Below are 107,808 nucleotides of genomic sequence, written 5' to 3'. Positions count from 1 at the left end.
TGCCGCCCCTGCCCACCTCAGCGTCCCCACTGCCGCCTTATCCCACCTCAGCGTCCCCGCTGCCGCCTTATCCCACCTCAGCGTCCCCACTGCCGCCTTATCCCACCTCAGCGTCCCCACTGCCGCCCAGCCCACCTCAGCGTCCCCGCTGCCGCCCCAGCGCCTCTCAGCCCCCCGCAGGTATGTCGGAACGTGGAGCAGCCCCCGGCTCCGGGCCGCTGAAGGAAGAAGGGTCGGGGGCAGCGCTGGGCCTGGCCGGTCCCAGGAGGTGTGGGGGCCCGGCTGGGGGTGCAGCCCCTCGCCGTGCATGAGGGGTCCGGCCAAGCCCCTCGCACGCCTTGGTGCTGGAAGGGGCACCGTGTGCAACATGACACGACCAGAACCGTCTGTGTGTCTGCAGACGCTAAATCCCACGAGGACCTGAAAGTCCAGAGGTTTAAAACAGCATCAAACACGTGTTCAGCGCCCCTGTTGCTTTCCGGGTAGGGTGGTCTCCTGCGGCCACGGCCCAGAGCCTTGGGGCTGGAGTCGGGGGTGAGCGGCTCTGGGGTTCGCTGGCACTGCTGCTGTCTGTGCTGCGACACGGGCACAAACCACGGGGCGGCTGTAAACAAGTCACTAAGGCCATAGAAAGTTTTCCTAAAATAGCCTTTCCCAAATGTTCTATAAATCAATCAGGTACATGCTTTATTTGACATAAGTGTTTGCTTAGTAAAGAATAACTGCAGGTCTAGTACATCTTTTTGTGGATATAAACACGTCAGTGCGCTGGTTGTGTGGGTTCATTCGTATAGAGTATAAGGGAACTTCATTATGGCCTTGTGGAATGAGTGTGGATTCAGTTTCCACAACGGAAACTCTAGAACTGGTACAGGCAACTGCTTTACAGGTGCGTTCAGTTGTACATCTGACCGTCTGATGGACTTGCACAGAACGGAGATGTCAGCACAGGGATCACGCATCTCCCTGTTATTAGAAGAATGAGGACTGCTCATCTGACATGAGGGATCCAGAAAGGCAATTTGCTTGCATCCTGCTGCCTCTTTAATTTGGACTAGATTGATGCCAGATTTTAAAAGCTAAAATGACATCTGAGCCACATGTGGCAATACAGAAGAGAGGTTTATGCAAAGAAAAAGGGGAGGGAAGCAACGTGAATATGGGACATGAGGCAGTGGAGCAGGGCAAGTCCGCTGCCACTGCGCTGGTTTTGTCACGGTTGGATGTGTACTGGTATCCGCATTACTCTGTGTGCATTTGCATCAAGTAGTGTGGCATATGCTGTGTAGTAATTTTCTTAAGAATGTGGGTCAGGTTAAGTATTTTATTTCACTGTTATTATTCACATGCTGTAGATGTCACATGCACTAAAGGCTTTGCTGGACTGGTGTTAATTAGTTTGCCATCTGATGGCTTTGGGAAAGTAACTTATTTTGCTCATTACCTCCATGTTTCTGACCTTGTGAAAAAGTCCTTACCTACCCCCTCTCCTCTTAGGAGCACTGGAAGTTTTAGTTTGCGGAACTCTGACAGACTGACACCTCAAACACAGGTGACCATGGAGCTGGGAAATATTATTATCAGGGATGTTATTCTTGTGGACATTCTGTGTGTTCCCACCTGAGAACATCCATTTGCTGATAGAGAAGGAAGCGAGTGTATTGCATAAGAGAGCAAACTAGGAAAATTGTGGGCTGTGCATCACAAGATACTTGGCATTCTCTGCAGTGTTTGTGTACCGCGATGGGAGTGCCGGCCTCATTAACCAGCTACCATAAGTGGGCAGCATTCCAGTCCCAGCGTACAAGACTGCCCCGCGGGCCTGCGGGGAGAAATGTGCTGACTAAACACTCCATACGTGCCATGCATTCATGTCCCCGTGCAGCACTGCGCGCCGGCTCGCGTGGTCGTGGGGCCGTCGCGTTCCCAGGAGAAATGGGGCATCTCCGAATGCTCCTGCGTGGCAGTGGGTGACCCGCCCGTGCGCTGCTCCAGCAGCAAGGCCGAAAGAAGAGGCCGAGCTGCACACACCGAACCACAGGGGAACCCGGAGCTGTGTTAGCACAGGACTGCAACCTCGGGTGTCCCACAGAGCTGCCGCCTGCGTCATCCGGGGCGACCACTGCGGAGATGTACCGAGATACCAAGAGCAGACATTTGTGAGCCTGTCATGGGGAGGCTGAGTCACCTTTGTGATTTCATGGAGCATCTCCCTTGTGAGGAAAGGCTGAGGGAGCTGGGTCTCTTTAGCTTGGAGAAGAGGAGACTGAGGGGTGACCTCATTAATGTTTACAGATATCTAAAGGGTGAGTGTCAGGAGGATGGAGCCAGGCTCTTCTCGGTGACAACCAGTGATAGGACAAGGGGTAATGGGTTCAAACTGGAACACAAAAGGTTCCACTTAAATTTGAGAAGAAACTTCTTCTCGGTGAGGGTGGCAGAGCCTGGCCCAGGCTGCCCAGGGGTCTGTGGAGTCTCCTTCTCTGCAGACATTCCAACCCGCCTGGACACCTTCCTGTGTAACCTCATCTGGGTGTTCCTGCTCCATGGGGGGATTGCACTGGATGAGCTTTCCAGGGCCCTTCCAATCCCTGACATTCTGTGTGTGATTCTGTGTGTGAAATGGAGGACACAAGAAACTAGCTGTGTAGCTATATTCAGTGTTTTCTGTCGACAGGTCAATGGGAAGGAACTTCGAAATGGGACTGAAGGAGGATCGCTGGAGTGACGTGTTCATCCTGCAGGACCTCACCTCCTGGAGTCCTGTGAGTAACCAAAACTGCAGCTGTTACAGCAACCAAACACTTTCTAGCATTAAGAAAGCTTGAATATACAAATTCTAATAGTCTACAACACAAATAAAAAACTTAGCATTTATTTTTAGAAAAATCTCATGGGTTTGGCAGGCTTGCTTTAGCATGAGCTGTGTTGCAATAATGCTGCCTTTGCTATTTATCACGGGTTTCTTCTGTTTAGACTATAAACTGTTTGGGGCAGGAAGCGTCTTTACTCTCCGCTTGTATGGCACGCCTGGATCTCAGCTAGAAACCTCTAAGCTCCGCTGTAATGTAAATACTAAATAATGACAGTCACAGAGGACTTGGCGTCCCCACTGGGAGGCTGCCAGTCTGCGGGGTTTGCTCTAGCAGCAGACGTGCCAGCGCTGAAAAGTGACAAATTTTGTTGGCAAAAGATTTTCATAGGTCCAACAAGGATAAGAAACACCCGCCTCTAGAAACTGAGGCTTCTCCCTCTCCGAGGATAAACCACCTAAGATTGACTCATGCTGGCATAATCCCCTTGTGCAATTTGTATATTCGCATTAGCTGTGTGTGGGGCAAAAAGACAAATATTTAGTTAACAAAATAACACAGGGATAATAAAAAGTGATTAGGCAGCTTTACCACTCAAAACACTGCAGCAGATGAGCTGCTGCTCTTCCCCTCAGAGAGGCGTACCCACCCCTGCACGCTGAGCTGCCTCGGCTTTGTTTTATCTGCAGCGAAATGACCAGTTTATTTGGTTAAATGTTCTAAGAGTAAAAATAATAAATAAGTAAATAAATAGACAGAGCCCAGTAAGCTGCAGTCTGGCGAGGAAGGGGGTATGTGCTGTGGTGGCAAAAGCAGGCTCATATTCCACAAGAGAGCTTTGTCAAGTGTATTGCATAAGGAGATTACAGCCCTGAGTCTGAAACAAGGCTGAAGGTTTTAGTTGTTTTGCCGCTACCTCTGTCCTTAGCGTGCTGCTGAACTGCAGCACAACAGCCCCTCTTTCATCTGCGGAAAAAGGCTCAAGCTCCAGCATGACATTTTTCAGAGCTGTACCCCACATGGCTATTAGCTTCATTCCCCAAAGCTCTTTCTTGTTGTTTTAAATAAAGAGAAAGGAGTTGGACAGGTTAATCATATGTTCACGTTATATGCTGTGCTCTGGGATTTGTTTGATGTGACAGGCCTGTGGGAAGGACGAGTCCAGGTTCTGCTGTGCATGCCCTTTGTAAGGCTTGTCCTGCACTCCGTGTTTTGACAATGTACTCACATTGATCAGCAAAATGAGGAATAACTCCCCACACCCTGTGTGCCGGGCTGCTGTCAGCAAAACTCCCAGTCAGTGCCAGTTTTGCTGGCAAAACGAAAAAAATCCACACTTTTCCTGATGCAGCCCCTTTTGTGTACAGAAAGATTTCATGTGCAGTTCTTGTACTGTTCTGTGGGAGGCCTCATTTCCAGTTCAGCAACCCTTCTTCCACATCTGCACGTGCAATACCTCACAAGTGGGATGGCCACATAGTTTCTCAAGCAGTTCATGATGTCCCTCGTCACATGCCTGGCAAGAAGGCTGTCCTGGATCAGCAGGGCCTGCTGGATAATCCACATCCTCCCCATAGGAGGAGCAGGACCACAAAGACCGCTGGATCCAGCTGCCGCGCTCTTCCCCAGCGTCGCCTGCACAGCTGGCGGAGCTGTGTCCTCGGTGGCACCTGGGAGGAGCTGCTGCTGTCTTCCCTTGGCAAGCTGGCTCTCACAGCTTGTGGGAAGTTGAGACACCGTCAAACAGCCTGGGCCAGATTATATTGGTAGAGGATCAGCCCAAACGCATCTGATCGGTGTGCCTGTTGAGTCCCTTCATGGAGGTGGAATTCTGCAAACAGCTGCCTGTGCGCCCTGGCGTTCGTCCTGGCCTCGCCGCCTGCTCTGGAGTGTGGACCTGGAGAACATGTCTGTGAAAAGCCTGCACATGGTCTAAAGAGAATTTGCAACATTATTATGAATATTTAAAAACTCAAACCTCTCCTCTGCAAAAAAATGGCTGAGCTGTAAGCCGTTACAGTGATGGTAATCAAAAGGACATTCTATTCACCTATCAATCATGCTAGCTCTTGAGTTGAGAATTAATCTGCAGAAGGAAAAACAAACACAGATCTTTTGTTCCTGCTGATTCAAAGTCCTTTGAAATCAGTGTCTTCCCCGTCAGTAAGTTTTGGATTGGATCCTCATTCTGCCTTCCTTTCCCCTGTCCCTACAGTACCATGAAAATTCAGGCTGTTTCTCCCTACTTCCTTCCTCTTCATAAAATGTCTAATAATCAGCCATCTGGTGTCCAAGATGCCTTGAGTATTAGGGCATTTCCTTTATCCAGGGGAGACTTGTGAGAAGAAAGATAAATGTGTTTGTGGCCCATCCCTGCTGCGTGCTGATTAGGGTCTTTGTTTACAATGATTGCTCCAGTGCTAGGTTGTTCAGTAGAGAAACATATTTACAGGGAGAATCTTAGTTTCTGGTCTAGCAGATTTCATGACATTACTTAACTATTCTTAATTAGAATTCTATATAGCAATATAATATTTTTAATGGATGTTAAAAACAGTGGGCTTCTGAAGAGGTAAAGGGTGATCTATAGAAAATACTGTGTATCCTAAGCAACTGTAGCCTTTCCTTTCGTTCTGTGTGACAGACTGGCAGCCAGAGCCCCAAAGCTGCGATGCAAACCGTGTGCAGGGCTCTGTTCCAGTCAGTGCCAGCCCCTCAACGAGGGCTCTGTGCACCGCGCTGCACAAAACTGGGTCAGGTCTCAAGGCAGCCAAAGCACTGAGGTTCAAGTTTAAGAGGAAAATATTGAAGGGCACAGAAAAACTGTGTCAGAACTTCCACTGGACCATTGCATTTTTATAACAAAGCCTGAAGGGAGAGGGCACGTTAGACTAAAATGAAACCAGAAGCAGCAGGAACAATCTGCCATCTTAGCTCTTAGGTAGAAGGCAAAGTAAAGAACCACCTCTTTTATTCTGATTACTTGTAGGCCAAATTCTTGACATAAAGGAGGTTTGTGTCCTGATTTGTGAGCCCTTGGGAGCTGCAAATGTTTTGTTGCCTTGACTGTGGTAGCATGAAGAGAGGCCAATTAGGTACTGTTCCGATTCCCGGCACGATGCTCCCTTCCCATTGGGGTGCGGACAGTCTTTAGACGTTTGCACAGGAGTCTTCACTTGGTGGTATGTTTATAAATAGTGAAGTATTTTGCTCGAACAGGAGTTGGTCAGGTGAAAGAGAAGTAAGAAGAGACATCCTTAAAGTACCTTTAGGCTGTTTCTGTACACCTTTCTTCTCAGCAAACAAATATTTATGGTTTTTTATTCTTTTGAATGTCACCTTTAAGGGCACTTATGATCCAAATCCCTGCTTGAACCCTGCACACAGTTCAGACTGTGGATTATGGTAGTCCATAAACTATTTAGTGCATCCACGAATTAACCAGCTAATGGCATATCGCGATACCTGAGGTGCACGGCATTGCTCTGATTTTAGAAAAATCTCCTTAGACAGAAAGTGCTGGAAAGCAGGGGCTGTTTCACTGGCACGCGGCGTTCAGCTGGCCCAGCTCTGCACAGATGCGCACGCTAATCCTGCTGATCATGTCTGGAGAGAGAATGGTCATGGCCAGTTCTTGTCAGCATTTCAGCTCAGTCTCTTGGCTTTCTGCTAACTCTTCTTCCTCAGTTTCCACCACGATTATCGACTTTCTCAATAACACCATTTCTGGAAATGGTTTGCACCGGAAGCAAGATAAGCGAACATGAATGCTAGAAGAGCTGAGCCAAGGTTCTGAAAATTCTGGCGCTCACCCCACAGCACTGAGTAGGAAGCCCTTTGCATCCATGGCAAACAAATGTACAGGAAAGGACAAAGTAAATCCTTACACTTTCCCTTGTATTTGAGCTGATCCAGCAGCTCACGTGTTTCTTTACCTCTGCTCTCACTCTATTTTCTGAGCATGCTAACAGGGGAGAGATAAATCTCTCTGAAAGCAAAAACTTGTAAAAAAACATAGGAAATAATTATCTTAAGGAAATAAAGCTTTTCTGTGTCTCCCATGTGGTATGTGCTATGGGAGCTTGGACACCCATCTGGAGGGAGAGAGAGAACTTTCAGTCTTAGCTTGATCATCATGAAGAGGCAGTTGGAAAGCTGGATCTGTCTGTGCTTGGGGATGCCAGCCCGCCTGCGCAGACCTTTGCCTCTCTGGAATGCTGTTTCTCGTCATCCGCACCGATAACAAACCCCCAGTGTCAGAAAGTAATATTAGCACATCCTCTTTGCAAAGCTATCTGAAAAAACAGGGAGGAATTTGTTTCTGACTGCGGCGGAGTGACAGCAGACCTGCATCAGCTATGTGCACGCCTCTCCAGCTTCCTTCCTTGCTTTTATTCTCAACTCTTTTTATAGCCAATATATTTCCAAACGCTCCACATGAGATTCTGAGTTGCCACGTTTTGCAGGTTTCTGGTCACTGGCATTACACTAAAGCAGCGCATTTGCGGCAGCCCTTCTCACATGCGGTTTAGCAGAGCAACTGGAGCGAGCCAGAGCCTGAGCCGCAAGAGGCAAGTGGCAGCGTACAAGGAGCCAGGTAGCTCGGCTGGCTGGGCTGAGGGGCTGTGGGCCGGCGTGGCGTCTCTCACATCTCAGGTGCTCACGTTTCCACCATTTGCTGCAGTTACTGTTTGTTGTTTGCTCAAATCGATCCTCTTCCCTGTCAGTAAAATCATAGACATAGGGAAAGAGATGTTGGCACAAAGCAGCATGTTGTGTTTCTTTCCCATGGGAAAGTTCTGTTCAATAAAAGTTGAACATGGCTTTCAAAACCAACACATTCATCTTGGTAAATGTGTCTCCTCTTCAAGCCAGAATACGTTTTTATGTCCTGAAGAACTAAGGGAAATATTCTGAAACTCTATTTAGGCAGTGCAAAGAGCGAGCCCGTAACTGCCGCTTGCAGCTTGTTTGGAGTATGTGTTTCCACTACTTTGGCTTCCAGTCAGTATAATCATGATTTCAGAAACCATTTCAAGGAAGGGCATGATGACCCTGTGGTTGAGACACTGAGACTGGACCAGTCTGGTTCAGTTCCTGGCTCTTTCAGAAAGTATAGCCATGGGCAAATCATCTCGTCTGTCTGCCTCCCGCATGAGGCAGATGATGTTTCCTCTGTCTGACCCGTCTACTTAAACCATATAGAGCAAATAGGATTTCACATTACAAGGATGAAAAGGGCAGAAGTGATCTACATCTGTGCTTGCTAGAATCCTTTTCAAAAGGTCAGATTTTGCCCATTGCAATGGGCATAATAAAAAATAATTCTGTTGGTTTAGTGGAGATACTCCACTTATTCATTGAGCTAAAATAAGTCAGAACGTATAATACTAGATCTAAATGTTTCATGTTGTTTCTTTCTCTTTGATGGCGCTGTGTCCATAGCCCAGTAGCAGTGCCTGTCTTTTACTGAAACATGAAACAAAATTGCTCCCCTCAAACCAATAGCACTATATTTTACCCTAAACGATTCACATTTTTAATAGGAAATCTGAAATATAAAACCGACAAGCATTCAAGTGTTTCCATGAATGGTAATCAGGATGTTGGACTTGCTAATAATTTTATGTAGGTGTTCAAGCTATGAAAGAACCCATATGGTCCTTTTCCTTCTGTTAGGAAGTGATATGTCTGTAGAATTTCAGCAGTTGCGGGCTGCCCTAAATGTCTGAGAACAGCGTGTGCTGTTCAGCTGGGCCGTGGGGCTCGGAATTACAGCCCAGCCATTGCTGCCTGTGCTTGCTCTGCATCCTGACCCTCCATATCCTGCAAACTGCCAAAGTTCCACACTCACAAAGGTTGCTACAGAAATTTGCCCAGCTCCGCTTATCAGCCTTGGCCCATCTGGAAAGCAGGAGAACTGGAGCTGCCTGTGTCATCCTGCTCACAGCTCTCCCCCTGCCCGGAGCTGCGCAGCGGCAGCGCTGTGCGGATATCAGAGCGGAGCGTCGCCTGCAGCTCTGTGCCGAGCAGATACAGCCATCTGCAAAGAATTCACATTTCAAGGCATGCCGGTTCCAATGTATCTGAAAATCACCACTAGTCAGCAGGAATGGATGCAGTCTGCGTTGCTGAACGCTTGAGTGCACTCGTATAATTGCATAATTCAATGTTGTGAACTCCCTCTTCTCAGACAATGTGTTTTAGATATTGACTGCACAGAAGGTCAGCTTGTGCTAGAAAAACAAACAGGCTGCTTTGCTTAGTACAGCAGTATAGGGAGGGCTGGGAATAGGCTATGACAGGAGACGTTTAGCCTTGTTAATTGTTGTTACTGTGATGTGGTCAAAGCATTTCAACCCAGCTTTTAGCAGTCCAGACTTAATGCACGCTCTTTTTCATACGATGATGTGTAGAGGGACTAATCAGGGTTGGCTTCTGATTTCATTAGTCATTACCCAGACAGTAGCAGTGTCACCCGCGGGGGCTGCGTGCGGGAGGCGCAGGGTGCGGGAGGCGCAGGGTGCGGGAGGCGCAGGGTGCGGGAGGCGCAGGGTGCGGGAGGCGCTGGGTGCGGGAGGCGCAGGGTGTGGGAGGCGCAGGGTGCGGGAGGCGCTGGGTGCGGGAGGCGCTGGGTGGGGAGGTGCTGGGTGCGGAGGCGCAGGGTCGGGTGGCTGTGCCCAGCGCACGGGCGCTTTGGGGACACGGCCCCCTCGGAGGCGGCAGCGCGGCATTGGCGGAGTGCAGCCCCGCTTGCCTTCTGCACAGATGCGACATGTAGCTTTGGGCAGATCTACAGGTAATCTCGTGATCTCCTTATAAACTGGGGCTGATAGAACTTACCTAACCATCTCTTTCACAACTTTTTTGAAAAGGTTGATTATTTAATTAGGAGTAATTTATCATGATGACTCCCATTGAGAGGAGCTTTTCAGAGGTCCTAAACTGGCTGCAGAGCCAAGTGCTGCCCAGGGCTGGCAGCCCCAGGAAGGAGCCGAGGCAAAGCTGCTGTCGCGGAGGCTGTGGCAAAGGAACCGCCGCTGCTCCAGCTGGGAGCCTGGGAAACGCTCTGTGTGAGCTGTGAAATGATGTCAGGAATTGCTGACCCTGGAAATCAGGATAGAGACTGGGCCGGCTCATCCCCCACGTGTCCGTGGGCACTCCCTCCGGATGACGAGCTGGGCCCGTGAGAGCAAAGGCCAGGAATGCAGTGGGAATGGCGGGAGCAGGTCCGAGCTGGGCTGCCCAGATGTGTGGGTGCTCAGAGCAGCTCCCTCCTGTCCCCAGGAGCTGGTTCCCGCAGTCTGTGTCACAGACACCTTTAACAGAGAGCATTCCCGTTCCGGAGCGCCCGGTGGCCGAGCGGCTCCGCACGGTGCTGGACGGGCCGAGGGGCTGCAGGGCAGCCAGCTCACTAGTTCCACAACCACTGGTGATTTCTGTACTTCCCTCCACACACAGAACAATCTCACAGCGAACTTTCATATAAAGAGGGGGAGAAACAAAAAGCCACTGTCAAAAAGAGGCAACAAAAGCCTCCAGGAGACTGTCACCTTATCTGCAGTTTGCAAATAACCCCAAATGGCTGCTTATCTGAAGCAACAATGGAGCTCATACTGATTTAAAAGTGAAAAAAAAAACACCCCTGAAAAGCTTATCAGGTTACTTAGATAAATTTTCTGCAGTGATGTCACAAAGGGAGTAAATGATGAGGGGCCGTAGATCCCCTTCTCACATCCCTCGCACGGCGCCATAGGCTCTCTGGTACCACAGGCTCTCTCTGGTACCACAGGCTCTCCAGCACAGTCGCAGAAATGCCAGATGGTCCTAAGCAGAAAAAGTGTTTCGTAACAGGATTCAGGATGTCCCCGTAACGCTGCATCCATCCAACTGGAAACTCTGCAGCAGGGGCCGGGCTTTGTCCCTTGACCCCCTCACCGTCTCCCTCGCCCCCCACCTGCAGCACAGAGCGGCCTTTGCCGTGGCTGCAGTGGGGTTTCTGCTGGGTGCCCTCGTGTCCCCCGCGGCTGGTGTCCCCTCTGGACGGTGTGCCCTGCAGCTGGGGGGCAGAGCTGTGGGCAGAGCTGCGGGCAGAGCTGTGGGCAGAGCTGTGGGCAGAACTGTGGGCAGAGCTGTGGGCAGAGCTGCGGGCAGAGCTGTGGACAGAGCTGTGGGCAGAGCTATGGGCAGAGCTGCGGGCAGAGCTGCGGGCAGAGCTGTGGGCAGAGCTGTGGGCAGAACTGTGGGCAGAGCTGCGGGCAGAGCTGCGGGCAGAGCTGCGGGCAGAGCTGCAGCCCGCGGGGTCGGTGCTGCCTGGCGGGGACTGCAGACAATCACAGGAAATGAAAAAATGTAATCCTGCTGGGAGACAGCTGTTTTCATTAGATTAATTTAACACGCTGGTCTTCCGGCTGTCTGAGGCGGCGACCTTCGAGAAATGAATCGTGCAGCCGGTACACGCCAGGCTAGAGGGTGAGGGTGGGTGAAATTAGTGCATTCCAGGCGATTTGGATCAATCTGAAGGGAATGGTACCTAAATGGTACCTACCCCTCCACCTACTGGGTGCACTCTACCAATAGCTGAGATGTAGAGATAACTGTCCGGGACGGCCTCTAATCATCTCCACTACACACTAACACCCTCTAAGAGTTACTCGCTCTTGTGTCCTGGTGGAATATTTTTTCAGGTGGCTGCTTTACTGGTTTGAGTCTTATCACTGGAGTCCCATGCTGTGACGTATTCTCTGTTGGATAACTTTGGTTTCAGATCTTTCCCTTCTTTGTTTCCTGTTGTTGAAGTTGTTATTTTTTAAACATAGCTATGCTGAAATCGTTGCTGATGTCCTGCATAAGCAATATCCTACTTTCCTCAAAGGTACAGTCGCCAGTAGGAGTTGACTTTGATGTTCTTGGCACAGCTTTGCCTTCAGCCCCTGATGTGTAAGTCTCAGCATCTCTGGTCAGGAAAAGGAGCTCCTGGTGGTGGCTGTTGCTTGAGCACAGGTGTTGTGCGAGATCAGAGGAAGAGGATGTTGGACCCCTTGGGCCCAGCTCCGAGCTTTGAAGTCATTTCAGGCTGGCGGCCAGCTCTGAGCTCGCTCGCGACTCGGTGGGTTCATCAGAATTCTATTTCTAGCAGACAGATGTGTCGTTCAGCAACCACAACAGACATCTGTCTCGTGGACAGAGCCCTCCATCGCTTTCGGCATCCCTCCTTTCTTGGGGGAGTGAGCAGTGTGGGTACCCCGCAGTGTAACCCCCTTTCTGTGTGCGCAGGGGGGATCCTGATGTACAGACCCCTCCTGAAGGGAGCTCTGAACACTTTCCTTGACTGGCTTCCTCTGCTGAGCAAAATGTTCCTGCTGCTGTCAGAAGTGCAGAGCCAATTCGAATGGTTCCTGCTGCTAGTGATGATCTCATGGGAGGTAAAAATAAATACGGAAACAAAGAGACCTGAAAATGAGAGGCGTTTGTGTGTGTGTGCTGAGGCAATTTCAGAAAGAGACTGGTCTCCCCATGGAAGTCACGGGCTCAGCATAACTCTGGATTTAGCCTTGTGTACACATTGAGAATTCCCTTCCTGTTTCTTTGAACACAGATAAGATCTAATCTTTTGCCACAACACCGAAAGTTGGCCGCTGTGACCAGAAACACCGCTGAGTCCCAGCAGCAGTGAGGGAAGTAATGGTGCCAGGTTCATAGGGCTGGATTTTCCTGTGTGCTCAGCTGACCTTTTGGCACCTTTTCGCATCCCTCCCATGGGAGCATCCCTGCCGTGACCAGCATCCCTGCCGTGACCAGCGTCCCTGCCGTGACCAGCATCCCTGCCGTGACCAGCATCCCTGCCGTGACCAGCGTCCCTGCCGTGACCAGCATCCCTGCCGTGACCAGCATCCCTGCCGTGACCAGCATCCCTCCCGTGGGGGCATCCCTGCCGTGACCAGCATCCCTGCCGTGACCAGCATCCCTGCCGTGACCAGCATCCCTCCCATGGGAGCATCCCTGCTGTGACCAGCATCCCTGCCGTGACCAGCGTCCCTGCCGTGACCAGCATCCCTCCCGTGGGGGCATCCCTGCCGTGACCAGCGTCCCTGCCATCACCAGCGTCCCTGCCGTGACCAGCGTCCCTGCCGTGACCAGCACCGCTCGGCGGACAGCAAGCTGGGGCTGGGAGAGGAGCCCAGCAGCCAACAGGAATTCCATTGCAAACTGAAACTTGAGGGCAGTTTTGCCGTCCAAGAACACTGACTCTGCTTAGCCACGAGGAGATTTTGTGCCCTGTAATCCCACATTGATCTGGATTACTTTTTTATTTAAAGAAACTGACCTCCAGCAGCAATGCCAGGTCTCTCTGGCCCAGCGAGTGAGTCCTGAGCGTAAGAAACAAAAGTTCTATCTAAAAAAAAATACAGCGGTGACCAATATTTGGCCTCAATTAAAAGGTCAAGGAAAACAGGAGAGCGTTACCTTATGTAGGTGTTAACATTTATTAGTAGATTAGGTATTTTAACAAGCCTTATTAATTCTGTATCTAAATTAATTAATTAAGGGTTACCAAATAAACGGCACATTTGCTAAGAAATAAGGCATTGTTAAAATTCTGGCTTCTCATTTCTAGCATCCAGCCCCATCTCTTTTGCTTTAAAGAAAGAATTAACCCAAGACAAAGGAAATCTGTGTTCGCATCTCTGCTGTGACACAGACCTCGTGTGTCTTTGGGTCCGTTCGGCCGCTGTCCAACGCGCCGCAGAGCGCCTGTGCCTCCCGCGGCGCCGCGACGCAGAGCGAGGTGATGCCCCGGTGCCGCGCCTGAGGACACGATGGTCGTACGACGTGCAGGAGTGAAGAAAGGGGAAGAATATCGAAGGCACAGTAGGAGCTCAGGGCCCGTGTGCCCTGACTCACAGTGCGTGTCGTGCAAGACTCCCAAGGTCCCCTCCCTCTGTAAATGCCACTCTCGTGCATTTTCCTAAACATTCTCGCATGCCCTTGCTAATTTTAGCCTCTATACTGCACTGAAAAGGTCTCTTGGGCACCCTCAGGTATTTCATGTGACTCTGTAAAGTCAGGCAGTGCTCACTTAAGTAAATTCATCTTTATAACAGAAACAAGTCCTAAAAGACCCACTGTTAAACTTCCAGTTTAGGCTTCTTCCTAGAAATAGTCCTTGGATCGCATGTGGGCTAGAGACATGATTTCATACCTGCTATTCCTGAGCGCTACCTGGTTATAACCCTTCCCAAATGCGCTTCCCGAAGGAGCCTTCTGACAGACCGGTGATGGGTGTGATGTTGCAAGCCTGAGGTTGCTTTGTCAACAAGGAAGAGGCTCTTTGTCCCCATGTGTGAGCGTGATATCCGTCAAGCAAAACACAGCGTTATTGATACGGGTATTCCAGGAGACGCTGCATTGCCAGCATGCCTGTTTCACATTTACCTCCTCACACTGGTGTGCAGCAGCCAGATGTTCAGGCCGCACAACAGGAAGATGGTTGCAGGGGTGTAAGTGGGATCAGTTACCTGTGTCTGAAATCCAGCTTTCCCGCAGCTGCCGTGCTGGAGAAGGAACTGTTAACTTCATAGCAGTGAAAGACGTTGTTTGCAAGAGAAGGGCTGGGGATGGTGAGCTAAACAGAACAATAAGATTTTATAGTTGCAACAAAACCTCAATTCTTTAACAAAATGTCATCTATGTGTGACAGAGGACAAAGTCGTTATGAAGCTGGAAGACTATGAAGTGGTGACTGATGGCTTCATTGTGTTTGGGACAATTTCAGAAGGCAGTTCCTCAATCCTTGCTGGAAGAGCCGTTTTTCCACTCTTCCTCAGGCCGGGAGCCAGGCTGGTCTTTCCCAGAAGTGATGAAAATAAGCAGCTTTAGCTGGAACTCTCCCGACACTTTCCAGCAAAAGGACTCTTCCAATCCAGCCCCGCCAAACAAAAGCATGATTGTTTGCAGGCCCATAAAAATACTGTGTGCGGATGTCAAGTGAGCAACTTTCACAGAGGAAGCCAGGTTTTGGTAGCCGCCGGTCTCTAGTCGCCATCGGCTGCCGTCACGCTCTGGTGATTCGTGCACAAAGGAGATGGAGAAAGGCCTAGAGAGCTGTGCGGAACGTGCGATTTCCTTCCTCTCCCAGGGCAGCAGTTCACGTGTGGCCCAATGACCTTTAGTCTTAGAAGGGGTGAGAGACTGAAGAGCTGACAGAGGTGTGTGTTCAGGGAAAAAGGCATTGAAGTCTTACATGGGTTTGCTTTTCACGCATAGCTTATTTCCAAACGAGGCAGGGGAAACGAAAGAAGTCAGAGCCGTGACAGAACTCTTTCACACTGGGTGCTGTTGCTTACAACGTACACGAGCAGCTGGCAACTTGACAAGAAACCAGGACACTAATGGGACAGAAAATCCCACACAGCTCATTTTCTTTCTCTGAAGCTGACAAATCCTGCCTGCAACAGGGTGCCAATGGCTGTTGTGCTGCAGAGCGGAGCTGCTGCAGGAGTCTCTCTCCAAATGCCCCTGCAAACACACCCTGGCTTTACGACCTGCTGAAGAGCTGCTTTCTCCACTCTAAGCCGAGTCTCTACCTTTGTGCATAAACATGGGGAGGTCACTGGTGAACCCCAGGGCCTCTTGCAGGAGCCCTCGTGGTGAGCAGGACCTGTGCTGGGGCAGCCAGCGGTGCAGCCGCTGCCCGGTGCCGTCACCCCTGCCCGGTGCCGTCACAACCGCCCGGTGCCGTCACCCCTGCCCGGTGCCGTCACCCCTGCCCGGTGCCGTCACAACCGCCCGGTGCCGTCACCCCTGCCCGGTGCCATCACCCCTGCCCGGTGCCGTCACCCCTGCCCATGCTCAGACCACGGCCAAAGCTGCAGCAAAGGAGCTGCAGGGCCCTGTAGCAACATCCCTACACAATGCTGGATTTGGGGCTGCGTGTCTCTTGTTTGCAAATGATTTCTGCAGTTATAGAGCAGGTGGCATCTTGAGGCTCGACAACACAGAGTTCCCCATTTCTTGCAGAACTCCAAGCCCGGGGCAGGTACCCGAAGGCAGCAGCTCCCTCGGTTTGGGTGGGGAAGCGGTTTCCGTGTCCCAGCAGGTGAGCAATAGCGCGTGTGACCCAGCAGAGAGCACTGCACACCCGGACAGGGCTCGGCTCTGCGCACCCGCGCCTTCTCACACATCCATCCAACCTTTTTCACTGTTTTTTTTTTTAAGGGCTCTCTTCCCCTTCCTTCCCCGTGCCTTCTCTCCTGACGAATACAGCAACAAGTCAAACCAATCCCAGCCTCTCAGGAGAAGCTGAACAGATCCCGGCTCGCTGGGATGCACACGGGGTCAGGGCACGGGGCTGCAGCCGCACGCAGCTCAGGTGTGAGTGTCGGTACAAAACGCTGAGCCTGTCTTTAAAAAGCGTGTGGCCTGAAAAATAACATGAACCAGGTACCTTGTTACCTCTTGATTTTGGTACGGAAATAATTAGAGATCATATTCTCAAAGTTTCTGTAGAAATATAACAAAATTCTGCTCCTCTTCCTTTGAGATGAGAATCAGCTCAGATAATTTTGCTCCAGAATTGAGCTTTTAAGAAAAAAAAATATACTAAAAAAATCCTCAACATCACATTTCTTATGAATTGCTAGACAGAACTGATACTGAAAAGAGGAAACACGTCCCATTGCAGGAAACATCCTCGCAGCTGAGCGTGAGGATCTCTTGGGGGAACGCGGGTCTGGCGCTGGGTGAAGAACTCCACAGGGAAAGGGTCGTTGGAGAAGTTCTGTATCCACACAGATGGACATCTTGAACTCATTTCTTTTGGAGTCTGTTGCCAAAAGAGCTCATGATCTGTCCTGCGTACCGTCCTGGGGACAGTGGCGGTGTTGTTTCCATCAGCCCTCCAGGTCTGATTGTGCCGATTAGCTGCAAAGAGACCCTTCCTGGCCAGGGACAGCGTGTGTTCCGCTGAGCCGGGAGCGCTGAGCGGGGCGCGTTGTTTTCCGATATTTAGTGCCTCGAGCCTTTGTCCCCAGAGGGTCACATCGGAAGATGCACACGTGTGCTGGCTGAGCGCCGTCCTGGCAGCGCCTCACAAACACCAGCCCCGTGGGGTCAGTCCCCTTCCAGCCTCTCTAATGCCTCACGAGCCAGTGGACACAGCAAATAAACCTTGTGGAGCCACGTGGTGTTTGTCCCTTCCCCGGGGACACCGCGGTGGCTCCACGCACAGCGTTGGTGCCCATGGCAGCCCGGGGGAGCCGTGGGCGCTCAGCGGGGCAGCACCGTGTGGGCCGCACGGGGACGGGCGCGCAGCCCCAGCAACCCGCGCGCGGCACGAACACCAGCCGCCCTTTCTTCACGGCAAGTCTGTCTTTGCTGTGGGTGTGACATTGGGATCTGGTCACGCGTTGATCAGGTTACTGTCGTGACGGACTCGCTGTAGCTGGATTGTCACACGGGGTGTGTAAGGGCAGTAAGGAGAACGTCCTCTGGGCAGGACCTCAAACTCACCGACCATAGCGATAGCGCTGAGATCGGAGAGATGGCGTCAGCGATTTACAGGCCGGATTTAGCGCCGATTTATAGCAACAACAGAAAAAATGTGCCGCCCACCTAATTCTTGTTTGTTCTCGTGAGTGTGCTAATTGTAGCTGCCTCACTTGATTAGTGGCATTGCATGAGCTGTGGGATGCGAATGAAGACAATCCCGTGGTGCCTCCCTTTGTGCGGGGGCGTCCGGCTGGTTCCCAGCTGGTGCTGAGCGCTGGCGGGGGCTGGTTTCCCAGCTGCCCCCGTTCCTGGAGGGTCCTGATTTTGGAAATGCCAGCGGCCCGACACGAAGCGGAGCAGCTCGCGGGGAGCTCGGTCTCGTGACGCCACATCAGGAGCAAAGTTCTTCCTAAACTGAGTCTTCCCACTACTGTTATCTGCAATGGACCTTGGTGGGGGTTGATTTTGTCTTTCCCCTGATGCAATTAAGATGAAGCAATATTTCTTTTTTAAATCTTTCCTCTGGACGTGTTTCTTCTGCTGTGACCACAAGGAGCTGGTCAATAATTAATAACGCCATCAAAACAGGTGCCCAGGGAGATGTGGATTTACTCTGCCAACAGGGTATATATTTTTTCCAGATCATTTCAATGTAATTTTTCCATACTTGTATTTATTCTGGTACAAGGTGGTGTTTTGCATTTGGTGTTACACCGTGTGAAAGCAGATTGGGACAGTCTGCCGCAGGGGCGCTTCTCTTCTGGGGAAACAGAGAGGGAAGCAGCCCCAGGAAAATCGTAGAGCTTTAGTTATACTGGTATAGTTTAAAAGGAAACGTTTCCAGGGGTCATTGACCTGATGAGGTTTCTGGTTTGCCATGTGTACGTAGCACAATGAGATTCCTGTGGCCGAACATTGAAACGGTAACAAAGAAGCCAGAAAAAGAAGCAGAAAAAAATGTGCTTGTTCTAGTAGAGCAGTAAATGACACCCTATACATACAATTTCCTTTTATAATTCACCTTTAAAGGGTATGTGTCTAGTGTAGCTGCTGAATTAGTATTTAGCCATCTCTCTTCAACTCTGGCATTTATTGACAAAATAAAAAGGAACTCAAAGCTGCTGTTGACTTGCGTGGCTGGTTCACCAGTTAACCTCCTCTGATCTGAGGAATAAAACTGCAGTCTTAGTGATGCTTTGGAATCGAGTCATATCCGTCCAAGCAGCTAATTCTGTGCTTTCCGGAGGTAAGGGGTGAATTCAAGGGCCAGACCAGCTGGCGCGTCACGACCCCCCTGCTGCAGGGTGTGCGAGGTCTGGGAAGACTCAGACGGGAGAAAGCGCAGCTCAATGGCAGCTCAGATCGGAACGGGGTGGGAAGGAAGGAAAGGCTTCCTGTGGCTGTCTCTCCAGCTTTCGATGCTCCTCGGCTCCTGTCTTTGGTTACGGTTCTAAGGCAGCTCCTGGAAAGGGCTGGTGTGCAGCTGGCAGAGGGAGCACAGCTGTGCACAGCTGGTCAGGGCCGTGTAACACGCGTGTTACGGAGGGCAGCGGATCCGGTTCCATGGGAGGCTGTCCTGCGGTGCGCGGGGCGGCGGCGCTGGCTGCGGGCTGCGGGGCCGTGGCGCTGGCTGCGGGCGCTGGGGCCCGTGGCGCTGGCTGCGGGCGGTGGGGCCGGTGGCTGCGGGCGCTGGGGCCGGTGGCTGCGGGCGCTGGGGCCGGTGGAGGCGCAGGCGAGGGCGGGAACCACACTCTGTTTCTGCCACACAGCCCCACTCTGCCAGCGCTGAGAGCCCAGATACAAATATTCTTCTCCTTGATGCAACAAAGAGCTCGGCCATCTGGAGTAAGAGTGAGTGTCAGGATCTTCTGATCTGTTAGAAATAAATCGTATCTGCCCCAGAACTTCTGTCTGGAATTCAAGTAGTTCTGCAAAGCATAACCTTGCTGATAACTAATATTGTTAGAGTGACTTCACCAAAGTTACTGATTACTTATCTAAGTTGACACTGGCCGTCTTTCCCTCCAGTTCCTCCATAACGAGAGCGGTCTGAAGCAGCGGATTGCAGCGGCTGTGTGTGCTGCGCGGAGGGTTTGCAAAACAAAACCGCCCCCGTGCAGCAGCCGGCGCCACACGGAGCCGTCTGCCCCACTCGGGGGGTTCTAACCTGAAATAGTCCATGGCACAAACAGCTTCTGCCTGACACCTTTACCACATTGCCCATCTTACATAACCTCTGTCCTCCATGAGAATATCGTAATATGTAAGCAGAAGAGGTCATGGGACTTGTCCACCTATTTCTGAACTGTTCCAATGGAAGAGCTCATTCAGTATTAAAAAGATAAATCACATTAAATTCTTTACCCCTCACCGCAGGACGCTGGTGGATGGAGATGGCGGGAAGCTACGTAGGGCTCTATTTTCAAATTAAAACTGCTTAGCTCTCTGGTGTTTACACCACGAGGATCCAAGCTGATCGTTTTAGGGCCCGTGTGACAGAGACTTTGGCAGCTGAAGCGCAGGCTTTGCCAGGGCAGCACCTGGAGGCTGGGGCAGCGCCGGGCCGGCTTGTTAGCCCAGGTTGCCTTTATTTTCCTTCATCTTCTCCTTGACAGCTGTTACTTAGAACACCTGGGAGGGAATTTATATAAAGCCCAAGGTCTGTTTTCCTGAGGAAGCTCCTCTGCACCTTTAATCCTTTGGTTCCTCCCTCCCAGGCTTCTTTGGGGAATCCCCTTTTTGTGCCAGGAGGTGCTGCTGCTGGGATGCTCCGGATGCTCCTGCTGCTCCTGCTGCCCGCGCTGGTCCCGGCGCCCCGGCCGCTGCTCCTCTCCTGTAAGTCAGTGCTGCCTTGCTTGTGCTTCTGGAAATGTTCTTGTCTAAGTTGAAATAGCAGCTTCAGCCCTCACAGTTTGTGCTGCTCAGGCATGCGGGTCTGTCAGAAAGTGCTGTTACGAGCAAATGGAAGGGAGGACAAATATGCACTGAGTAAAAATAAGTCTTGTGCTATTAGATTCCTGGAAGGGCATCAGACATCACTCTGCAAAAATGGTTATCACCCAAAAGCCCCAGAGTCTCGTGGTGCTACAAGGAACGCCAGCGGTGGTAATTGTCTGTCACGGTGCTTCCCAACCAGGTTTAATGTCCTCCCGGTGATTCTCAGTTATTTACTTGTGTCTGTCTTCCTTTGCTTGGCTCTTCTGCTTCTGTCAGGAAGTTCTGCCAGCTGCCGCGTCATCCCTGTTTCCTGTTGGTTGTCTCTGCCGGGTCCCCGTGTCTGCAGTAGCGGGAGGAGGCGCGCGGCGCGGCCCGTGCTGAGACCCAGCTCTGCCCGCTGTCGAGCGCGGACGCGGAGCGCGCTGCGGAACAGGGCGGGAAGGGCTTGTAGATGTTAATTGCACTCAGCACAGAAATACTCGTCATGCAGAATATGTTTCTCGATGGCTGTGAACAGATCTAAGCCCAGCTGTGCTCCGCCCAGCAGAACAGCACAGCACCACCAAGGTGCTGCTCGGTTCGGTTTTTTCTTTGTGAGCTGTTTTAACTAGGCCAGATGTGCACCGTGTCCTGGCAAGCCGGGCTTTACCTCCCGAGCAGGTTCTGTCCCTTGTTCTGTAGTGCTCCTTGGAGACAGGAGAGCTGGTTCATGGTGTTTGGAAACGGTGCTCAGGGAGATCTCCCTGGAAAGGCGTCCTGGGTGCCGGGGCCGCGCTCCCTGGAGGAGATCGCTTGTTTGTTTATGTGTAAATAAAATAAGTTAAACTGAAAATAGACTGAAATACCACATTACTTCTCTGTCAGTGAAGCTGACGTGCAGGTTTTGCCCCTTGACAACGCTGTAGCGATAGACAGGGAGCAGCAGGGCTATTTATAGTTGTTTCAGCCGTACTCTGAATGCTTTCTGCCTTCTCAGACTTTTTGTAGTTCACCCAAGGACCGAAGGACAGGATCAGAAAACACACCCGCAGTGAGACCACATTGCTGGAGAAAAAGTGCCTTTGCAGTTCCAAGGCATTCTGAGCTCTTAAAATGCTAAAGGCGTGCCTGAGAATGAAATAATTTCTTTCCTTATATTTATTTTATATAGTGGTGTAGCTGGTGGAAGGTAGGAAGGGATTAAGATGCATTACTTGATCAAACGGGGCTGAGTGGAATGTCCCATTTTTGACAGTTGTGCATCTTCCTCCCCCACTGATTTCAGTCTGGGATTTGCCACGTGGCAAGTTTGTGTCAATGCAGAGGGAGCTTAAAAAGGTTGTAATGCCGTGTGTCATAATCACCAGACACGTTTAACTGCCTGGACGTGTCTGGACCGGGCCGGGATGGTTCAGCACCTGGCCTTGGCCCCGCCGCGGTTCTGCTCAGCCGAGCAGCGGCTCCGCGCTGCGCCCGTCCCGTGCCCGTCGCCCACCGGGACCGCGGTTAATCTGTAACCAGCTGCTGGCCCTGGCGGGACAAGAATGTGGGCCTGCTGTTTGCAAGTTGCAAAATCCCTACCTGCTCCATCCCCCAAATTATGTAACACTTGGTATGACAAGGGGGCTTATAAAACAGTGCTCTGCAGATGGAGCGAAGCGCTGCGGTCAGGGCACGCGCTGGTACCGGCTGTGGCCACCACAACTCCCACCGTTCACGTCCTACGCTCTGCTCGCGCAGGGAACACTCGCATCGGAGAGACTTTTGCCCTCTCTCTGCCTAAGGGGTCTGAAGATGTTGCCGTAGCTCCCCACAGTCAGTGTCCCCAAGACTCGCGTGCTGTGGCCCGAGCAGGACAGCGGCACCGAGTCCTGCAGCAGCACAGCCGCGCTGGGGCTGCTGCACACACCAAGTGTCGCTGAATCACCAGATGCGGTATCAGGAAGTTTTTATACAAGTTTTTAATAAAAAAAAATTTCAACAAAAAAATATATATAATCAGGCATTTTATGCAATGCATACATTCTTTATATCTGCAGGTACAGATAAATAACAGAAGGCAAAACCAAGTATTTTGCTTATCTTTGGCCATTAACCAATAATCAACCCCAAAGAGATATTATAGGGTTAAAGAATAATAAACTGAGTCTGTAAATTTCTCTCATTACAGACAAAGTATCAGGCAATAATACAGTAGTTAGATTTTTAGAAATGTAAGGAAATAGTTCTTTAACGCTGCCCAATACTGAAATTCACCTGGTTTGCTGCTATGAACTCGAGTCTTCCCTTAGCTGACCGTTCTGGTTTGCATCAGATCCGCTGCAGCCCTCACCTTAACCCGCTTCCCTACAGCACACGCTGCTCTGACACACCAAACCGAACCTCTCTGTGGAATAAACTCGCAGGAATTCTCATCTGCGCGTCAGTTTCCAGAACCCCAACCGACGTACGTCTATACAGAGCAGTTCAGCTTCCTTAAGCCAACAGTTTCTAGCTTAGTGTCCCACAGTAACAGCCATCCTTCCACCTCACAGCACAGACGCATCTGACGGCTCTACCAAAGCAATATATACATGATACACATTACAAATCATAAAAGCAGTTTTTAAAGGTACATTGATAACATGTAGCAGCTTACGTCTATATATGTACATGTTTTCACAGTTATACTTTAGAAAATTGAGAACACCAGGAATACTTCTACCGTGTTTTCTATAAATATTACAAATTTACCTGTCAGGCATTTTGACAAAATAGTATTTAGGTTATCACTTTAAATAGCTCTTGAAAACCTGTAGAGTTTTAAGCTTAAAGGCTGTACAGTTTGAGGACTCGTGCAAGTGTTGAGCCGGTGTCAGCAGCCGGGCCACTGCCCGTTCTGTTGGGTTGGCTGGTTTTCAATTCAGATCTGGTAACAAAGGAACTCCACCACTTTGGATGGGATGGGCAAGTTCTTGACTTGCCTGGTGGGCATCACTCTTCGAATTGCCATGCGACACAGGTGCTGGAGGCTGGAGACTTGTCTTGGAGTTGCCCAGAAGAACACGCTGCCATCCTGTGTCCTGCACACAGAAAACACAGATCCCCACGAGAATGACCCCACCGGGCTGACGTCAGCTTAGCCCAGGCTCCCCCAGCCGCTGCCGGCGATGGGAGCGTGCTCTGAGCCGCCTGCTGCTCGGCTCTGCCGGCTCCGGGCTCTGCCGGCTCCGGGCTCTGCCGGCTCCGGGCTCTGCCGGCTCCGGGCTCTGCCGGCTCCGGGCTCTGCCCTCAGGCCGCAGCAGCACAGGGAGAGCTGCTGATTGTGTGTGAACAGGCTGGAGCAGACCTGCCAGCTACGGAGTGAACACCCTGCACACAACTGCCCTCGCTTATCTAATGGTCTCTTTCCAACCCACATGTTAGTGGGTCTGTCTTTTATTTATTCTCAAAGATAAGAAATCAGTTTATCAGCTTCTTGATTTTCCTGCTATTCCAGGCATATTTAAACAAATAGTACCCAAAGTAAAACCATCTAATTGCAAATCACAGCTGAAGACTTTTAGAACACTTAGTCACCGTTTTCAACCTTTTGGGTTGCCTTAATGTTTTAGGAAAACAAACAAGAAGCCGTATACTTGCCCTGCAGCTAGAACACTGCCATCAGTAGAAAAGGTACAGCAGAGCCCGTTGTTCAGAGGTGCAACTTGGACAGGATACTCTTCATCAATTCTCCAGAATCTTACCATTCTGAAAAGGGAAGACCAGCAGAAGTAATTTGTCAGCTAAAACAGAAAAGCTGAGTTGGTGTTCAGCTCCCGTCCTGTGGAAGGGAGGAGCCCGGCAAGCCTGTGCTCGTACTCACTTGTCGTCAGCCAGGCTGGCGATGTGCAGCCCGTCGTGGCTGAAGGACACGGACCGGACCCAGCGGTCGTTGGCACCTCCAGCGAAGATGGGAGTGGGGGGCGGGAACAGGTGCCTGCAGACAGAGACGCGGGTGGCTGCACGCGCTGGCGGCTGCGCAGCCGTTCCTGCAGCCGCCACCAGCGCAGCTGACGAGAACCGTTCACCGAGCATGCAACGGTGCCGTGGGGCGGCAACTGAACTACAGCAACTCTCTTGTAGTCCTGAGCACTCCAGCTTTGTTGGAGATGCTTGCATTAGTGCACATTAAAATAGCGGCACTTTCAATGCTTTCTCAGATAGAAAAGAATCTCCACCGCTCTCCCGCTCTCCCGCTTTGCCTGCTTTACTTACCCAAATTCCATAAGAATAACTCCAATATGTGGATCCCAGACATAGACTCGAGTATCATAAGATGCAGTAGCCAGTAAAGCTCCATCAGGAGAAAACTCACAAGCTACAACATCATTGTGATGTCCTTCGAGTTTCCGAATCATGGAGTATTTATCCATATCCCAAAGAAAAACCTGCAATTAAAGAAGCTAATGTTATAGCTCTGCTCAGGGCGCAATGAAGCACTTACTTTTTCTTTTTAAAGTATAGCTGCTAGTCTTATTTAGGATTATATTAAAATCAGGCATTATGAATTACTACAATTAAGAAATATGCTCAGTGTCGTACTCAGATTAAAATCAATTTTTAAAAAAATAATTGAAGCAGACATGCAAGTTCTAACTCAAGTTTGTTAAATGTTATTAACAAAATAAGCCAAAATATAAGATAAAGGCAACGCAATTTAACCATGTAGCTTACTGAAGTTCACATATTACAGAACTATTTTAATAAAATATGCAGAAATAAATAGGGTTAAAGTCTACAGTCGCCTCTTTTCAGTAACTACCAAAATTTGAAGAAATATACAGACAGAGAACGTAAGGTTAACATATTGTTACTCCAGTGGCATCCCTTTGAGTTTAAGATCACTTGTTTACAATTGGCTTGGATCACCAACGTCAGCCTAGGAAGAGAAACAGATACTGCAAGCAAAAGGAATTTTCACAGCCAAAAGTTATGTCTCTGGCAAAACAACAGGGAACTCTAACCACATTATCACACACAATTTATGCATTTTAAATCAAGTAAACAGTGAAAAAGACATTAACATTACAATTTACCCAGCTAATTGCATATAGTATTATAAAAATTGCTAAAAGATTATAGTATTCTGGGATTTTACATGCATGTACATTATATATAATCAAAACAAAGACTGTGCAGAATTACTTAATAGGTGCGATCCTTGCACTACAGCATAGTTTTATAGCAAATCTAAGGCTTCAGCATAAGGTATGTCCCTAACAGAGCTCAGTAGGGTCCTTGATTTTTTCCCCCGACCCCGTTTTACTGCACAGATTAAATAGTGACGTCTTGGATACATTTATGTGTTTGACCAAGGCAAACACAGCCTCGGTGCCTCACGTATGTCCTAGAGCCGAACCACTTTACAACTGGTTATAAACTGCTGACCAGTTTCTCTAAGGGGACCCCAACAGTCCATAAAACCAAACAGTTAAGTTTTAGGAGTCAGTGCATTTCACTGCTGCGAAAATTATTAAAAAAAAAAAGAAAAAGAAAAAAAAAAAGACAGAAAGAAAGCCGAAAGTGGACATCAACCAGCACCTGCGTACGTACAGGACACCCTGCAGCCCAATGCAAGGGTACTCGGTCCTACGGCAAAGGTCGGCCCCAGCGCGGTAGCCGGAGATGCCACTCTCTGCCCCGCTAACACCACGGGGGTGCCAGCTTAACCTCAATCACACCAATATTGCTGCCACCACCTGGGACAGGGAAAGCAAGAAGCTTATGGAAAACACACAGCCTCAAGACATCAATGTACACATCTACATCTGCTCTAGTTACAGAAAAGACACAACCCAGACCTCAGCTGTTCTCTATCAGCCTGCACTGCACATTTCAGGTACAAAATGCATTGGAACAGCCCCGGATCTAAAGCAGTGGCCAGTGATGGATTGTGCTTTTACTCAGCATCACTGGGCCTCATTCAGCTGCCTCCAGAGCCCAGGGACTGGACTGAATCCCCCTAGTGCTGCAGTGTCAGGAAGAGCAGCTCATGGCATCCGTGCTTTACCTGCACTGCTTTCAGTGCTCTAGCAGGGCATGAGAATACGGATAAAACAAAACCCGCGTGCTGTTCTTCGTCTAGATCTCTTAGACACGAGTGCCATTTGTATTAGAAAACACGCAGAAAGGTTTTCGCTCAGTGGGGGATACCATGACTGGCTCAGACTTTGAAAAGTCCCTTTCAGTGAGCAGGAAATAGAAAGGATAAAATCAATAACAAAATAGTTCTATGCATTAATCCAAGTAACTTCTAACACTGGAAGCTTTAGACTTGTTTGGATTTACACTATGAACACGTGCAGATGTGTGGAACTCTTTCTCAAAGAACGCTCACAGTTTCCTCAACTAAAAGCAGTGCAAGTTCCATTCATAAATCAGTGTCTCAATGCACCATCTGCTAGTTTCATTTCATGCACTTTTACGTCATCATCAAACATTAGAAGTTCATGACACCGAGCACAAGCTTAATGTTACTCAGATTTAAAATGATTATGCACACAATCCAGCAGCTGTAACGAACAGGAACTCTGACACATACTGCTTTACTGGCTCCAACGGAACAGAGGACAGAAGAGTCTGGAGAGAATGCGCAACCGTACACCCAGTTCTGATGTCCTCTCAACACCTTCATCATGTTTCCTAAAAACAAAGACGTTCCTTTAAGAATTGATGACATATTACAAGTTCAAATTGAAAAGCTTTTCCAAATAAGTTCTTCCTTTACAAAATGTGATATGATTTTTCCAGACAACATTGTGCATAGTCATTCTCCACAGAATTAAAAATTCTGTCACACAGCCATTAAACCGTATGTCCCTGTTCAAAAATGTCACTTCATGCGCTCTTTTTAACTTAACCTGATACCAGCTTATACCTTTAGGGTACAAGTAGGTAGTGGATTTCAAGAGAGCATGTAGGGTGACTAACAGAAAGGAATCATTTTTTTAAGAGATCCTGACCTAAACTCCTTTATAGCAATAAAAAGGGAGAGTGAGTGTCTGTTGGCGGTGTGCAGCAGCGCAGGCGCGGTGCGTACCGTCATCCTTCAGGTCCCACACGCGCAGCGTTTTGTCTCTGGACGCAGACACTAAAATCAAGCTGCCATCCGGGGCAAAGGTTAAATCTCTAACAACTTCGGTATGGTCCATCAGGTTAAGGAGGAGTTTTCCTGTGACACGAAAACACCACAATTTAAAATGAAGGACGGTACTTTTATTCAGATCAAATGCTTTCTGTATCGAGAGGCAGGTTCCTGAAAATCTAGTAAATCTGTACACTAAAACCACATGCCTTAGAAATAAGGCAGGACTTGTCTCTTGATAGACATCTGTGCTGAGCTTAAATTGATATGGTAACGACAAATGATTCACTAGTCATTAGCTGCACTTTTTGAAAGCTGAGCTCTCTCCCGGCCCAGCTGTGCTGCCAGCTACATGACATCCCCTCATTCCACATCAGTCTCTTATCAGCTGAACAATCATTTACTTAACAAACAAAACACAAAGGCCCTCATGAGCATAATCCTTCCCCATACTCAAGAACAGCGAGCAACTTCATGTTTTTGAAGTTTCCTTTGTTTGAAAGTCTATTAAAGCTACGGTCCAGTAGAAGACTGGAGAGTAAACAACCAATATATGCAAAGCCAATCGCACACTTAACCAGTTTGCAGCAACAAGGCTTCACCCTCCCCCATTTAAATCTCAAAGCACGACCTGCGTCTGTTCCTTCCTCCAGCAGTATTTGAACATTTCTAGTTGCAGTTCATGCTCTTTCTTTAGATTATTTCATTTGTATTTGAGGCTCGATTCCCCATCAAAATTCTGTAAGCAATTTGTTCAGTGTATGAATGATGTTCCAAGTGCATGAAGTGCCAGCGCGGTGCTGGTTCCGCTCCCAGCCCCACCTGTGTACGCATCCCATATCTTGATGCGCCCGTTGTTCAGGCCTGTTGCGAGCAGCAGCTGGTCTTGCCCAAATTTGAAGCGGTGCCATTCTATATTGACACAGCGGCTCTGCTTCTCGGGCACCGAGGACCCGAACGCCAGGCTCCACACGATGTCACCGCAGTCTATGATGTGCTCACAAGGCTTGTTCTTCTGCCCCCCGTCACTGTTCTGCCTCGGAAGTCTTGTACTGACAGAATTCGCAACATTCTTTGTGCCGTGCAGCAAGCTGGAAAACAAACAATCCAAAAGAACAGCATAAAGTCTCCTGGAAAACAGACGGAACAAAAAGGTCTTGAGATGTAACGACATCTGAGAGTTGCCCTCATGTACACTTTGGAGGCCTGTAATTAAGCATTTTTACTTTCCAATTATAAACCCAGCTTTTTCGTATCACTTTCAAAAATTATTAGCACCTGGGAACCTTCTTACACAACAACACTAATACTTTTGTAGATGTTTTTACCACTGTAGAGAGCAGTATATTAACCCACTGAGAAAAACTACATTTTTAGAGACTGTGCTAAATGATTTGGAAGTTCCCTGCAACTCACTTAGAGGTGCCAAGCAGCGGGAAGAGGGGCCGAGCCCGGCTGACAACCAGGTACCCACCCCGGGGGAGGAGGACGAGGAGGAGGAGGAGGCGGGTTTGTTGGGAGGGGAAGTGTGACCAGCGACAAGCGTGCAACCGCTGGTGAGCAACTCCATCAAAACGCAGCCTGCGTGGGAAACCAAACGTGTCTCTGGAACTCCACCTGCGTTCTAATGGCAATGATGAGGAGAGAGGTTCGCCTAAATTCAATCCTAAAAGGTACAATGAAACCGCTTCCTGACAGGAAATTGACAAGTCCAGATCTGCCCCAGTCTCTAAATTTCCTTTTCATTCTAACTTCCCCGTATTTCAGAGCATCTGAACCAATTATTAAATCACTCCTCCATACCCTATGGGAGGCTGCAACATAGTTGTTTCTCTCACTGGCCACAGAAGAAGGAATAAAACAACAGCTGCTACTTTGTAAAATTAGATTTTTCCCAAAGACATCAAAGCCTAAAAAGCCAATACATGCATTTTAATCTATTAAAAGTTATCTCCTCTTTTGAAACCCGTAAGTTTTTCAGGTGAATTCAAATGCACGTGGTTTCTCTTACAAGTTGCTGAGGCACTGGGCCCAGGGGACCAGCTTCACGACGCGATGCCCTTGCGACCACGCGAAGTACGACCCATCGGGGGCGAACGCCACCGTCCAGTTCTCGCGCCCGCACTTCTTGTCGAACGGAGCAGAGGGGGCCAGGAGCTCTCCTACGGAGCGGGGCCGCGCTGCGGAGAGAGCAGAGCCCGCCCGCGTCAGAACACCGCACGCTTTGAACGGGACAGGGAACCAGGCACGATGTCCAGTGTTTCGTGACATTTAACGTAACTGGGGAAGGGGTCTTATTGTCATCATGTAACTGACAAAAGACAGCTCAGCTACAAAAGATTTGAGTAAAGAGAAACAGCTTAGGGTTAAAATGTCCGGTGCCATGTAATAGAATATCTTGATATCAGAGGCAGAACTCAAATAAATTAAAAATGTACTGAAACCAGATATTAAATTATTCTAACTATAGCTCTAGAGACAGCAGTGGAACTATGCTCCAGCTTGACCTAATAACTTGCTGTTTAGCAAATAAGATGTTGTAGGGTCTTTTTTTTTACTTTCAAAGAAAAATGTGAGAGCACTTGACACCCAAATGCAGTTTCACAGGGTTCTGCCCATTAATGGCAGCGGCAGCCCCAGCCGCGGGGCCTCTCCGGCCGGGGCACCGGGGCCGGACCGGCGGGTCCCGGCGGCTCCGCGCGCGCAGCCCGGCCCGGGCGGGCACGGGGGCACCCGCGTCCGGCCCCGCCGCTCCCGCCCCGCCGAACCGGCCCCGGGCCGGCGGAACCGAGCCCCCCCGCCCCCGTCCCGCTCCCCGCCGCGCCCGCCGCTCACCGATGAGCTTCTCGTTGACAGTCGGGGGAAAGCTGGCCATCGACGGGCCGCCAACGGACCGGCTGGGGCTGACGGGAGCGGAGCGACCGCCGCGGGCCGGGGACGCAGGACTGCCACAAAATGGCGGCGCGGGGCGTAGCGCGGGCGGGGGGCGGGCGGGACGCGCCGCCTTCCCTCGCTCCTCCCGCGGCTGGCGGGGCGCGCTCCGCGGAGCCCGGCTGCTCCCGGCCCGGCCCGGCCTCCGGCCGTTCCCTTCTCCGGCCGTTCCCTTCTCCCAGCCCTTCCTCCGGCCCGCCCCGCCGCGCTCTCGGCCTCCGTGCGATGCTCGTCCCGTGGCCCCGGCCCCGGCCCCGCTCCACGCCCGGCGCTGCCGCGTCCTCTGGCCGGCACCCCCCGCTTCCCGCCCGCGGGTCCGCCCTGCCCCGGGGAGCAGAGCGCGGTGTTCTAGAGATGCTCGGAGCACACGGGCTGTGAAATGAGCTCTGGTCGCTGTGCTGCGTCCGGGGAGGGTGGCACAGCGGGTGGCAGGGCTGGGGAGCAGGGGCACAGCGGGGTGCGGGGCTGGGGAGCAGGGGCACAGCGGGGTGCGGGGCTGGGGAGCAGGGGCACAGCGGGTGGCAGCGCTGGGGAGCAGGGGCACAGCGGGGTGCGGGGCTGGGGAGCAGGGCACAGCGGGTGGCGGGGCTGGGGAGCAGGGCACAGCGGGTGCAGGGCTGGGGAGCAGGGCACAGCGGGTGCAGGGCTGGGGAGCAGGGGCACAGCGGGTGCAGGGCTGGGGAGCAGGGGCACAGCGGGTGGCGGGGCTGGGGAGCAGGGCACAGCGGGTGGCAGGGCTGGGGAGCAGGGGCACAGCGGGTGGCAGGGCTGGGGAGCAGGGGCACAGCGGGTGGCAGGGCTGGGGAGCAGGGGCACAGCGGGGTGCGGGGCTGGGGAGCAGGGGCACAGCGGGTGGCAGCGCTGGGGAGCAGGGGCACAGCGGGTGCGGGGCTGGGGAGCAGGGGCACAGCGGGTGCGGGGCTGGGGAGCAGGGGCACAGCGGGGTGCGGGGCTGGGGAGCAGGGGCACAGCGGGGTGCGGGGCTGGGGAGCAGGGGCACAGCGGGTGGCAGGGCTGGGGAGCAGGGGCACAGCGGGGTGCGGGGCTGGGGAGCAGGGGCACAGCGGGTGGCGGGGCTGGGGAGCAGGGGCACAGCGGGTGGCAGGGCTGGGGAGCAGGGGCACAGCGGGTGGCAGGGCTGGGGAGCAGGGCACAGCGGGTGGCAGCGCTGGGGAGCAGGGGCACAGCGGGGTGCGGGGCTGGGGAGCAGGGGCACAGCGGGGTGCGGGGCTGGGGAGCAGGGCACAGCGGGTGGCAGGGCTGGGGAGCAGGGGCACAGCAGGTGGCAGGGCTGGGCTGGGCTGGGCAGGGCTGGGCTGCGCTGCAGCCTGGTTCAGCAGCAGCTTCCGATCCCATCTGTACCAAAAGACGAGTCCTGTTTTAACTGCGCTAAGGGGCTAAATCTGTAGCGACCTGGCTCCCTAAACATGGGGTTAGAAGTACAGAGAAGAACCATAGTGACTCCCCCAATATCGCAATTAAAAGGCTTTCATAGCTGCTGGTGTGAGGATGTGCTGATCGGGTTGTGTCGATAAACTGCAGAGACCTCAGATGGGATAAGAAACGTTCTTGTGTTGCCCGAGTGCCCAGCCGGCAGCCGTTCACCCTCCTGCCGCGGTGAGTTACAGGTCGTCTCCATTATCTTTTGATCCAGGTTGTGACATCCTTGGTGTCTGTTGGCCTTGGGCCTACAAGGCAACACGTAACCCAGAAGGTACGTGAAGACTTACATGACTGTTGTGGAACGTGCGTAGGACGCGGACGTGTGCGCTTGGTTTCATCTGCTCTAACCAGGGGCTGGAAAACTCTTGGGAGTTTCCTACTCTCTGATGTTTCTTCCTAAACATGTATAGTTCAGCATCTAAATCCAGCAGGCCAGGTTTATGATAAAGTTTTGGATTTATTGTTGAAGTTAATGGACTTGTCCATAAACAACTTGGGGAAAGAGACCCTTTGGCCACCTCATTCTCTGTGTGATTTTGTATTAACATCTGTGTGTTCCCCCATCTCCTTCCCTTCCTCTTTCTTTCTCCTTTTGCATATCTAAGTTCTTCCCCTCTTCCTGACCAGATGACTCTTCCTTGCTCTCTCTTTGGACTTCAGAAAAGCACAGAGCAGGGTAATTAACTGCAGATAATAACTACGATTTCATCCCAAAGCAGTGGCGTGGCTGGCAGAGGCACTGGAACAGCTGTATGCATTGGCTGTTCGGCTGCAGCAGCGTCCAGAAATTCCCCTTATGTAAGCAAGGCCAGTGAAGCATTCTTTAAACCATGTAGTGAGACAATGTCAAAGAGCAGAAAGAAGTTCTGAATACCCTTGGTGGTCCAAACACTAGCGTGGATTAATGCCGGTTTGTATGAACTCTCCTAGCACGTTGTAGCGCTGATTTGTCACAGTCCCTCCCGGCAGCACAGTCCTGTTCTGCTCCGTCCACCTCTGCCGCCTGCAGATGGAAACGCCCTCAGCAATCTTCATCCCTCAACAGCTTCTTAGAACCAGGCGCATTGTAGCAGCGAATGTTGCGAAATGCTGCTCTGGAGTTACTCACAAGCTGGGAATGTTGGAGCATCTCCTCGCCGCGGTGACTCACGTTGCAGGATCCTGCGCAGTCTGAGCCTCCGGCACTGGCGCTGTGTGCGGGGACCCACGCTGAGTTACGTGGATTTGTAGACGTGTTACCATGTTGCTGGATTCCTTGCTATTTATTTTTTTTTTTAAAGAAGCGAAGTATTTGGCAATTTATTATTCTTTAAGTCTGTATGGTGTTTCTTCCTTAGTTTCCTTTCTTCTCATAAATGTAATAGATTTGCGGGCCAGAGGAGATTATGAGCTCATTTAGTCTGGTCTTTGTATAACAAAGGAATATCGTTTAATGCACCTTCAAACAGTGATGATTTCCAGCAGCTACACTGTTGTTCAGCCTTCACAACACTGGGGTCTTGAACCTGGAAGCTGATCTGTGCAATAGCCCATGCAGCTGGGTGCTTCGGCTGTCATTAAAAATTACGCTATTTATAGTCTACACTGTTAATAATTCACAAGCTCCTGTTTGTTTTGAGTCGCCTCCTTGGGCCAGAGAAAGTTCAGCAGGAGCCTGTGGTGGCAAAAGAGGTGAGAGGTCCAAGTGCAGCTCCGTTAGGGGATCAAGGTGGGGAAGCTCGTGTGCTTCGCAGGGGGGACCTCGTCTCTCCTCCCGTGGCGGAGCCGCCGCTGCAGAGACCCCGTCCATCCCGCTCCCGCGGGACACCTGAGCCTCAGTGACACTTGATAACGCACCGTTTCTTTGTATCAGATCAAGTATCAGGGATTAAACTCCTGGTGTTTTGCATCCAAATGAGATTTCTACTGGAATAGAAATATTTGCATTTAGAAGTTGATTGTGTGAAACAATGCGCTACTGTTGTAATTATCCTTTGCTGATTAGACTTTCCAGGATAAAGTTCCAGTGTGAATATTTTGTATAAAATCTCTAATTTCTCCAAAGTATAATCCGTCATTCAGTGATGACTGTTGATCTAGTCGGATCATTTGCTTTGCTCTGCTCATGTTTGACAGATCGATTGCAGTCTGGGAGGAGCTGGGAGGCAGAGAACACAAAAGAGAACCCGTGGCTTCATCTGTTAGAAAAAGCTTCTTCACATTTTGAAATGTATCCAGCCTGTTACAGGTGAGTCAGCGAGATGGAGAGAATGCAAAGAATACAAACCCACCGCTCAGTTATCGGAGAGAAGCACGGGCTGTTTTCCCCTCTAGTTATTAACACGAAGAGTGCAAATGTGAGGGATTTTGGTGGCCTCTCCTGCCCTCTAATGGGCGAAGCTGCCGGAGCAGCGTCCCCTGCGCGCCGGGGGTGCGGGGTCACTGCGCGGGGGGCTCTGCCCCAGCCCGGGGGTGCGGGGTCACTGCGCGGGGGGCTCTGACCCAGCCCGGGGGTGCGGGGTCACTGCACTGGGGGCTCTGACCCAGCCCGGGGGGTGCGGGGTCACTGCACTGGGGGCTCTGACCCGGACCAGGGGTGCGGGGTCACTGCACCGGGGGCTCTGACCCAGCCCGGGGGTGCGGGGTCACTGCACCGGGGGCTCTGACCCAGCCCGGGGGTGCGGGGTCACTGCGCGGGGGGCTCCGACCCAGCCCGGGGGTGCGGGGTCACTGCGCGGGGGGCTCTGACCCAGCCCGGGGGTGCGGGGTCACTGCGCGGGGGGCTCTGACCCGGACCGGGGGTGCGGGGTCACTGCGCGGGGGGCTCTGACCCAGCCCGGGGGTGCGGGGTCACTGCGCGGGGGGCTCTGACCCAGCCCGGGGGTGCGGGGTCACTGCACCGGGGGCTCCGACCCAGCCCGGGGGTGCGGGGTCACTGCGCGGGGGGCTCTGCCCCAGCCCGGGGGTGCGGGGTCACTGCGCGGGGGGCTCTGACCCGGACCGGGGGTGCGGGGTCACTGCGCGGGGGGCTCAATAGCCTCTGCACCACAGCAGATGGATAATACAAAATTCAGTGCACTTAACAGCCCAACATCAGACTTTGCAGTTTGTATAGATCAGAATGCTTTTTGCATTTCCTGAAAGGTACCACAAGTGGTACGGACAGAAACCTCCTATTTATTCTTCAACCGCTTAGTTGTTTTTTCTTAAATAAAATATTTGCCATTTATTTTCATGGTTTTATAAGACATGTGCCTCTTAAAATATTTGCTGAGAACCGAGTTCCTGAGTTTGTCGCTAGGGTGAAATGGAGGGTTCATAGTGTGAATCCGAATGGCAGGACCTGCAGCGTTTGTTATCTACAGGGCCGGAACGTGCCCTGCAGAATGGATTCCGTGTTGCTGTAACAACAACGCGTTCTGAGAACACGGGGGTGCCCGGGCGGGCCCTGCGGGTGCGGTGACAAAGTCCCTTTTCCTCCGCGCTCCTTCCCTGCGCGTCTGTCAGCTGCACACCCCGCGCTCAGCTCTTTCCTCGGCTGCGTCTTTGTTTAAATTGCGGAGTTTTCCCGTGACTCCGCGCGAAGGACGCGGGTTTGTGCTCCTGACCCCCGCAGAGCAAACAAACGAACGTTCCCCGAGGAAACGGGTGTTTGTGGCCGCGGATCCGCTGCTGAGTCACAGCAAAGCGCTGCCGGGCGCTGCGGACGCTGCGTGCGGTACGTTGTGTGTTTCGGTTACTGCGGGATCTCCGCAGAGAAGCCTCCAGATGTAGCAGAAGCCATTCAATAAACTCATTTATTAAACTAATTCACTAAAGAACTTTTTTTAATTCAAAAGGTAAAATACAGCTGTACCTTGCAGTCGGTGTGCGGTACCGGCGCTGCAGATGACACAACCTCACGAGTCACCGCAACTACCGCACAGGTGCAGCCCGGACTATGGCGGCGCTTCGGGAACCCGCGGGCACCGCCAAGCCCCGCCCCTCAGGCCCCACCCCTCAAGCTCCGCCCCTCACGCCCCGCCCCGCGGACGGCGCACGCGCAAAGGCCCCGCCTCCCGCCATGCCTCTGGCGGCGCAGACGCAGACGCGGCGCGGGCGCGGCAGGGAGCGCAGGCGCGGTGTGGCCCCGCCCCCCGGCCGCGCAGGCGCGGTGCGTCCCCGGCGCCGCCGCTGCTGTGTCGGCGCTCCCCCTGGCGCGGCGGGCGCGGCGCTGCGCTCGGGCGGGCGGGGGCGGCCGCGCTCCCTTCCGGTGGTGTCATGGCGGGCCCTGCGCTGATGGCTGCGGGCGGCTGAGGGCCCGGGCGCGCCAGGGATACGGAGCCGCTCCCTCTGCCGGCGCCTCTCCTGCCGCCCGCCCCGCGGGGATCCGCCCCCCTCCCTGGCCGGGCCGGCGGGGGCCATGGCGGCCCACAAGCCGGTGGAGTGGGTGCAGGCCGTGGTGAACCGCTTCGATGAGCAGGTAGCGGGGGCAGCCGGAGGTGGGGCCGGGGCCGGCGGCGCGGGGCGGGCGGGGCGGGGAGGCTGCCCGGGCGGGGGGAGCGCGGCCGCCGCCTCTGGCCGTGCCGGGGCCGCGGAGGCTGGGCCGCATCGCCCGGCCCGGCGGGGCCGCTCAGCCCCGGCCGGCGGCGGCTCCGGGGCCGCGGTGCCGGGCAGGCCGGGGCGGGGCCGCCGCTGCCCGCCGGGCCGGTGGCCGCTCCCCCGCGCTGCCGCTGCCCCGCGGTCTGTGGGTGCCGGGGCCGCTCTGTGCCGCCCGCCCGGGCGCCGGGTCTGTGCTGCGCAGGGAGCGGGGCGGTGGTTCCTCCTCACTCCTGCTCCCCCGCCGCTTCCAAAAGTGTGTTTGCTTTTCCTAGACATTCCTGTGAAATTTACTTACTCGCTTTACATCATCGTGTTCATCAGAAAGGAGGTGAAGCCTCGGGAGTGAGTGTGAGGAGGGCTGCGTGGAGCTGCTCGGTCCGTCCTGCCTGCTCCCCGTCACGTAACGGGGCTGTCAGTGTGGAGCCTCAGCCACGGCACTGGGCATGGCGCTGCGGGGGGAAGGGGCATTTTTAGCCAGTCATGTTATAGTGATTGATATTTGCTTCCCCTTGTAAAAGGAGTTTGGAGATGAGTTTTCTGAATGGAAGGAGGAGGGATTCGTTGGCCTTTGACTTTGTGTTTCACTGGTCCACGTGCAGAAACCGCTTGCTGGGGTTGGGTGTGTGAGTGTCTCAGCGGGACTGGGCTCGGTGCGTGGGGTCCGTTCCGCTCCCAGGGCCGAGCTGGGTGCGTGGGGTCCGTTCCTCTCCCAGGGCCGAGCTGGGTGCGTGGGGTCCGTTCCGCTCCCAGGGCCGAGCTGGGTGCGTGGGGTCCGTTCCGCTCCCAGGGCCGAGCTGGGTGCGTGGGGTCCGTTCCGCTCCAGGGCCGAGCGGGGTGCGTGGGGTCCGTTCTGCTCCAGGGCCGAGCGGGGTGCGTGGGGTCCGTTCCGCTCCCAGGGCCGAGCGGGGTGCGTGGGGTCCGTTCCGCTCCAGGGCCGAGCGGGGTGCGTGGGGTCCGTTCCTCTCCCAGGGCCGAGCTGGGTGCGTGGGGTCCGTTCCGCTCCCAGGGCCGAGCGGGGTGCGTGGGGTCCGTTCCGCTCCCAGGGCCGAGCGGGGTGCGTGGGGTCCGTTCCGCTCCCAGGGCCGAGCGGGGTGCGTGGGGTCCGTTCCGCTCCCAGGTGCGTTCCTGGGGCTGCGCTGGTCTGGGCTGAGGGCTCAGTCTGGGTGTGATCTGTCTCCGTTTTGATGGACACGACGCTGAGCGGGTCTCAGAGCTGTGTCCTGTGTGCATCAAAACATTAACCTGGTTCTGTAGACTGAGTTTTGTTCACCTGCCTCATAGTCATATGTCCCTCTCAGTGATGTTTGGGAAAGATCATGGCCTGGTTGAATAGAAACAAACTATTCCTTTTTACATTAAAGCTGCTTGAAATGAAGTTTGTTTAAAAAAGGAAAATATAAGACTTTGTCTTTCAACATTAAAATGATGCAGATTTTTCCAATACAATTTAGGCGTATTTGCATAGTTAACTTATTCCCCCCCCCTTATCTTGAGTCATAGATCATTTTTTCCATAAGCTGAAGAAGCATGGTACTGATTATGCTCCCAATAGTGCGAGAAAATGCTGCTCTGTGTAGTGGTGTTAAAAGGCCCTCGGCTTTGTCCTTTGCTCTGTTATGTGTGTGTGGAACTGGGCTTGCCAACAGCTGTTAGGAGTTAAGAACTTCAGCTTTTTAAATAGAATTATTTTCCCCTGCGTTTTCCGGGATGATAACAGAAGGTGTATGGGAGGAATCCCCTGCCGGTAGGAAGAAACCTGTTCTGACTGTGGGGCTGCAAAAATACTGAAGTTGCAGGGATGATATACGTCAGTTGTGGTATTGACTGTCCTGGTCATAGTGTAGCTTGTGTGATAGGTGCTATTTACAACATTTGGAAGAGTTTATTGAGTATTTTTGTTTAACCAGTGCATTTTTTAATTTAATACTGTATCATCAAGTGAATGAAGCAGTAAAGCAAGGAGGAGGCATCAATTTCTACTTTTCTGTGAGGAGTTTTATCTCTCAGTTATCAATTCCAGCTCGGGGGTCTCAGTTTTGTTTCTTTGCTTCTCATACATCGTTTCGTGGGCCTCTCGGGCTCTGCCGGCGCTGGGCCCGGCGGAGCGGGGGCTGTTGTTGGACACCTGGCTCCGGGCCCCCGCGGCACCGTCCCCGCTCGCTGCCTGGTCCGTCAGCAGGCTGTTTATGTGCTTCTTGCACCTCTTTGCGTTTGTGTCATTAGCTGGGTGGTTATTAACTCATCTCCTCGTTACATTCCAGGCCGCTCATTTGAGCATCAAGTTCCCCCTTCCTAAAGCAGCACTGAGCTGACGCAGGTTGCTGCGGTGGTGCTGGTGCGTTTTGGAGAGAATGCTGATATGTACTGAAAACAAGCAAGATCACTGCGAACCAGTCCGCTCTTGTTCATTGTTAGAAGTGCCGCTTTAACCGAAATGTGCCTTTGCGGGCGGTCGCGTGGCCGGTGCCGGGGCAGGGCTGCGTGGCCGGTGCCGGGGCAGGGCTGCGTGGCCGGTGCCGGGGCAGGGCTGCGTGGCCGGTGCCGGGGCAGGGCTGCGTGGCCGGTGCCGGGGCAGGGCTGCGTGGCCGGTCCCGCGGGGCCGGTGCCGGGGCAGGGCTGCGTGGCCGGTGCCGGGGCAGGGCTGCGTGGCCGGTCCCGCGGGGCCGGTGCCGGGGCAGGGCTGCGTGGCCGGTGCCGGGGCAGGGCTGCGTGGCCGGTCCCGCGGGGCCGGCCCGCCTGGGTCTCCTGGCTGGTTCTGCGTGTTCTCCGACGGCAGCGACGGGAGCGGAACCAGCTGCGCTGCGTTTGCTGAAACGCTCTGTGGTTTGAGGTGTAGGCAGCTCTTTGTGAAACAAAATCTCCTCTTTTTTCCTGTGGAAATATTCACTTGCAAGTTTAGGTCCTGTGTTTTCCTGGTGTGTTTAAATGCCTTCCAACCTGAAATCTTGGGAGGGCTGGTACAGCAGTGAGATAGTTGTAAGTATAGTCAGAAAAGCCTTACTGCCTAAACCGTTTAAATCTAGTCCGGTTTAAAACTATCAGATATAATGAAAGGCATTAATCCTGTATAAACTTCTGGTGACTTAAGTGATTATGAAATGTTTTAAAGAAAGAAGCCCTTTATTATGTGGATGATGGTTTAGGCTCCCCATTTGCAGTTTGAGATGTGATTGTTCTCACTAAGAAGCTGAAAGCCAGTAGGAATGTTCCATTCCAACTTTCATTAAAAGGCATTAAATGAAAGCAAATATTCCCTCCTCCAGTTTATTCTTCCTCCAGCATTTGAAATCCGCACAGAATCCGAGACCTGAGGAAGCGCTGGCTGCCAGTACCAGCTTGGTGTTTTCATTGCTGGTTGTCATCGTGGCGTATTGAGAAATCAGTGGCAGTAGCGAGAGATGTTACGGTATTTCCCAGTACGGCCCAAGGAAGCGGTACCTGTGCTGTCAGGTGAGGCTGCGCTGGGCAGAACACGGGGCGTTCTTCCACAGCTGCTCGGGACAGAGCTTGTCACGGCTGCCCAGCACTGCGCTGCCTCGGCTGTCATGACAAACCTGCAACAGCCTTGCTGGCTTTTCTAAAACAGCGTGTGTATGTATTTCAAAACGAAGTGCTGCACTGCACACAGATGTCCTGAAGAACAGATAAAGGAATGGCCCAATACAGCAGATGTTACCTGAGCCCATTAATGAGCTGCTGAAAAGCATCCAGATGATTTGATGATCCTTATTTAACACAGCAGTTTGTGTTCACAGTACGGGGAATACACGTTTGTTCACATTGCCAACTTTAGGTAACTTTTTTTTCTAGAGCACCCAGTATAAAATACGTTCAGAGTTCCGTGTTCTCCTGAAGGCTCAGTTGTGAGACACTTTGATTCAATAAGGCCCCTTTAGAAGGTGATGCAGCGCGTTTATAGTTGGGAGGAAGATCCTGGTGGATTTGTAAAGAAACGTGTGTGTGGTTCTGCCAGGGAGCTCGTCCTGGGTGCTGTGTTCATGTTCTTCTGCATCTGAGGCACAAGTCTTGGGTCACCGAAAGCACTTCCGCTTGCTCTGTAACCTCTGAAAATAAGAACATTAAATACAATAAGAATATTAAATACAAGCTTTTACTAAATTGAGGTGATTAAGCTTTGTGTTCATGAATTACAGGTGATAAAGAAAAATCCATGGCTTAATGTTAGCCTTTCTCAACCGACTGAGTGGATATCTTACAGCCCTTCAAGCCCGTTAGTGTTGTTGGCTTCCAGTCGAGGTCTGTGATCATTAGCAAAAGGTTGTACCTTGTTGCATCAACCAGAGCATCCCTGAAACAGGTGCTAATACTTATGCAGACGTTGCGAGCACCCATTTTCTTAATAATCTTTTTCTTTTCCTCTTTTCTTGTAGAGTTCGTGTTGATGGGTATTTGTGTAGAAGTTCATTGGTCTTTTTGGTCACTCAGCGCTGGCACTGCGTTCCCCTCGGGGACACGTAGTGCTGCAGCATGTCAGAGTGCACAAGGGAAAGAGCAGAGAAGTTAAAAACCAAGGCAAAACAGCAGTGCTAATGTTTCCCTTCTATACAGTTTCTTATTTTAAATGGTAAGATAAAAAGCAATTTTGCTTCTGGGTGACCTTGTTGCAGTGGCTGTTGTGGCAGGAAGCTCCAAAGTGTGTGAGATGATGTTTCTATAGCGTGCAGAACTGGATCAGTGTCTTTGAGAGGTGCTGCTCAAGTGTGCTGGCACTCCGTCGTACTGAGGATTTCTGCTGTTGTCAGCATGGAGACTTGAAAATCCAAATAAAAAGCACTAGTAATGGTGAAAAGTTGTAAAAATAACATCTAACAATGAAAACAAAGCTTGAATCACAAATGTTTTTTGTTCAGCTTTGTCCAGTTTAAAAATGAGAGCATTGAAATGCATCACACAGTTTTAAAGCATTACAATCTGAACACTTGCAAGAGAATTACAAAATGAAGTGGAAATTACCTTGGTTGCCCTGTGGCATTTGCTGCTGTGGGAGGCTGTGCAGGCACAAGGCCTCGGCCCTTCCCGCGAGGGACGGTCCCTGCGCCGCTCCCGGCCCAGCACGGGGTGCCCGGGGTCCCCAGGGCCCAGCGTGGGGTGTTCGGGGTCCCCAGGGCCCAGCGCGGGGTCCCCATGGCCCAGCACGGGGTGCCCAGGGCCCAGCGCAGGGCGCTCCCCGGACCCGCTGTCATCTCTCCTGGCCCCTCGGGCATTCTCGGAATGAAGAGGCGACCGTTCTCTTAGGAAAAAGCAGCCGATTTCCACTGTGGTCCTGCCTGTGCTACCGAAAGAACTGACACGTCCAGCGTTGTGTGGGCGAGGCTCTCAGGGTCATGGTTTAGTGCTAGATTTAGGTTATCGATGGATTCTATGATCTTAAGGGTCTCTTCCAACCAAAATGATTCTACGATTAAAACCCAAACCAAACCACAGTTTATATGGAGAGGAAATCACATTTGGGCATAAAAACTGGAGCGTGTGTGGAAGAGGTCCCTTCCCCTCGAAATGCACGATGTCAGTGTTCAGCAGACTGCATTTAATGGTGCAGTCAAAACTGTTGGGAGAAAATGTTCCAAGCTGGGGGTTCTTTAACACAATTCATGTAGGATTTTAAATATGGGCCTTTAGAGGTCTGTCCCCATGGGCAGCACCGGCCGGTGGCAGGGGTGATGTGTGCCAGCAGCACTGGCCGGTGGCAGGGGTGGTGTGTGCCGGCAGCACCGGCCGGTGGTGGGGGCGTGTGCCGGCAGCAGCGGGCGATGCCCCCGCAGGGCCGGGCCGTAGGGCGGCTCCGCAGCTGGAAAGCCCATTGGAATTCCTTGGAATCCTTTAACCGGTCTCCAATTTTTTAAGATACCCTCTCTAATGCAAAAATAATACATCATGGCATTTACTTTGAGCTTTTGGTGTCTTTCAGAATACACATTTATCGAGAATTCTAGTCAAAAATCGGTTAAAACTTGTAGTAGCAATTAAATTTGCTATAGCAGGTGAATTCCTAGGTCGTGCTTTAAAACACTGATGACACACGAATTGTAAAAAGAGGTAATAATAATACTGATTCCTTTTGGTTTCTACGTTTGTTTGCTTTTTAAAAATACAAATCCTCATTCCAATGGGTGTTTCTGAAGAATCGCTTCTCGCCGTGTCGCGTGGTGGCTCCTGAGGGGCCGACTCCAGCCAGGGGTGCGGGGTGCTGGGACTCAGCCGGTGTGACGCCGCACGGTCTGGGACAGCGGGACACGGGCCTGAGGTGACTGTGAGTGGGGACCCTGTGTGGCGGGGACCCCCGAGTGACCGGGGCCTGGCTGGGGGGGATCCCTGAGCCCCGTTGCCTGGCTGGGGGGACTGTGTGTTGTGGGGACCCCTGAGTGACCGGGGCCTGGCTGGGGGGGATCGCTGAGCCCCAGGGCCTGGCTGGGGGGGATCCCTCAGCCCCAGGGCCTGGCTGGGGGGACCATGTGTGTGGGGACCCCCGAGTGACCGGGGGTCTCCGTGGCAGCTCCTCCGTGCCTCGGTTCTGCCTCTTGGCCAGGCCTGTCCCACGCAGGCCAGAGGACACACGGAACCTCTGTAACCACCTTCCAGCTCACCTGCTTTGTCACCTGCCGTGATTTTACCTCCTCTCCGCTTTCAAGATGCATTTTTTTTTCTGGCGGGTATTAGCCTTGTGAAGATTTTTGGTATTTAATAAGGCAATTTTTGAATTAAAGAAACTTTTCTTCTCAAAACTTTATCTTGCTCACATTTTTCTGCTCCTTTTGACTGCTTTGACATTTGGTTTGCAGAAAATGTATCGCAAAGCAGAGGTTTAGTTTCCATTCAGAAAAAGGAACAGGTGAACGTCAGTATTTTGTTATATAGATAACTAATAGAAAGATGAATGTAGAGAAAATGAAATGACATGTTTGTAGTTGTCTCTTGTAGAGTGTTTGTCAAGGTCGTTCGTGGTGTCTCAACAAACTTTAATGCGTGTTCAGAGATGTAACTTTGAATGCACAAGGCTCAGCGTGCCTGTCTGTGTCTGCAGCTTCCCATCAAGGCTGGCCAGCAGAACACCCACTCCAAGGTCAGCACGGAGCACAACAAGGAATGTCTCATCAACATTTCCAAGTACAAGTTTTCCCTGGTCATCAGTGGTCTCACTAACATCTTAAAAAATGTTAATAACATGGTAAGTTTTCCAATTTTGGATTGTTCGGTTATTTTTCCAAATGGCTGTTATTTATTTATATTAATCAGTCTGCAGACAGTCACTTGAAATTTAGTCAAATTGTTGCTCACCTTTTACACCTGGTATTTTTCTTTTCATCCCCAACTTGCTCCGCGTGGCTCGCCGTGCGTTCCGTGCGTGGGCAGGAGTACCAGCATATTTTTGGCTAAATGTTTTCTGCTTTATGTTGCCGTCTCAGTGGTGCTGGCAGCAGTCCCTGCTGGTGGCCGTCAGACGGCTGCCAGCTCAAGCGCCCGCTGCGCTTGTGCCCCCGGCCCCGGCTGCAGCGCCGCAGCTTTGGGGAGGGTCTCATGTGTTTCTTCTGCGGTCTGTGCTAAATTTTGCAACACTCTAACAAGCCCATCGATATGGATTTGTTGTGACATCAGTTCTGTTAAGATGCTGGCAATGAAATGCGTAATTGGAAAAGAGTCAGCAGTAATTGACACCAAAATATTTTCTCAAATAGTACAAACCCCATTTTGGAATGGGTTGCAGGTCTGATGCAGGTGAGGGGTTGCAGGGTACCCCGGTCTGTCTTTGCGCTGACTGTTCCTTATTACATTGGCATTGCAGACTGGACAAAGATATTTCTTCAGCTATAAGGTTTTAATTCTTATTTTAGTCTATTTTTTGCTGGCTTTATTTCTAAACTCGAAACCAGAGCAGTAAAGGAGCCATAGCCTATAGTGCCACTTTGCTACATTACTGCAACGCATTACAAGTCAAATTTCTGTGTCTCAGCTGAATCTGTATCCTTTCTGCTTCTAGAGAATATTTGGAGAAGCTGCTGAAAAGAATTTGTATCTATCTCAGCTGATTATCTTGGATACACTGGAAAAATGTCTGGCAGGGGTGAGTAGGCTTGTCAGCAATTGCTGGGTTGAAATGCAAGGAGCTAACAAAGTGCAGGTCAAATGCTTGTGTGTCTATTGTTACTGGTGCTAAAGTTAAAACTCAGCTGATTTAGAGCAAAATAGGATTAATGCCATTGAAAAAATACTGAAACTTCCTACAACTGTAAGTACTTGATGTAATCGATAAGTTAAGGATTTGTGGGGTGTTTTTTTCTTCCTTAAAATTAATTATCTTTTTTCAGCTAAACAGATCTAAGCAAACTTTGAATTAGCCTTCCCACCACTTAACTAACTTGTGGAGTTATAAATAATGATTTTATTTTCATAATTCATTAAAAAGCATTGTGGACAACTGTACCCAGATCATCCACACTCTTCGCTGTTTCCCTGCAATAGGTTTTCAAGGTTCTTTCTATGTAAGGTAATGGCCTCATTATGGTTTGATTTGTCAAGCAGCGTATCTTATATGACAGTGCTAAACAGTCGGAATAAAGGTGGATTCTTCTAAATTCGCAAAAGACCCAGGTCAATATGTTTCCAGAATAATTTGCAGCTTTACAGCCGAGTTCAACGCCGCTTTTTGGCGCTTGTTCCATCTTCGGTGCAACGAGTCAAAAAAACATTTTTACCTTCAGAAATTAATTATTTTAAAATACTTATTTTATGTATCTTGTTTGAAACGCTAGTGGTTTTTTCCTGATAGATGATGGTATTTGACCGGCCTAAAATTGTGCTGAATTCTTCCTGCTTTGTCAATTCAAAGGAGAGCAAGTTGAGCCAGTGTATGTTGAATCAGAGCGAGCCAGAGTCCTATACAAAGAGCGTTGTGTTCCGTCCTATCTTCAGACGTATTTCTTGCTCGCTGATTTTGCTCAACGTTTCATCAAGTTCTCATGGCAACAGGACTCAGGTCAACTAAGTGGGAGTATCTTCAACTTCCCAATTCCCTGTGGTAAATTCACTGGTAGGATTTTAGAAAGCTTTAATTCTGACCCTTCTGTTAAAAGTTGCTCTTAGTAGAGCTGAGTTTCACTTTGAATTCTTTTGTAAATAGTTTCCTTATGTCTCATACAGTGCAAACTGGCAAAAATGAGGTTTTTCTTTTGCAGGGAAGTGAAGCCATTTTTGACGGATGTAGAGCAATCCCAGGCAAGCAAGGGAGAAGCACCTCTTGTTTTGTTCATTTTTACATTGAAAATATTAGCTATGAAAATATAGTGGATAGAATACTACCCGAAAGAGAAGTGTGGGTGGGTGTTGGCCCTGTGAGCTTCCATTCAAAGCTGAGATAGTTAATGCCCTACTACTAATGCTTTACAAGATCAACAGGGTGCATTTGTCAAAACAGAAGTGCGTTTTACTTCAAAATCTGGTTTGATATCTTGCTTAATACTTGATGACACTGATCAACTTGGTGTCCCACATATTTTGGAGACCCGACTGGCAATGTCGGATGGTTTGAGTGATGCGGGTTGTTGTTTGGTGTCGACTGCTTAGCCATGGTCGGCTGAGCCTGCAGGGATTGTTCACGGTTCAGGTTCAGGTCCTGCGCCTACCAGCGGCAGAGGCTCCGCTGTTCCACCACCAAACCTACAGCATGGGATTTCCTGAAATGCCCCGTGTTTCCTTCCAGCAACCGAAGGACACCATGCGCCTGGACGAGACCATGCTGGTGAAGCAGCTGCTGCCGGAGATCTGCCACTTCATCCACACGTACCGCGAGGGCAACCAGCACGCGGCGGAGCTGCGCAGCTCTGCCTCCGGGGTTCTGTTTTCCCTGAGCTGCAATAACTTCAACGCCGTGTTCAGCCGCATTTCCACCAGGTGGGTGTTTTTCAGTACCCTGACTTAGTGTATTAGAAGCCTACAATTATTTAATAATTTAAACTTTTAAGTATTTTAGGAACTTTTACAGAACCCTTAATAACTTCTGTTTCAAGCACACAGACTTGGCAGCTAGTGTGGAGGATGTGGTTTTACTCAGTAGGTTGATTATGTTTTCTTGCTCATGGAAATGGAAACAATTTCTTTTGCTCCTTTTTTAGGAAGCATTTTTCAGTCGATATTTTTGACAGTCTTTGAATGTAGTGCACGGATCTAGATCCGTTCGCACATCTGTAGCATGGTTTAGTTTGCAGACTCCAGAGCTCTTCGTTCCGTGCACTGGAGCACGGAGCTCGTTCCCTGGCCCGTTTTGCCCTCAGGATGGCCCGTCCATAAACAGTTAAGGGCAGCGGGGCCGCGGCTGCTCCCGCAGGGGTCAGCTGCCGACAGCCCGCGGGGCCGAGCTCCTGACCTGCCCTTCCTGTTTAGCCGTATTTCTGGGCCTTGCGCAGAGGCTGGGGGAGTTTTGGCACGAAAAGCGCAGCCGTGGGGACCTTCCCGTTCCCAGCGAGGCCGCTGCGTTTCCCTGGCGTTGAAGAAATGAAGAACTGCTTTTGTGTGTAGTACTAGAAATCGCATTCCATGTCGAAAGCACATCTGTGCTTTGGAACAAGACATGGCAACATTTAGCTTGTGCGAACACATGATTTAGTTATTAGTGGCTTAGCATCTGATGAGATGTTTAGTAGATCACCTAATACAAACGTGTGAAAAGAAGCCATTGTGTTTAAACTGTTGATTAAACCATGGACCTTCTTCAGCTCACAGAGTGGCTGTTGCTCAGCCCAGCGATATTGAGCAGTCGCTGCTTCACCCGGCAGAGGTGACCTGGGGCAGGACTGGCTGTTAAGGAGCAGCAGTCTCAGGGTGCCACGATCCCATTAATTTAACATGTAGTTGAAAAGGTGACAAGGTTATTGCTACAGTATGGTAGATAAGAGAAGGATTTAGGCAAATCTTGGGCATGAACAGGGTGACACCAGGTGCTGTTCATGTCTTGTAAGACTCATCACGGGTATTTCTAGATCCATTTTCAGTATGGGGATGGAATAAGACTATAATATTAACTCTTAGTCATGCAAGATCTGTATTTTCATTTCTAAACGCGGAGAAGCTTATCTGAGGAGATGGTTTATATGAGGAGATCATAGAATATTGCCCTGTTCTTCAAATGCGTGTCATCATGGGAAGGTGTTCATGCCTGTCTGACACCGTCCCACTGAGCCGTTCGGTCACTGTGTGTGTTTTTAGGTTACAGGAACTGACTGTTTGTTCAGAAGATAACGCTGATGTTCATGATATTGAACTTTTACAGTACATCAGTGTGGATTGTTCAAAACTGAAACGACTCTTGCAAGGTATGATTTGAGCCTGTGTTTTGAAATATTTTTACCTGAATATGGTTAGAGATGGCACAATGGGCTTGATACCTGTATCTTTTTGTTGCAGCGTTTTACTCCATTTTTACCAAAATATTGAAAATACTTTAGTATAAAGACATGGCCTTAAAAATTGCTTTGCATTTCAAATGCCTTTTATAATCTGTGTTGCTTTTTAGAACCAAGCTTCTGTTCTAAATGCAGAAATTCTTTACCTTTACAGAGACTGTATTCAAGTTTAAAGCCCTTAAGAAAGTAGCTCAGTTAGCTGTTATCAACAGTCTTGAAAAGGTAAGTATTTTAATAGCTATCTTCTGTGTCATCGCTTATTTGCAGTCTTTCTCTCATTTAGGAATAGTTGTAATTGAGTACTTTACTGTGAAGTATAAGTTGGTGCATCCCTTTGCATATGCTTTGCAAGAAATGTCGAATGATTAAGAGGAAAATCTCTGTTCATTTAAATACATAATTCAGAAAAAAGCATTTTTTAAGCTCTGGCACGTAAAGATGTTTTGCATTATCTGCAGGCGTTTTGGAACTGGGTGGAAAACTATCCCGATGAATTCACAAAGCTGTACCAGACACCGCAGACCGACATGGCTGGTAAGGCATAGCAAGGGACGGCGTTCACACGTTGGCGTCTCACGCAGCCCCGCGCTGGCCTGCGGTTCGTGTCCTTGCTGCTCGTGCAGCCTGCGAATAGCAGAGAAATTGCTCTCAGCCGTGGTCGGGACAGGCGAGGATACGGCGCTCTCTCACCTGTTAGAGATTCATTTTGGGGTTCCCAACACAAAGAAATCAAACCCAGAAGTTGGAGACTCTATAAATACATGTTTTTCATCTTGATACAGGAAAAAAACTTAGAGAACATCACCTGTACTTGTCTGTAGTGAAAAAGAGGAAAACGTATCTTTTCAGTTAAAGCGTGTCTCACTGGCTCGGGAGCGTTCTGTCCCCACTAGTGTGCCAGTAACGTGGAAACCAGAACTTGCCTTCTGTGTATGTGGAGCTCTGTCCCTCTGCTATTTTATACCTGTTCTTTACTTTCTAATAATTTAAATGGTATTGAACTTGGGGTTATATTTTACGCAGATTGTGCAGAGAAGTTGTTTGACTTAGTGGATGGCTTCGCCGAAAGCACAAAGCGTAAAGCAGCAGTTTGGCCGCTGCAGATCATACTCCTGGTCCTGTGCCCAGAGATCATCCAGGATATAGCGAAGGATGTGGTAGAGGAAACTAAAATGAACAAGGTAAGAGAAGAAAAGTATCTGAATTTTGGCTCTGATTTCTAGAGGATGCTTATTTTTTCTTATTCTGTACTTCAGATGTATTTTATTTTGTCTGGGCCTAAAAAGCATATCACAATTCCCTATGTAAATGGATGCACCCCTTTCAGTTCTCACCTGATGTGTATTCTTTCACTGTCAGTAATGGCCCCCACAATGTTATCGCAGATTTTCCATCTCCTGGGAGGTTTATTCCCGGCTTTGTGCTGTTCTCATTGCCCAAGATTGTTCACAGTTATTGTCCTTAAAGATAACGTTTCTCCAGAATGCTGTATCAAGCTGGTGTTGGCAATCCAAATATCCATGATTTCTGATCATAAAATGCAGTGTTGTTTTTAATACTTAAGAGTCCGACGCCCCTGTTCCCAGGTTCCCAGAGCTGTGGTTGTAACTGTTGCTGGTTTGCATCCTGCAGAAGCTGTTCCTGGACAACCTGCGCAAGGCGCTGGCGGGGCACAGCGGGAGCCGGCAGCTGACCGAGAGCGCCGCCATCGCCTGCGTCAAGCTCTGCAAGGCATCCACCTACATCAACTGGGAGGATAACTCTGTCATCTTCCTCCTGGTGCAGTCCATGGTCGTCGATCTCAAGGTAAAAATGTCTGTTTCCTGATTGCAGTGAAGAAATTTGGATTTTAAAATGCTGAAACAAACTTTTAATTTCTCCTTAGCTGAATACCATAGCGTTTTCAATGGAAAGTTCTGTACTGACAGTAGACAAGAATGATCTTGGTATCTGATTGGTATATTTATTTTTTTAAATATACAGAATTTGCTGTTTAATCCAAGCAAACCTTTTTCAAGAGGCAATCAAAACGCAGACGTGGACCTTATGATTGACTGCTTAGTCTCCTGCTTCCGCATAAACCCTCACAATAACCAGCACTTCAAGGTGAGCACACTACTTACTGCTAAGTCATGTTCCACATACTGTTGATGGCCTGTCAGTTATAGAAGATACGCTGACAGCAGCTGGAAGCTCATACGTTCAACTATAAATATCCCTTAGTAATAAATCCCTGCATGTTTTTATAAATCTTTTCGTAGCTGATTAAACTTTCTCTTGTTTAGATTTGGCAGCTTTGTCTTTTTAATAGAAAGGCTCCTGTATGTTATTCAGTGTGACAGAAAAGATGGCAAAGATGTTCCACAGTGGCTTTCATGTGTTTTTTTAATTGTAGATTTGCTTGGCACAGAATTCCCCATCAACGTTTCATTACGTCCTGGTAAATTCTCTGCACCGAATAATCACAAATGTAAGTTCTGCAAGCGCTCGATCAGCCCAGCAGCGCGCGGCTGCTGTTCGGTCGGTATCTGCTCACTGTGTGTGTCCCCGCAGTCGGCGCTGGACTGGTGGCCGCGGATCGACGCCGTGTACTGCCACGCCATGGAGCTGCGCAGCATGTTCAGCGAGACGCTGCACAAAGCCATCCAGGGCTGCGGGGCGCACCCCGCCATCCGCATGACCCCGGTGAGCCCGCGCGCCCTGGCACACGCCGCCTGCGCGCCCCGCTGCCCCTCTTTCCTTCATTCTTAAGGAGACTTCAAACATATAATAAAATGGTAGCGTATGCATACGTAAAAGGGAGTTTTAAGTAGAAGGCTATGCGACTACACTTGAGTGAGTTTTATATACTTTAAAACTTTTTCATGAATCATAGATTATAAAAGCAATACACTTTGTAAGATGTTTAATTATAGCTACTATGTAGACTACCCTATTGACAATGACTGTGGGGTTTTTTCCTTCCATCAGAGTCTTACATTTAAGGAGAAAATGACAAGCCTTAAATTTAAAGAAAAACCTACTGATTTGGAAACCAGAAGTTACAAGTTCTTGCTGTTATCCTTGGTAAAACTGATCCACGCTGATCCGAAGCTTTTGCTGTGTGTAAGTACATCGTACTATTCATTCAGAGTAAAATTTACTTTCGAAGCTACTAAATGAATAAAAATGAAAAACATAAACCTGGCATATGGAATACTTCGCTCCCCATTCTTCTCTCTGCTTATAATGCTTCTGTGCTTTCAAAGGAAAAACGCAAAACCAAAAGAAACTGCAAGAAGTTTTGCAGAAGCAGAGCAGCATAATGACGAAGAGTGTAAAGCTCTGACTCCGAAAGAGGGGGAAGGGGGACAGGGGAATAGAACAAGAAGAAAATTGGAATAAGGGCAGGAGGGTGAAATTAGTCATCGTTTCAATGAGTAGAAAGACAGATGTGTCTTAGATCTTCCATTTTCTCAGATCTGTTTATTTTAAAAATACATCAATCCTGTCAAAGATATATTCAAGGGGTGTCATAGCCTAAAAATATGAGGTACTCTCTTAAAGATCCAGAAATCCACCTCGTTTGATTACAGAGATGCCACTGTAGCCGTCAGTAACATGGTCAGTCATTAACAATTGTACAACTTGCTTTCCTTTTGCTGTTCAGAACCCGAGGAAGCAAGGGCCGGAGACACAGGGGAGCACGGCGGAGCTGATCACGGGCCTGGTGCAGCTGGTGCCGCAGTCCAGCATGCCGGACATCGCGCAGGAGGCCATGGAGGTGAGGGGCGCTCCTGCGGGCGCCGCGGCCACTCTGGGACGGAGCAGCGGGGGCGGCGCTGTGGGTCAGCGCTTGTCCCTCGGAGCTTTTCCTGAGTGTTTCACAGGAGAGGCCTATAAGTACAGTTTTAAAAGCCTGACTGAGGAAACTAACGAATCACCACAGTTACTTCTGATTTCTAGTCTTTCCATGCAAAGTTGCTGATTCTGTGACTTTGCCAGTTCCATTGTAACATTCCTGTGGTTTTACTATGGTGGGTCTCCAGAGCACTTCATACCCATGAGGTACTCTATGCATTTCTGCCTTTGAGTGAAACTCGACTTTGTTCTGAATTTAGGCCTTGCTAGTTCTTCACCAGTTAGACAGCATTGACTTGTGGAATCCTGATGCACCTATAGAAACATTCTGGGAAATTAGGTATGTAAGTTAACTTTTGTAAATTAGAGAAATAGCTGGTTTGATTTGTCTTCTCTTTCGAAATAGCTGTGAGTGTTTTGGGACAGCTATGCGACATCGGCTGCAATCTGCAGTCACAGTTTCTAGTAGTAGAATGAGTTTGTGGTCTGTTCAGGCTGGAGAAAACCCATTAAAATTGACCCTGATTTGGACCCCTTGGCAGTTTTAACAGAGCGTGCGAGGCGGGAATGGATGTGAAGAAGGAACATCCCTAGACGTGTTCCTTCCAGAGCAGAGCTGAGGCCTTGTCAGTGTGTAGGTGACTCGTCCCGCCCCGTCTGGGCGGGGGACACACAAGGGCTCCGAATCGCCAGCCCGGGCTGCCGGCCGGTCCCCGAACTGCCGGCCGGTCCCCGAACTGCTCCAGTTCCTCCATGGACCCGCAGCGGCCGGCTGGGCGGTGGGACGGGGCCCAGGGAGCTTGTCCCTTGAAGTGCACACCTATGTTACAACTGTTACACGTTTGAAAACATGATGCTAGCGTATGTGTAGGATATTCATCCTAATTGCCTATTTCTATGTAAAATGTAGTAATGTCTTTCAAATTTTTGTTCCTAAAAGCTAATGCTGAATTTCATTTTGCTGCAGTTCACAAATGCTTTTTTATATCTGCAAGAAGCTGACGAGTCATCAGATGCTCAGCAGTACTGAAATCCTCAAGTGGCTGCGAGAGATTCTCATCTGTAGGAATAAGTTTCTGCTAAAAAACAAGGTAAGTAAATGTTAACGTCTGTCTGGTAGGATCATTCATCTGAATTGCTCTCTGTTTTGTCACTCCCTTATTTACCAGGTTATTTTCATGACTGGAAGAGATTTAATAGCTACACCTATACTTTGTTTTGTGATTTCCTCTCTGCCGAGGGTGGTGTTTCGTGAGGCACCTTCATTACAATTGTTAACCAAAGTCAGCTCGAGGATTTTTATTTGAGCTACAGGGACGTGCTGGGAGCACCCTTGGGACCAGTACTGTGGGGCCAGCACTGTGTGACGTGCTGGGAGCAGCAGTGGGGCCAGTACTGCGTGGATGGCAAAGAGCTTTTCGCTTTCCTGAAATCTTACCCTGTTCAAAAAACAAGTTGATTTATTATTTTCTTCCCTGTCTCTCCAGCAATCAGACCGGAGTTCCTGCCACTTCCTCTTCCTTTATGATGTCTCTGGAGGTGGAACTAGTCAAATTTCCCTTGACCACGAAGAGATGATGCGCTGTGCTCCGGGGGCCACCCTCAGGAAAGGGAAAGGGAATTCCTCCATGGTAAGTCATAGATGATCATAATCCGTTTTACCACTTAGGGGGGAAAACCTGTGTGCAAGTAGAAATCAAATTACTTTGACAGTCATTTTTAAAATTAAAATTAATTATTTCTGAGGAGGAGAAGACATCTGTGTCTTACATAATGGATCTAATATTCTAATATGCTGGGTAATACTGATGTATCAGACTTTAGAAGGTCACATTTTTTTCCAGTTAAAATGTTGGTGAATATTTTTCCTGAGGGTTGCACGCAGCATCCCTGCACGCTAGTCTGTTGTTAATAGGTCTGAAATCTCACTTTTGAAAGCATTGCATGCAGTTGGAATGTACCAGGGAGGACCGTAAGATCAAACATTTCAGTAAGGTATACCCTTGGACAGACAAGTTACTTAGGCCTAATTTTACTACTAGTTCTAGCTGCAGGAAGAAAATGAAGAGGATATTTAGAACATCTTTTATGAGCCAAAACTTTCTTTTGTTTTTTAATGTACACTTTTGCAGTATTGTCCTCAGTACTCAGTCATCCTTACGCAAGGAGCAGGTTCTCCGCCGCTGTTCGTGCAGCAGCAGATGAAAGCTCTGATCGTGTTTAGCATTGCTTATTCCTACTAGAATCAAAGCAGTTTTAAAGAACAGTTTGGCTAATGCTGAACGTTAATAAAGCTGTCATATTCATTATCAATATTACCAAACCGGGAATGCTGTGTTTCCCAAGGAAAGTACAGCAGCGTGCAGCGGGACCCCGATTTGTCGCCAAGCCCAGACGAAGCTGGAGGTCGCCTTGTACATGTTTCTGTGGAGCCCGGATATCGAGGCCGTCCTGGTTGCCATGTCCTGTTTCCGTCACCTCTGTGAGGAAGCCGATATCAGGTGTGGAGTAGATGAAGTCTCAGTGCATAACTTTTTGCCAAACTACAACACTTTCATGGAGTTTGCATCTGTTAGCAATATGATGTCTACAGGTAAGAACCATCAATCTGAAAAACACCTTTCTATGTGTATAATAAGACTATTATTTGTGTTTGAGTTCTTTAAACAGGTTGAAATTCTTGATTTGATTGCTACTCCTGCTTTCACTAAAATATCTTAATCGTTGGAATTGTTAGGAAGAGTTGGGAATTGGGTGACTGAGTTCATGAGGATTTTAAAGTGTAACAAGAATAGAAGGGATATGTTCCTCTGTTAGTTTAATAATTGCATTCAAAGATCTCATATTTGATGTTGGTGGGTTTTCCAAAGACTCGGTTAACTGTTGTGCGCTCCTGTGCAGGCAGAGCGGCTCTGCAGAAGAGAGTGATGGCGCTGCTGAGGCGCATTGAGCATCCGACTGCAGGCAACACAGAGGTGAACTTTCCGCTCATTTTATACTCTTTGCTTGCCTATTTTTTTGAAAACAGAAAATGCTGTTGCTACAAGTAGTTTTGAAGTTAAATCTTGATATATCTTCTTTTAGGCCTGGGAGGACACACATGCAAAATGGGAGCAAGCTACAAAACTAATCCTTAACTATCCAAAGACCAAAATGGAAGATGGGCAGGTGACTATGAATTTTTCCATGGGTTCAACCCTTAGAAATGTAAAATATTTAAGATTATTTATTTTAAGGAATTGAATTTTAATGTAGGAATTGAGTTTTGTAGGCAGACTTAAGTTTCATGAAAGTATTCCAGAAAAATTGTGGTAATCAGTTGTCCACTGTGCTTACTAAGAGACCAGAAGTAATTGGTCTTAAATTGCTGTGAGGGAGGTGGAGGCTGAACTTAAAAATTAAAAACAAATTGAAAGAAAGAATAGTGAAGGCTCTGGGATACTACTGGGGAAATGGCGAAACCCCTGTCACTGGGAGCTGTTAAAGCAGCTGCTGGATGTCGTGGTTTAAATGTGCTGCGTGCCGGTGCAGAGCAGGGGCTTGTCTTGGCAACCCCCTTTATTTGAACTATAGAAGGAAAGTTCTTGAGTCTGGCGTTGTAAAGGGCAGGATGCGTTATGGAATGATTGAAAGTTCTCGTCTCGGTTCTGTTCAGTTGCTGAGATTTCATGTTCAACCATTCTCTGTCAGGTCACCGAGAGTCTTCACAAGACGATCGTGAAGAGGCGGATGTCGCACGTGAGCGGCGGTGGCTCCATCGACCTGTCGGACACGGACTCTCTGCAGGAGTGGATCAACATGACGGGGTTCCTGTGCGCGCTGGGCGGCGTGTGCCTGCAGCATCGCAGCACCGCGGGGCTGGCCACCTACAGCCCCCCCATGGGCCCCGTCAGCGAGCGCAAGGGCTCCATGATCTCCATGGTGTCCACCGAGGGCAACGCCGAGACCCCGGTCAGCAAGTTCATCGACCGGCTCTTGACTCTCATGGTCTGCAACCACGAGAAGGTGGGACTGCAGATACGGACCAATATCAAAGATCTGGTGGGGCTGGAGCTGAGCCCAGCGCTTTACCCGATGCTGTTCAACAAACTGAAGAACACCATCAGCAAGTTCTTTGATTCTCAAGGACAGGTAATGTGTTGATATATTCCTTTGCGTCTTAAAAAAAAGTCAGTCTTGTCTTTCATAGAGGTAATTGAAATTGATACCTGTTTGTGTTACGTGCAAAAAACCTGCAAGTGTTGTGATTGCATTCCACAGCATGCGTTAATAATTATTGCATTTGTGATTCCAGGCCGTATTTAACATCAAGTAACTGAAAATATTCTTGAATTGTTAGTGAACTCTGAGTACAGACTCTGGGAGAATGTTCTCAGAATCATTGCTGGTTGTACTGACATATTTAATCTTGACATATGTTGGAATTCTTTTGGCTCAGTGATAACTGCAAAAATGCTTTTCCATTAGATTTTTGAAATGCTGCGGTGTATTTGCTGAATGTCCGTTTTTGGTTCTGTGTGTGAAGAATTAAGACACACAATTTTCTTCTTGTAGGTGTTGTTAACTGAGACCAACACACAATTTGTAGAGCAAACCATTGCCATAATGAAGAATTTGCTTGACAATCATACAGAAGGGAGCTCCGAACATCTGGGACAAGCTAGTATTGAGACAATGATGCTGAACCTGGTTAGGTACGAAATCCTGTTGACCTTCCTGCACAAAGTCATACGGTTGGGAAGCGAGGTAGAGCATTCCGGTTGACGGCTTTTCTACTTGTGTCCATGGAGAAGCAGCAGCTGATTTTCTGACCTTCCTCCTTATGTTCTCCCAACTTCAGTAATTGTGGAGATCATTTATAGTGTAGCGGAATGTATGCTGGTGGAGGGTGACGCTTTTATTTTTAAAGAACTAACCATTCCATAGCTTGGCCCTGTTCTTGTAAGCTTTCTTGGTTTCTTTTCTGTGCAATGGAAACCAGCTGAAGGGCAGATTTCTGTTCAGTTTTATACTAACAGAAACTTTTCTGGGCAGAAGAAATGTGGTACTGAAAAAGCAGGTGGCGCAGGTGGGGTGAACCCGTGGGCACGGTGCCGGGTCAGCCGGGCGCGGGTCCGCGGGCTGACGAGCTTCGTCAGATGTGCGGCCGTGTCGTGTGTAGCACGTAATTAATCTCTCTGCCTTTTTCTTCAGGTATGTGCGTGTGCTTGGGAATTTGGTACATGCAATTCAAATAAAAACCAAGCTCTGTCAGTTAGTGGAAGTAATGATGGAAAGGAGAGACGACCTCTCATTTTGCCAAGAAATGAAATTTAGGTGAGTGTTGCGTTGTGTAATTTCTCAGGTGGGTTAATGTGAACAAGTGTCATTTTGTTTGGTTATGTGTTCAAAAAAACAACCCCCAAACTGTCTCATGCCAGTATTCCTGGTATAGGGTCCATACCCCCATCTTTATCTTCAGACTCATTTAGAGCCTGGTGCTGCATTAAAATTGTATTTTGCTTGTGGGGATACTATACACACGTAAAAATGCTGTGTGTGATACAGACCGGGGGCGTTTCTTGGTATCACAAAATTAGTTCACTTCTTACACTGAAATTGTAATAATTACAAATGATGCCAACAGCAACGAGTGTGTTTGTGGGGAGGGCTATTGAAAAACCAAAACCAACCCCCAAACAACAGCCAACTGAGCAAAAACATCAACGAAACCCAACCAACCAAAACCCCCGTAGGCTAACACAAGGTATCCATATGTAACAGGAACAAAATGGTGGAGTATTTGACAGACTGGGTTATGGGAACATCTAATCAAGCAACAGATGAGGATGTGAAATGTTTGACAAGGTAAGAAAGAATATTCTGGAGCTGTTTCTGCAGGTTTGGTGAGCAACAGCAGAGTTTTGTTTAATGCATCATAGTGTTGAATTGATACTTAACTGTGTCGGTGGGTTTTCTATGACAGATTTGGTTTGCACTTGTCCTCAGGAAACCGTTGGCTGAACCGTCCCAGCCCTGTAAAAGCTGTTTCCTGGTGGACGGAACTTCACTACAGTTACTTTAAGAAAAAACGTGTTTTTGACGTGCAGTTAGACGTCTGAGGAGAAGGGATTTGGTGCTGGATGGGAAAGGTGCTGGGGGAGGAGACGCTGGTTCTGCTGAGCCGAGACAGAGCTGCTCGCAATTTTCTTTTTCAGAGACTTGGACCAGGCGAGCATGGAAGCCGTGGTCTCGCTGCTGGCGGGGCTGCCGCTGCAGCCTGAAGAAGGAGATGGTGTGGAGCTGATGGAAGCGAAATCTCAGTTATTTCTTAAGTAAATAGTGACTTTTAACTATTTTTCTATACAATTACTCTAAGTAGATGCATCATATGACTTTTATAAACTATGGTTGGTTTGAGAAAACTTGCACACAAATTTCAGGACTGCCTTCTGGTGGTTACAGCACAATTGAAAATTTGGACTATGATACAAGAAATATCACTTGGGGCAGTCATGAGATTTTTTGGGAGGTTTATTTTGTAATTGCTGCTGTATGCAAATCTTTTCAGGTGGTTTTACTTATCCAAGTCACAGAATCACAGAATGGACTGGGTTGGAAAAGACCTCAGGGATCATCCAATCCAACCCTTGGTCCAGCTCCAGTCCATGGACTAGATCATGGCACTAAGTGCCATGTCCAGTCTCAGTTTAAAAACCTCCAGGGCCGGTGAGTCCAGCACCGCCCTGGGCAGCCATTCCAATCCTGACCACTCTCTGCACAGAATTGCTTTCTCATCTCCAGCCTCAGTTTTCCCTGGCAGAGTTGAAGCCCGTGCCCCCTTGTCCTATTGCTGATGCCTGGGAGAAGAGCCCAATCCCCGCCTGGCTAGAACTGCCCTTCAGGTAGTTCTAGAGAGTGCTGAGCTCAGCTCTGAGCCTCCTCTTCTCCAGACTAAACAAGCCCAGCTCCCTCAGCCTCTCCCCATCGGTCTTGTGTTCCAGTCCCTTCCCCAGTCTTGTTGCTCTTCTCTGGACCCGCTCCAGCACTTCAATCTCTTTCCTGAGCTGAGGGGCCCAGAACTGGACACAATACTCCAGCTGTGGCCTCCCCAGTGCAGAGCACAGGGGAAGGGTCACTGCCCTTGTCCTGCTGACAAGGGCAAGGGTCTGGGCGACATATAGGACCCTCTGTTCCCCTCAGGAGGAGTTGCCGACTACAACCACCCTTCTTTGTTTTTTCCTTTAGCTGCAGTTGTAATCCATTTTGCAGATGAGGTCCATCCGGGAGGCTCTCCAGGCAGAGCTTCTTGGCTGTTCTCTGCCTGATTTTCTGGGTCCAGGGCCTCATATCTATTTGTCTTTCTTTTTCGTTAGATATTTCACACTGTTTATGAACCTTCTCAATGACTGTAGTGAAGTTGAAGACGAAAGCTCGCAAACGGGCGGCAGGAAGCGCGGGATGTCTCGCCGACTCGCTTCGCTGCGGCACTGCACCGTCCTCGCCATGTCCAACTTACTCAATGCGAACGTGGACAGCGGGCTTATGCACTCAATAGGTAACGCACTTAGAGATAAAGGTGCAGAAATGAGTACATAACAAAGACATTGGTGTTTAACTTATTTTTACAGCTTCCTTAGTAGCTCTGGGTTTTTTTAATCAGGCTTGGGCTATCATAAAGACCTGCAAACAAGAGCTACGTTTATGGAAGTGCTCACTAAGATCCTGCAGCAGGGCACAGAGTTCGATACGTTGGCAGAAACGGTGCTGGCGGATCGGTTCGAGCGGCTGGTGGAGCTGGTGACCATGATGGGTGACCAGGGGGAGCTCCCCATTGCCATGGCTTTAGCCAACGTGGTGCCTTGTTCTCAGTGGGTGAGTTGATTCATGCCTTTGATTTCCTACGTTATTTCAAAATGTTAAGACTTGCAGTAAAAACCAGTGCAAACATGAAGGGTGTAGAGCAGTCTGCTGAAGAGAGAGCAGACTGCGTCCATGATAGCTGGCCCTTCTCCGTATATTCTTGAAAACTCTACTGAGTCTAATTGTCAGAGAGCTTGATTATAAACTGCACTTTTACAGTCATCTTTTAGTTAATATCTAGGAATAATTTTGGATGTAGTTATTGCCATAAATGCGTGTTTTTGGCCTGGTTATTTATCATGGATTGTGTGGAGTTGTAATGCAGACAAGCAGAGCTGTGTCTGCTCCTCTGGATTTTAGTGAGATGAGCTGGGCTTTATCATACAGCAGAATAACTGCTCATCTGTCTAGACTAATTGTTATGGATTTGTGTGACTGGGTGTTGTGGGGCAGATTTGTAGACAAGGAACAGCACAGGAAAGATATAAAGAGAGATTGTACATGCTTAATTCGGTATTTACATGCAAGATTCCGTAGCAAATGTAAAGTATTAGTACAAACCGCTTGGTACTTTTGTCATAATTCTTGCCTTGCTTTGGGTCGCTGCCGGTCAGGTTAACGTCTCATTGCTTCTTTCAAGGACGAGCTTGCTCGCGTCCTGGTCACTCTCTTTGATTCCCGGCACCTGCTCTACCAGCTGCTCTGGAACATGTTCTCGAAGGAGGTGGAGCTGGCAGACTCCATGCAGACGCTCTTCCGAGGAAACAGCTTAGCCAGCAAAATAATGACTTTCTGTTTTAAGGTGTGTTATCTACTCTTCCTCTCTGCTACAAATCACTTCAATAACAGAAGAAGTTTAATATAAAACTACAAAACTACCAGTCTGTGGTGTTAAGCACTTGAGTGTTTGAATTATTTGAAAATAATCCAGAGCTGCCTTTGGGTCTGGGTGTAAGTTAGTCTCAGCTCTCGTGTTTGAAGTGAGTCTTGTAGATCTCTTATGCTCACGCCCAACTGAAAACTACAAATCCCTCTGGAGCGAAGCTTTCGCCAGCTCTTCATGGCTCAGCCAGTTTGGCTTCAGCTTGCAGTGGGGGCTCTGGAATGTCTCCAAGGCAATAACCGGGTCGTGTTGCCTGCTCTGTGTGTTCTGTGTTGTTAAAGAAGAAAACCTGTCGCAGTAACAAAAATGTTTGCAAGTTTTGTAGATTTCAACAAAGATTACTAGTCATTTAGTAAGCATAAATGAGCTGGTACAAAGAGCTGAACATCTGTAAAAGCTTTAGCTCTCTTCGAGTCCTTTCCTTTCCCTTCAGTCATAGTCTTCACCCTTCTGGCTAGCTGAGTGATAGGAGTGATCCTGGGCCCGACACCAGCTTGAAGGCTCTTTCTGAAGGTCCTTTTGTAACCAGCGATTAGAGGACGGGAGGCAAAGTCCGAGGTTTCGTTTGTGCGTCCATTTCAGTTTAAAAAGTTGTGTACGGAGATGGAGCGTTGAGCGAGCGTGCCGTAAGAAAGAATCTCCTTTGGTTATCGCGATTATTGAAGTGACCTGTCATTTTCTCTAAATTGGAAATGAATTTAAATACACAGAAGTTGATCACAGTTATGTTTCAGAAATGAGACTATAATATAGAAAGACCAGTGTTACAGAAATCTGGCTTATGTCAAAAGAAGTCAAGTGTTTTCAGGCTCTCTTAACACTTAGAGAATTTCGGAGCGTTCCCGTGAGCTGCTGTGCTAATCTTGCCACCCGTTCTGATTTTCTGTGTACACAGGTATATGGTGCTACGTATTTGCAGAAGCTTTTGGAACCTTTGTTAAGGACTGTGATCACATCCTCTGAATGGCAGCATGTTAGCTTTGAGGTGGATCCAACAAGGTTTGAGATTCAAGGGGGGGAAGCAAACGTATTTATTTGTGAACACGATTCCCTGTGTTTGTAAATGTCATAGGATTCCTTTTCCCTTGTTGCAAATATTTTTCTCATACTTTCATACTTTTCCACTCCTCCCTTTGCCAGACCCATTAATTGTATCTGCAATCCTTATATGCAGGGAGGATTGTCCAGCACAGCGAGATGAGTTTTGCTGCATGTCCTCTAAGCCCTGAGAGAGTAAGGAAGGTAGAGAGCTCTTGCAGGACCTCTTTCCTACTTGCTACTTCTTCCTTCTGTGTAGGCTGCTAATGTGGGGATGGCCAGCAGAGCCAGAACGCATCTGCTTTAGGTCATTGATTAATCACAGAAGCGAGATGGAATGCGTGCATGTTGTGTGTGATTTTTTTTGCTTCGGTTCCTCTTACATCCCTTCAAGACTTGGATTTGGTAGCTGTTGTTCTGTTGCTTTCAATTATCTCTAACTCTTAGAAAAACTTGAAGTATTTGTCTTTCAAGTAGCTTACCAAAAGACAGGCCTTCTTCTTAATAGTTTAACTCTGAAATACCAGTGTCTGCCTCAAAAATTCCTTTCAGAGCGACTATTAAACTGATAATGCAGTTATCAGTTGGAATTACGTATGTGTGTGTTTGTATGGAATGGCGTGAGAGAGCCCCACTTACAGCTGTCTGTTACTGATTTCAGTGGCCTCATATTTGTAACTTATAGGGTTTAAAATATTGATGGAAACTTTTATCTAAAAGATCCTAAGTATTTCCATAAGATTTCTATTGACCCTGGCAAATAAGGTTACTGCCGAACATGTAAGTACAGTTGGTATCGTTCGTTTGATTGCCGGTCATACATGTGTGGGTCTGTTTCAGGCTGGAGCCTGCAGAAAGCCTTGAGGAGAACCAGCGGAGTCTCTTGCAAATGACAGAAAAGTTTTTTCATGCAATCATTAATTCTTCCTCGGAGTTCCCGCCGCAGCTGCGCAGCGTGTGCCACTGCCTGTACCAGGTACGCCTGCGCGGGCGTCTGCACCCGACTTTGGCCTTGGCTCTTATCATGCTCCAAGCCCAGAGCTTGGTCCGGTAATGGATGCATAGTGGGCATTTGTTAAAGACTTTGTTCAGACCTTTGTTGAATGACAGGAATCTAAACATAGGGACTGAATGGTGATTCAAGACTTGGGTTTGCGATCAGGAGGTCACTAAACGTTTTTTTTTTAAGGAGTTGAATCACAGCTAGAAACTCAGACCTAATAAAGCAGCGGTAATCTCTGCTTTACATCTCTATGGGAGACTGAAGACTAAGCAGAGAGGTGATGGTTGTACTCGCTTCTGTCAGTTCATCCCTCCACAGGGAAGGCAGGAGGGGCGGGAGGCAGGGGAGTCACTGCTGGCTTGGGAGAAAACAAAACTGCGCGGAGTGTAGAGACAGCGCTTGTTTGCTTTCTATACAGGACCAACTCAATCAGAAATAAAGTTAGTTAATTCTCTAGAAGTCTTCCAGATTGTGCCTTTGATAAGCATTAACTTTGTGAATGGAATAGCTGCTTGTGCAGGTACTGGCTCGGGATAGTTGTTCTCTGCATAAAAATAGAGGCGATTTCTTCAAGAGCATTTCTCTCTGAAGTAAATTTTTCAAAAAAATGCCTATGAAATGTATTATTCAGGTTAGTGCTCCAGGAATACTATTTAGTTGTTCAGTACAGGCGGGTACAATCTTACACTTTCTGCCTTTGACAGAAAAGCAGGTTACAAGATGCTCCTGAGAAAACACCTCTATGGTCCTCAGTGACCACAGGAGTTACAAGCCCTAAATGTTAGAAACTGTGTGTTGAAGCTGAGTATAATGGAAGGAAAGAGATGTGGAGATGCTGTTGGCTGTATTTGGTGTGAGACGCGTGCATGGCCGAGCGCTTGAGCTGGCATCTCCATTCAGTGCTCTGGAAGAGCTATTGGCTTTTCAGCCGCGGAGTAGAAATCTCAGGTCTCAAGTGAAGCAAGAAAAGCAGATATTCTGAGCTGTGTGCACTGATGATGAGTAGTAAAGAATTCCATGTAGCGTGCTCTAGTCCTGTTATTGCAGCGAGTGCTGTATTAGCGACTGCAGCACTGGCTGCGGCTCCCCAGCCGCAGCGAGCGCGGTGCGGGCGCCGGTGCGGGCGCCGGTGCGGGCGCTGGTGCAGCGGGGCCCGCAGGCCGCCTGCTCCGGTGGGCACCTGCCCGCGGTTGTGTTTGGTTTTTAATGTGAAATGAGGAGGTCAAGCTGGTTTTCCTCAAGTTCAAGAGGCCGTGGCCTTGCAAAGGTTGACTGGGAGAGTATTGAAGTGTCATTGAAAGTGTTTCTCTGCAAACCACTTTTAATTCCTACAAGAGGTGGGATTGCTAAAGGTGCTCCCCAGTGGGCATTGCTGGGGAAGGATGAAGTCGATTGGCTTTGCTCTTGGCTTTTCATTCTTTAGTAACACGGACAGTTTGTTCCTGAAAGAGATGATTTACTGGCATATATGCAAGTGGGATTAAGTGATGCTCAGCTTCAACATTTACTACTTTACTGTTTCTAGTAACACATACATTTGTGTGCAAATGTTTGTTCATCACAAATAGTGTAATAACTCATTCTGTACTTTCAAATTCCAGAGAGTTTTGAAGAGTCTGGACTTTATCTGAAAGAAAGTACAATTGAAATCTGGATTTGGGGGGGTGTTAATCCTTTTTTATCACAAGAACCAAATAGGTGATTTTTATAAGGTAACTTCATGTGTTATAAGGTGAATGTGTTCCATCCCAAACAGTGGTGCAGCTGAGACTGAATTCTGCAGTGGCTTTTTATGCTTTAAGTTCTAAAGTAAATGTGTGTGCAAAAAATACTCATCAGGTGTGCTGCTCTGGAAATGACGTGTAGCCAACGTTATGGAAATGGTGTATTTAGGTGGATATTGGGGTCTAGGCTGGGTGGCCTTTCTGTTGCCAGAACAGGGCCCAAGTGAAGGGTTTTCATCCCGAACCGTCCTCCGGTGGCGGGTTCACCCTTGCTCGTGTCAGGTAATGTATTTCCAGGAGTGTTGGGGGCCACAGACGAGCCTGGTCAAAGTAACTCCTATGAAGACATTGTGCTACCTCATGAAAACCATACAAACATCCATGGTTTTTCTTAATGAAGAGGTGGAAATCTGACTTGCTTTAAACGCAATATTCTGATGAGCAGAGTGTGTGTGACGGCTTCCAGAGAGATGACGTGAAGTCAGGAACTGGGCAGAGGCACCTTTGGTTAAATATTGATAGGTCCTGCACAACCTTGAACTATTCACATGTAGCCTGGTTAGCAGAGCAGCTTTTGCTGGCTGAGGGGGTGTTGGTGTGGCTGTGGTTTGGTTTTGTTTCTCCTTGGCCTGTGTCCCGAGCGGCTCCGGCGCCGGCTCTCCCCGGCGTGCCCGGTGCCTTCGGGTTCTCGGCGCTGCCCGTTGGCTGTCACAGCCCATCCGAAGGGGGTGGGTTGAGCTCCAAGGCCGAAATGCCCCTCGCCCAGGGCGCGCGGCTGACGTGCCGGAGCTGAGAGCTGTGAGAGCATGGGATGCTTCACGGTGGGTCCCTTTGCGTTTACATGAAATGCAGGAAGAAGCACAATCAGGTCAGTATGTTGATTGGAAATCCAGAATAAATTCCTGGGGACCCGCTGGGCTTTTTCTTCCTTTTCCCGCAGCGCTCAGCTCCCCGAGGGGTAACGGGTGGTTCCAGCTCTGACTGAATCGGACACACAGAGAAACATTGGGAAGATTTAAAACTCTAAATTTGTTTTAAAAGTCCTGTGTATTTCAGAGGTGTAACACTTGGCTATTCTTACTAACAAAATTATTTAGGGATGGTGAAATACATTTGAAAGCTGAATATGACACTGAAAGCCCAATATTGTATGTCATGAGCACATTAATGTGGTTTGACTTTTCATCTAGCCAGAAATAGTAGAAATGATTGAAATGCAACATTTGCTTGTTTTGTATTTAGTGCTTTGTAAATAAGATGTAATACAACTGTGGAATAAAAACTCCATCATCAGTCTTTAGTTTATATATTTCATTTTCTGTTGGTTATGTTTGTTACATTTTACTGTGTAATTTATGTACAAGTCAACATTGGTTTTTTGTTGCTGTATGTAGTTGGTGCTGTGACTTGTTTGTGCTCATCTCTGTTCTGTAGGCAACTTGCCACTCTCTACTGAATAAAGCTACCGTAAAAGAAAAAAAGGAAAACAAAAAATCAGTAAGTTTGGAGACTTTTTATTAGCCATTTCTTTCAAAGCACAACAGAAATCTCTTGCTGTTTGTTCAAAACATCTTCACTTCAGTCTATTTGACCTCACTGTAAAATCATTCTACTAATTCTGGCACAAAATAGCTTTCATTTCAATTAACACTGGAATTAAGTTATATTTAAAATATTCTCTGTGTGCCTATTTGAGTGAACCGAAGACGTTTTAACCTTACTGCTCAGTGTTTAATGCTCTGATTCCTCTGCCCTTGCCACCATCTTCCAGTTTAAAAACTGCGGAACAGAAATGTTTTCTTTGCTTTTGGGGCAAATCCGAGTCTGTTTAGTGTTTGTACTCTGGCGGATAACTGGCTTGGCTTGCAGCCGGGAGGAGGGCGACTGACACACGGGGGTGCTGAGTGAACAACGGCTCCTGTGGCTTGTTCTGATACGTTTTCTTTTGTTTGCCTTTGACTAAGCACTAAAGTTTGGTACTTGTTCTATATCTCCTGAGAAGAGCGGGTTTGTTGCTTTCCGCAGGCGGCTGTTGAAGCGCTGGGGTGTAGGCCGTGGGGGGGTGTAGGCCGTGGGGGGGTGTAGGCCGTGTGGGGTGTAGGCTGTGTGGGGTGTAGGCCGTGGGACTGATCCTGTGGCAGTGACCTCAAAACAGAAAGTGTGAACAAAGCAGAGGCAGAATGGAGATTTACACTGTTATTAAGCACTCCCTTATTTTTTGCTGTGATCATGTTTAACTGCAAAATCTGTGTGCAAACTAGTGTTCCACAAGACAATAGGATCAGTAATTGCACCACAAGGTAACTGAATGAAGTTGCTACTGACCCCGTGATTCTTGATCCGTTATCTGTGTACTAACGGCTTTGTCTGTTTCAAGCAGCATGATGGGAGATTGAACTAATTATGTTGTTAATTACTTTAGTAAAATGGGGTTTGTTTGGTTTCGATTTAGTTTAAACAATATAACTTTAAATACTAAGCTTGCTAATTTTATTCTGTGAGAAGGTAGAATTTGACTTGCTTTAACTGTTCTTACTCATAATGAAATATACATACAGATAGTGAATCTTTATGGAACCACATGGAGCATATTTAAGAACTTTATTTTTGTCAGGGAGTTTTATCTTTAACTTTTCATGGTCAAATGAAAGATATCTAGAGAACAGAATACAGAGTGGTTTTCCTAGAAGAAAGGAGACTTATTTTTTCCCACAACATCTTAGAGTATTTTTTAGATAGCAAAGGGCAGTATTTTCCCTCGGTAGTGGGCAGATGCGCTGGTGTTGGGCGCTGTGTGTGGCAGAGGGCGCTGCCCGCTCCGGCGCAGTCGGTTGTTCCCCCTTTGGCAAATCTGTTGAGCTGCGATGGTTCTGAGGAGTATTTCTACAAATATCTCCTTCCCACAAATTTAAAATGACTTGTCAAACCACAACGTAAGTCTTATTGCTGGAGAGGCTCTCGTGTTCAGTAGTGAACGTATGAGTACGCAAACGGAAGACCTGCTTGTTTCAGAAGAAAAGGCTGCGCTCAGTTAGTGCTCACTGACTCCCAAACGTGCTCTCGTGTCTGTGTGCATGAGTGACGCTGGCGGTGTCACCCTGGCGGTGTCACCCTGGCGGTGTCACCCTGGCAGGACAGGGGGTGTTTGGCAGAGCAGGAGCACAGGGGGTGTTTGGCAGAGCAGGAGCGCGGGGGGTGTTTGGCAGAGCAGGAGCGCGGGGGGTGCCCAGCAGAGCAGGAGCACGGGGGGTGTTTGGCAGAGCAGGAGCGCGGGGGGTGTTTGGCAGAGCAGGAGCACGGGGGGTGTTTGGCGGAGCAGGAGCACGGGGGGTGCCCAGCAGAGGATCACGGGGGGTGTTTGGCGGAGCAGGAGCGCGGGGGGTGCCCAGCAGAGGATCACGGGGGGTGTTTGGCGGAGCAGGAGCACGGGGGGTGTTTGGCGGAGCAGGAGCACGGGGGGTGTTTGGCGGAGCAGGAGCGCGGGGGGTGCCCAGCAGAGGATCACAGGGGGTGTTTGGCGGAGCAGGAGCGTGGGGGGTGCCCAGCAGAGGATCACAGGGGGTGTTTGGCGGAGCAGGAGCGCGGGGGGTGCCCAGCAGAGGATCACAGGGGGTGTTTGGCAGAGCAGGAGCGCGGGGGGTGCCCAGCAGAGGATCACGGGGGGTGTCCGGCAGCCCTGGCCCTGGCCGGCAGTTCCTGGCTGCCTCTCAAGTGTCCTGAGCTTGGCGTGGAAAAGATGCTTAGCGCTGGCTTGCCATGCGAGGCTTTGCTCGGCTCGCTTTCCCTTGTCTTTAATGCAAACATGTTGTTTATAACTCTCCACCTCGCAGGTTGTCAGCCAGCGGTTCCCTCAGAACAGCATCGGGGCGGTCGGCAGCGCCATGTTCCTGCGGTTCATCAACCCCGCCATCGTCTCCCCGTACGAGGCCGGGATTTTGGACAAAAAGCCTCCGCCGCGAATTGAGAGGGGACTGAAACTGATGTCGAAGGTGAATCGCTAAATACTTTTATTTGCCCACATTGTGTGTTCTACCTGATTTAGTTCCGTTCTTTGACTTGTATGAGAAAATTTAGTTGAACTTTTGTATGTTTTTGTAGCAACCATCACATAACACTTAATAAACAGTGGGTTGGAAAGACAATTTATTTTCCTGGCCTAAACCCAAATAAAGTTTGTAAATACATGAAGTCATTTTCTAGTGTTTAGAAGCATGTGAAGGGAAATATTTTGAAGTGAACATGTTTTGAATTAGTTGGCTTGTTGGCCTTTTTTTGGTCTTGAGATTTCACAACAAGTTAATGTGGATGTTTCTGGCAGTGAAGTTACACTGGCTACCAGAACACTTAGTACCTTAAATCTTTATGTGTCTTCACCATCTTTTTATCTTTTAGATACTTCAGAGTATTGCCAACCACGTCCTCTTCACAAAAGAAGAACATATGCGGCCTTTCAATGATTTTGTGAAGAGCAATTTTGACGCAGCGCGGAGGTAGGTCCTGCGGAACCCCCGGCGGGTGTCGCGCGTGCGGGGGAGCGCGGAACCTTCCCAGCCGCCCCCTCCGCGCCGCGGCCGCTCGGCGTTTCCCTGGCACGCTGATGGGTGTTCTGGTCTCGAACTCCAGGTTTTTCCTGGATATTGCGTCCGACTGCCCCGCCAGCGACACGGTCAATCACAGCCTGTCTTTCATCAGCGACGGCAACGTCCTGGCCTTGCACCGCCTGCTGTGGAACAACCAGGAGAAGATCGGCCAGTACCTCTCCAGCAACAGGTACGGCTGTGCGGGTGTCATCAAGAAGGGAGTTGGTTGCTGATGGGAAATGAATATTTGGCAATACTTTCAGATGCTTTTGTTGTTATCGCTGAGAAGAATATCTCGGCTTAAAAGCCTTATGTTTGGAAACTTTTGTCTTATTGACAAGCCGTTTTTGGGAACGTGCCCAACGTGTTTGCTGCCAGCCTGTTGTGCAAGCGGACAGTTGATGTATCTCTTGTAAAAAAAGTTCTATGTGTAACAAACATCTTCCTTATGTCATTGTTGAACTTTTTTTTAAATTTTAAAAGAGAAGCCCAGCCTGTTCAAGGTCAGGAAGCGTAGTGGGAAAAATAATAGGAATTGCTGAGTAAAGAAGGACTTGAGAGTGATGTGCCATTCTAGGGACCACAAGGCTGTTGGAAGACGACCTTTCGACAAGATGGCCACTCTGCTCGCCTACCTGGGCCCTCCGGAGCACAAACCCGTGGCAGACACCCACTGGTCCAGCTTAAATCTCACTAGCTCCAAATTCGAGGAGTTCATGACAAGGTAACGAGGTTGTCGTGGTTTCTAAGCTGTGGCATGTAAGGCAGTATTAGTAGTTATTAAGACTCCATCTTTCCTTTTGAAGGGGAGTTTAAAAGGCTGGGTCTGCATATACTTTCTAGGTTTTCAAGTAGATTTTAGTTCCAAAAACTAAATTGAGAGCCAGAGATGGCAGTAATGTTTGATTTAACAAAGGTTCGGGATTGGGCGAACTTAATACTTACATTGAAAGATGCAAATAAAGAGGGTTTGGGGTATGTTTTTATTTTGCGATGTTGATGTCCATGTACTGCTTTTTCAGGCATCAGGTGCACGAGAAAGAGGAGTTCAAAGCACTGAAAACATTAAATATTTTCTACCAAGCCGGGACATCAAAAGCTGGCAATCCTGTTTTCTACTACATCGCTCGGCGGTAAGGAATCTCTCACCTTCCTCTCTGAAATAAACACATAGGATACATAAGAAAGGGACACCAACGTTGTAGCAGACAAGACTCAGCAAATAGTTCATTTGTCAAGTTTTGGTGACGGTATTTTTTAATTGAGTTGTTTCCTGAGTCAGAACTGTCATAGTTTTTCCACCCAGGAGTGTGTGAGTATCTGTGGAAATATAGCTAAACTTATACAATTATACAATGTTTTTCAAAATGGTTGGGATCTGTTGAAATATCACTAAAGCAACATGAAGAGCAGATGTTGACGTGGGAACTTTGCAGGGGACTTTGTTTCTCCAGTAAGGCAAAACTTGGGAAGATTTAAGTCTTCCGTACTGTGGAAAGTAGTAACTCAGAGCAATGAGTAGTGGGCTGTAGTGTTGAAGAATTCGACGGGAGTACCCCAAGATCAATATTCGTTTATAGGGAAATAAGCCACAATTCTCTCTCTTAAAAATAAATAACTAAACAAAATAGGAATTTTCTTTATATTCATGTTGGTAGTTGTAAAGCTGAAAACTGGGTATTTGGATGTGGTTCTTGAGTGAGCACACTGTAAGATCCATGGAGTTGAGTGTGCTCAGACCAGTTTCCATAGCAATCGTGTTCCTTGCTGAGAACCGTTCCTGCCCTGTTTGAGCAAAGGAGATTCAGGGTCATTGTGCTCGCGAGCAGGTGCAGCCGCAGCCCGGCCGGGAGGAGCAGCCGAGGCTGCGGCGCTTGGCGCCGGTGTCACCGCGCGGTGCAGCCGAGGCTGCGGCGCTTGGCGCCGGTGTCACCGCGCGGTGCGGCCGAGGCTGCGGCGCTTGGCGCCGGTGTCACCGCACGGTGCAGCCGAGGCTGTGGCGCTTGGCGCCGGTGTCACCGCGCGGTGCGGCCGAGGCTGTGGCGCTTGGCGCCGGTGTCACCGCGCGGTGCGGCCGAGGCTGTGGCGCTTGACGCCGGTGTCACCGCGCGGTGCGGCCGCGGCTGCGGCGCTTGACGCCGGTGTCACCGCGCGGTGCGGCCGCGGCTGCGGCGCTTGGCGCCGGTGTCACCGCGCGGTGCGGCCGAGGCTGTGGCGCTTGGCGCCGGTGTCACCGCGCGGTGCGGCCGCCGCTTTGACCGCTGCCAGCATGGTGTGAGTGTCCTGATTTGGTTTCTTTTCCTTTTTTTTTGGTGGTTTGGGATCTTGTTGCTAGGGCATTGTTGAGTCATTCCACTGTGTATCTGGATCAGTTGATATTCTTCTTGTGCTGTGAAATCGAATCCCTTCTGTCATTTTTCTCTATGTTTTGTTTCCTGGGCAACAACCCGACTTGTGAAGCCACCGCTCTTCTGGTTTTCATCCCTACACTGTTACTAAAATAAAAATATTGATCTTGAAGTACTGCCATGGAGTTTTAAAGCTGATATCCCAAATAATTAATAGGAATCCAGACCTCTGAGTTATTGCTGCAGGCCGCAGCTGTGCCTGCAGCAGTTCTGACCTCCCAAAGCAAGCAGATCTCTACTGCAAGGTGTGCCAGACCTTTTGGGGATATTTACAATAGTGGCCTGAAATGCTAAATAGTTGTTTCGGAACAAACAATTTCTCCAAGGGTGGATAATTTTATGTTTATCATGGCCTGAATGACCAGCATGTTTAGAACAACCTGGATGATGCATCCGTGCCTATCGTTTCATTTCGATTTCAGTGCACTGTTGCCAAGCAACAAGTGCACAGCTCCCACATTTCCCACCTCCTCCTCACTCCCTTACCAACTCCTTTCTTTCCAGAGAAGCACAGGGCGAGCTGGATTCGGGGCTGGATTCGGCGCGGTGTGGGCGCGCAGCCCCGTCCCTGTCCCTGTCCCTGCCCGGCGCTGGGCACGGCGCCGCGCTTGGGGCCCTTCTGCCTTGGGGGTCTAATTCTGGTTTTGGTAGTTTCCTGCTTTCCCAGTCCTGTATGTGAATTTCGAACACTCCACAACCCCCTTTCCACTTCCCGGCTTTCATGAGAATGAATAAGTCTCGGAAGTCTGGGTAGCAAGTCATTCAGTGTGGGGACTTGGAGTGCCAGCAAACTCTGGGAAACAGTGTTTTTCGTGGGGTTGCTGTTCACCGAATACTCTCATTACAGGTGAAATGTTCTCTGAGCATTTACAGTTGATTGCACGTAGGTTTTTTGCATCCGGTATTGAATTCTTCAGCAAAGACGCCTGTAGCGGTTGGTGCAGTTTCCGCGGCCCGGGCGGCTCCGTCCCGGCACCGCGCGTTGTGGTCCCGTCCACCCGGGGAGCGGAGCTGCTTTAGGCTGCGTGGGCTGAAACCGCCTGAGCGAGAGGGTCCGTGGAAACCCCCCACTCTGCACACGGGAGGTTGATGCTGTCGGTGCCAGAGCGGGGCAGGCAGGGCCGTTCTAATACAGGGAGGAAGAGCTGCCTTTGCCCAGCGGAGAGAGAAGTGCCAGAGGGCCTTGCAGGTTCTGAAGGGCAGGAAGGGGAAGGGAAGGCTCTATGTTACTGTTATCAGCTTATTAATAAACAATAATAAGGATACATCAGTATCAAAGTAATATCATTTGAGTTAATAATAAATTTCCCCTGTAAGACATGAAGATTGAACCAAAGGCCTCTTTGAAATAGGTTTGTATAATAAAACATCTGATGAGTGATATTACTATGCTTATTTGAAAAGAAGCGCTGCCACCAATTCAGTTCAATACAAACATAACTTTATTTTTACTGAAATGCCAATGAAATAACTGTACAAATTCGTTGTGCAACATTTACTGTTAGAAACGAAAACAAACGTCCGGTTGTAGAAATCCTGCTGGCGGTTGGGAAGTGGTGGTGTCTGTGGTACCAGAGGTGCGGACGCTGCAGCCCTCGCTGAGCCCGGCTCAGGCTCAGCAGGGGCTTCGCGGGCTTTGCAGCACCTTCGTGCTACGGTAACGAGAAATTAAATGGCCTGAAATGAGTGGAAAATATTCTATAAAGATTTGTAATATTAAGTGAATAATACTTTTCAGTTAACTTGTTCTTCAGTTTTCATTTCATGCTGTTTGCAAAACTTCATCTGTAGTATATCAAGTACCTTTGCCACATAACTTGGCTATTTTCCTAGAGAGGACAGAACCATGCGTGCAACTATCGCTACTCGCTGATGGCGCAGGTGCCGAGGAGAATTAATTGCGTTCATGCTTGTCCCTATAAAGCACAGACTTGGGCATGTTCAATGCCATGGACTGAATGCGTTCTTTTTAAGTCACAAGATTCAAGGATTGTTCCAATGACAGCTTCATTGATCTTTTACATAACTTGCCTTAGAAATTGGCTGATATTTCATTTTACTGGTCAAACAGTAATATTTTGATACGTTCTGACTGACGTGCGATATTCTTTTAAGCATAATATATTAACACTTCAGATTTTTGGATGCCGCTTGAAATAAAGGAATTGCGTTACACCGAATGGTGCTGGAGCACGTCATGGCATCGAACATCTTGTGTTTGCCTCTGCTTTTATCTTTTTTAATACGGAGGGTGAGCAGTAACTTGCCCGTGGTCTCTAAGCGGAGACGGAGCACAAAGAGCTGTCGCCGCCTCTTCCCGTGCTGAATTTGCACCCTGTTGCAGTTTACACCCCCTTAGCAGACATCATGGCATTGTCGTATTGAATTCCTAAATTCAAAACTCTTGTTCTTTGTATTTAAAATATCCTAATACATATGAAGCAAACATAGATACACATGCTAGCGATTTTTCTCAGGAATAACTTCTGCGTAGTGGACCAGCCAGCTTTAGTTCCTTTATTTTTCCCCTCCCTTTTGCGTGTCGTCACAACTTACAAAGAATCTGCTGCTATGTTACAAGAATTGCTCCCTGGCAAGTCAAGCAAGACAATGCAGATATGATACAGGCCTTCTATTTTTTCCAGTTGTTTAATGACAAAATCATACATAAAATCAGTACTTAAAATGCTGATGCTTTATTCTGTGCGAGTAAAATTAAAAATTTAAATACAAAATAAGCACATTTTAAAAACCAAAATTATAGGTTAGTTTTACTCAATTAAGACATTAAAATAAGTAGCAGCTTAGTATCAAGACATTAGTGTGCACTTCTTTAAGAACTGTTGTTGTCTTTCGATCAGTGTCTGAACTTTGCATTTCTTGTATTTTGATTCGTTACCTGACCTGGATGTCTCAGCTCCACCCGTGTGTCACAGGAGTAAGCTCAGTGCCTCTCCAAGCCCTTAGCCGATGCGCAGCGCCGCCGCGCTGAGCATCACGGCGTACACCAGACAGACCTGGCGGGCGCTTGCTCCGGAGGGCACGCGGGTGTTGGCCACACTGGGCGTGGATTCCTCTTTCCGTAAGGTAGCAGTTGTGCTCCGAGGCGGCCGGGAGTGGTTCGTGGGCACTCCGCTGGTGATGCTCAGGGTCATGGGGGTGGTGGCCGGGGCCGTGGGGCGCGCCAGGCTGGCGTTGGCGCCGCCGGGGGCTCCCAAGTGGATGGTGTGCGTGGCTGCTGCCTCCTGAGAGCCCACCGCCCCGCTCGGGGCCTCCGGGTACAGCAGCAGCGCTCGGTCGGTGCTGGCGAGCAGCACGGTTTGGCTGAAGGTCGCCAAGGTAGAAACCTCCTTAGCTTTGAATTGTTTATGCATTTTTGTCAGTTTGCTCCGTTCGGTCGCCGCTGGAGAAGCAGCTTTGTCTGCCGCCTTCATCCCTTTGATGACGGGGCCGGGGTGTGTGGCCGCGGGCGCTGGCGTGGCCTCTGCCCACAGCACGTCGTGGGCAGCACAGGGAGCCCCCACCACGTCGGCAGCCGTGCCCCGCACCCACTTCAGCAAGTACGGGATGTTTTGTACGTCGCTGCAGGCCCAGGGGTTGTTGTACAGCGTTATGAGCTGCAGCTGGAAGAGCTGGTCAAAAGCTTTGTCGGGAATGTACGTGAACTTGTTGTTGTGCAGGTAGAGGCTTGTGAGGCGGTGCAGCCTCAGCAGCGTTCCTGGAAGAATCTGGGACAAGAAGTTACTGGATAGATCCACCGTCTCGATGTTGTAGGGCATGTTGGTTGGAACTGTCCAAAGTTTGTTGCTGCTGAGGTTGAGAAACTTGAGGCTGCTCAGCGTGTTGTTGATCAGAACGGCTCTTTCCACCATGTTCCTGGAAACGTCCAGCACTCTGAGGTTCCACTGGTAAGCTGTATCGAGCTTCTGAAGAACTTTAATGTTGTTGTTTATGGCATATAATTCCCATAAGGACTTGGGCAGATGAGCGGGAACATTCTTGAGCCAATTATTTGAAATATCAAGGGTCCTCAAATTGGTGAATCTCGTTAGCTGATGATCGAGATCTACGAACTGGTTAAAGGACAGATTTAAATAGGTAATGTTGTCTTGAAGTCCGTGTGGCAGTGTAGTTAAGTTCCTGCCTGAACAGTCCACGTTCCTGTCGTTTCCTGAGCATGTACAGGCAGAAGGACAGACAGCCAGGGCAGGGGGTGTGACACACAGAAGGACCAGCAGACAGGTAGACGTATTCAGTATCTGGTATTCCATTGCTGCCTGGAAATAAAGAGATCACAACAACACCCTTTAAATCCATGCAATATATTTTATGTCTCTGTAAGGGCTGTCTTTGCAATGACCACTTGCAGGAGAAATTAAGTAAAAATATCAATAAACCCCTTTGTGGCACGGTCCTTTTTAGAATTGTTCAAGAGAGACTTTACAAAGATCCCTTCAGAGCCTGTCATGTTGTCTGGCAGAATGAGACTTGTTTTTTCATCTCCCTTTCCCCCTCCAGCTCAAATGAGGGCTTTCTTCCGAAAACGCAAGTCTCTTCCAAACGTTATACAATGTCTGCTTTTTGTTTTTAGTGTTTTCAAGCCTATATTATGTTTGGAATAATGTGGTCTTTTATACCGGATGAAAAAATGGCTGTCAACTGGATCTGCTTTACAAATCTCTGCAGCAGTGTAGCAGTCCCCCCCCCATTCATGCATGCTATTTGCTTAAGTAGAATCAGTTCAAATACATCTTAAATTGTTAAGAATTTAGTCTGAAACGCAAATTCCATGTTCATGCTAACATGCACAGCGTTATTTTTCCTTGTTATAGTGTTAATTACATTCTCAAAGCTGGTAAACACATGTTTGAAAGCTGAATTAATGTTAGTAAGAAATCTCTGACACTGCAGCAAATTTCTGGTGCAAGCATCTGTCATCAACTAATAATTTCCTTCTTATTTCTGCCTCTAATTTTATAGTGGGTTTTTGTGGTGAAAACCAAACCCCACAAACTTACCGTAGTCTCTCCTGCGGTATCAGCACCTCATTTCTGTGCGAGATGGGAGCGTAGAGGTCGTCTGGTCCTGGAGAGCAGCTCCGGTTGCTGGCGGAGCCTGCGCCGGCTCCCGAGCTGCATCGTCTGCCGCTCGCCGGCTCTGCAACCACCTGATCTGCCGGGCTGTGCTCCGGGCACTGCAGCGCCGCGGCCGCCTCCGCGAGCCGGGCTCGTGGAACGCGGCCGCTCAGCCTCTCCCTGTCTGCGTTTTGTGCTCTGCGAATGCATCACAACACGAGGTGCCGGCTCGCCTGCAGGAGCAGCGCCCGGTGCCGCTGCTGCTGGAGCTCAAGCTTTGAATCCATTTGAATGTTCCTATTTAAAAAGTCAGGTTGTGTTCTTTTTTACCTTCGATTTACCTCTCCTCCCATAATAAAGGTTCATGTTAATTTAGGATTCCTACCTTAAACTTCTTAAAGCTACACTGCCAGAATATATTTTCATTATTTTAAGAGACTCACTTTTCTGCCCCTCGGGTAAGGCTGTCACTCTATTGTCAGATATAGTATAGCTCAGCTTTTAGGGTTTTACAGATTAGTGAAAGTGCACAAATAATTTCCCTAATTATTTGCCTGGGTGTTCTGCAAACTGTTTCTGTTTTATCTATAAAAATCAAAAGTGTTTAGGTAGAAGAAAGCCCTTTGTACTCCCAGCGTTCGGAGCCATTTCAGCTCTTTAGTGACCAGTGCGTTGACTGTTCGCTTGCACCGTTCTCCGCGGTACCAGCAAAGTGTGAGGTGACTGCAGGTTTCACACCAGCAAACTTTTTGCAGTATTTGATCTAAAGGAAATCTCACAGCCGTCAGTAACGACACCTGCGGTCTGTCGGGGCGTCTCGGGTACCTGTCATCGTTGGTACCGTGTTGTGTGCAGCCGCCTGTAGGAAATGGGCCTGCGTACAAAAAAATGGGCCTGTGTGCGTGTCGCGGCGTTTAGACCTGGGTTTGAATTCAGAGCTTGGCATCTGAGCAGACCCTCGGTTGTGCTTTAAGTGACCAAAACATCTTTGAATTAGAAAGCTTTATTAAAATGGATGTGAATTCGTTGCATTCAGTTGTACAGCCCAGCACAACAGTGTGCGGAGCTCTCAGCCCTCTGCGGCTGCGCAGGAGTCGCTGCAGGGCCCAGCGCGCGCGTCCCGGCACACGCAGGCGTGTGCATCCCGGCACGCGCATCCCGGCACACGCAGGCGTGTGCATCCCGGCACACGCAGGCGCATGCATCCCGGCACGCATGTCCCGGCACACGCAGGCGCGCGCTGTTTGCTGTGGTCTCCAGAAGCCGGGTCACTAGTTACAGGTAACTGGTGAGCACAACCCAGATTGGATTTCGAAATGATTTGTTTCAGACAGAAGCAGGTTGTTCCCTTTTGTGAAAGCTCAAGTTACAAAACCCTGGGGAAATGCCCGTGCTGTGGTGTCGCTGTTCTTGCCTGCATCAGCTTCTTCTTTTTTTAGTTGTTTGAAGAACAGTTCACTTAACAAAAAAGTGAAGTAGCAGTTTTGCTGTCTACAAAGGGTGTTGTGGCTGCAGCAGCTGGGGCGGTGGCTCGTGCATCTCTTGGCTCGGTGACTCGGGTGGTGGGGGCAGCGGTTCCTCTGGTCCCGAGTGGCTCTCCTGGCCCTCCCTGGGCTCAGGACCATGGTCCTCAGCGGGGTCCCTGAGCCAGTCTGGTGGAGGTGGCAGGTCTGGGGACTCAGGGGCCGCGAGAGCAGCGCAGGAGCTGGGTGCCCCGGGCGGGGGTTCCGAGCAGGGTGCCCCGGGCGGGGGTTCCGAGCTGGGTGCCCCGGGCGGGGGTTCCGAACTGGGTGCCCCGGTCGGGGGTTCTGAGCAGGGTGCCCCGGGCGGGGGTTCTGAGCAGGGTGGGGGGTCGGCGCTGGGCCGGGGAGCGCTGGCTCCGGAGCAGCCGGCCCCGCTCTCCTTTCTGCCCCTGCAGCTGGGGGGCTTCTCTGGTGCAGTGGGGTCCTGCTGTGAGTTTGTGTCCTGTTTCAGTTTCCAGGGCAGCATAAATAAAACTGATGAGCGCTTGGTAGGCTGGTCAGGGTCCATGAAGACGTCTGGTGTGTCTCCGTCTGCAAAGGGAGAACGCCCTGCCCAGTTGGAATCAACTGGAACTGGCCTCTTGCAGCATTTCCACAGAACAATGATAAGAATGGCTATCAGCATACTGGTCAGGATGATGCCGATGATGAGAGCGGCCACCCAGCCGCCGTCGCTGGGCTCTGGGGGCGCCTCGGGGAGCGGGGCAGCTGCCGTGGCCGCCGGCGCAGCCCCAGCCCCGGCCGCAATCAGCCCCGGTTGCTGCCGCGGGTGCGGAGCGGCTCTGTCCTCGCCGGGGCTGCCGGAAGCGTTTCTGTCACGCGTGGCAGCCTGGAGGGGAATTGCTGCTGAAAGGGACCTCCAGACTTCTCCGTAGAGCAGAACCAGCATGACTTGGTTTCCAGCCATTTTCCTGCAGCCTCTTTCGATCTGTCCTGTCCTGTAGCAGGGATGAAATACAACGAATGAACTTCAAAACTGCTTTTGCTGTATGGTTACACTTGACTGACTCCAGACGATTTTATGTTAATACTCTAGTAGTGAAAATAATATTAGACTCAGTGTTTGAAATTCCATGTCTGTTCCCATTTCGTGATGAGCAGGTTTGTCACCGACTTTACAAACAACAGGCAGATTTTTTCAACACTATTGATTGTTCTAATTAAGTGACTTTGAAGAGAATGTCTTGCTTATTATGACCTTTTTTCACCTTATCTGAAAAAGGCATCAGCAGAGAAGTCAGGAGTGTTTCAGATGAACAGTTTTGATCAGTCCTGTCAATAGTTGTGGACCGGGAGCAAAATATGAAGCACTCCCGGCAGTATTGACAAACAGGATTGGCAGGAGTAAAGAGAATTGGTTGGTTTTGATAGAAATAAGCCGAGACCTGACTAAAAGTCTCTTTCCGTTTCTCTTAAACTCTTATTTCCTGTTATTGCGTCTCTTCAGCAGTTAAGGGTAAAAACGATTCAATTTAACTTTTTTCTGCTCCTCTTTTAAAAAAATAGTCGATTAACACTTACATATAGTGTTTGTGATAGTTCATCATAACAATGTCAAATGTGTTTGAAACCCCAGTGCTTTTAAGATGCAGACATTCAGCGAGAGCTTTGAACACCCTCTGAAGTCAAGACATACAGAATTTCAAATCAAATAATACAAATGTAGAGCCTTTCCCTCTGAAGCTGGTTCTTACCTGCACGTGTATGTTCTGCCAGCCAGCGTGTGCTCCTGGGGCGCAGCCCGGGCAGCGGCCCGGCCGGGGCGGGGTGCGGGCAGCGCGTGCCGTGGGGCAGGAGGAGCTTCCACAGCCCGGCCGGGGCGGGGTGCGGGCAGCGCGTGCCGTGGGGCAGGAGGAGCAGGCAGCTCGTTCTGTGGGGCAGGAGGTGCAGCCAGCCCGGATGGGGTGGGGGTGCAGGCAGCTCGTTCCGTGGGGCAGGAGGAGCTTCCACCGCCTGTTCCGTGGGCAGGAGGTGCAGGCAGCCCAGATGGGGTGGGGGTGCAGGCAGCCCGTTCCGTGGGGCAGGAGGAGGTTCCACAGCCCGTTCCGTGGGGCAGGAGGAGGTTCCACTGCCCGTTCCGTGGGGCAGGAGGTGCGGGCAGCTCGTTCCGTGGGGCAGGAGGAGGTTCCACTGCCCGGCCGCAGGAAGCGGCAGTGAGATCAGTGACTCACGGCACAGCCTCGTGCTCTGGCAGCGAACTTCTCAGCTCTGTTTCTATAAAACCCAAATCTTTAAAGGTTTGTGGCTTTTGTCCAGTATGTGTGCGTTATGTAGAAATTCATAAATACTTGTTTGCCTCTTTGTTGGAAATAGTTCTAGTTAATTCTGTGCAGGCTGGGGCTGGGTTCGAGTCTCGCTGAGGATTCCGTAGCAGGTGGGTTTGCTGTCACGAGTGCTGGTGGAGCCGCAGCCTCCGGCGCGGCGCGGGGGGTCACAGAAAGCTGTCCCATCACAGGGTGACCTGCTCACACATCTTTGTTTGAGTGGTTACGTTAAAAGGCAGATTAGTACCGATTTTGCCCTGTGCCCCTGCTGTCCGTGTCGCGGTCGGTCTGGTCCTCGCTGCCGTCGCTACCGGGGCCGTGCTCCCCGAGCAGCTCTGTCTGTCCTTGTCCGCACCATTGCTGTAACCCAGGCTACTTTCTTTGGTCTCCTTGAGCACTTTTGCCCAGCAAGGCCGCCCGGCAGAAGGAAACCCTGTCCCCGTCCGGCTCCGAGCAGTGTGACACCAGCTGGGATTCTCGCGTTTGCGCTCACATTCTTTTTTAGCGCTTGCACCGCCTGCGCTGTTGCCTCATGTGCTCGTGGTCATTTTGGGGAAGGAAAAGGCAGCTGCAGTGCAGCATCCCCGGCCCTGCCCCGGGCTGGCTTTGGCACCAGAGCGGGATGTTCTCGGCTCACCTGCCCTCCACACCAGCTGCCATCGCCGATCTGCCGCAGTTCGCCCTTACTCTTCCTGGCCTTTCTCCTCACATTTTGCAGTGCCCGACATAATCTCCTGTCCTCCTGTTCTACTTCTGCGCTGCGTTGCACCTCCATTGAGCTCTGAGGTCTGAGGACGTGGTTCATGGCAGATTCATTGGAATTTGCCCCGTAGGCTGATCTGGTTGGTTTGTTTTTTTCCCATCTCCAATGAACGTACTTTCTAATGACCCCCCGGTCTGGGCTGAGCTCGCAAACTCCGTCCAGCTGTATCTTCCTACCGTACCACCCACCTTTGGCGCAGGCGGTTGCATTTTTCTGAGCTCGAGCGCTCTCTTGGCTCCATGGGCAGCGTCTGCTCCGGCGTCGCTGCGGCCGCGCCGCCCGCCCGTCCGGTCGGTGTGCGGGTGGGGGGTTGGGAGGAGACTCGAGGGCTCAGTGTCGCGTCCCGGTTGGTCCCAGCTCCCGCAGCGCCCCGTGTGCCGCCGTGTTGGCCGCAGGGCTGCGGGCTGTCCTGGGCTTTGCCGCTGGGACGTTCGACACTGGGATCCGTGGGGTGACAGATCTTCCGTAACCCCGAGCAGCTTGTGGAGAACTTCTCGTGTCTCCTTAGAATAACGCAGCTCTGCTGCGGTGGGACCAGACACGGGCATCACCCGAAATGTGGGAAAAAACTGGTCTCTATGAGAATAAAGAAACGAAAAGTCGTGGGTTTTGAAGACATTTTGGGCACGTTCTCATTGGCTGTGTTAGGACAGGGTGGAGTGTGTTTCCATATGGATGTTTCTGTGGTGCAGGTGTCAGGGAGCCCTTTGCTGCCCCCAGCAGCTGTTAGAATGTAATATTCCATAGTGCCTTGTGTAACCTTTTTGTAATATTGTGACTTAGAGAAATAGTATCACATAGATCATTTAAAAACTGATGTTGCCAGTTTATTGGGGTTAACAGATTGAAACAGTTCTTATATTCTAACATATAATACAAACTCATCTATTCATACACAAAGGTGAAGCACAATAAATATGATTCAAATGTCAATGTGGTTGAAAAGCAATGAAGCTGGTTTAAGAAGTTCTTGGTGGGAGAAGCTGAGAGGGCACCTGGAGAGAGACAAGGTGCGATTCTGAGCGGCACCCAGGCTGTGGGTGGGCTCTGCTCGTCTCGCAGCACCGGCCGGTCTGTGCGGCGCCGCCGGGGCTGTGGGGACCAGCGGCCTTTCCTCTTCTGCCGATGGTCTCGGACAACGGGCCAACTCCCGGCCTTTGGTTTTACCCCGGTCAGCTCCTGCCGCCGTGATTCCCAGTCAAAGGAGTAAAACCAGTCTTGACACTATTTATAAAAAGCTATTTAACACAATCTTATTCCCTCGTAGATGTGCAAGTTCCTACAGCATTGCACTGTCATAAAGGGAAAACCCCTCAGATCTCAATTTAGTTTTCCTGTGTTAACATTTGTATTGCTACTTGAAAACTAAGTTTTTGCCTCATGTTAGTGATGTCAAAAAGGCAAAGGTGGGGCTTTACCCATGGGTGAATTAAATCTCAACTACAAAATTGGCTAAAATGGGTTTGTGTGACTTTGGTTCTTTGTTTTCCTGCTCATTATCTGTTTCTTTGGTGAGTTTCTCAGAAGCATCTCTCCCCGCTATTAACTCCTGCATGACCAGCGCGGCGCCGGTCGCCTCCCGGGGCATGCGCTGCCACGTTCCGGCCGTCGTTGGCCACAGGCTGTTCGTGGCCACGACATCCCCGTTGCTCCTGGGCCTGCGCTTTCCTTGCACGCTTTTTTTGAGATGTGACATTTTGTTTGCTATTACAACCGTCGACAGAAATAAGGAGGTGCAGATGAGCACAAGTACTGCTATTATAATGAAGCAAACGAGGATAAGAGACTTGTTGTCTTCGCACGTTTCTTTGGCGCCCGTCGCCCCGTGCTCGCTGCGGTTCCGCGGTCCCGCGGCGGCGGACGCGGCTCCGGCGCCCGGGGCGCGCGGTGAGGGCTGCGGGGCGCTCGTGTGTGCCTCCGCTCGGCTCCTGTTGCTGTTGAAACTGACGCTTAGAGGAGAATTTGTATTGGCCGGTGTTGCGTTGTGGCTTCCACTTAGATTTTGGCTGAGGGGGTTCCAGGTTCCACGCGTGGCGCTGGGATAGTCGGTGTGGTTTGCGCTTGTGGGCAGACACAGAGAGAAGATTATCATGGCAGGGAAGGCGAAGTGCGGTTCACTGCATCGCTTTGTCTTCATCTTCCTACTTAGTCACCTGCAAAAACACAAACCGTGGTGTGTGTTTAGCAAACGCTCGTTCGTAGAGGTTTGAACTGATTTCTCAGGGAATGGGAGGCGGAAGCCCTTTGGATGAAAAAATAGATGTAACTTGACCTCGTTTTTAGTGGATGTAGGAGGAGAAGTTCAAGTACTGGGGATTCTGCAAGAAGACGTTGTCTCAAACTTCTGACAGTTTGAGGTTTATAGAGAACGTATGAAGATGAAAAAGAACACGGAGCAAAGAGCAGAAGGAAAGTGTTTCCTGTCGGCGGCTGCTGGTTCCTCCTCTTTGAACTGCCCACGCTCCAGCCCGAGCGCGTCGCTTCTGCTTTTACACAGAAACGAGAAACTATGTAGAGTTTACAAATTACTACTTCGTACTTTCCCGTGTTCCCCTGACTGTTCTTGAAGCTCTTCCCCAGACAACGTTTACTTTTATCGTAGTCAAAAGTTAGCGCGCCCACCAAAGAACTTCATATATTCACTCCCGAAAACGAGAGGGGTGAACTTGCCTGGCAGAACCCGAAGGGTTTTCTCCAGAAGGAAAGGGGTGATGTGATCAGGACAAACCGTGGGTCTCTCCTTAGGTGGCAAAGGAGCAGCAGAAGATACATGTATCTTTTAATTTACAGTGCAGCTAAAGTTAAGCTCCATCCTGAGATTGATCCTTCTTGTTAAGTTTGAACAGAACCTGCCTCGGTAGGCCCAGCTCCGGCGGTTTTAGCTGCGTGTGGTGCAGGTTGCCTGCAGGATGCCTTGCCACGTACTTTAGGACAGAAAAAAGCAAAACCAGCAAAGCCTTTTTTTGGAAGGAAACGAGTGTTTCACACGGAGCATCTGTGTGACACGCAGGGCTGGGCCGCGTGCGCCGGGCCGCCCGCGCGGCGCAGATCCAGCCCGGCGCGCCGCTGGTGCCGGAGCTGCCGCCTCCGCCACGGACACAGCGGGTCCCGCGGCAGTCGGGGTGTTCTGGGCCAGATGTGCTTTTCTTAAACAACCTGATGTTGTTATGGCCCTTGCTAAAGGTCAGGAGAGCAAAGGAACCCGGCAAAGAGCTGCGCAGTTTCTCTTTAGCCGGAGCCTTTGTGCCCAGGGGCTGCTGGGGTCTGGTGCCCAGCGGGGTCAGCACAGCTCACCCGCACCTGTCCCCTTAATTCTTTGGAGTCTGATTAGGAATAACACTTAATATTACTAAAACATTGTATCGGCTTCCTTAATGCAGTTGGAGGTGATATATTTACTATTTTTGAGTTACTTGAACCTCTTCAAAAATACTTCTTTATATAATTTTCTATAAAATCTAAGAAACTTTGAAGTGGAACTTAGAATAGGAGAAGGAAAGTGTGTACTCACCTTGCCGAGATGTAGTCAAGAGAAAATTGGTGTTTCAGATATTTAGTCCTTTAAAAATAAAATGTCTTCGTGCATGTATTTGCTCGTAGGATTCAAACAGCCATTAACATGCGCATAGATTGAGACAATGCTGGTATTTTTTAAGTAAATCTGTAACTGAAATTATACGTCGCTTAAGTGGAGAACTCAAACCACAGAGATGACACACTTCCGTTCGGTACCAACTGCACCATGACACGTTAGAGGGGGAAAAACACCGACGTGCCCAAATTAGCTCTCAGAACAACAGGAAGTAACGCAGGGAAAGAAGAACCAGTCTCTGGCAGAGCAGTGTGTGCGTTGCGGCGCCGACCCGATCCGATCCGAGCCACGCTCGGGCGCCCCACGCGCCCCACAGAGCAGCCGCCCCACGCCAGGGGACGCGCCGGCACCGGCTCCCGCCAGAGCCCCCGTTTGCCTTGGGAGAGCTGAGTTAATGCCACACAACACACAGCAGCATCCAAAATCCCTCCGGTGTTCACCAGCCGCTGCTGGGTTTGATTTATTGTTAATGCTTCCCGGTAGATTTTTGTTTTGTTTGATTCTGGAGACTTGGTTTAGGCAGATGCGCTGTCCAGTCTTGTAAAGTTCAGAGGAGGATTAAATGAGAACAAACGGTTCTTAATATTTTTGTATTATCTGAATGTTTTTCTCAAAAGGGCTTTTTAGTGGGCACATCCCCTGTAGCGCTCAGGGCACTGAGCGTTCTGAGAAACGCTCCGAGTGCTGCAGCGTATAGCAAACAAAGTGTGAGACCCTTTGAAGAAGTAGGTTTGTGGATCCTTAGTCTTAATTCTGGCTTCTGGCAGAAATGTGCGATAATCCACCGCTCAGGTGTTTGTAACCTGGGTCTAAAAAGCAAACCCACAATGTCTGTCTGGTTTTCTTGCAGGTTCAAGACTGGTCAGATCAACGGAGACCTGTTGATATACCACGTGCTGCTGACTCTGAAGCCATACTATGCAAAGCCATACGAAATCGTGGTGGACCTCACACACGCTGGCCCCAGTAATCGCTTTAAAACAGACTTTCTGTCGAAATGGTTTGTAGTTTTTCCAGGCTTTGCTTATGAAAATGTCTCGGCAGTTTTTATTTATAACTGTAACTCTTGGGTCAGAGAATACACCAAATACCATGAAAGGCTCTTGACAGGTTTGAAAGGCAGCAAAAGGCTTATTTTCATAGACTCTCCAGGGAAACTGGCAGAGCACATTGAACACGACCAGCAGAAGCTCCCAGCGGCGACCTTGGCTTTGGAGGAGGACTTGAAAGTGTTTCACAATGCTCTCAAACTGGCTCATAAAGACACCAAGGTTTCTATCAAGGTAAGTCCTTCTGATGCTGCTCCTCGTGACTTGTTACGTTTTCATAAGGATTTGAACATGATTCTATTGTCTTTTAATTCTCCTCTCCTGTCTTGAGGAGAAATCACAACTTGCTAGTTCGCCCCTTCAGGAAGAACAACATTTCCTACGTTTATCTCTATGAAATCAAAAGTGTCAGACTTTTCTCTTTGTACTGTTAACAAAAGGTGCTGAACCTTCTTCTGTTCTCTTTCTAAGGTTGGGTCGACAGCTGTGCAGGTGACATCAGCAGAACGAACGAGAGTCCTGGGACAAACAGTGTTTTTAAATGATATATACTACGCCTCCGAAATTGAGGAAATCTGTCTGGTCGATGAGAACCAGTTTACCCTGACCATCGCCAACCAGGGCACGCCGCTCACCTTCATGCACCAGGAGTGCGAAGCCATCGTCCGCTCCATCATCCACATCCGGACGCGGTGGGAGCTGTCGCAGCCCGACTCCATCCCCCAGCACACCAAGATCCGGCCCAAGGACGTGCCCGGGACGCTGCTCAACATCGCGCTGCTCAACCTGGGCAGCTCGGACCCCAGCCTGCGGTACCGATCTTTGCAATTAACATCGGCTTCGGTCACAAACGTGAATCCTCTCCAAGGTTTTCTTAGTGTTAGCAAATCTCTCTTGAATAAAACATTTTTTCTCTCACCACAACTCCACCAATGTTCTTTTTAGTATAAAGAAAGGTTGGGTTTTCTGTAGATGAGGAAGGGCATACGTACCATTGGGGCGACTGAAGGCATACAGGAAGCCTGATTTCTCTTTATAAGGAGAAATGCTGATGCTTAGCAATAGCTGTTCATCAGGTACATCTGATTTTCATGGTGTTAACATTCTCGTTCACTACCGTGGGAGCTGTGCCCGTTGGAGCGGGCCCTCCCAGCAGTGCAGCTGCGCATGGGAATATTTAGAGTCCCCTGGAACTGGAGGCGTTTCTGACAAGTCCAGCCCAAGGTCCTTCAGATGTGCTCTTTAGGCTCCTCAGAAATTGTTTAGAGCAGGTGGAGGAGTCGGTTCTTTCATTTCTCCAAAGCAAATGTTGTTGTCTCTGAACTGGTGCAGGCGAAAAGTTCAGGATTTAAATGTAATCTCTTATATAGCAGCATTGATTTGATGTTGAAAATGTCAGTGCTACTGCTGCGATGCCTTGATGTAACGCATATATTTTTAAATGTACAAGAAAACTATTACAAGTCACGTTGTTTGCTTTGTTACAGGTCTGCTGCCTATAATCTTCTATGTGCCTTAACCTGTACCTTTAATTTAAAGATTGAGGGCCAGTTACTGGAAACTTCAGGTCTCTGCATTCCTGCCAACAACACCCTATTTATTGTGTCTATTAGTAAGACTCTTGCAGCTAACGAACCGCATCTTACCTTGGAGTTCTTGGAAGAGTGTATTTCGGGATTCAGCAAATCCAGTAAGTAGCACTGGTATTGCTCATGCTAACCGGGAATTTGACGAGATTAAAGTTGATCACTGTCTAGCTTAGTCAATTCAGCTTCCTCATGTTACTAAGTCACAATGAATTTAAACTGCAAGTGCTTCTTAGAGCTGTTTTAGCTGTTCTCAAGATTATCCATTTATGCGTGTTCCTTAGTAATCAAGTTGTGTAACACTGGGCAGGATCAGTGGCACCAACTGGAACGGCACCTGCTGGAGCAAACATGGCACTTTGCACGTGCAGTTACTCTTTTCCGATTGATTATATCTCTCAGTTGTAAATCTGGTTCTGTTGCAGGGCTTTTGTCAGCCTGTTTTTCCAGGTGTAACGCAGCTCTGACTTTGCTGTTGGAAGCAAAGTTTAGAATGCGTTCTCAAGATTAAAGAGAACTGATCTTTGGTAGTCCTGCCCAGCAGCCGAATGCACAGTGCTCACAAATAATCATTTACGTATAACCAGAGAGCAGCACTGGTTCCGTGTCACAAAGTGACTTTTATTTCAGGTATTGAACTGAAACACCTGTGTCTGGAGTACATGACCCCCTGGCTGTCCAACCTGGTCCGGTTCTGTAAGCACAACGACGATGCCAAGCGCCAGCGAGTCACCGCGATTCTCGATAAGCTTATAACAATGACAATAAATGAAAAACAGATGTATCCTTCCATTCAGGCAAAGATATGGGGAAGTCTTGGACAGGTACCAATCCTGCGTCATTTATTGTATTTTGGTTATAAGCAGATTATGGAGTTTTTAACCACTGAAATGTTAATGCAGAGCAATAAAATGGATCTTGCCGCGACCTCAGTGCAGTAGCTGTATGGAGAGTGGTGTCCAAGTCCTTCCGAAGTTTCCATTCTCTAAAATACTCCATAAAATCATTAATGAACTCTGGCTTTTAGGAATCGTGTTCCCGGTAGCTGTGGTCACGCGTGGCTGGTGCTCTCAGCAAACACTTTGACTCATGAGATCTTGCTTATTTTCTTGGATGTAGGTTTTTTCCTCCACTTCAAATCCAGTTTCTTCTTATTAGGTTCAGAATTTTATGAACTCTTTAAAATGGAAAATAAAATAAATATAATACAAACTAAATTATAGTTTCTCCACAATTCTGAAGCACTTAGATCTGGAGTAATACCTGATGGCATTCAGCTTTACACTTCTAGAGTTTACATTAGGCTTTTTTCCAGATCAGAGCAGTGAAACCAATGCTTCCATTTGTGGTAGTTACGCATCTCCAACTAAAAGAATGAATGGTTGCTTATTTAAAAGGTGTTTTATTGTGGAAAATAAAGTTAATCTGACTGATAAAGGCCCCTTTTGTCTCCAACAGATAACGGATCTCCTGGATGTGGTGCTGGACAGCTTCATCAAAACCAGCGCCACGGGGGGCTTGGGCTCCATCAAGGCGGAGGTGATGGCAGACACAGCTGTGGCGCTCGCCTCTGGAAACGTCAAACTGGTTTCGAGCAAAGTGAGTTCCCTCTGCCTGAATTGCCTTTTACATAATCATTTCAACTTACATAATGATGTGGCACTGAGATGCTTTCTGGCAACTCGGTACAGGCAATAATGCAAAAAACATGATAAAATAGGTTCCAAGCAACAGAATCATTGTAATGTTAAATTGTAATGGTTTTTACTGGATTGTTGAGCTCTGCTCTTCAGCTCAGTGACACGAAGTGGTTGCTCTGTTCTCAGGTGATCGGCAGGATGTGTAAAATCATCGACAAGACGTGTCTGTCTCCGACGCCGACGCTGGAGCAGCACCTGATGTGGGACGACATTGCGATCCTGGCGCGGTACATGCTCATGCTCTCCTTCAACAACTCCCTGGACGTGGCGGCTCATCTCCCGTACCTGTTCCACGTCGTGACGCTGCTGGTGGCCACGGGTCCCCTTTCTCTTCGCGCTTCCACTCACGGTCTCGTCATCAACATCATCCATTCTCTTTGCACTTGTTCGCAGCTTCACTTTAGCGGTAAGGTGGTTTCAGATTTTCAATGAAGCCGATTGCTCCTTGGTTTGTCTGATCAATCTTTGGGTTGTCTTTCTCTCTTTAGACTGTCCTGAGAGTTTGAAAATACCATGTTGTAGTTCAGCTTGTGTGCAAATCAGGATGAGAATATGATCTACACCAAATCTACACTGTCAGGTTTAGAGCAGGTGCATAATGTAAATCGTTTGTGTAACGGGTTCTAGAAAAAGGGAAGAAAGTACCAGTAAGTTCCTGTAATGCAGAGAAAGGAGAAAATACGTCTGTGCTAAAACTGGCTGATGTGCATCTTTTGAATGGTTGCACGATATAGTAACAAAAATATCAATTACATAAGGGAATTGTGAAACTGTACTGTTAAAACAGGTATTTTTCATACTGCAGTATTTTAGCAGTCCTAAAAATACTTGGTATTAGCTGATATGTATCTGTCACTTCTTACCACAGAAGTGGAGCTAAACCCAGGCTGGATTTTGTGCAGAAAAGAAAGTTTATGTAATCTTGTTCTTATTTTTTTTAAGTATCTGAAAGCTCATGTTACATCTATATATATCAACAGTGTGTGAATGTGCACACACGTATATATGAAGAAAAGCTTTGCCTTGACACACAGCAAGGCGAGCCTTTCTGCTCAACAGGAATTTGAAGAACGCTGGATTTACACGAAAGTTCCAAACTGTAAAAATACCCCGTGTTAGCAGCAGGGCTGTCGATTCCCCTGCTCTGAGCGGCTGTCGTGTCGGCGCAGAGCCAGCCCCGGCCAGGCCGCCGCAGCGACAGCTGCCGGGGTTCAGAGCAGGAACCCGCCGGCTCCGCTGGCTGCACCGCTGTGAGCAGGCGCCGCGCAGAACCACCGCCAAACGGGGTTCTGCTCCCTGTCTCAGAGTCCCCCTGCCTGCTGGTGGCTCAACAGCCTCTGCAACAGGCACGGGTTTTGGGGCACTCTCTGGGAAAAGCAACGAAAAAAAGGTGCTGGAATGTGCCAAGTGACACATAGGATGATTATCTACTTCTGGATTTGTGGGAGGGTGAGCCTAAGAGCGTTGAACATACCAATTGGATTTCAGTGGTTTATATTTAATATATAACCATTTTTCAACAGAGGAGACCAAGCAAGTTTTAAGGCTGAGCTTGACTGAGTTCTCTCTGCCCAAATTTTACTTGCTGTTTGGAATCAGCAAAGTGAAGTCGGCCGCGGTCATAGCGTTCCGCTCCAGCTATCGCGACAGGTCCTTCTCCCCGGGCTCCTACGAGAGGGAGACTTTTGCGCTGACTTCGCTGGAAACCGTCACCGAGGCGCTGCTGGAGATCATGGAGGTACGTGGGAAACCGCCCGGCTCGTACTGTGTACGGGCAAGCAGCGCAGTGAGATGGGTCTCCCATCAGGGGCTGTAATTAGTAGTGACGGAGCTGACTTCCGAGAACTAAACTACCTGCACATTCTGAATTTTTAAAAGCCTTTTTTTAGTGTAACATGTATTCAAACAATATAATTCTTTTTAGGCTTGTATGAGGGACATTCCAACGTGCAAGTGGCTGGACCAGTGGACTGAACTAGCTCAAAAGTATGTTGTAGATCTCAAAAGATAACCCCTGCCTGCCTGGGGGGTACACTTAGAACTCTTATCCTCTCGATATACAGCCTGTTTAGTGTGTATTTGTTTGATATACTCTGTTTCTTTACAGGTTTGCATTCCAATATAACCCATCGCTGCAGCCAAGAGCACTTGTAGTCTTTGGCTGTATAAGTAAACGTGTGTCTCATGGACAAATAAAACAAATAATCCGAATTCTTAGCAAGGTAATATTTTCTAAAGACAGTTCCATTCCATAGCAAGTAAACAATGTGCAAAATGTGTTTCCCCGTAAGCATTCGGACTTTTATGGACATAAACTTTAACTGAAGAGCATCTGAACTGTGAACGAGCTCCTCTCTAATTCTTGCGCCCTGTCCTGCACCTTTACTTTGTTACCACCCGCTGTGCAATCGCCTTCAGCAATTCCTGTATCACTTCTCTCTAGATCTCCATTTGTAAAAGTCTTTGGGAATTGGTTTAAAATGAGCTCAAGCTTTGTAAAATAATTGAGAGCAACAATTGTGGTTTAGAGCTTTGATCTTCTTTTTACAAAGCAAAATATCATTATGGTTGTATCTTTAATTACTTTTTTTTTTCCCACAAAAAGGGACTTGAGAGCTGTTTGAAAGGCCCTGATAATTACAACAGCCAGGTTCTGATAGAAGCTACCGTTATAGCCCTCACCAAGCTGCAGCCTCTCCTTAACAAGGTAAACTACTGGATTTATGGAGTAAACAGAGAACCTAGTTCGTAAATGAAAATTATGACGATGGGTACAATCTCAAAAATATAAGTAAGTGTTGTGGTACGTGAAGTTCACACTTGGCTGCTGTACTCAGGCCCAAGTGCTGCAGACGGGAGGGGGGTTGGACGTGTGTGGGGCCGTGGGGCTGCTGGCCAGTTCGGCCCCGGCCCGGCTGGCGGTTCAGCCCCGGCCCGGCTGGCGGTTCGGCCCCGGCCCGGCTGGCGGTTCGGCCCCGGCCCGGCCGGCGGTTCGGCCCTGGCCCAGTCAGCGGTTCAGCCCCGGCCCGGCTGGCGGTTCGGCCCCCCCCGGCCGGCGGTTCAGCCCCATTCTGCTCCGCAGGACTCCCCGCTGCACAGGGCCCTGTTCTGGGTGGCCATGGCCGTGCTGCAGCTCGACGAGGTGAACTTGTACTCAGCGGGCACCGCGCTGCTGGAGCAGAACCTGCACACCCTGGACAGCCTGCGAGTCTTCAACGACAAGGTGAGCAAACCCTCAGAAAATCACTGCTTTGTCACTTTTTAAAACACACTTGAGATGTGATGAGTAACTTTCAACGAGGCACTCATGTGTTTTGTGTTTTCTGGGTCAGAGCCCAGAAGAGGTGTTCATGGAGATCAGGAGACCTCTCGAGTGGCACTGCAAGCAGATGGATCATTTTGTTGGGCTGAATTTCAACTCCAACTTTAACTTTGCGCTAGTGGGACACCTCCTGAAAGGTGAGGATACAGATTGCTGTTCGTTTTAGACACAGAAATAAAAACAAGTCCGAGGACAAGGGGGAAAAAATAGGTGGTGGATTTCAAGTCACTTGGGTTAAGAACAGATACAGAATTCAACGTTCTTTGGCCAGAGCACTTTGCCAGGTTTCCCGTGTCGGAGCTGCCCCGGGCTCTGTGGCTCCGTCTGCTGCAGCGCTCGCCGCTTCCCCGGGACGCTGGCCCTGTGTGTTGGCCTGTGCTCAGGCTCGCTGCTTCTTTTGGAAGATGGATTTGTGATATAATAGGTATAGCCACAGACATTTGAAATCATGTGGTTTTGTGGGAAGGGACAGAAAAAAATAGTCTTGAACATGCAGTTTCTGTTAGCATTGTGCTTCCTTACTGTTTACATGAAGTTTCGTGAAAACATGCTGAAAAATATTTATAAATATTTGAAAAATGTTAATGCTACATAAATATGCACTAAAATTAAATCTAATATGTGGTTTCTTAACCTCGTTTCTTAGGGTACAGGCATCCCTCTCCCACCACTGTAGCAAGAACAGTAAGGATTTTGCACACACTACTGGCTCTGGTTAACAAACACAGGAACTGTGACAAGTTCGAGGTGAACACCCAGAGCGTGGCTTACCTGGCAGGTAACGTGGAACAAACCCTCCTTAAACCTGTGCTGACGGAAAAGGAATGGATTCCTGTGGGAATTGTGATGGGCTTGGGTTGACACAATTGTACCAGCATAAGGGAAACCTGTGAGCGGGGATGGGCTGGGGACCCGGGTTCCAGCTCCTCGTGCACCCAGGGCTGCCCGGCGGCTGGGAAGATGCTTCGGGGAGGCTGAACGTTCCTTCGAACGTTCGGGTTTCATGGGGTCTGAAAACAGAAATTGTGACCATGTGAGAGCAAATGTTTAAATTGTGTAATTCTAACTGGATGGGCAATAGAATGACTTCAATGACCTACTTTTAATCTGTACATCTCAGGAAGGTGTAATTACATCTCAATGGTCATCTTTATACTAAGTAAAAAATGAAATGGATGGAATTTTGCTTGCGTTCTTCAATGTGTTCCGACTGTGGAAAACTCATGTTAGCTTGCTTTGAATTTTCAGCTCTGCTGACAGTATCTGAGGAAGTTCGAAGCCGCTGCAGCCTGAAACATAGGAAGTCCCTGTTGTTGACAGACGTTTCAATGGAAAATGTTCCTATGGATACATATCCCATACATCACAGTGACACTAGCTATAGGTTGGTTGTCTGACTTTCAGATGTCATCCAAAGTTCAATGTCTATTTGTTGTAGTAAGTTATCTAAAGGTAACTGTGGTATATGGAAAACTGAACCCCGTTTCATAAAGTGAAGGTGAAGTTCTCTCATTAGTTCCAGACCAATATGCTCCTGATACTGAGATGTCATGACCCAGAGTCAGAGAAATCTGGGTACCAAATTCCTATAGATTTAATGTTGAGATCGGTAAAGCCACTTCAGAGCTTTGCTGCTCTGAGGTTCTTATTTGAGAATAAAGTTTAGTTTGTGCTTTTAAGAGCTTCAGGGCACGTACTAAGTAATCACTTGATCCATGTCATTGGAAAATCTTGACACCTTGTAGCCTGTGTATGAGCTGCCCTGGAGCTCAGCTGAGAGATCAACCCAGAAGTGCCATGGGGAGCCAGTTTCTGAACTCAGAATCTCCTTTGAGCATCCAGCATTATTAAATATCTTACATCTTGCCTCATAGGCTGATTTGTTTGTGTTCTTTTCATTGCTTTACTTTGTATCTCTTGATCACTACATTCGTATCAGATTGTGAGTTATCTCTGCCTCAGACATTTTTGCAAGCAAAGTGATTGCTGTTTCTTAATATGTATTTTTGGGAGATTAAGCTGCTAGGAAAGATGGTTTTACATAAGGATAGTATGGCTAATTGAAAAGTATATGCCTAAATGTGCACAGTTTTGAAGGTTTTTCTTAATTGAATTTCTCTGCCCTTTCAGGACACTAAAGGAAAACCAGCCCTGGTCGTCCCCGAAGGGGTCGGACAGACACCTGGCCGCCAGCTACCCCACCGTGGGACAGATAAGCCCTCGGACCCGCAAATCCATGAGTTTGGATATGGGGCAGCCTTCTCAAGCAAACACTAAAAAGCTGCTAGGTTATTAAAAAACTCATTTCCTAATTTGTCTACAGAATGCCTCAGGAAGTGTTACTGCAGAAAAGGACTTGTATTTATTCTGACTTCAAGTGCTGATTCCTGATGCAGAGGAATAGATGCAGTTTCTACAAATTACAAATTGGAGAACCCTGTACAGTTATCTTGGTTCTTGATCACAAAGTGGGGGGAGCAGAAGTGACACAGGAAATGTGCGTGCTGAAGGGGAGAAAAAATAGGGGGCGGAAAGAAGAAGATACTCCAGATGCTAAAGAGTCGTAGTGCCAGTTTTCTGCCACCAGCCTGAGTACCTGAGCTTAGCAACCGCATCCACTGCTCTGCCTTGTGCTGGGAGAGATGGTCCCAAAACATTTCACATGTTTTGGAAGCAATCTGATTTTGATTCATGGCTTCTCAGTGCATTGTGTTTACAAGCAAAGTCTTGATATCAGAGAAACAAGATGAGTTCCTCTGCATAACGGCTGGTGCCCCTTTTACGTTGGATGGTGCATGTGGAGATGAGGGGCATTTCCTTCATTACGATCCTGCTCCTGCTTCCTTTTCAGTAATCACATTTTGGCATGTTAATTGGCTGTGATGTGGTGACCAGGAACCATAGCATGCCCACAGCTTACATATCTGAGTAACTCACATGCTCTGCTCATATGTATCGTGAAGCATTTTGGAAAGTGTGATGGAGAGCGGCATGGTGTGATCGTATTTTCTCTGCCATCCCTGAAAATGGTGAAAATGTCCCCAGATTCCTATCAATAGGTTGTAAATAGGAAAACAGCTTGGCCAGAAAATCAGAAATAGTTAGAATATGGATTTAGGTTTAATGTTTTTAATTGCATGATAAATTGTTTTTAGGTACAAGGAAAAGTTTTGACCATTTGATATCGGACACAAAGGCTCCTAAAAGGCAAGACATGGAATCTGGAATCACAACGCCTCCCAAAATGAGGAGAGTAGCCGAAAATGATTATGAAATGGGTGAGAAACAGGACTAACATTTTAAGAATAATACGAGTTATAATTACTTTGTATATATATACAAAGGATTATTTCTAAATTCAATGTTTATTTGTCTAGGTTACTGCAAGGTAAGGGAGAAACATCTTTCTTAGCAGTGGTTTCTGGAGCACAGGCTTCATGTCACTGGCAACTGAGGGTTGAATTGGAGTTGCTCAGTTCGCAGATGCAGAGGAAGGGGTGGCTGTACACGGGGTGTACCCGTCCTGCACACGGGGTGCATGACATCCCAGTTTGGCTCTGGAGGAGTTGAGCCCCAGCTGCAGGTCCTGCAGGAGCTGGGGCGGGAGCTGGTGCCTCGAATGCCTCTCTTCATCTTCCCACTCTGCTTCCTCCGCCCCACCCCAATTGCAATGCAAGACCAGGGCTCTGTGGGCCCCAGGACCTGCCACCCTGGGCCTGTGTTGGCCTCCAGGAAATTGGGGTGATTGTTGGCCATCGATAACGTCCCGTGTGGTGGTGCAGCCCTGCCAGGAGGGCAGCGGAGCTGTTGCTTTTACACGTGATGAAAAGGCTGGTGCCCTCTGGAGTTTGCAGATGACTGAGTTTGTGGCGCAAGAGCTAATTCTATTTTGGTTTGGGTTTATTTTGCTTTGGATGAGTTGCTCTCTTTTGTCTGGCAGAAACCCAGAGAATATCACCGCAGCAACACCCCCATCTTCGAAAAGTTTCTGTCTCGGAGTCGAACGTCCTCCTGGATGAAGAAGTCCTGACTGACCCCAAAATCCAGGCGCTGCTGCTCACCGTTCTGGTAAGCTCGCGGCCCCTCCACTGCCCGCTGTTCTCTGCCGGTTTTGTCTTCCGAAGCAGCACACGTGTTCCTTGCAGCGTTTCTGAATTCATATGGACCAGAGTCACTGGGGTGTGCAAGTCTGTTCTTTCATTGCTGTTCTTCAGACTTTCTAGGAACCACTTACAGAAATTATTGAAATGTTCTTTGAGAGCAAGTACTGAATTTCCATTATTCTGTGTTGTTTTGTAGAACATGTCCAACAATTGTCCCTTTATCCTGGCAGATTTTTATCACAAACTAATGTTATCTAATAAAGGGATGTGAATATATGATACTGTAAAACTTAAGAAGTGACATTTGTTGGAATCCCAGTGTAATTGAGTTTAAAAATTATTAGCTAGTACATAGGTACAGTGTGCTAGTGCTTTCTTCGGATCTACCGATACATTTACCGTCCTGGTAATCCAGAAACTCAGTTGCCACTTTTGTCAGAAACTGACTGGCTACATTTTTTGCCAAAACAGAAGCTGTTACCAACTGGTTTATTGTTTCCCATATGCACATAAAATAACTTGATTCCATGGCCACAGAGGACATAAATTAATCTCCGTAGTGCTGCTTTCTGCTATTGAGAAACCTTCCCACCTTAAAGTCCAAGAGCAGCAAAGCCTGTAGGTGCTGCAGCGTGGTGAGAACCGCGCTGACGGCTCGTTCCTCCGCAGGCCACGCTGGTCAAGTACACCACGGACGAGTTCGACCAGCGCATCCTCTACGAGTACCTGGCGGAGGCCAGCGTCGTCTTCCCAAAGGTCTTTCCTGTTGTGTAAGTACCTGCAGCGTCGTCTTCCCAAAGGTCTTTCCTGTTGTGTAAGTACCTGCAGCGTCGTCTTCCCAAAGGTCTTTCCTGTTGTGTAAGTACCTGCAGCTCTGGAGGTGGCGACTCTGGCCCCTCCTTCCAAAGGGCTCTGGACCAGCACAGCTGGAACGTGCTCTAGTGGGCTGGATTGTTAGTACAGTGTTTCGGGAGCGCTGCTCATCACAAGAGTCCTCACTGAACATATAGAGTTGGTTTGTACTTCTCAGATCACTGAGGTTTTGAAAATCCCACTTTAACCGCTGTTTGCTGAAGTCGGTTGGGAACTGCAGGTTTATCTAATGACCAAAAATAAGCCACTTCTCTTTTCTTCAGGCATAATTTATTGGATTCCAAGATCAATACCCTTCTGTCACTGTGCCAGGATCCAAATCTGTTGAATCCAATTCACGGGATTGTTCAGAGTGTTGTCTACCATGAAGAGTCTCCACCCCAATACCAGACTTCTTACCTACAGAGTAAGTATTCTTCCATTTTTTAAAAATGTGCTGTATTTTAAGTTATATTTACTACTGAAGATGTTTCAGAATTGTTGCAACACTAGTGGAATAGTCAGTCTTGTGTGGAATAGTCAGTCTTGTGTGGAATCTCTCCAACTTCATAGATCCTATTAAAAATAAAGCGTATTAAAACCCTACTGCCATGAACACCAAAGTGGCTCGCTGCAGGTGTGCACCAGATGTTGAAAGTATTACACCATGTGAGTAAAAAGAACTTGAAAGTCAGTGTTCTGTTTCCACTCACCGATTTAAAGAAATAGAAACTGAATGATGGTGATAAATGACGCGTTTTAAGTTAACCTTGTGAGTTGGGGGTTGGTTTGGTTATTGGTAAGTTCCATGGAGAACCGTTTGGGTTGGGGTGCCCAAGCTCACTGTCACGTCACACTTGGACACGTAAATCCTGGATATTTTTTATGGTCCTTATTCAAGAGTTTTCCAGGAAGATCCGTAAGGAACGGCTGACAGTTGATAAAACCTTCTATGGTGACATAATTTTTAAAAAGAGATGTGTATCCACACGCTAAATTCACCTTTTAAAATACCATCAAGAATTTCTTTGATGACAGTTCTGGAATTTTGAGATTTTTACAACTTACGTATTTCATTACAAACCAGAATGCCTTAATTTCATCTTACAAATGGTTTGGGCAACATTTGGTGTTGCATCTCCAAACGCAAACGTTGGTTTCCCCGAAGCGGATCCGGCGCTGCCCCGTGTGCTCCCGCGCCTGCTGCCGGGTCGGCCTGTGCCCTGGTGCTAACATCCCCTTCTTGTTGTAGGTTTTGGATTTAATGGGTTATGGAGGTTTGCTGGCCCGTTTTCCAAGGTAAGACCAGTACATTATAGATAAATTAATGAGTGGTTTGCCTTCATTTTCTGTATAAAGCACATTGGTGCTTCAGGAAAGATGCAGATAGTGACAACTCATAGAACCAATATGACGCAGTAGGTCGAACGACAGCGGGGGGCCAGGAGCAGCCGGTGCGGAAATGCGCGTTTTCCCGGCCGCTGGTGGGGCCGTGAGCGAGCGCTGGGTTTGGTACGAGCACCCTGCAGCGTCAGGGGTTACATTGATAAGAGCCATCATTCCACAAGGACAGATCTGATGTTACAGCAGAACAAATGAAGGGAGCCCTGGCCGTCCGTGCTGCCGGTGGCGGTGGCGCCGGGGCCGAGCGGAGCAGCGTTTGGCGTGGGCTGCGCGGGGCTTCACGCACGCACAGAGCGGCTCCTCTTTCCTGACCCTGGCTCGCACGTGCTGCTGAGGTTTCACCTACGAGTGGTCTGTGGGTGCCTTTAGGTTAATCTGGAAAGGAGCACAGATCAGTTTGTACAGATGCTCACATCAAATGCTTTTTAGAACTTAGAGGCCAAAGCAGCACGGTATTAGAGCAGTTCAGGAGCAAAGCTCGTAGTGACAGGAAAGTAGAAGGAAAATAACCTTATTTTTCCCTCCTCACCCCCAGCAAACACAAATCCCAGACTACGCTGAGCTCATAGTGAAGTTCCTGGACGCCTTGATCGACACGTATTTGCCCGGAATCGATGAGGAAGCCAGCGAGGAGTCCCTCCTGACGCCCACGTCCCCGTACCCGCCGGCCGTGCAGAGCCAGCTCAGCATCACCGCCAACCTCAACCTCTCCAACTCCATGACCTCGCTCGCAACGTCCCAGCACTCCCCAGGTCAGGAGCTGCTCGGGCACCGCACGGGGCCGGGGAATGTGTGGGATTTACTGGGTTTGTAGCCAAACTCAGCTTCGTTGTCTCTTCAAATGTGTTTATGTGTCAAACTTCATGGCATTCTGGAGTCAAGTGAATATTACACTGTTTACTAAGCTCTTACACCGGGATTTCAGAGGTTGGATTTGTCCAGCACAAAACCTCTCTCCCACGTCCTTGCCAATGAAGGGCTGGCGCTCGTGCAGGCAGCGTCACACGGAGGTCCTGCTCTCCCTTGAAGAAAAACCAGTATTTGTGTAGATACGTATGAAATACAGGCTCAGGTCAGACTGCTGTATTGCCAGAAATATGCTGATGATAAAGTGAAGGCAGTCAAAAAAGAAACAGTCATCAAAGGCAGTAAATGGATACAAACACTGAGTTCCTTCTGGCTCGAGGAGAGGGGATTACAGGGAGATGCAGAGGTTAAATTTGACAGCACAGGTTTTCAGGGTGAAAAATGAAATACCAATTGGCCTTTGTTGGTGTTTCCGGGTCGTATGAAACAGCCTGGAGTGATCACTACTGTGTGAAAGTCTGCGCTTACTGCTTCAGTGCTGTTGTCGCATCATCTCTTACTATTTCTGAGTGTTGTGCCTATTTCCGTGAGCAGTCTCTCTTCATTCTGGCGATGTGAACAGGGGTGTGGGGTTTGATCAGCGACCTCCAGCTTGCTCAGGCTGTGGACCAGGTTCATTGCATTGCTCCACTTTAATGAACCCTAGTTCGTTTCCCTAGTTTGAACTGTTCTGTTAACCCGTGCAGCTTTGCGTGAAACGCGCTTTGCTTGTTGCGCGGTTTGGTTGTATGAGAGGTGCTCGGCTGGTGCTGCAGACCCGTGCTGAGCGCTCTGGCCTCGGCGCTGGAGCGGCGCCGGCCCCGCGGCACAGCTCCCCCTGCACCGAGACAGAGTCTGCCGGGAGAAACACAGAGCACTGGGCAAAACCAGAGACTGGGAAGGTTGGGCCGCAGCGTTTATTGAAACAGCGGCTGTGGGACTTTAAGAGGGATGCAGCTCTGTCACCCACTTACTCTGATCGAGAGCTACTGACACCAAAATCAAGTGTTTGGCAGCACTGAGTGAATTCACATTGAGTTAAAGAAACAGTTTCAGACAAGTGAGTTTTTACTACCATTACAAATACATGAAAAGTTATTTTCTTGCATCTGGAAGCAACGAGGCGAGATCATTGTTACGAACGTTTTGTCTGTCATCATCTCTGCTCCTTTCCCCTTGTCATGGACATTATTCACTTACGTTTTCTCTTTCATTCTGTCTGTGAAGCTTCTCTGCCTTGCTCTAAATCTGCAATTTTCATGCAGCTCTCTCATCAAGGTACACTCTATTTCATCATATTTGCACGAAATCCTGCTTGGTCTGCTTTAGGGTTGGGCTCGTGGCATGAGAGGTGGTTTTACTGATCCTTCTGACACAGGAACGGCTGCAGTGCAAGTGCTAAACTGTTGCTTTTCTTGTGTGATGCTGAGAATACAGACAAAGTCACATCCTTAAGAATAAGGTCAGTTTGGTAATAGAGAAGTGGCTGCTCAGTACATGAAATACTCTGCTGCAGGTACTAAGCTAAAATGAAGAACTGTTTGATGTGAGCTCCTTAGGTTCACTGGAGGTCAGTTTAACTTCAGCTGCACACCACCAGCAATCAGGCACGGGTTCTTGGTGCTGGATCGCAGCGGACAGGAGCTCAGCGTGGGGCTCAGCACCGCCGGGGCTCCGTTCTGCCTGGAGAAAGCGGCAGCAGCGGCTGCGGGAGGTTCCCGTGGGGCTGGTTCCCGCTCTCTGGGCAGCGCGTTTCGGGGCACCCGCGGGCAGCTGGGGCTGGACCCGCCTGTGCGGGCGAGAGGGGCAGCGAACGCCTCATTCCCGCTAATGCCAGTGAGAACCAGCTGCTTAGGGCAATGAGACGTAACTATAGATGTCATTTATAGTAGTAGAATTTTGTTCTAACCTTTTAATTCACTGTCAGGGATCCTGGTGTTTGCTGCTGCTTGTATTTGAGCCTCTCCTGTAAAAGCACCTTCCTGCTCTTCCTGCCAGTGCTGTTAAACACACGCCAAACACACTCATGGTGTTGCAGCTACACGGAGATATTGCTACAGGAATGATTAACTCATAGCAGCATCAAAGTAATAGTTGATTGGAAGCATGTCTGCATTAAACACAGGTCTCAGCTTTTGCATCTTCAAGTCACGGGCTGTGTCCAAAGCTGTTGGAGCACCAGCTCGGCACCCACGGCTTTCCTGCTCTGTCAGCAAGAAGTTCAATAAGCCGCTCATTTTTGAGGTTTGTTTGATGTGCTTCTGTTAGTGAGAGTCACCCAGTCCTGCAGAGAGCAGCCAGAGAGCAGCCAGAGCTGCTCCGCACGGTGTGCGCACGGGGCTCCGGAGCCCGGCCGGGTTCCTCGGCTGCTCCACGAGCCGCCTGCTGCCTGTGCTGGGCTGAACGTACAACAGCAGGTTCCGTGAAGCTTCCCAGACCCGCCTGTTCTCCACGTGTCTCCTGTTAATACCCTGCTTAGAAAACTCTTTCTTTCATTGTCCTTGTTGATTCCTTTTTTCTTACTCTCAGTTTGCCAGGGTTTAAATCATTGTAGTTGGTGTCTGCAGTGTGACACTGAACTCTGGAAGTGAGTACCTGCATCGCTTCCAGTGCTGCTGGGCACGATCAGCCAGCTGAGCCTCCCGTCCCCCGGCAGAGAGGCAGAGTCCCCCAAACGCTGATTTGTACGTGATGTGCTGTTACCAGTCTTTATCTGAGCCGAGACGCAGCGTGGGGGGAATGTAGGTACTTGAATGCACACGAATCTTCTCTGGTAGCAAGAATCAGCCTCTGCCATTGCGGCAGAAATGTGCACGATCCAAAACGAACCTTCCACCCGGTGCAGTTCCCCCGGTTAGTGGCAGCTGTTGATTTTTGGCAGAGGAAGCGCCTGGATTTGAGAGTCTGTCAGTTCTTGCTCCTGGAGAACGCAGAACCCAGAAGACTTGAGTCAAATGCTTCCGTTTGCTCAGTCTTCCCAAAACCGGAGTGGGAAGAGGTTTGATGTGGTGCTTTTGGTGGGTTGGGCACCAGCGCGAGTTTGCTGTGCCGGGGAACCGGCCCCTGCGCGCGGAGCCGAGCGGCGTCGGCAGGACGCGCCGTTCTGCGCGTGCCGAGCTCCGCGTTCACTCGGCCCTTGTGTTTCCCCAGGAATCGACAAGGAGAACGTGGAGCTGTCGCCCACCGCCGGGCACGCCAACAGCGGGAGGATGCGCCACGGCTCCGCCAGCCAGGTGCAGAAGCAGCGGAGCGCCGGCAGCTTCAAGCGACACAGCATCAAAAAGATCGTGTGACTATTTCTTTCTTTCTGTGTTTTGGAAGCTGACCGGCAGGCGCGGCGCCCGCGCGGGGCCTCCGCCGCTTGCCATGCTGCACTTCACTTTTACAGTTCCCATCGTGTCCGCCGTGTTGCCAGATGATCAACTCTTGAAACGTTGCTTGAATTTTAATGCCTTCATTTCCTTTCTTGTGTTTTCGATCTAAGCCAGTGTTTCAGAACCACGTACGAGCTCCCGGCGGCCGTGGAGCCGCGGGTGCGGAGTCCCTGGCGCTGCGGAGCCGGCTCGTGTCCGCACACAGAAGCCATTCCCATAGTGCTGCGTGCTCCGTTCCTGCCTTGTTTGTGTCTCTCTGAAGGAAAGCGCTCGGCCTTCCTCTGTTTGCACACTTTGCAAGGTAGAGGCTTTAGGAGCCAGGGGAAGTTACTTAATCCTGGTTTTAATTCAAACCTGTAACATTTTTAGCTGTGGACTTTTTTTTACCATACTTAAACTTACGATAGCCACAGTACAATAAGCTTAACCAGAAGTGGTGGATTAGATTTTATTTCTGGTAATTAGCAATAAATTTGAGAAGACCAAGAGGCTGCACGAGTCCCATTCATTGCCCAGCCCCCGTAGCTTCACGTGCTTGGACTGTATGTGGACCAGACTGGATGAACTGGCTTTTTTCCAAAGCTGTAATTTAACTGCACTAAGGAAGGTCGTATAGCGGGAAGAAAATCACGGAGAACCGACCATTACGCTCTCGTTGTAGCACTGTTGAAAATGTGTTGCTTTCTTCCACTCAGCACAGGCTTCGGTGTTGCCGCTCCCCTCGGCAGCACGGCGAGGGGCTCCGGCAGCGCCGGTGCCGGCAGGGAAACCGATAGAGTCCCAGCACCGGAGCGCGTTGGGCAAAGCTGCTGCTGTGCTGCCCACGCAGTGACGTAGAAACAGGCACGTTTGCTTAAGGTACATGAATTTAACCGTAACTGACGCTGTGTCAAACGCAGGTCCCATCCCAGTGTTGCAGTGCAATTCCTGCGTCAGCACCGACGTCCCGCGGGCTGCAGGGGGTTGGGTGTGCGAGGTCGGTGCTCGGGGTCGCACAGACCGGAGCCGCAGCGCCCCGCCTGTGTCACACGGGAGCCAGCGGGAAGAGGCTGTCGAGGAAAAATAGTCGATCCACTACCTAAAATAAAATCCTCTAGTGCAATTTTGTCAGTGGCTTGCAGTAAATCAAACTCCACAGCTAAATGATTAGAGAATGGTACAATTTAGTGTTCAGACTTTATTGCTATAGCACATAATTCACATGTATCCACACAGTAACAATGTAACATTTATGTAAATAAAAATACCTTTATTGTATTGATTCATAAAATAACAATTTCTTTAATTTGTTTACAGTCCTGGAAAAACTATGAACACAAACTTAATATGCAAATAGTTTGCCAAACCAAGAGGAAAGCTTAGAGTTAGCAGTTTCGAAATAGATCCCCTGGGAAATACGAAGACTTGTGCAGTTCCCCCCATTTTAGCTGCTGGTGGCGCAGAAGCCGCGGTGGAGCCGCGGCGGAGCTGTGATGGAGCCGCGGTGGAGCTGTGATGGAGCCGCGGTGGAGCCGCGGCAGAGCTGTGATGGAGCCGCGGTGGAGCAGCGGCAGAGCTGTGATGGAGCCGCGGTGGAGCTGTGATGGAGCCGCAGTGGAGCCGCGGCAGAGCTGTGATGGAGCCGCGGTGGAGCTGCGGTTCTGAAGGGCCCGAGCTGTGCCGGTGGGGCCGGAGCTGCCGGGTGGTCAGTGGCCGCGGCGGCGCCGCTGCCCTCGGCACCCGCCGGCGCTGGACCGCGGGTCGCAGCCCTTCCCGTTGCGCCGCAGACAGTGAATTGCAGAAGCCTGAAGATGGGGAGGTCGGAGGAAAAAGAATCTCTTGTAAAGGTAATTTGCTGTTAGAAAATCCAGCTTTCTGATGCTTCTCCTATGAGCAGATTTTCTTTAAACAGAAATAGGATTCCAGATGAACTACGGAGTCAGTTTTGTTTGGACTGGGTGCATTTTAGAGTAACTCTGTCAAGATTTTGCATTGCCTATATGAAAAGTGTCCCTAAATTAGAATTAATGCATTTTTTGAAATACATATAATGGGAAATCAAATGGACAGTGATTCAAAATTACTTTTTATCTGGGAACCAGAACTGCTCCCAGCTCTCAGTCCCAGCTGAAAAACCTGCGATCTGCATCGAGTCCGTTGAGCAAATGTAACTGATTGTGTTTCTGGGAGGAGGGGGAGCCGTCCCGTGTTTCGGGGTGCGCTCCGGTGACAGGACGCGACCCTTCTCAGAGCAGGGGTGTCAAACGCGGGGCAGCGGGGGCTGAATTTGGCCGTGATTACAGTCGAGGGCTGAGGTTTAATGTGGGATCCCACGCACCCCAATCCACAGTAGGGTTCCTCCAGCCCAGCAGCTGGGGAGCTCGAGCTGGGAGCAAGGCGGGAACACGACCTTTCTTTAACAATTAAACTTCTGTTGGTCATTAGTTGTTCAGTGCCTTACTGTCACTTCCCGCACTCACCCGCTCCCTCCAACAGCCAGCGCTGTCCCTTTGCCTTCTCCTCCCTCCCGTTTGTTCTCTCCTGTTGTGACGTTCCCCCTGCTCTGCTGGCTCTCGGGTGCTCGGGTCCCCTCGCCGGCGGCTGCAGGTGCCGGTGGCGCCGGATCCGAGTCCCAACCGCAGCCGCTGCGCTCGGTGCCGGGAAATGAAACCTGCGTTCCAAACAAAGCTGACTGACCCGCGGAGCCCGCGCGGGCGGCGCGCTGACACCCCCTCCTTCGGAGCGCGCTCCGTCGCACACCGACCGCAGCGCCGCGACGTCAAGGTGACGGACGCTTCGTTTGTGTTTGTATTTTCCCTGACTTAAAGATAACTCAGTAGTATTTGAATAGTGCATAACCTGTTAATTACGCCGATGTTTCTGCTTTAATGTGCATGAAGTTTCCAGAACAGGGAGCGTTCTCACCGAGCTGTGGAGCGGCCCAGGGCTGCTCCCAACCGGCCTGTAGGTTTTAGGGCTTTTTCTGTTTCATTCTAAGGGTAGTTTTTTCCAAATGTAACGAAGCACGTCTCATTGTTATGCAACAAACTTACCACAAAGTCACTTTTAGTGTTGGTCCCACCATTTTTTTTAATGCAGTATATTCACCTGTAAATAGTTTTTGTGTAAAATTTGACAGAAAAGTATATTTACTACACTGTAAATACATGTGACAATATATTGTATTATTTTGCTTTTTTGTAAAGCAGTTAGTTGCTGTATATGTATAACATACAAATTTGATTATTCTAGTGTTAGTAACGGTTAACTACTACTACTCCTTCCTGCTGTTGTGTTACGTCATTTACAGAAAGCTGTGTACTATAAACTTACACTGTGTATGATATCTCACTATTTCCATTTGGGCCTCGACTTTGAAAACGTTTCCTTGATCTATGATCCTGTTCATAGTGTGAGCCAGCGCGCGCCGGGCGGGAGAGCCGGGCGGGAGAGCCGGGCGGCAGAGCCGGGTGGGAGAGCCGGGCGGCAGAGCCGGGCGGCAGAGCCCCGCGACGCGGTTGGTGCTGGAGGGAAAATGTAGGAACCGCGTTCAGATAATTGTTGTTCGCCCCCTTTCCCCTCATGTATGTACTTGCCCTTTTTTTTTGAAGTAAAATGTAAATTGAACCTGCTCCCCGGTGTGCGGAGGTCGTTGGCTGGGTGGGGGTCGTTGGCTGGGCGGGGGTCGTTGGCTGGGCGGGGGTCCTTGGCGCACGGGGGAGCGGGGCCGGCGCCGGGCACAGGGCGCTCAGCGGGACTCGGCACAGAAACAAGAACTGGTCGGCCAGATCTCCGCGGCACATGGAGTCCCGGGTAAAGCAAACGGCCGGGACCGGAACAGGGACAGGCCTGGCTGGGCAGGAGTTTTCCAAGCTCAGCTTATCAACTCTACTTATGCTCAAGGTCTAAGATGCCGGGCGGGGGCAGCTGGTGCCTCTGTCTCCCTGCACTGGGCTCCGCTCCCGCTGCCCTCACCGCTTTCTAGGCAGCTCCTCTCGCTGGCCGTGCTCCCCAGCTCCTTGCAGCACCAGCCGTGGCTTTTTCCCACTTTTCCTGGTGATTCTCTTTCCCTTTACTGCCACCCCAGCCCCCCCGGGCTCACTGCCCGCCAGCCCGATGCGGCCTGGAGGGCGCTTAGTGCAGCATCAGGCAGGCACAGGGGGATTTCAGCTCTCGCCGTGCTTGCACACGCACAGAGGGTGCCATGAAAAGTTGTGCGTAGTGCGGAGAGACCAGCTGTCTGTGAACAGGCACGACTGAACGTGGGCGGCGCGCAACAGCAGCACGGAGCCGAAGCACGGGCTGGTTCAGAGCAACGCGATGTGCAGAGGCTCCACGGCCCCGCGACACAAACAGCAGCGAGGCCACCAGGGTGGCTGAGGCAGCACGACAAAACACGGCAAGGAACCGCTGCGTTTGCCCAAAACGCTTGGGATCTGAGCGCCCGTGCAGCAGGGATCAAGAGCAGAGGCTGCCTCTGCGCTGCTGTGAGTTACTCACGTGGAGAGATGCTCACAGGAAGGGAGCGGAGGCACCGCCAGCTCCGTGTGCTCCGTCCTCCCAGCGCCGCGCTGGATCGTGTTCTCCAGGGCTGTTCTCCCTGCTCGCCCTGCAGCCGGCCCAGGCCCAGCCCTGTTTGCACTCTGGTCTCACGCAGCTCCTGAAAGAGGGAAAAGTCACAGCTGCTCCCTCCCTCAGCGGCAATGGCAGCGACACCGCACGTGGCAGCCCCAGCGCTGCCTGCTCAGCACAGGAGGGCTCCGCTGTGGCGCCGGCAGCACCAACACGGCCAGCACACCACCGTCAGCACACCACAGCCAGCACACCGCCGTCAGCACACCACAGCCAGCACGCCACGGCCAGCACAGCACGGCCAGCACAGCACGGCCAGCACACCGCGGTCAGCACACCACAGCCAGCACACCACGGTCAGCACACCACGGTCAGCACACCGCGGCCAGCACACCACGGCCAGCACACCACGGCCGGCACACCGCGGTCAGCACACCGCGGCCAGCACACCACAGCCAGCACACCACGGTCGGCACACCACGGTCAGCACACCGCGGCCAGCACACCACGGCCAGCACACCACGGCCGGCACACCGCGGTCAGCACACCGCGGCCAGCACACCGCGGTCAGCACACCACAGCCAGCACACCACGGTCAGCACACCATGGCCAGCACACCGCGGCCAGCACACCATGGCCAGCACACCATGGCCGGCACACCACGGCCAGCACACCACGGCCAGCACACCACGGCCAGCACGCCGTGCAGCCCTGGCTGCCGGCAAAGGCCGCAGCAGCGAGCAGCTATGGACAGATGGGACCGGCCGGCGCTGAGCGCACCGACCTGCTGCGGCACCGGGAGGGCCGGATCAAA

General features: G+C 49.6%; 5 protein-coding genes across 12 annotated transcripts; 1 reads left to right on the top strand and 4 right to left on the bottom strand.

The window, feature by feature from the left end:
• Positions 1-22,162: 22,162 nt before the first annotated feature.
• On the bottom strand, positions 22,163-30,300 carry WSB1 (WD repeat and SOCS box containing 1). The gene is made up of 9 exons (XM_082068868.1): positions 30,160-30,300; positions 29,336-29,504; positions 28,147-28,415; positions 27,280-27,411; positions 26,782-26,882; positions 24,456-24,628; positions 24,064-24,177; positions 23,841-23,948; positions 22,163-23,281 (listed from the first exon to the last, which is right to left on the bottom strand). The coding sequence occupies exons 1-9, from the start codon at positions 30,197-30,199 to the stop codon at positions 23,122-23,124; spliced, it is 1,266 nt and encodes a 421-aa protein (XP_081924994.1). The 5' UTR covers positions 30,200-30,300; the 3' UTR covers positions 22,163-23,121.
• A 5,536-nt stretch (positions 30,301-35,836) lies between these two features.
• Positions 35,837-106,054, top strand: NF1 (neurofibromin 1). Of its 8 annotated transcripts, XR_014185665.1 has the most exons (60): positions 35,837-36,139; positions 43,301-43,444; positions 44,255-44,338; positions 45,974-46,164; positions 47,476-47,582; positions 47,827-47,894; positions 48,131-48,206; positions 48,696-48,853; positions 49,305-49,478; positions 49,656-49,778; positions 50,068-50,142; positions 50,226-50,357; positions 50,643-50,777; positions 51,322-51,435; positions 51,773-51,852; positions 52,480-52,603; positions 53,000-53,143; positions 53,859-54,105; positions 54,414-54,487; positions 54,597-54,680; positions 55,203-55,643; positions 56,067-56,206; positions 56,706-56,828; positions 57,276-57,359; positions 57,710-57,826; positions 58,868-59,049; positions 59,155-59,366; positions 59,995-60,156; positions 61,133-61,236; positions 62,116-62,251; positions 65,437-65,499; positions 67,833-67,991; positions 68,395-68,492; positions 68,626-68,772; positions 69,160-69,306; positions 69,605-69,715; positions 85,058-85,490; positions 85,728-86,068; positions 86,744-86,946; positions 87,473-87,666; positions 88,301-88,441; positions 88,669-88,948; positions 90,066-90,280; positions 90,467-90,528; positions 90,650-90,764; positions 91,148-91,249; positions 91,625-91,765; positions 91,875-92,001; positions 92,511-92,642; positions 93,113-93,248; positions 93,995-94,152; positions 95,020-95,142; positions 95,805-95,932; positions 96,637-96,737; positions 97,104-97,246; positions 98,072-98,118; positions 98,759-98,975; positions 100,297-100,347; positions 102,220-102,744; positions 103,740-106,054. XR_014185665.1 is itself a non-coding variant. In XM_082068663.1 (59 exons), exons 1-59 carry the CDS (start codon positions 36,080-36,082, stop codon positions 102,360-102,362), a joined length of 8,553 nt encoding a protein of 2,850 aa, XP_081924789.1. In that variant the 5' UTR covers positions 35,837-36,079; the 3' UTR covers positions 102,363-106,054. The 8 variants fall into 8 exon arrangements, 7 of the variants coding, with proteins under 7 accessions (XP_081924789.1, XP_081924791.1, XP_081924790.1 ...); XM_082068663.1 differs by having other exon boundaries at positions 102,220-106,054; XM_082068665.1 differs by lacking the exon at positions 65,437-65,499 and having other exon boundaries at positions 102,220-106,054.
• On the bottom strand, positions 73,336-76,872 carry OMG (oligodendrocyte myelin glycoprotein). Its single transcript, XM_082068670.1, has 2 exons — positions 76,009-76,872; positions 73,336-75,267 (listed from the first exon to the last, which is right to left on the bottom strand). The coding sequence occupies exon 2, from the start codon at positions 75,259-75,261 to the stop codon at positions 73,954-73,956; it is 1,308 nt and encodes a 435-aa protein (XP_081924796.1). The 5' UTR covers positions 75,262-75,267; positions 76,009-76,872; the 3' UTR covers positions 73,336-73,953.
• On the bottom strand, positions 77,064-79,480 carry EVI2B (ecotropic viral integration site 2B). The gene is made up of 2 exons (XM_082068671.1): positions 79,283-79,480; positions 77,064-78,526 (listed from the first exon to the last, which is right to left on the bottom strand). The coding sequence occupies exon 2, from the start codon at positions 78,493-78,495 to the stop codon at positions 77,557-77,559; it is 939 nt and encodes a 312-aa protein (XP_081924797.1). The 5' UTR covers positions 78,496-78,526; positions 79,283-79,480; the 3' UTR covers positions 77,064-77,556.
• EVI2A (ecotropic viral integration site 2A) lies at positions 81,444-84,488 on the bottom strand. Its single transcript, XM_082068672.1, has 2 exons — positions 84,127-84,488; positions 81,444-82,768 (listed from the first exon to the last, which is right to left on the bottom strand). Exon 2 carries the CDS (start codon positions 82,750-82,752, stop codon positions 82,045-82,047), a length of 708 nt encoding a protein of 235 aa, XP_081924798.1. The 5' UTR covers positions 82,753-82,768; positions 84,127-84,488; the 3' UTR covers positions 81,444-82,044.
• Positions 106,055-107,808: the final 1,754 nt, after the last annotated feature.

This window comes from Streptopelia decaocto (assembly GCF_964273445.1).
Source record: "Streptopelia decaocto genome assembly, chromosome: 18".
NCBI lineage: Eukaryota > Metazoa > Chordata > Aves > Columbiformes > Columbidae > Streptopelia > Streptopelia decaocto.
The sequence above is the reverse complement of the archived record's forward strand: the minus strand, read 5'-3'. Positions and strand labels throughout refer to the sequence as shown.

What these genes read in the sequence shown, in the direction of transcription:
- WSB1 (XM_082068868.1), bottom strand. Translation starts at nt 30,199, where the DNA reads ATGGCCAGCTTTCCCCCGACTGTCAACGAGAAGCTCATCG. An exon ending in TGTCAACGAGAAGCTCATCG is followed by an intron (nt 29,505 to 30,159) that starts GTGAGCGGCGGG and finishes CTCTCTCCGCAG; the next exon opens with CGCGGCCCCGCTCCGTAGGA. An exon ending in GCCAGCCTGGCTGACGACAA is followed by an intron (nt 23,949 to 24,063) that starts GTGAGTACGAGC and finishes TTCCCTTTTCAG; the next exon opens with AATGGTAAGATTCTGGAGAA.
- NF1 (XM_082068663.1), top strand. Translation starts at nt 36,080, where the DNA reads ATGGCGGCCCACAAGCCGGTGGAGTGGGTGCAGGCCGTGGTGAACCGC. An exon ending in TAATCCGAATTCTTAGCAAG is followed by an intron (nt 90,765 to 91,147) that starts GTAATATTTTCT and finishes TCCCACAAAAAG; the next exon opens with GGACTTGAGAGCTGTTTGAA. An exon ending in AGTGGGACACCTCCTGAAAG is followed by an intron (nt 92,002 to 92,510) that starts GTGAGGATACAG and finishes CTCGTTTCTTAG; the next exon opens with GGTACAGGCATCCCTCTCCC.
- OMG (XM_082068670.1), bottom strand. Translation starts at nt 75,261, where the DNA reads ATGGAATACCAGATACTGAATACGTCTACCTGTCTGCTGGTCCTTCTG.
- EVI2B (XM_082068671.1), bottom strand. Translation starts at nt 78,495, where the DNA reads ATGGCTGGAAACCAAGTCATGCTGGTTCTGCTCTACGGAGAAGTCTGG.
- EVI2A (XM_082068672.1), bottom strand. Translation starts at nt 82,752, where the DNA reads ATGAAGACAAAGCGATGCAGTGAACCGCACTTCGCCTTCCCTGCCATG.